This window comes from Mesoplodon bidens (assembly GCF_964165515.1).
Source record: "Mesoplodon bidens genome assembly, chromosome: 1".
Lineage (NCBI taxonomy): Eukaryota > Metazoa > Chordata > Mammalia > Artiodactyla > Ziphiidae > Mesoplodon > Mesoplodon bidens.
In genome coordinates this window covers 36,230,894-36,375,072 of record NC_138176.1, presented here as the reverse complement: position 1 = coordinate 36,375,072, position 144,179 = coordinate 36,230,894, and the positions used below count along the sequence as shown (strand labels likewise).

Genomic DNA, 144,179 nt, shown 5'->3' with positions numbered 1-144,179 from the left:
AGTTCCCTTTCTGATCTCCTTCTCCATGTAAGTTTTACCTCATTCTTCTCTATTTCAACCCACTGTTGGACTCTTTCATAACTTAACATAACTTATAGTTATTCTATCTTTTTACTTGCCTTTAGTCTGAAGAAATATTCATTTAATGAATGAATGATATCAAATGATCTAATTTTAATAGTCTATGACTTTTCAGCTAGTCAAAGCAAAAACAAAAACAAATAATTGTATAAAGAAGCATTAGCTCCCTTCTGTAGTTCCCAGGGAAGACATGGGGAGATGGATGATTAAGTGAAAATCCCCTGTTCATCTGCCACTTCTCCTTACAACATTTCGTTTAGCATCATAGAGGACAATTTATCATTTTATATATTTGTGTTTTTAAAGCACCCTGAGTAATTGTTGTGAGCACAGAAATTGGAAAGTCTTTCATCTCTTTCTGGCACTTTCTTATCTTTCTAGCATCTCTCGCCTGATCTGATAAGTCATTTTAATTAACATTTAGGTATGCAGTCTAGCTTTACTAAGCAAGTCTAGGCTAGTCTCCACTTTCATCACACATTTTTAATGAGTTTTGCATTGTTTCTGCCCAGTCTATCAACCCCAGAGAACTTAAAATCAAATTGAAAAAAAGCGTAAAAATAATTAAAATTGCCCTACAGACTGGAGTTGTTTGTGTTAGCAGAAACCATCTGGGCAAAGCCACTGTAACTGACTGTCGTTAGCCACTGTTTTTCAATATAACATTTAATTAAGATGGTGCTGATGGTTGACAAGTGGCCCTGGTCTCCATCCTCACCCCACTCCATAGCCCTTCAACTTGCATCAAATTGGGCCAGCCCAAAACTAATGGGCAAATTACAGAAAACTGCAGCTTAAATCCCTGCCCCCTAGCACACACACTTATCTCTTATTTGGTGACGTTGACTGGAGTTTTTAATCTGCTTTCTACTTATTTGCTTTCCAACAGCTAAAATGATATATCTCATCCTTGCTCTTTATGGTTGCTTCTGACACAGGATGGAGAGCCCAGTCTCTCTGAGACATCTCCTCTGGAAAGATATAGATTTGATCTTCTGTGCTGGCCTCCAGAGAACTTCTGGCCAGAGCAAATACAACCATGCAATATCAGACATTCATGGCAAAAATTAAGCTGAATCCTGATGTTTTTGTTTAGATCTTTGCCCTATGTGGTCAACCTGCCATCTTTCCAGGCTTATTTTCCATTTTCCTTCACGCTAATCAGATCCAACTTTGCCTTGTTCCTCCTACGATACTCATCCCTTAAGGCTCAACTCACCTGCAGCCTCCCTCATGAAACTGTCCTAGATCACCCCAACTGGAAGTAATCTAAAGCCCCATGGGACTCATTTCTCTTAAAGGACTTTTCTCTTTCTGCCTTATGGTTATTTATGAAATTTTTTGTCTTCTGTATCAACAGTAAATTATTTGTATGCAGGGACAATCTCTTCATCGTCTTTGTATCTCTCAAAGTAGTCACTATCCTTGCCTTGCTTGTGACATGAGACACCTGTTCTACATTTGGAGCTTGATACATGTTACTAAAAATAGATAACATTCTGTCATTCCTTTTGGACTCTAATGTCAATAGAGAGCTGGAAAGCTAGTTAATGAACTAGAGCATGACATAGGGAGAGTTTTCTGACTCAGTGTACAGTCAGGTGCCTAGGACTTAATCCATATACATTACAGGCCTATGGCAGGAGTTTTAATTTCACACTGAGCTAAGTGATCAACTATGGCTACATCAGCACCTCCTACTTGGAGATGCGAGGACATACAGGTATTGATAGAGAAGTCTACTCCAACAGGTAAGAGCATAACTCCCTTTTTGTCCCTTTTGGATGACCCTGTTCTTGTATTACCCATAGGTTCAGGACACAGTGATGGACATCCATGGGGAAGCATATAAATAGGATGGGTCCAGGGACCTGGTTAAGTCTAGAAGAGCATGACCCAAGTTAATTCATGAATGCACAGCCAGATCTGAGAACTGAAAACAAAGTCAAGAGAATATTCTGCATTGGGATTAGGAAAGATGGGAACTTTCAGAGAACTAAGGGTCTGAGATGATGTCACACTGCTAGTAGGAGGCATGGCTGGAATTTGAACAGCGTCAATCCATGCACTTCACTACTGGGCTACACATCCTAGCCGGGGCCCCACCCAGACCCCACTCTCCCAGGCTTCATACTATCTCCTCTTTGTTGGCAGGAATTGTCCTGGGCCACGATACCTGTGCCTCAGTTTTCTCAGCTGTAAAATGAAGGATAATAGTGCCTACCTTACTCAAAGTATTAGATCCAGGAAACCCTGCTACAGCACAGAGGAAATGCTTGATAAACGTTCACCTGCTTATTATCATTGTTCTCTTTCTGGTCCTGGAGGTTGGGAAGACCCTTCCTCATTAGGCAATGAAACATGTGGCCATCATGCAGAGGCAGAGAGCACTGCTGGTCTGCCACCAACCTTGTTTTCAGGGTGATTTCCTTGCCTTCAAGTCCCTCGGAGATGCAGCTTCTTGAGGCCCAGGGCCATGATGTTTTCCTAGTGCTTCAGGAATCCTGGTGAACAACCTGGGCCCCAAGCTTTGCCTGAGAGCTTATTAGGGAGTGAATGTTTGAATCCCCCCTCCCAAAATTCCTGTGTTGAAATCCTGACCCACCCTCAATGTGATGGTACTAGGAAGTGGGGCCTTCGCGAGGTAATTAGGTCATGAAGGTGGAGTCCTCTGTGAATGGGATTAGTGCCCTGAGAAGAAGAGACAGGAGAGTCTGCTCCTCCCTCTGCTCTTCACCACGTGAGGACACAACAAGAAGGTGGCCATCTGCAAACCAGGAAGAGGACCCTCACCTTGCCAGCACCTTGATCTTGGACCTCTCAGCCTCCAGAGCTGTGAGAAATAAATGTCTGTTGTTTAAGCCACCCAGTCAGTGGTATAGCAGCCCAAACTGACTAAGACAGGGCTGCTCAGGGCTCTAGTGGGAGCAGCATTGGTGTGAGAACCAATGAGTAAGTACAGACAGTGGCCAACCTCCTTTCCCAACCAAAGCCCCGGGGCCCAGACCAGCTCATCCCAGAGAGGCTCTGCCAGGCCTTTATGGAACCAAGCAAGGAGCAGCCTTGCTCCAGGCCAAGTCATAGGCCATGGGTCAGGCTCAGCTTCTGTGAAGCAGTCGGATCAGGGAGAGGCCCTGCCATAGTCTGTACCTCCTCCTACACTCTTTGCCAAGAGCAGGCTTTCAGGGGGGCATGTGGGCCAGGAGCCCATCACAGCTTTCACATGTGTGGCTCCCTGTCGGACTGAACAATTGTCAGCCTCTTGGCTCTGTTGATGAGAGCACTAAGAAGGTTTGCTTCCAGTCCCCCCAGGACAATGGTGACCCAAAGGCCTTCAACATTTCTAGCTCTTGCTGGGATCTAGACACACTGGGCTGGGGACTGTATGGGTGGTGAAGGCTGTGCTCTTGGCTGTGGCTATGCTGTGGGAAGGGCAGTGCATGATACAGGACAAGGGTCAGTTCTCCTCGAAGCCCCCCCACTGCCCTATCAAGTATCATCTGTCCTCAAGACAACTCCTTCTTCAGGCAAAGAGGAGGGACTGACTTGGGTTCTACTCATTCTCCTCTCCTAGATACTTTGGAACCTCTGGGACCAATCACCTCAAGGCCAGAGAGAAGGCAGCACCTCAAAACCTGGGCATGGGGCTGAAACCAGTAGGGCTGCCCAAGGAGAAAATTTGCAAATGGCCAGGCCTGAGAAATAAGATGACTAAGAAAGGAATCCAAGGAGACAGGGCATCAACTTAGAGATTTACCTGTGCTCACAAGCAGAAAGCAGAGGCTGCATAACCACAAACAGGGCAGAAGAAGGCAGAAACCTGACAGTTCGAGTCAGACATGGAGCAGACAGAGGCAGGCTGGCCAAGTGGGTAGTGTGGATGGTTCAAGGCAAACCTTACAGAGCCCAGATTTCAGCCCTGACAGCTCTGTGTGAAATTCTAGAACACTTCCATTGGCTCAGACCAAGGTCCTAAAAGAGCAGCTCCTCTGGAGAAGAAGGACCCCATCAGTCACTCTTGGGAAAACGGCATTCAATTTACAACACTGATGAAGCACCAGTGCATGCTGGGACCTGCGCCAGGCACTGGGGTACAGAGGGAATGAGATGACCTATTCCTGTCCTCACAGAGGACATAGCAGGAATTGGAGACAGTGCACTAGTGGTTACAGATGCACTGAGCATTGCACAGAGTCCACTTAGCAAGAAAAAACGTTTTTCATCGCTTCTCTACTCAGTTCTTTAATGAAGAGAATTGAAAATAGATATCAGATAGAAAACAAACTTATGGTTACCAAAGGGGATAGCACAGGGGGTGGAGACAAGTTAGGAGTTTGGGATTAACATATACACATTATTATATATAAAATAGATAAACAACAAGGACCTACTGTATAGCACAGGGAACTATATTCAATATCTTGTAATAACCTATAGTGGAAAAGAATCTGATAAAAGCAACTGAATTGCTTTGCTGTATACCTGAAACTAACACAACATTGTAAATTATACTTCAATTTTTTTAATGGTTAAAAAATTTTTTAAACAATTTTTAATTTAAAAAAATAGATGTTAGATATAGAAGCTATCCAACCCTAGTCTCGTGAGAGATTTTTTTTTTAAAGATAATTTTAAGGGGAGCCTTCATGATAGTGACTTCATGGTGGTGATTTACCCTAAACATTCCCAAAGTTGCTCAATAATTGAGGTCAGTTTTATCATCCATGAATACCTAAATCCTTCTTGAGCTTTACCAATTTACTGCTTGAGTCTATTCTACCGTTGCAGGGTTAAATAGTGCTTCTAGGGCTTCCCTGGTGGTGCAGTGGTTGAGAGTCTGCCTGCCGACACAGGGGACACGGGTTCGTCTCCCGGTCCAGGAAGATCCCACATGCCGCGGAGCGGCTGGGCCCGTGAGCCATGGCCGCTGAGCCTGCGCGTCCGGAGCCTGTGCTCCGCAACGGGGGAGGCCGCAGCAGTGAGAGGCCCGCATACGTGTACCGCAAAAAAAAAAAAAAATAGTGCTTCTAGTCTCTCAGACTTTACCTCTCTCTGTGGGAGAATCCTTATCTCCTCAGTGTATCTTCCCCCAAAAGCTGCCCCCTTCCCTTCACCACTTAGTTCTTCTCCCTTGAATTTTTTCTAGCCCCATTAGGTCATTCTTGAGAAGGGTGGTCAGAAATGATAGAAAACTCAGTTTTGTTGCCAGTACCCTTTGCCAGAATCTGCCCACATACTCCCCCGGCCAGGAGCAGTCCCTGCCCTGCTTGCCCCTGCAGGCCCAAGAAGGCCATGGCCAGTGCCTGCCCTACAGGAAGGAACCCTCATCTATAACGCCTCTCTCGTGCTCAGGTGACTTTGTTTGTAAAGCTCTTTCACAGATATTTTCTCATTTGATATAACAATCTTGAGAGGTAGGCAAGGTAGATACTAGCATCTGCATGTTATAGAAAAGAAAACAAAGGTTCAAGAAGTTTAAATTAATCGCCCAACGTCATCAAACTATCAGTGGCAGAGGCAGAAATTGAACTTGAGTCTCCAGAGCTGTCCTGCCCCATCCATTCCCATTGTTTAACCCCAAGGCCACTTGCTCCAATTTCTAATATCTGCCTCAGATCTCCTCATTTTGGTGCAAACCTTGCATTCGGAGTCCGTGAAGCTCCAGGTGAGAATCGCTTCCTCCAGCGGCCTCGGAGGAAGTGATTACCACATCTGAGAGACTGACCCTCCCCATGCCTCTTCGGGTCGCCAGCTTCCCAAGAGAAGAGGGGAGAAGAGGTCAAGACCATTTCTAATGCTGCTGATGCTCTGAATAGTGACATCTCAGCACAAGTCCCCATTTCTGCGTGACACTAAGCCATGCCCACAACAATGCTCAAAAAAAGTTTGGCAAATGGATAGGAATTCTGCTGTTTGCTTGTTTCCTAGCTCACTCCCTTATTTTGCCTTCTGGCTCATAGGCTCTTTAAACTTGATTTTAGAAATTTCCAACAAATAATTCCACCTCTTTCAATTTAGAGACCATGATATGACCTATTTCTTATGACCGTCAGCATTGTTTCCAAAGAGTACTTAGTGTGTGCACAAAATACTAGAGGCCCCTTTTATTCAAGCATATGATCAAGGCTTTCTTTTTTCTTTTTTTTAAATAAGTTTATTTATTTATTTTTGGCTGTGTTGGGTATTTGTCGCTGTGCACGGGCTTTCTCTAGTTGCGGTGAGATGGGGCTACTCTTCGTTGTGCATGGGCTTCTCATTGTGGTGACCTCTCCTGCTGCAGAGCACAGGCTCCAGCAGTTGTGGCTCGCTGGCTCCAGAGCGCAGGCTCAGCAGTTTTGGCGCACAGCATCAGCTGCTCCGCGGCACGTGGGATCTTACCCGACCAGGGAGCGAACCCATGTTCCCTGCATTGGCAGGCAGATTCTTATCCACTGCGCCACCAGGGAAGTCCCATGATCAAGGCTTTGACAGAGCAAAGGGGACCTACAGGTGCTTAACCCAAAAGGGAGTGAGGGTGGAGGAGAAGTGAGATGAGCCAGGGAAGGTTTCCAAGAAAGAAACATTGGCTGGACCAGTCTTTAAAAATGAGTAGCCAATATCAGAAATATGTTTTATTTTAGCGTGAGTTACCATTACTGTGTTTGTTTATTGTAAAGATGGACATTTAGCATTCAGAGCAGTTTTTAATATAAAGTAATTAAAAAATGAGCAGCCAAGAAGGCAAAGAGGGGAGGATGTTCTAGACAAGAGGGTGTGGCACATGCAAAGGCACAAAGTGTGAGAGTTTATGGCACTTTGGGGAACTACATGAAGTCTGGCGTGACTAGAGGGCAGGCTGGGATGGGACGGTGCTGGGAGATGATGGGCCTGGGCCAGGTAAGGCAGAGCCTTGTGTGCTGTGCTGAGGTGATGAGGCTTCATACTGAAGGGGATGGGTAACCACTGAGAAGTAAACATAATATGATCGGATTTGTGGAAACACTCTGGCTGCATAAGGAGGATGGATCAGAGAGGAGCTAAATCTATTGAGAGGCTGCTGCTTTCAGCTGGGTGAGAAATAACCAACAGAATTATTGAATGATGCACAGTGTCTTAGAAGACCAACACTGGAAGGGATCTTGCCAATGGATCATCTTGTCCAAATGCTGTTTTAGAGATGAAGTAGGGGTGGCACTGCCTCACCTGACCCACTTATTAGTCCTCTCTTCCATGAGTGTGTTCGTCTGCTAGGCATGCCATAGCAAAACACCACACACGGGGTGGCTTAAACAACAGAAATTTATTTTCTCACAATTCTGGAGGCTAGAAGTCCAGGATCAAGGGGTCGACAGATTTGCTTCTCCTGATGCCTCTCTTTCTGGCTTGCAGATGGCTACCTTCTCTCTGTGTCCTCATGGCCAGCCCTCTGTCTGTGTGGTCTGCATTCTAATCTCTCCTTCTTATAAAGACATCAATCATATTGAATTAGGACCCATCCTAACGACCCCATTTTAACTTAATTAATGCTTTAAAAGCCCCATCTCCGGGGCTTCCCTGGTGGCGCAGTGGTTGAGAGTCCACCTGCTGATGCAGGAGACACGGGTTCGTGCCCCGGTCCAGGAAGATCCCACATGCCGCGGAGCGGCTGGGCCCATGAGCCATGGCCACTGAGCCTGCGCGTCCGGAGCCTGTGCTCCGCAAGGGGAGAGGCCACAGCAGTGAGAGGCCCGCATACCGCAAAAAAAAAAAAAAAAAAAAAAAGCCCCATCTCCAAACACAGTCACGTTCTGAGGCTCTGGGGGTTAGGACTTCAACGTACAAAGTGAGGGGAAGGGACTCAGATCAGTCCTAACAATGAGTAACAAGAAATTGTATTCCTAGATGCACAGGGGATGGATGTTATGACAGGCATCTGGGTGTTAAAGAATGAATTCATGGCAGAGATTGGGAGAAAGGGAAATCCAAGCAGAGTGAATAAATGAGCAGCATCCATCCTGGAATGTCCATCATGACAAAGTCCCTTGAGTCATAGAGCCCACGTCATGAGCAGTGTCGCATCCATACTGATGATCATTCATCCCGCTCCCACCCAAGTACACAGCACCAGTCGGCCAGACATCTCTTCAGTGGGTCACCTCTAGTTTATTATTTGTACAGCCTACACGTTGGTGGAGACCAGAAGTGAGGGCCTCTTCCAGATCACTGAGGAATGTGTTAAGTTGTCTCATCATCTTCGCACTGATCCATAAAAGAATCCCAACACCAAATTAATACTCTGCAACTGTCCCCATGGTGGAATACTATGCAGTCATTATATTGTGCTAATCCCAATGACAATGGGGTAAGGCTCACAATATAGTATTAAGTGAAGAGACATGATACAAAGTTGCATTATAACTTTCACACTGTTAAAAAAAAAAGACTGGAAGACATTTCAAGAAGTTACCAATAACAGTGGTCTCTGAGAATGATGAGACTGACATATCTAGTTTTACAAATTTTCTATAAATTTATGTGAAAAATACATTTAACAAAGTTTTAAACTTCGATCCACAATAGTCACGTTTGCATATGCCCTTTGTTTCCTAGTACAGTGTTACAAAATACTCTGGGTGCTTTAAGTTTCTAATGAAGTTCACTACCAAGACAAAACATGTCCTCTCTTCCATAACAGTTTCCAAAAAATCAGTTTCTGAGTTTTTAAAATGGAATTCAAGGCAAGTGTTATAATATTTCTTTGTGTTCACCTATTTACACAATAAACTCATTCTAGAAAATTTGAAAAATAGAGACAAACACAGAGAAAAAAGAAAATCACCTAATCTGACTCCACAAACATTTTGGTGACTTACTTTTCTATGTAAAACTGTTTAATGGGAGCAAACTACTTTATAAGTTGCTTTTTTACTTATCAATAAATTATAGACATTACTCCATACATCCATTATTCCTACACATCATTTTTATGACTGCCTACTATACCATTGCATAGCTCTATCTTACTTTAGTTAACCAAGTCACCTTTGATGGAAATGTAGGTGGGGGTTTTTTTTCTTTCAGTCACAAATTAGACTGTAATGATAAAGCATATGTCCATGATTATTTCCATAGAATAAATTCCTAGCAGTAAAAATGCTGAATCAAACTCATTTGAGACTTAGGATATATATTGCCTAATTACCCTCCAGAAATGTACTCATTTACCCTCTCAGGGTGCCTATTTTTCTCACGAGTATTGAATATCATAATTTTAAAAAATCTTTTTCAATTTGAAATGGGGCAAAATGACATGTTATTACTTTATGTAAAATACTTTTTGAACGTCTAGATAAATTTTGTTCATTGGTTTGCCTATGTACATTCACTTATTTATCCCCTCAAAAAGCATATTTCTCCAATGTTCTATACTTGTCTGTTTAGTGTCTATTACATGCAAAACTCTTCACTAAGTACCTTTTCACAGTAGGTTATATTTATTTTATGCTACTGACCCTATACTTTATCTGTGATTCTACCATTTTGCCAAGAATTACAGTAAGAATAACTTACTAACCCATAATTCCTATGGTAACCTCTGGAACTTCCTAATAGATGTGTTATGTTGCTAATCCACCAGATAGCTGGTAACCTTTAGTAATGTTAAGGTTTATATTTTAGCCAATGGTCCCACAGTTTTACCTCCAGAAACACCTGGGTGGATGCCATATGCTCAAGTGATTTATTTACATCTGAATTATCATTTTGTTCTAGAACATTTTGTGCGTGCATCATCATTTGACATGCACCATCTGGCTTGGCTTGGCAGCTACTGAAATTAATTTAAGTGTCCAGCATCTTGTCTGACATGCCATTGCTGGAGTGCCTCAGAGACACTAGACAAAATCATGTGTGGAAAAAAATGCCACCAAAGGGAATGGAAGTCAAATTTAAGGTTAAAAAAATTAGTAATCATAATACGGAAACGTCCTAAAATCCAATACTGTCTTCATTTACTAATCTGGAATCAATGGATTTAATTCAGTAATAGGAAAGTCTCTTCAATGCTTAAAGCATATATTAATCAGACTTCTCTCAGGAGAATGGAGCTCCTGCCAGATGGTTCAATGGAGATAAGTTAATACAGGGAACCAGTTATAAAGGTATTGGAAAAATTGAGCAGCTAAACAAAGGACAATGAGATAACCCAGCAATTCACAACAGCAGGGAGTTGTTATACCATATTATCAAAACCCAGAAGCCAGAGCTACAAAGCAGAAACTGGAAACTCAAGACACCCCCTGATGAAATACCCTGGCTTCTCCTTTTCTTTTTTTCTACATTCTCCCTCCTGGGCTCTCCATCTGGAAATGCAGACAGAAACCAATTGGCAAGGAAGCTTGGGGAAATGCAATCTACAAGGGCAGTCCTGCTGGGATTTAGAGCAGAGCAAAGGAAATAGATATGAGATCTCAGATCAAATAAGTGGTGAGTGGCACAGGGCACCAGCAATGAGCTAGTATTTGGCCATGAAGAGGTTACTTCTCCTCTGCTCATGAAAGATTGCCCAGTGCCTCAGTCTCTCCAGATATTCACATTTATTGCTCTTCAACTCTAGCTTCCCCATGAATAGGTCCCCACACCAGCCCCAGACCCACTTGTACTTCCCACTCTTAATCTCTGTTTGCACCTTGACCAATGTCACATTTCATCATCTTTGTCCATAGAGGTTGATCTAGACTCTGACCAGCTTTGAACTCTGCCGTGTGCCTCTGCAAAGGCTCTGGACTTTGAGCCAATATCCAGACTTGTGACCTTTGTCCAATCCCATGGATCTGTCTGCACTTCCCAATTCCAGTTTTTCTTTCCCAAAATCAATGGAGCCATAAATAGAGGTTCAAGTATATTAAAATCATAATGGTAACTAATGTCATGAGTAAAAACTCATCTGCTGGGCTTCCCTGGTGGCGCAGTGCTTGAGAGTCCGCCTGCCAATGCAGGGGACGCGGGTTCGTGCCCCGATCTGGGAGGGTCCCACATGCCGCGGAGCGGCTGGGCCCGTGAGCCGTGGTCACTGAACCTGCGCGTCCGGAGCCTGTGCTCTGCAACGGGAGAGGCCACAGCAGTGAGAGGCTCACGTACCGCAAAAAATAAGAATAATAATAATCTGTATCTATCAAATATTGGAGGAGCAAGGAGGGAATATGGGACAGGGTGAGCTAAATCTTCATCTGATGCAGGAGGTTAATATGTAACATTTAAAGTTGATAAATGGAGATGGAATTATATGTGCATATAAATTAGACAGCTGGAAGTAGCCAACATAATTTTAAACACAAACAACTAAAAAAGAAATAGGATGGTTGCCTTTGGGCAGTGGGGCTTTAGAGGAAGGTGTAAAACAAGGGTTTTGCTATTCATTATAAATGCTTCTGTATTCTTTGATTTTTTTTTAACCATCATAATTTCTGTACTCAGACTTTGCACTTGCTGGAATACTCTTCCCCAGATATCCACATGGTTGGATCCCTCAGTTCCTTTGGGCTTTCCCTAAGCACGCTATTGAAAATAGCAACGTCCATCTCCCCATCCTGTGTTTTCTTTCCATACCACTTATCACCATTGAACATTCTATATAATTTTCTTATTCATTTTGCTTCTTTTCTGTCTGCCCCAATTACAATGTAATCTTCATAAGAGCAGGGGCCTTGTTTTGTTCACTGATAAATACCATCACCTAGAACAGTGGCTGCTACTGTTGATTGACTATATGAACAAATTGTGTGTTGTGTGTGTCTGCATGTGTGTGACTATATGAAAAAAAGTTAATGACCAATAAGTCTATTTTTTTTTTTCTTTGCGGTACACGGGCCTCTCACTGTTGTGGCCTCTCCCATTGCGGAGCACAGGCTCTGGACGCGCAGGCTCAGCGGCCATGGCCCACGGGCCCAGCCGCTCCGCAGCACGTGGGATCCTCCCGGATTGGGGCACGAACCCATGTCCCCTGCATCGGCAGGCAGACCCTCAACCACTGCACCACCAGGGAAGCCCCAATAAGTCTTTTAGAAAAATCCTAATTTTTTTTTTTGCCTGTTTGTTTTTACTTTGTTATGTTTCACATTGAGATAGTTCTTGGAGAATTAACTATGCCTGAAGTTTTCCAAGTGGGTTACTCTTTTGTACACTTGTCCTTCAAAAGTTCCTCTGAGTTCAACCTAATGAAGCAACAGGGTGGTCCAAGAACAGGGAACTGACATCATTGGGAAAAAGTAAAGAAGATTCGCTGGCAGAACACTTCCTTACCCATGAGGATGAAGATTCCCCAGGGTGCTACCCAAGAAAAGAAACCTCAAAATGAGGGCAAACTCCATTGAGAAAGAATATAACCAAAAGAACATACTGTCTTAATGGGTGGTGGGTTTTGTTTGTTTTCTCAAATTTTTCAGTTATTTAAATCTAGATCTTCCCTGGTGGCGCAGGGGTTAAGAATCCACCTGCTAATGCAGGGAATGCGGATTTAAACCCTGGTCCGGTAAGATCTCACATGCCGCAGAGCAACTAAGCCCGTGCACCACAACTACTGAAGCCCGCGTGCCTAGAGCCTATGCTCCGCAGCAAGAGAAGCCACTGCAATAAGAAGCCCACGCGTAGCAATGAAGACCCAATGCAGCCAAAAATAAATGAATAAAAATAAATAAATTTTTTAAATAAATAAATAAATCTAAAAAGCTAAAGAATAAAAGGTTAGACAATCTTGTTAAAGTACAGGTCTTTTAGAGAGTCTAAAAACTACACATTTTGAGGACGTTAAATTCACTGTAACCAGTGTACTCTTACCCAGTTTCTTCTGAAAAGACAAGTAGTTCCTCACAAAGGAATCCACAGGTATTAACAGCAAAAACACCCACTCTCTTCAGTCCCTCGAAGGACTTCACCTGCAAGTTTGCTGCTGAGTCCTCTCACTGATTCGACTGAATTACTGGCACAGTCGATTCAGAATGCAGAGTAAGAGACCCTGGTCTGGGCTCAAGACCAAGCTCACCACTTACTGTGGTGTAACCGTGGAAAGATCTCCCTGCTCTGAGGACTGGCCCCAAGGTCCTCATCTCTGTGGCAGGTGTAATGGAACCTACTTCACAGGGTTTTAAGGGCTAGATGGGGTAAGGGGCGTAAAATGCTTGCCACAGTGCATACAGCATAGTAAGTGTCAATAAGAAGCAGGTATTTTTATGATTGTTATCATTTTGGGGGGTAGCTACAGTCATTTGTGAAGTTAGGACATGTCTCTCAAAAAACAAATAAATGTTGGATTCTAAATTTGATTTCATACCCATCACCTTTCCAATACATTCCTCACAAATTGCTAGTCCTTATAACCCTTTAAATACACATGTTTAAGCTTTAATTACATGACTCTTCCAGAATAGAAGATATACCCTTACCTTTGACACACACACAAAAATTTTGCCCCGTAGTGGTAGGCTTGTGTTTTGTTGGGAAAACATGTGTTATAGTCCCATATGCTTTGCTGTTAGTTCTCATGCTGTGCTCACTAAAATTTTATACTTTAGGATGATTAACAGATCTCTATTGACTAGTATTCTCTGGGTAGTGGTTAGATTTTAAGATGACCAACATCTAGGTTTGGATTTCATCAGGCTGGCTGAACATTACTCAGAAGTTTGACTTGACCAGAAATTTCTAAAAGGAAAAGACTACTACCTCTTGCTTTCTCTTTCCAGGGGAAATGTGAACAGTTCAGTTTACCAACTCACAGACTAGACAAAGGCCCAGGTGCCCTAAAATTAGAGTTTCCAGGTAAAATAAGAATGCCCAATTAAATCTGAATTTCAGATAAACAATAATTTTCAGTATAAGTATGTCCCAAATATTACATCACTATCTGAAACTCAAATTTAATAGGCATCCTATATTTTTATTTGCCAAATCTGGCAACCTACCCAGAGCACAGAGATAACCATTGACCTCACACCCCTCCATCATGGAGTTAACTTCCCTACTAAATTTTGAGTTGCCTGAATTGGGCCCTGCGTGTTTTGGTCCTTGTGCCTAGCACAGCATAGTTGTTTAATGAATGTGTCAGGAAGGAAGGAAGGAAGGTAGGAAGGAAGGGAGGGACGATGGATCTAGTCTTTGAAGACTCAGCGAGGGTCAGACTGTCAGATAGCAACACCAGTGCTGCTGCCCTGAGCCCAGCAGCTGCTTGACCCCAGCTTCTAATCATGTAACTTGTCCTGATTCCCAGCATCCCTATAGACAAGACAAATAAAGGCAGGTGATCTGAACTGTACAACCCATACACTTCAAGGGTGATAATAAACAGCACTGATACTGGTCCACCGTGCTAAACACTCAATAGGGAATAGAAGGGTCCAGATAGAACTGAAGAAGGGACCAATGCTGCTTAGTTCAAGGTCATTGTTGCCAACCAAAAGTACCCATTCTCAGCATGGCCGGATCATCCAGCTTTTCAAATGAAGCCGGAGATCCATGCGTTTATGTGAAATCTCCCAGTTTTTAATTAAAGACAACTAATTCAAAAATTGTTTTATTAATATTTTATGGCCAAATAAAACACACTTGCAGGCTGAATTTGGCCCCCAGCCCTTGGTTCACATCTATGGACTTTGTAACTCAAATTTTCTGTCTCTGCAGAGTTGCCGGTAAGTTCATAAACTATTTTGATTGAAGTTGCTGCTGTACTAAATAAGTAACTTGAAGGCATCACACCACTTTTGTGGCTATTTAGTTCAATTGGTTTTAAAATAGTGTTGAAGAGATTAAGGACAAAAGAGCAACCATCCTATTTTTATAATAACACATTTCACTCTCAGTCTTGACCAGTCCTCCCACCTACTCATGGCATTGGTTACATCAAGCCAAGAAATGGGGAAAAAAAATAATATACACACACACACACACACACACACACACACACACACATAGCTGGTGCAACATAAATCCATCCTAATTCCTGGAGAGCCAACCCAGAGTATGATCTTTGATCATCCTGAAGTCATCTAAGTTGTTACCCTAAAGATCATAAAGTTTTAAAATATTTAAACTACTCCAATGAAGCATTTTCAGATCTAAAAAAATTTTTTCATATTGTCCTATGCTTTCATTATGGTTTTAATTCCTCTATTGCCTATTTTATCATTTTAAACATACTTTTTATAGTATCTTTCAGCTTTTTGATGTCAAATATAACACCAATTCTCTTGTTTGGTCTGTCAACTCTCCCTCATGGAGTATTTCTTCCTTATGTGTTTGTGTTTTCTCCTGTGAGCATATTTTTAGCAGGGATTTTTTTGGGGGGTGGAGACATGCCTATGGAAATCCCATGTATCCTGTTACAGAAGTGTTGCTACAGGGAAATTTGGTATTTTCTTCTACAAATTTCACTGAGTTACCTTTTTAATGTTCTCTCTTGGATTGAAGATTCTGGGACTACTTGGGTAAATATAAATTTGAACGCCATTTACACAATTCACATGTCTGGGTCTCTGATTTCTCAAAGGCAGAGAAATGTTTTAGATCACTTCCCTAAGTGAGCAAACTGTTCCTAGTCCTATTTTACTAAAGATGCAGCCCTGGAAGCGTTCTGTCTCTAAGGAGAGCTCTCAGATTTAGTTTCATCTCTTACAAAAGCCCAAGGCCACACCTCTGTCCTCAAATGAACATAAATATTAAGTCCCCAGTGACTAGTCCCTTTGGTCTATTTCCAGACTAATATCTTTCTGAGCCATTGTAGCACCAGATCTCAAAGTCACACATCTGGCTTCACATTTCCTCATTGGCTTTGGCTCCCAGGGAATTCTCTTTCTTCATTTTGAGCTCGGGTATTGCATTTAAATTTTTTGTTTCAATATTTTGTCCTGCATTTACACGTGCTTGGAAGGAGGAAAGAAGATAATACGGGCTATCTCAGTAAGCCATATCCCTAGAACCCAGAAAATATATTTTTATAAAGTTTTCTATTAAATGGAAAGCATACATTATCTTGGCAAAATTCTTATCAGAAAATGTTGTTTCCATTTCCCAAATAACTTTGGTTCATTTCCCCAGCTGAAATTTCTTTTTTGAAAGTAAGTAGTGGAGCCAGAATTGGCCATATGTTGTATATAAAATTTTATTAACGGCCTTCTTGGTGTATTGTTTTTATCTTAAAACATTAGATAATTACCATTTCCTGTATCATTAAAAATTCATTCATAAAACCCTGATTTTGAGGACCTGTGTATTATTTCACTGCATATCATAATTTGTTAACAATTACTCTATATTGAACTTGGATATATTTTCCAATGTTTTATATAAATGATACTATGATGATTATCATCATATTTAAATATTTGTTCACTTTTTTTATTATTTCCTTAAGATATATTCATAGAAATGTCTTTACTGGGGAGTTGCATTAACTCATTCAAGCCTGTGTACTACATGGGAAATGACTGTTTAAATTGTATCACTGCCAAGAACCGAACTGGCTAATGTGCAGGCAGTAAGAGAATGATTAGCAACTACCCTCCAGTAAACCACAATTTCATAAGATTATTGTTTGTTTTACAAAAAGTTGTCTCTTGATTGCAAGTCGTTAGGAACCAATGATAAAGAAAACCCTAGATGGGTTTCACAAGTGTGTTTAAATTTCACAAGCTTTGCCTATACCATCAGAAAGCCAAATGCAGTTTGCTGCTTTCATGCAATCTCCCAACTTGCTTTTCAAAGACAGCCCTTCATTTCCTGCTCCACGTTTCCAAATGTCATCAGTCTATAGGAATCCAAATCGAATGCCATTTCCTTCAGGATCCCACCTTATCAGGAGAAAAAGATGCCTGATATCACCCTCCTCTGCTCTCCCACAGCGCTTACTATATTCTCACAACATCAAACACTGTCCACTCTGTCTTACAGTTGTTGTGCCCATCTCCCTTACTCAGCTATATGCCTTAGGAACAGGATCTGTTTTTCCCCATTTTATTAAAAAATAATTGACATATATCAGTGTATAAGTTTAAGGTATACAGCATGATGATATGATTTACATGTATTGTGAAATGATTGCCACAAAAGGTTTAGTTAATATCCATCGTCTCATAGAGATACAATAAAAAGAATGGGAAAAAAATTCTCCTTGTAATGAGAACCCTTAGGATCTACTCTTTTAACAACTTTCCTATGTATCATACAGCAGTGTAAACTATAGTCATCATGTTGTACATGACATCACAAGGACTTATTTATCTTGTAACTGTAAGTTTGTACTTTTTGACCACCCTCCTCCAATTCCCCCTCTCCCCCACCCCACCTCTGATAATCACAAATCTGACCTCGTTTTCTATGAGTCTGGTAACTTTTGTTTTGTTTTGTTTTGTTTAGATTTCACATGTAAGTGAGATCATACAGTATTTGTCTTTCTCTGTCTGACTTATTTCACTTAGTATAATGCCTTCAAGGTCCATCCATGTTGTTGCAAATGGTAGGATTTCCTAGATTTTTATGGATAAATAATATGCCACTATTCCACTCACAACTTCTTTATCCACTCTACCAATCAATGGACACGAAATGTTTCCATGTCTTGGCTATTTTAAATAATGCTGCAATGAGCATGGGGGTGCAGTTGTCTTTTTGAGTTAGTGTTTTCATTGAGGACAGAATCTTTTTTATAATTTATTTTATTGAAGTATAGTTGATTTACAATATTGTGTTAAGTTCTACTGTACAGCAAAGTGATTCAGTTATACGTATATATATTGGGTGGGCCAAAATGTTCATTCAGTTTTTTCCGTAAGATAGCTCTAGTAGCACTTAGTTGTCTCTGACGTCATTCGAAACAATTTTGTTAGATTGTATGTGACAGCTGTCATGTCAACGTGCATTTTAAAAAAGACATCAAAATTGGTGAATTTTTGTGTAGCCATTTTAATATTGACGATGGAAGAAAAAAGCAACATTTTCGACATATTATGTTTTATTATTTCAAGAAAGGTAAAAACACAACTGAAACACACAAAAAGATTTGTGCCGTGTATGGAGAAGGTTGCTGTGACTGATCAAACATGTCAAAAGTGGTTTGCCAAGTTTTGTGCTGGAGATTTCTCACAGGAGGATGCTCTACTGTTGGGTAGACCAGTTGAGGTTGATAGAGATCAAATTAAAGCAATAATTGAGAAAGATCAACGTTATGCCACTTGGGAGATAGCTGACATACTCAAAATATCCAAATCAAGCACTGAAAATCATTTGCACCAGCTTGGTTATGTGAATCGCTTTGATGTTTGGGTTCCATATAAGTTAAGTGAAAAAAACCTTCTTGACCATATTTCTGTTTGCGATTCTCAACTTAAATGTAACAAAAACATTCCATTTTTAAAACAAATTTTGACAGGCAATGAAAAGGGGATACTGTACAACAATGTTGAACAGAAGAGATCATGGGGCAAGTGAAATAAACCACCACCAACCACACCAAAGGCTGGTCTTCACCAAAGAAGTTGATGTTGTGTATATGGTGGGATTGGAAGGGAGTCCTCTATTATGAGCTCCTTCCGGAAAACCAAACGATTAATTCCAATAAGTACTGCTCCCAATTAGACCAACTGAAAGCGGCACTCGACGAAAAGTATCCAGAATTAATCAACAGAAATGCATAATCTTCCATCAGGATAACACAAGACCGCATGTTTCTTTGATGACCAGGCAAAACTGTTACAGCTTGGCTGGGAAGTTCTGATTCATCCGCCATATTCACCAGACATTGCACCTTCAGATTTCCGTTTATTTCAGTCTTTACAAAATTCTCCCAGGACTTCCGGGGAAGATGGCGGAAGAGTAAGATGCGGAGATCATCTTCCTGCCCACAGATACACCAGAAATACAGCTACACGTGGAACAACTCCTACAGAACACCTACTGAACACTGGCAGAGGACCTCAGACCTCCCAAAAGGCAAGAAACTCCCCACCGACCTAGGTAGGGCAAAGCGGAGAGATTCCCACACAGAGGATCGGTGCCGACCGGCACTCACCAGCCCGAGAGCCTTGTCTGCTCACCCGCCGGGGTGGACGGCGCTGGAAGCTGAGGCTCGGGCTTCGGTTAGAGCGCAGGGAGAGGACTGGGGCTGGCGCCGAGAACTCAGCCTGAAGGGGGCTAATGCGCCACAGCTAGCCGGGAGGGAGTCCGGGAAAAAGTTTGGACCTGCTGAAGAGGCAAGAGACTTTTTCTTCCCTCTTTCTTTCCTGGTGTGTGAGGAGAGGGGATTAAGAGCGCTGCTTGGAGGAGCTCCAGAGATGGGCGCGAGCCGCGGCTGAAAGCGCAGAGCCCAGAGACGGACGTGGGACGCTGGGGCTGCTGCTGCAGCCGCCAAGAGGCCTGTGTGCGAGCGCAGGTCACTGTCCACGCCGCCCTTCCGGGAGCCTGTGCAGCCCGTCACTGCCGGGGTCCCGGGATCCAGAGACGGCTTCCCTGGAAGAACGCACGGTGCGCCTCGGGCTGGTGCAACGTCACGCCGACCTCTGCCGCTGCAGGCTTGCCCCGCACTCCATGCCCCTCCCTCCCCCCAGGCCTGAGTGAGTCAGAGTCCCCAAAGCGGCAGCTTTAACCCTGTCCTGTCTGAGCGAAGAACAGACACCTTCCAGTGACCTAAAAGCAGAGGCGGGGCCAAATCCAAAGCTGAGACCCAGGAGCTGTGAGAACAAAGAAGAGAAAGGGAAATCTCTCCCAGCAGCCTCAGAAGCAGCAGATTAAAGCTCCACAATCAACTTGATGTACCCTGCATCTGTGGAATACATGAATAGACAACAAATCATCCCAAATTGAGGAGCTAGGAGTCACTGCTGTGCCTCTGAGGTGGGAGAGCCAACTTCAGGACACTGGTCCACAAGAGACCTCCCAGCTCCACATAATATCAAACGGCGAAAATCTTCCAGAGATCTCCATCTCAACACCAGCACCCAGCTTCACTCAACGACCAGCAAGCTACAGTGCTGGATACTCTATGCCAAACAACTAGCAAGACAGGAACACAACGCCACCCATTAGCAGAGAGGCTGCCTAAAATCATAAAAAGTCCGCAGACACCCCAAAACACACCACCAGACGTGGACCTGCCCACCAGAAAGACAAGATCCAGCCTCATCCACCAGAACACAGGCACTAGTCCCCTCCACCAGGAAGCCTACACAACCCACTAAACCAACCTTAGCCACTGGGGACAGACACCAAAAACAATGGGAACTATGAACCTGCAGCCTGCAAAAAGGAGACCCCAAACACAGTAACATAAGCAAAATGAGAAGACAGAAAAACACACAGCAGGAGAAGGAGCAAGATAAAAACCCACCAGACCTAACAAATGAAGAGGTAATAGGCAGTCTACCTGAAAAAGAATTCAGAATAATGATAGTAAAGATGATCCAAGATTCTATTTCCAAGATCCAAAATCTTGGAAATAGAATAGACAAAATGCAAGAAACAGTTAACAAGGACCTAGAAGAACTAAAGAGGAATCAAGCATCGATTAAAAACACAATAAATGCAATGAAAAATACTCTAGATGGGATCAATAGCAGAATAACTGAGGCAGACGAACGGATAAGTGAGGTGGAAGATAAAATAGTGGAAATAACTGATGCAGAGCAAAATAAAGAAAAAAGAATGAAAAGAACAGAGGACAGTCTCAGAAACCTCTGGGACAGCATTAAATGCACCAACATTTGAATTATAGGGGTTCCAGAAGAAGAAGAGAAAAAAAAAGGGACTGAGAAAATATTTGAAGAGATTATAGTTGAAAACTTCCCTAATATGGGAAAGGAAATAGTTAATCAAGTCCAAGAGGCACAGAGAGTCCCATACAGAATAAATCCAAGGAGAAATATGCCAAGACACATAATAATCAAACTGTCAAAAATTAAACACAAAGAAATCATATTAAAAGCAGCAAGGGAAAAGCAACAAATAACATACAAGGGAATCCCGATAAGGTTAACAGCTGATCTATCAGCAGAAACTCTGCAAGCCAGAAGGGAGGTGCAGGACATATTTAAAGCGATGAAAGGGAAAAACCTACAACCAAGATTACTCTACCCAGTAAGGATCTCATTCAGATTTGACAGAGAAATTAAAACCTTTACAGACAAGCAACAGATAAGAGAATTCAGCACCACCAAACCAGCTTTACAAGAAATGCTAAAGGAACTTCTCTAGGCAGGAAACACAAGACAAGGAAAAAGACCTACAATAACAAACCCAAAACAATTAAGAAAATGGGAATAGGAACATACATATCGATAATTACCTTAAATGTAAATGGACTAAATGCTTCCACCAAAAGACACAGATTGGCTGAATGGATACAAAAACAAGACCCATATATATGCTGTCTACAAGAGACCCACTTCAGACCTAGAGACACATACAGACTGAAAGTAAGGGGATGGAAAAAGATATTCCATGCAAATGGAAACCAAAAGAAAGCTGGAGTAGCAATTCTCATATCAGACAAAATAGACTTTAAAATAAAGACTACTAGAAGAGACAAAGAAGGACACTACATAATGATCAAGGGATCGATCCAAGAAGAAGATATAACAATTGTAAATATTTATGCACCCAACATAGGAGCACCTCAATACATAAGGCAAATACTAACAGCCATAAAAGGGGAAATCGACAGTAACACAATCATAGTAGGGGACTTTAACACCCCACTTTCACCAATGGACAGATCATCCAAAATGAAAATAAATAAGGAAACACAAGCTTTAAATGATACATTAAACAAGATGGACTTAATTGATATTTATAGGACATTCCATCCAAAAACAACAGAATACACATTTTTCTCAAGTGCTCATGGAACATTCTCCAGGATAGATCATATTTTGGGTCACAAATCAAGCCTTGGTAAATTTAAGAAAATTGAAATTGTATCAAGTATCTTTTCTGACCACAATGCTATGAGACTAGATATCAATTACAGGAAAAGAGCTGGGAAAAATACAAACACATGGACGCTAAACAATACACTACTTAATAACGAAGTGATCACTGAAGAAATCAAAACGGAAATTTAAAAATACCTAGAAACAAATGACAATGGAGACACGACGACCCAAAACCTATGGGATGCAGCAAAAGCAGTTCTAAGAGGGAAGTTTATAGCAATACAATCCCACCTTAAGAAACAGGAAACATCTCGAATAAACAACCTAACCTTGCACCTAAAGCAATTAGAGAAAGAAGAACAAAAACATCCCAAAGTTAGCAGAAGGAAAGAAATCATAAAGATCAGATCAGAAATAAATGAAAAAGAAAAGAAGGAAACGATAGCAAAGATCAATAAAACTAAAAGCTGGTTCTTTGAGAAGATAAACGAAATTGATAAACCATTAGCCAGACTCATCAAGAAAAAAAGGGAGAAGACTCAAATCAATAGACTTAGAAATGAAAAAGGAGAAGTAACAACTGACACTGCAGAAATACAAAAGATCATGAGAGATTACTACAAGCAACTCTATGCCAATAAAATGGACAACCTGGAAGAAATGGACAAATTCTTAGAAATGCACAACCTGCCAAGACTGAATCAGGAAGAAATAGAAAATATGAACAGACCAATCACAAGCACTGAAATTGAAACTGTGATAAAAAATCTTCCAACAAACAAAAGCCCAGGACAAGATGGCTTCACAGGCGAATTCTATCAAGCATTTAGAGAAGAGCTAACACCTATCCTTCTCAAACTCTTCCAAAATATAGCAGAGGGAGGAACACTCCCAAACTCATTCTACGAGGCCATCATCACCTTGATACCAAAACCAGACAAGGATGTCACAAAGAAAGAAAACTACAGGCCAATATCACGGATGAACATAGATGCAAAAATCCTCAACAAAATACTAGCAAACAGAATCCAACATCACATTAAAAGGATCCTACACCATGATCAAGTGGGGTTTATTCCAGGAATGCAAGGATTCTTCAATATATGCAAATCAATCAACATGATACACCATATTAACAAATTGAAGGAGAAAAACCATATGATCATCTCAATAGATGCAGAGAAAGCTTTCGACAAAATTCAACACCCATTTATGATAAAAACCCTGCAGAAAGTAGGCATAGAGGGAATTTTACTCAACATAATAAAGGCCATATATGACAAACCCACAGCCAGCATCATCCTCAATGGTGAAAAACTGAAACCATTTCCACTGAGATCAGGAACAAGACAAGGTTGCCCACTCTCACCACTCTTATTCAACCTAGTTTTGGAAGTTTTAGCCACAGCAATCAGAGAAGAAAAGGAAATAAAAGGAATCCAAATCGGAAAAGAAGAAGTAAAGCTCTCACTGTTTGCAGATGACATGGTACTATACATAGAGAATCCTAAAGATGCTACCAGAAAACTACTAGAGCTAATCAATGAATTTGGTAAAGTAGCAGGATACAAAATTAATGCACAGAAATCTCTGGCATTCCTATATGCTAATGATGAAAAATCTGAAAATGAAATCAAGGAAACAGTCCCATTTACCACTGCAACAAAAAGAATAAAATATCTAGGAATAAACCTACCTAAAGAGACAAAAGACCTGTATGCAGAAAATTATAAGACACTGATGAAAGAAATTAAAGATGATACAAATAGGTGGAGAGATATACCATGCTCCTGGATTGGAAGAATCAATATTGTGAAAATGACTCTACTACCCAAAGCAATCTACAGATTCAATGCAATCCCTATCAAACTACCACTGGCATTTTTCACAGAACTAGAACAAAAAATTTCACGATTTTTATGGAAACACAAAAGACCCCGAATAGCCAAAGCAATCTTGAGAACGAAAAATGGAGCTGGAGGAATCAGGCTCCCTGACTTCAGACTATACTACAAAGCTACAGTAATCAAGACAGTATGGTACTGGCACAAAAACAGAAAGATAGATCAATGGAACAGGATAGAAAGCCCCGAGATAAACCCACGCACATATGGTCACCTTATCTTTTTTTTTTTTTTTTTACTTCTTTTATTTATTTATGGCTGTGCTGGCTCTTCGTTTCTGTGTGAGGGCTTTCTCTAGTTGCGCCAAGTGGGGGCCACTCCTCATCGCGGTGCGCGGGCCTCTCACTATCGCGGCCTCTCGTTGTAGAGCACAGGCTCCAGACGCGCAGGCTCAGTAATTGTGGCTCACAGGGCTAGTTGCTCCGCGGCATGTGGGATCTTCCCAGACCAGGTCTCGAACCCGTGTCCCCTGCATTAGCAGGCAGATTCTCAACCACTGCGCCACCAGGGAAGCCCTGGTCACCTTATCTTTGATAAAGGAGGCAGGAATGTACAGTGGAGAAAGGACAGTCTCTTCAATAAGTGGTGCTGGTAAAACTGGACAGGGACATGTAGAAGTATGAGATTAGATCACTCCCTAACACCATACACAAAAATAAACTCAAAATGGATTAAAGACCTAAGTGTAAGGCCAGACACTATCAAACTCTTAGAGGTAAACATAGACAGAACACTCTATGACATAAATCACAGAAAGATCCTTTTTGACCCACCTCCTAGAGAAATGGAAATAAAGACAAAAATAAACACATGGGACCTAATGAAACTTAAAAGCTTTTGCACAGCACAGGAAACCATAAACAAGACCAAAAGACAACCCTCAGAATGGGAGAAAATATTTGCAAATGAAGCAACTGACAAAGGATTAATCTCCAAAATTTATAAGCAGCTCATGCAGCTCAATAGCAAAAAAACAAACAACCCAATCCAAAAATGGGCAGAAGACCTAGATAGACATTTCTACACGGAAGATATACAGACTGCCAACAAACACATGAAAGGAGGCTCAACATCTTTACTCATTAGAGAAATGGAAATCAAAACTACAATGAGATATCATCTCACACCAGTCAGAATGGCCATCATCAAAAAATCTAGAAACAATAAATGCAGGAGAGGGTGTGGAAAAAAAGGAACACTCTTGCATTTCTGGTGGGAATGTGAATTGGTACAGCCACTATGGAGAACGGTATGGAGGTTCCTTAAAAAACTACAAATTGAACTACCATATGACCCAGCAATCCCACTACTGGGCATATACCCTGAGAAAACCATAATTCAAAAAGAGTCATGTACCAAAATGTTCATAGCAGCCCTATTTACAATAGCCCGGAGATGGAAACAACCTAAGTGTCCATCATCAGATGAATGCATAAAGACGATGTGGCACATATATACAATGGAATATTACTCAGCCATAAAAAGAAACGAAATTGAGCTATTTGTAATGAGGTGGGTGGACCTAGAGTCTGTCATACAGAGCGAAGTAAGTCAGAAAGAGAAAGACAAATTCTGTATGCTGACACATATATATGGAATTTAAGAAAAAAAAATGTCATGAAGAACGTAGGGGTAAGACAGGAATAAAGACACAGACCTGGACTTGAGGATATGGGGAGGGGGAAGGGTAAGCTGTGACAAAGCAAAAGAGCGGCATGGACATATGTATACTACCAAACATAAGGTAGATAGCTAGTGGGAAGCAGCCGCATAGCACAGGGAGATCAGCTCAGTTCTTTGTGACCGCCTGGAGGGGTGGGATAGGGAGGGTGGGAGGGAGGCGCAAAAGGGAGGGGATATGGGAAATATGTATATGTATAACTGATTAAATTTGTTATAAAGCAAAAAAATAAATTAAAAAACACATAACATTGTTGTTCAACTATACTCCAAAATAAAATAAAAATTAAATAAAATTTCCAATTAAAAAAAAATTCTCCCAATAGAAAAAATTTCAATTCTCTGGAAGACTGTAAAAGGTACCTAGAATGGTTCTTTGCTCAAAAAGTTTAAAAGTTTGGGAAGATGGAATTATGAAGTTGCCTGAAAAATGGCAGAGGGTAGTGGAACAAAAGGGTGAAAACGTTTTTCAATAAAGTTCTTGGTGAAAATGAAAAATGTGTCTTTTATTTTTACTTTAAAAACTGAAGGCACTTTTTGGCCCACTCAATACATTCTTTTTCATATTCTTTTCCATTATGTTTATCAGGATATTGAGTATAGTTCTCTGTGCTATACAGTAGGACCTTGTTGTTTATCCATCTTATATGTAATAGTTTGCATTTGCTAATCCCAAACTCCCAATCCACCCCCCACCCTCCTCCCCCTTGGCAACCACAAGTCTGTTCTCTATGTCTGTGAGTCTGTTTCTGTTTCGTAGATATGTTCATTTGTGTCATATTTTAGATTCCACATATAAGTGATATCATATGGTATTTGGAGGACAGAATCTTTGATTCATCTTCACATCCCCCAATGTACCTAGAACTCTAACTCTGTCTAAGGCATAGGAAAGAGTCAGTAAATAATGCTTGTAGATTTTAATGCACAAATGGTAATAATCCTAACTTTATACAATTTCATTAACAACTTAGCAGCAATATATAGTTCTACTATTAAAGAGTGAAAAATTAGTTTTTACTCAACTATTTTGAGGAAGTTTTCCTCTCAGAATATAAATACCGCCTTGATAAAAACTACCGAGTAATAGATTTGGAGACATCAAAACTTAAATAAGTCAGTATGATTCAAGCAGAAATAACGTAACATTCAAAAATTCCATTAAAAAAGTTCAGTTAATATGATTTTTTGCATGTAACATTGTAACTAAGTTTATCTACATGATGGCTGAGAATAAGCCTAATTATAATACAAATAGCAAAGTTAAGTGATTTTTTTTCCTTTTTGAATACTTTTTTCTTTTGAAATTTTAGTAATAATCCTTAACTATTTGAGAAATGAATCTGACCACCAAATGACTATTTCGTACTTTTTTTTTTTCCTGTTAAAAATAAGCTTAGGGCTTCCCTGGTGGCGCAGTGGTTGAGAGTCCGCCTGCCGATGCAGGGGACGCGGGTTCGTGCCCCGGTCCGGGAAGATCCCACATGCCGCGGAGCGGCTGGGCCCGTGAGCCGTGGCCGCTGAGCCTGCGCGTCTGGAGCCTGTGCTCCGCAACGGGAGGGGCCACGGCAGTGAGAGGCCCGCGTACCGCAAAAAAATAAAAAATAAAAAAAAATAAGCTTATAGTGGATGGATGGATAGATGGATGTATGGATAGATAGATGGATGTATGGATAGATAGAGAGAGAGAGAGAGAGATGATAAGCAAATACAGCAACATGTTAACAACTATATTTTTTAAATGAGAGCTTGGTAAACTTTTTCTGTAAAGGGTCAGATAGTAAGTACTTAGGCTTTGCAATCCTCATTGCAACGACTCAAATCTGCTGTTATAATACAAAAGCAGCCAGAAAAAATACATGAACTAATAGGCATAGCTGTGTTCTGATAAAACTTTATTTACAAAAACAGGCAAGCAACTGGATTTGACCCATGTTCTGTAGTTTGCCAACCCCTGATCAAAATGGTGTATATATGGATATTCACTATATAATTCTTCCAACTTTTCTGTATCTTTTAAAGATTTTATAATAAAATGTTGGAGGGAAAATATGTCTATGAATTATCCAAAGGTTTTAACTACTATGCAAATGTTTAAATATTAAAAGCTTATATACTATCCCCATGTTTTTGTCTTTATATATGTTCTTTGATACAGCCTTCAGATGGTAAACAGTTTAATATCAAATTTTCTGAAATATCCTTAGATTCAGGCATTAAAATCATCCTGAACAGGAATGACTGATCCAAAAAGACTGGTCCTTGGTAATAATAAGAAGAAAAATTACCTCTCTGCTTTTCACCCCTCCAGTGACTTTCTGTGTAGCAATGACTTTCCACTTAATTGTGACCTTTCCTTTCCTGTCAGGGAAGGGGAGGTGGATGTTTTTGTGGCACTATTATTTTATATACAGTGTATATGCCTTTTTCCAACCTTTTAAAGACGTTCTATTATTTAAAGTTGGCATTATCTAAAGTTGACAGCAGTGACTTTTCACATTATATTATTTCCCTTTGAGTATTTCCATCTACACGGTACTTAATATAATCTGACATATTTTCATTTTCTTCACAATGTGGATTTTTTAAACTACTTTTTCTGGCAGTTGTGACACTGGTTATTTAAAACATTAAAAGGAGTCTAAATTTGAGGTGTTTATAGTATTAGCTCTGCTAGACAGAACAAGATGATAATCAGGGCATAAGACACCCTTTAGGATCTGTGTAGCCTTTTTTTTTTTTTTAACTTATTTTTGGCTGCGTTGGGTCTTTGTTGCTGTGCGTGGGTTTTTCTCTAGTTGCGGTGAGCGGGGGCTACTCTTCGTTGCGGTGCGCGGGCTTCTCATTGCGGTGGCTTCTCATTGCAGAGCACGGGCTCTAGGTGCGCGGGCTTCAGTAGTTGTGGTGTGTGGGCTCAGTAGTTGTGGCGCACGGGCTTAGTTGTTCTGTAACATGTGGGATCTTTCTGGACCAGGGCTCGAACCCGTGTCCCCTGCATTGGCAGGCAGATTCTTTTTTATATATATAATTTATTTATTATTTATTTTTGGCTGTGTTGGGTCTTCGTTTCTGTGCGAGAGCTTTCTCTAGTTGTGGCAAGCGGGGGCCACTCTTCATCACGATGCGCGGGCCTCTCACTATCGCGGCCTCTTTTGTTGCAGAGCACAGACTCCAGAGGCGCAGGCTCAGTAGTTGTGGCTCACAGGCCTTGTTGCTCCACGGCTTGTGGGATATTCCCAGACCAGGGCTCGAACCCGTGTCCCATGCATTGGCGGGCGGATTCTTAACCACTGTGCCACCAGGGAAGTTCCCTGTGTAGCCTTCTTGAATTGAAGCAGAAAAAATTCTGCGTCATAGTCACTGGCTTAATTCATAATCCAAACCAGCGTTAGGAGGCAATCACAGCATCTTTTTCCCTGACAGAATTTTTCTTTAGGCCTATAAAGCAATTCTGGCCTTAGAGACAACCATTCTCCATAGAAGACAAAAAATGGGAGCAGGGAGGAAAACAGTCTCTGTCATAGGATCATTTCAGCCACCACAATCCCAAGAGCTTCTGAGGATCCCAGACCTCCTGGGTACACACACTGCCTACCTCCCAAAACTGAGGATCCCACCCAGCCTTCTCGCCACTTGGCTCTTTTATGGAGACCCCTGGTGTAAGACCCAGTGGATCCCCCCAGAGGACCTGGCCCTCTCCTGTGCTGCAGTCACCTGCACTAAGCGCCTACAGTCACCCACCTTGTTCTAGAGAATCACCATTTTAAATGAAGAAACTAGCTCTGAGAGAAGTTAGATGCCTACCTACACCCTTCCCTCCTACTGGGGTGAATCCCCCGTTCTGAACTCTTCTGTTTCTGTCCCGTCACCACCATTTCCTGACAAGGCAGCTATCTTGCAAATGCCTCCTTTTTGAAATAGTGCAGAGTATAAACTCTGAAGTCAAGTATATCAGAGTTCAGCTCTCATAACTGCCATTTACTAGGTATGGATTTTTATCAGGTTACTTAACCCTGCTGTGCTGGGCTGAAAAATGCCTCCTAAGATATGTCCGCATCTGGATGCCTGGAACATGTGAATGTTACCTTATATGGTCAAGTTTTTGCAGGTGACTAATTAAGGATCTTGAAATGAGGAGATTACCCTGACTATCCAAGTAGGCCCCAAATGCCATCACAAGTGTCCTTAAAGAGAAAGATAGAGGGAGAGTAGATGCCACACACAGACAAAAAAGTGATGTGAAGGTGGCGGTGGAGATTGGAGTGATGTGGCCACAAGCCAAAGGATGCAACAGCAGTTAGAAGCTGGAAGAGACAAGGAACGGATGCTCCCCTGGAGCTTCCAAAAGGAACCAGCCCTGCTAACATCCTGACTGCAGGCCTCTAGCCTCCAGAACTGTGAGAGAATAAATCTCTGTTGTTTCAAGCAACCTACTTTGTGGTAATTTTTTACAGCAGCCATGAAAAACTAATATACCCGCTAAGCCTCAGTTTCTTCATCTATTAAACAGAAATAATATATACCTTTCTAGGCTGTTTTGATAACAAAAATTAACAAATGCAAAATACTACCTCAATCTCTGACATATAGTAGGTATACAGTACATAGCAGCTATTGTTTCTATTATAATTATCTTCATTATTTTTTAGTATGAGTAAAAGAGTATAGGCAGCTTATCCTAAACCCAACACTGCTGTTTTAAAAATTAATCAAACCAAATACTCAGTATATCATCTTTGTATGGGAAGAACCGTATATTTATTTATAGTTTTTATCAAAATACTGCCTTTCATCAAAAAGCTGTCTTCTATACTGTTGCTATATTATTATGAAGTGCCAGATCTATTCATGCCAATAATTAAATAAGCCATGTTGCATTTTTCCAAGCATTTAATTGTGAATTTTACCATAAATTACATGTTTAAAATGGAAAATAAACAGTTCCAGCTGTTTTGAGGACAGCAAATCTAAATTCAAACTGCTGAATTCTGGAAGAGCTACAGATCTTTTTAAGTAAGCTATAATTTTTAAAAACCGATGTCAACTCTTGCTTATTCAAAACTTTAACATTCACTGATATGTAAGTAGGGGAAAGTGGGAATTTTACATTATTAAAGACTGCTTCCCCGAACACAGAAGTGTAGTATGTAGGGAAGTAAGCATACATTCAACTAATGATTGTTAAGGAACTGTGCTAAGCATTGGAGGATAGAAAGGTGAAAAAGACAAAGCCTCTACCTTGGAGGGACTCACAGGGCAGTGAAGGATATAGAAATTTAAGCAGATAGATTAAAGTTTGGAGTAATAGTGAAGCTAACATTTACCAGGTGTCTCCTGTGTGCCAAACACTGAATAACTCTTTACATGAGTTATTTAATTCTCACAACAACTCTAAGAAGTGAGGTTTTAGCAAGATTAACTCCCTAAAGGTCATATGGCTAGTTTAAGAAGAGTCTAATTCCTGAGACCTCTGTCCTAACCACTACTACCGAGGCATAAACTACATACTATGAGAACACAGAAAAGAAGAAACTTACTGTGTCTGAAGAAAGTGAGGAGGCTTCATCCCAAAAATACATTTAAGCTGGATCAAAACTGGATGAGAGTTAGGAGGACTTTTTTAAGGTGAAGAAAAGGTCAAAAGGCACTCCAGAGGGAGAGAAGAACCTGTGCAAAAGTGAAGCATCAAAAAAGGGCTATTTTTTTATGATGGCTGGAGTGCCAATGAGGTTTGGTGGTCAGGAGTAATATACTGTACACAAATAAGGACATCAAATGATTAAAGTCTTTGGGGAGAGCCAGGATCAGATTTGCATTTTAGAAAGATGGCTGAGGATCCACGTGCAGGATGGAGTGTACAAAAAGAAGTCAAACCTGGAAGCAAAGCCTTCAAGTTCAAGGTGGTAACCAGAACACCACACACTTACCAATTCCCATTGGAATAATGAAGCAAGTACCAAAGAAAATACTTTGTATTACTGTTGGAAATCAGAGAAGGATATCATCCACATATCAGAAGGCATGTGGCAGAAGAGATGCTTGATCTCACTGATTGGTAGACTCATCTAAAAATGTCTGAAACAGGGGCTTCCCTGGTGGCACAGTGGTTAAGAATCCGCCTGCCAGTGCATGGGACATGGGTTCGAGCCTTGGTCTGGGAAGATCCCACATGCCGCAGAGCAACTAAGCCTGTGCGCCACAACTAATGAGCCTGTGCTCTAGAGCCCACGAGCCACAACTACTGAGCTGCATCTACTAAAGCCCATGCACCTAGAGCCCATGCTCCACAATAAGAGAAGCCACCGCAATGAGAATTCCGCACACCGCAATGAAGAGTAGCCCCCGCTCACCGCAGCTAGAGAAAGCTGGTGCACAGCAATTAAGACCCAACACAGCCAAAAATAAATAAATGAATAAATTTTTTTTAATGTCTGAAACAAATTTGAAGCTCAGTGTGTGTGCACACACACACTAAATTTAGACAAAATAGAATTCAATGGAAAATATTTTTTTAAAAAAGGAAAAGGGGTAATGTTAGCTGTATAAAAGGGAAAATTCAACCAGGAATACAGTCATGAACGATTATGCACCAAATAAGATAGCATCAAAATAGATAAAACCAAAGCTGCTAGAAGCACGGGGAAAAGTCCAAAGTTGTAACCATAATAGGAGACTTTAACATACTCTCTCTTCTTAATAGATCTAATTAAAAGCAAACACAGTTAGTGTATAAAAATATAATGGAAAGCTTGAGTTAATAATATATATCATACTTTGTATCCCATAAGTTTTAAATTGTTTCACATCCTAGCCAACAAGAAAATCTCCATACATTCCAAAAACTAAAAAATTGTACAGGCTACATTTCCTAACCACAATGCAATTAATAAAAGGGAAAACAAACAAAAAAGTAGACCATTGGGAATTATTAAACACTATATTAAATAGTTTGGGCCACAATAGAATATTAAATTGCAATTACAGACTTTTTAGAAAAGTCTAAAAGACTAAAGTCTAGTGTTTTTAGAAAATACTACATATCTAAACTTGTGGAGAAAAGTACCCAGAGGAAAACATGAAGCCTCAAGCATTTATATTAAATAAACAAAAAAAATCAAAATAACTTAAATATAGCTCAGTCAAGAAGCTGTAAAAAGCACCAAAAAATAAATTTAAGGAAAATATGAGGAAAGACAGAATGCAGCAGCTCACAGCATAATCAGTTCAAAGTATCAATTATTTTTAAGAAATGGTTCACTTTTACAGACTAAGAAAACTTAGCTCTGGCAATCATAATCAAGGTTAAGGAGAAAAAACACCAATGTACAACATAAGGAATGAGAAAGGAGGCACAAACACAAATTTATTTAATCTCTATTTTCTGAATACATATTATGTATATATATGACAAAATCTTTGATGAAAAGGTGATAAACCTAGTAGGATAATAACCAAAGGGGAAAACATAAACCTAGTAGGATAATAACCAAAGGGGAAAACTTTTCAACACATCTAAAAATATCCCCCCAAAAGATACCAGGTTATAGTCCCATGTGGTTTCACAGATTAGTTCTTACAAATCACAAAGAGGAATCCATAATTTATATGCTAAAGAATATAGAAAAAAAGGAATGTTTCCCATTTCATTTTACCAGATGATATAACCTTGATATTTAAACCTGAAAAATATGCAAAAAAATAGTTATCTAACATATAGAGATTTAAAATCCTAAATAAAATACTGAAAATTATAATCCAGAAGTATATTTTCAGAATATCTTAATTTATAATTCAGTTAATGTAGTTCACCTGTTAACAAACTAAAAATGTAAAAGCTGTGTGATCATCCCAACACACACAGAAAAAGCATTTGACATCTAAATCTCAGCAAACTAGGATTAGAAGGAAATTTTCTCAACACAATAAAAAATATCTATGAAAAATCTACAACTAATATCAAACTCAGTGGTGAAAGTCTAAATGTTTGCCACATAAGATCAGGAACAAAATGAGAATAACCACTCTCACCACTTCTAGTCACCGTTGTTCTGGAGATTCTAGCCAGTGCAATAGCCAAGAAAAAGAAATAAAAAGCATCCAGATTGGAAAGGAAGAAGTAAAACTGTATTATTCACAGATGGCATGTTTGTCTATGTAAAAATATGATGAAATCTGCAAAATATAATGCTGTTAGAAATAATAAATAAGCCTAGCAATATTGCAGACTTACGATAAATAAAAAGCAATTGTATTTTTATACATACTAGCAATGAACAATTAAAATTGAAAGTTCAAAAATAATGAGAAAAAAATTAACGAAGAACTAAATACATGGAGAGATATACAATGTTCCTGGGTTGGAAAACTCGACACTGTTAAGATGAAGATTTTTCCCAAATTGGTCTATAGATTCAGTGCAATCCCAATCAAAATCTCAGCAGTTTTTTAAGAACTTTACAAGCTAATTCTAAAATTCACATGGAAATGCAAAGGACCTAGAAAGGCAAAACAACTCTGAAAAAGAAAAAAGTTGAAGGACTAACACTAACTGACTTTACGATTTATTAAAGCACTACTTTATTATTGTGGTACAGTGTGAACAGCATGGTATTAGCTTAAAAAGAGATAAATTGATCTATGGAACAGAACAGAGAATCCAGGGAAAAATAAATACATGGACAACCTGTTTTTGCCAAAGGTACAAAGGGATGAAAAAAAATTCTTCAAAGAATAGTCTTTTCAACAAATGGTGCTGGAAAACTTGAATACCTGTATGCAAAAAACAGCAAAAACAACTGACCCATACCTTGCACCATATACAAAGATTAATTCATAATGGATCATAGACCTAAATGTAAAACCTAAAAATATAAAACTTTTAGAAGAAAACATAGGAGAATATCTTTGTGACCTTAGTTTGGGCAAAGATTTCTTAAATATGCCATAAAAGCACAATCCACAAAAGAAAAAAATTAATAAATTGGACTTCATCAAAATTAAAAACGTTTATTCCTCAAAATACACTGTTAAGAAATGAAAAAGACAAGCCACAGACAGGGAGAAAATATTTGTAAAGCATATACCTGATAAAAGATTTATATCCAGAATATAAAAAGAACTCTCAAAATTCAAGAGTACAAAAACAAAGAACCTAATTTTTTTTAATGGGCAAAAATATTTAAACAGATACTTCACCAAAAAAGATACATGGATGGCAAATAAACACATAAAAAGCTGCTCAATATCACTAGTCATTATGGAAATGGAAATGAAAGCCTCTATATACCTATTAGAATAACTAAAATTTTAAAGTCTGACTGTACCAAGTGTTGGCAAGGATGTGAAGGAACTGGAACTCTCATATAACGCTGAAGGAAATGTTAAGTGGTACCACCATTTTGGAAAATTGTTTGGCTGTTTCTTGAAAAAAAAAATCAGTTCTCAGTTTTTCCACTATAGATTGTTTTGTCTGTCCTTGAACTTCATCTAAATGGAATCACACAGTATTTACCATTTTGTGTAAATCTTCTTTCACTCATCACAATGCCTTTGAAATTTATCTGTATTATTGTATATATGAGTAGTTTTTTCCTTTTTATAGCTGAGCAGTATTCAGTTGTATGACTAAACCATAATTTGTTTATCCAGCCTCTTATAGATGAACACCTGAGCTGTCTCCAGCTTGGGGCTATTATGAGTAAAGCTATGAATGCTCTCATACAAGTCTTTCTGTGAACCATGCTTTCATTTCTCTTGGGTAAATACCTAGGAATTAAATATCTGGCTCATAAAGTAAGTGTATGTTTCCTTTCATAAGGTATGGCCAGAAATTTTCCCAAAGTGGTTGTACTATTTTAGATTCTCACCAGCATTGTATAGACATTGTAGTTTTGGGTGAAGCAGAGCTGGGGATTGACTACACACAGTCATGAACAACTTTCTGGAGTGCTAGAAACGTTCTATATCTTTATATGGGTTTGGGTTCCACACGTGCATTCATTTGTCAAAAACTCAGCAAAGGAAGAATTTTGTGTACATCATTGTATGTAAACTTCATATCAGAAGAAAAAGCTGTAAACAAGTGTTGAATACTAATGATTTGAATAGCTAATGAATGCTTACTGAAATATTTAAGGTGAATTGTTCTGATGTCTGCAATTTACTTTGTGATGCATCAAAAAAAAGGTAGATTGATGGGTGGACAGAGAATTGATTGCATTGATAGATATCTGATAAAGCAAGAGCATAAAATGTTAATGACACAATTTTATAGTGTGTACAAAAGTGGTCACTTAAAAGTCTTTTCAACTTCACTGTGTGTTTAAAATATTTCAAACCAAAATGCTAAAACTGAGCAAAAGATAAAACATAAATCTACCATAGGAGCCAGCTATCCTACTCCACTCCTAGGTATCAACCCAAGAGAAATGAAAGTATGTGTCCACACAAAGACCCACATGCAAATATTCAAAGCAACTTTATTTGTAATGACAAAAAACTGGAAACAACCCAAATGTCCACTAAGGTAAATGGATAAACAAAAGGTGGTATATCCATACAATAGACTACTATTAAGCAGTAAAAAGGAATACACTATCAATATGTGCAACTCAAAATAATTTTGCTGTGTGAAAGAAGTCAACCCCTGCTGAAAAAATTCCTACTGTATGATTTCATTTATATAAAATTCTAGAGGATGGAAATAATCTATGGTGACAGAAAGCAGAACAGAATTACCTGGGGATAGGGTGTGGGGAGGAGTGTGGAAAGGGGTGGGGATGGGGAGAGAGGGGAGGATTACACGTGGGAATGAGGAAACTTTGGGGCTTGATTGTGATAATAGTTTCACAGTCGTGTGCATATGTCAAAACCTATCAGATTTTAAACTTTAAATAGGTGCAGTTTAGTATATTTCAATTGTACCTTTAAAAAGCTGTTTTTAAAATCCTAAAGAAAATATTGAAAATTTTAATCCAGCAGTATATTTTAGAATATTTTAATCATGTAAACTTAATGCAATGAATGCAAAGATTACATAATATTGAAAAAGTATTAATATGATGAATTATATTAATTAGTTAAAATTTAAATTTTCAGCTAACATTTTTAAAGCCTGATATTTTTCATTCTAAGAGAATTTCATAAATATTTCATAAAATGATTTTTATAAAGTCTCTCAAGCTGATATCCAAAATGTTGTTAATGATAAATACTAGATGGTTTCCCATAAAGCCAAGAATGCCCACTATTACTACCTTCATTGTTTCTTTAATTAATCTGACATTTCTAGCTAGTAGAATTAAATAAGTAAAATGAATAAGAAATATAAATATTGAAAAGGAGTTGATAGAAATGTCATTATTTGTAGATGAACTGGTTTTCCAACAGAATTTACAAAAATAAATCAAATGAAAGACTAGTGGAAGAAATTCCAATAAGTTGGTGGTTGGTTGTAAAACATCAAAATAATGGTTTTTATATATTGTAATAACAACAATACAAAGTATTTCAAAATACATTTAAAATAAAGATGCAGATCTAATGTAAAGAAAACTACAAGTCTTTACTGAGGGGCATAAAGTAGTCTTGGAAAACTGTAAGAGGTGTTTCTGGACTAGGAAGGCTCAGTGGTAAGATGTCAATTCTGTAGAAATTAATCCAAGGCAACACAATGAAAATAAAAATGCCAACAGGATTTTCCTCCAATCTGACATGATTCAAAATTTCATCTGCAAGAATAAGCGTACAAGAAAAAAAAAAACAGAACAATATAGAAAGAGTATCAGCGCAGGGAAACCTGTCCAACAAGCTTACAAAATGTGCTATGAAGCCACAATAACATAAACCTTAGGCTGAAATTTGGGCAATCATAGACAGGTCAGTGGAACAGAATATAAAATCCCAAAAAAGAACCAAATATAGCAGTAACGTCTCAAATCAAATCAAATGGTATTCTAAGCACAAACCAAAAGAAGTCAAAATATAAAATATAAAAACTGGCAAAAACCCCACAAAACCTTAAATTTCTTTCTAACAAGAACAACACAAACAAAAAAGAAAAGGCAAATTGTGGGGAGAAAAATGTAATATATTATGACAGAGAAAGAGTTGCTCAAATATAAAAGAATCTCTAACAAACTAATGTTTCATTAGAAATACATGCAAAATCATAAACAGTGCATTTTTTATTGAAGGATAGTTGAATTATAATGTTGTGTTAGTTTTAGGTGTACAGCAAAGTGATTCCATTATACATACATATATATTCTTTTTTTTCATTTTTATTTTATATTTGAGTATAGTTAATTTATAATGTTATGTTAGTTTCAGGTGTACAGCTAAATGATTCAGTTATGCATATACATATATCCATTCTTTTTCAGATTCTTTTCCCATATAGGTTATTACAGAACACTGACTAGAGTACCCTGTGCTATATAGCAAGCAGGTCCTTACTGATTAGCTATCTTATATATAGTAGCTTGTATCTATTAATCCCAAACTCCTAATTTATTGCTTCCCCTCTTTCCCCTTTGATAACTATAAGTTTGTTTTCTATGTCTGTGAGCCCATTTCAAACAGTGTATTTTTAAGAAATACAAATGTTGTGTAGGCAAAGAACAAACATAACATTACTATTAATCTGAGAAATGCATATTAAAATAATGGGATAAAGATATTTCCACCTGTCAAATGATTAAAGATAGTATCAAAGCATAACAATAGTAAATATTTGCAAAAGTGACTTCTTGTTGTATTTGACCAATGGGAGTCACCAGCAAGAGACAGGAAGCAGGAGAGAGATTGGAATTTTTATTTCCTGCATTTGGGCTGTGGTGTGTCATGCTGTGTTTCTATACCTGAGTCCACAGTACCTGTTAAATGGTCCTTCCCTCAGCTACAGCTCCCACCAGTTTCCAATAACAGCTCCCTCCCCAGACTCTTTCAAACCCCAGAGACCTAGGGTGGAAAAGGTTTGCTGAGATATCTAGTTTCTAGATGCGCTCTACCTGCTGGTTCCTCTAACCCTGGCCTCACACCTCTGTAAATGCTCCTTCTGTTAAACTCTTCAAACCCTTTAATAACCAACTTGAGTGTGGTTTCCTAGCAGGACCCTGACTGATACACAACCCTACAGTAAGAATATATTGTTTAAGTCTCCGTGTGTGTGTGTGTATGTGTGTGTGTGTGCAGATACAAATGTAGACTTAGACATAGGTAGAGACACTCAGAAAAATATGAGAATGTATATATACCAAAATGTGTCACATAGAAACACACACATGTATATACACATACATACATTTCTACGTATATAAATTCAATAAATAACAAAGAATGTAGGAAAGATTTAGTAAAAAAAAAAAGCCTTTGCTTAGATTTTTACACAGAAACTTCATTTAGACCTTCACTATGCAGACTATATAAAAACTGCATGTAAAAAAATTAAAACTTTAAAGAAAGAAAATATAAATTAAAATTTATACAATCTCTGAGGGAAAGGAATTTATAAATTCCATAGGAAGTTTGGGAAGGGAAAGTCTGAAAGAGATGAATCAATTTAACATTTAAAAATGTAATTTCTACTGACCACAAACAAAACTAAATGAAAATGTATATGAAAAACAAAAATATATACATAATTACAAGACAAACAAAAGGTTTATATTATTAATGTATAAAGGACAATAACCAGTGAGAAAAGGGCATGAATGGAAAGTCCACGAAAGAGAAGGTGACTTTTTATATCTCCATTTAAAACTTCCAAGCCTCATCTCTCGCAGCACCTCCTCGACCCTATGCCTGTTCCTTTGGCTTAGAATTCTCATCCCTTCCCACCCCGACATTATCCCAGACCCCCACGTCTTCACCAACTATCACCCTATCCACTCACCTGCACAGGCAAATATCTCACCTGGAAAACCCCAGCCAGGACCCTGCACCTTTGGGCCTGCACCCAAGTAACTGGTATAGCTTGGAATATCACACAACTGTGCAGACTAATCTCCCTTTAAATTAGTGACCAGTAATCTCACACTGCCCAGAAATCCCAATAACTTCCCTGATAATCTTGCTTTCCTACTTTTAAAGACAATAATTACATTTGACAGCATTGTCTACCAACGGGATCCACTTCCGTGTCTCTCATTCACTTTTCAAACTTCTCCCATCTTCCCCTGTCACTGACCCACTCTAATAAATTTTTCCTTACTCAGGTTGCCAAATCCCATAGACGCTTTTCAATCCTAATCTTACTAAACCTCTCAATTGACCACATCCTCCACATTGAAACACCCTGCTGTTCCAATTCCATGAAACTTCACCTCCTTAGTTTCTTCCTTACCTCCCTGCTTGCTCTGTCTAGGTTTCCTCTTCCAGCCTTCCCTTTTCTTCCCCATCTCTAAAGAGTGTGGAGTTATTCTAGGCCTCTATTCAGGAGTCTTCTCACTCTATACTGGATGATCTCACCCATTCTCATTTATTCCAGTATCAATTCTATGCTATCAAATACCAGATTTTTATCTCCAATCCAGATTTCTCTCCTGACCTCAAGTCTCATATCATCACCTGGATATCTCATAAGCTGCTCACATCTAATATGTCCAAAACAGAACCCATTCTTTCTACACCCTCCGTCATCCAAGCCTGTTGCTCTACCTCTCAGTAAAAGACACCTCCGTTAAAACAGCTGCTCCAACCAGTAACCTGGAAGTCATCATTGTTATTTCCCTCTTCCTTACTTCCCAAATCTAATTCACCACAAATTCTTGCTGATTCTACCTCCAAAATATATCTCAAACCCATCCTCTTCTGCTGAGGATTTGGCCCCAACCAAGCCACCTCTGCTTTCCTTCCTGACTACTGTCATAACCTTTTGACTGATCTCACTTCTACTCTTGCCCCTCCCAACTATCATCACACAAGGGCCAGAAAAAAAAAATTCTAGAAATATAAACCTGATCCAAACCCTTCAGTGGCTTCCTATTAAAATTAGTGTCAAAATCAAGAACGCTCACCATGACACTACATGACCTGGCTCCTTGTAACTTTTAGGCTTCATCTCATATACTTTTTGACTTCTCACTCTCCTCCAGCCACCCTGCTCTTCTCTCAGGTCCTCAAACGTATCAAGCTCTTCCCACTTCAGGGAGCTCACCTATGTTTTTCTCTCTGCTGAACCACTTTCCATGGCTCTTTGCCAGTCTCTTACTTATCCTCTGGTCTCCGCTTAAATGTCATTCCCTCAGAGGTTTTCCCCAACCACTACCACCCTCAATCTAAATTAGGTCTCTCTAGTATACCATCTTGTACTTTGCCTTTGTATAATTTACCTTGGTTTGTGTTATATACCTATTTATTCGATTATTTCTAGTGTGTTTTCCCACTAAAACTAGATCATACACTGCATGAGAAAGGGTGCCAGGGAATATTTGTTTGGTTCATCACTTTTATACCCAGCACTCTGCCAGCACCTGGCACATGATCTTGGGTTTTTTTCCAACAATCAGATTAATGAATACATGAAGCTTTGGCTCAGGCCTCACTTCTTCTATAACTCCTTTCTCAACCACCCTCCCTGCTCCCCAACACTGGTAGATTTCAGCACGTGCTTCCTTGTTCCCCACTGAGTACCTGTAATCACACATGACAAACAGTCTCACTGAACTTCTTTTGGGTTCTTAAATGAGCCAACACTCCATATCGCTTCTAGGCCTTCACACATACTAATCACTCCAACTGGAACACTGCTTTCCTCACTTAGCCAAATGATCCAGCTCACATGATTAGGGTCAGTTAATGTTAGAGAGTAAATTAAGAACCTGCTCCAACCATTCCCTCCCTCCCTAGGAAGGTGAGAGGAGACCTGCTTCTACCTTCTTTTTTTTTTTTTTTTTTTTTTTTTTTTGCTTCTACCTTCTTAAACCAACACCTTTCAATGCGAAAAACACATTAGGAAGAGGAAATTCTAAAATGACCTACTATTGGCCCCAGAATCACACTTTGCCACTGAAAATACTACAGATTTAACTCCATCTCCCACCAATGGATTAGAAATAAATAAACCAGTTTCTCTAAAATGGCTTCAAGGACGGTGTCAATGCCATCTGTGTTAACAAAATTTCAGGCAAAAAAAAAAAAAAAATCAATGGTTACATAAGGCAAGAACGCCTAATTTTCTGCATAGTCGATTGGCTTTTTCAGAAGAACAGCCTTGAAGGTATCCAGAAATCAATTGCTTTGGTAATGTACACTCAGCAACCTCAAAGTTGACATATGACTTAAATCACCGAGTAGAAACCAGGGAGGCCTTAATAGGTACTGACCAAGTAAAGATGTACCCTGAGAACAGAGAGTACACGAGAAAGGGGTGAACGGCATGTGCCGAAACAAACTCAGTCATCAATGGTATCGCATGTGCCACTTTTTAAAAATATTTATTTACTTATTTGGTTGCACCAAGTCTTAGTTGCAGCTCACGGGCTCCTTAGTTGAGGCTCGTGGGCTCCCTAGTTGCAGCAGGTGGGCTCCTTAGTTGTGGCTCATCAGCTCCTTAGTTGCAGCATGTGAACTCTTAGTTGTGGCATGCATGTGGGATCTAGTTCCCTGACCAAGGATTGAACCCAGGCACCCCGCTTTGGGAGCATGGAGTCTTAACCACTGCACCACCAGGGAAGTCCCAACATGTGCCATTTTTTATAATAACTATGTTGCGGGCATCACAGGTTGGCTCACTTGGCATTCATCCCTACTTTTCTTTCTTTGTTTCCTCTAGTATAGAAGTTAGGAAAGCGAAATTATTACTTTCTCGGCCTCTTTTGAAACTAAGGATGACTAAATGAACAGTTTTGGCTGAAGAAGCCTTCTCCATTCCCTCAATTGCCTAAGTCAAAAACTTGGAGTCGCTGGGCAGTTGGACTGGCAGTAATGAGTAATAGTCTAATAGATTCACAAGGTTTGATTATAATGGGATTGGGAGCTTATCTCAGAAGCCATTAAATGTATGTTTGTTTGCAGACAAAGACAGATCCAAGAAATATTTGAGAGTTGAACATAGCAACATTTCTTAGGCCTTACCTAACACTGCCTCTAGCCTTAAGGCTTATCACCATCAATCATCTACAGGATTAACATCTCCCAATCCAGCTGTCCAGCCAGGTAGATCCATTGATTATTAAGAGTGTATTGTTTAACTTCTGTATGTTTGTGAATTTCTCAAATTTCCTTCTGTTATTGTGATTTTCTAACTTTGTTTCATTGGAGTTGGAGAGCACACTTTGTATGATTTCAATTCTTTTAAATCTGAGACCTAACATATGATCTCTCCTGGAGAAGGTGCCATGTACATTTGAGAAGAATATATATTCTGATGTTGAGGGAGTGTTTTATAGATGTTCTGTGTCTGTTACTATGTTTATAATTTGATCAAGTTTCTATTTCCATGTTGATCTGTCTAGTTGTTATGTCCATTATTGAAAATGGGATATTGAAGTGTCCAACAATTATTGTTGAATTGTCTATTTCTCCCTTCAGTTCTGTCAGTTTTTCTTCATGTGTTTTGAAGCTCTGTTGTTGGGTGCATACATATTATTGTTGTTTTATCTTCTTAATGAATTGACACTTTTATCATTAAAAAAAAAAAAACTTGGAGTCATCCTTGACTCCTCTCTTTCTCCCACACCCCACATCTGATCTGTTAGCAAGTTCTGCTTGCTCCAGCTCCACAATGTATTCCAAATCTAAATATTTCTCACCACCTCCACCACTACTATCTTCATCTAAGTCAGCATGATCTATTGCCTGGGCCATTGCCATTGTCTCTCTGCCACCATTCTTACCCCCTACAATCTATTTCCCAAAGAACAGCTCTGAAGTTGTCTTTTTTAAAATGCAAACCTCATCATATTACTTCTTTGCTCAAAGCCTTCCAACATCTTTAAACAGAATAAAATAGAACTCCTTACCATACTCTACAAGGCCTTGTATGATCTGATTTCCAGCCACCTAGTCAACATCCACATCCACCACTCTCCTGCTTGCTCACTCTGCGTCAGCATTGCTGGCCTCCTTGCTGTTACTCAAACATGCCAAGCATGTTTCTCATCAGGGTCTTTCTATTTCTTGTTCTCTCTTCCTGGAACACTCTTCTGCCAGATATGTCTCCCTTTCAATTATTCGAGTCTTTACTAAATCATCACCCTATCAGAGACACCTTCTCCAAACATTGTATCTAAAATAGCATTATGCACATACTTCTTACTTCATTGCACATATTACAACTTGACTTTATCATTAATATATATTGGTTTATTTCTATATTGTCCCTCCAACACTTACACATGCACAGGCACACAGACGCTATTTTATTTACAGCTGTATCCTCAGCATCTAAAAAAGTGCCTGACATGTAGTAGGAGCTCAGTTATTGTATTTGTAGAATTAATAAGCTTCCCATATACCTCTGCCCAAATTTGAGTTATCCTATATTACCATTCTTTACCATTTCTTCTACTTTTTCTAAATTAATAATTATGACACACATGGTTCATTTTCCACCCATCACTTAAGCCTCATACCCCACTTCCATGACAATAAAACCGTGATTTTTTCAAGTAACCATAGAGCCATTGATCTATCCCAGTCCCCAACAATGAATCATGATTCTCCTAAACCAGTCATGGTAATCCTATTCTACTTTGGCACAGACTGTTATACAGTAAACATGTCATCTGATTTTTTTCAAGGGAAGGGAAAATTAACTAAAATATTTCCCATCTCAAATAAAAAGACCAAGTTTTAGAAGTAACTAATGTTTTGTACCTGTCTCTTCCTTCCTTCTTGGAACGTGGCTTTGAAGATATAATGCTCAGAGCTGTGACAGCTATCTTGCAACAATGAGGTGACGTTCATGAAGACTAAAAGTCAACTCAATGAGAATAGTACAATGGAAAGACAGGGAGACGTAAATCCTGATGACATCATTGAGCCAGTGAATAAGCCTGAACTGCCCACTTCCGATGCTCTTCTTAAGTAAACAATAGATATTCTTATGGTTTAGGCTATTGTTAGTTAGGTTTTCCTTTATTAACAGCCAAATGAAATCATAGCTCTTTCAATTATTTTATTTATGAATGTGTTTGTGAGGACAAATATGTTTTTCTTTTATGTAGAAGAACATTCTGGATAAGAAAAGAGAAGGAAAGAGGGAGAGAAGGAAGGGAGAAACAAACTCAGCTAATTTATGGATGAAATAATCCTGGAAGTGGAGTAAATTACAGGAAGGATAAAGAAGCAAATATATATATATTTTTTTCCAATATCTTACCTAGTCTCAACTTCCTCCAATCTATCTTTATCTGAACCTTCCACTAGTACATAAAGATCATAAAGTAAGCCACTTCTTTGATAAATCTGTTACAGTGATTTCATACCATCACACTGTAAAACCTTTAATGACTTCTCATAATCTACCAGGTAACGTTCATCTAGTTAGCATTCAAAGATTCTAATATCCAGTCACACCAATCCATTGAATTTATCTCCTACTCTTTTCTAATCTAAATCTTCCCACTCAAATAAAAACAAATAAATAAGAACAAACTGTCCTTACTGTTTTCATATTCTTTATTATATCTAAGCCTTGATCTCCCCATTCCAAGTTGCTGGATAATCTAATAGAGAAAGTAAGTAGGTATTTAAAACACTAGCAAAGCAGAGGGCAGAGAGAGAAAGAGAGATTCAACTATAATGCATTTATCCAGAATTTTGCAACCAGAAAAGTAAAATAAACTGTTTAATTTCATCATGCATGCATGTTTTGTGCTTACAGTTTTAGAATTCTTTTATTTTGAATTGCATATTGTATACACACATCATAAATTTTCTTCTAAACGTTAAATCAGGCCCTGACCATTTAGAACACATCTTCTCTCCTCCCATCTAAATCTGGCTCCATCCCTTGAAACCAAGTCAAAATCTAACCTTCTCCAAGTAACCTTTCCAGACCACAGTTGGCTCCTTTTTTTTGATGAATTTTTGCAGTTTTTAGATCCAAGTTTTCTCTTAAATATATATTTGTTTACACTGCAAACTGATCTATGTAAGTTATAGCTTACCTCTCTTATTAGACTCAGAGTAAATCCTTAGAATACACTGTACTTTTTTTCAGTCTCCCACATCACAGCTAGAACAGCAAGAATGCAATGAACACTTGTTGAATGGGAAGAGTACAGACCCTTGACCTACCAGTTTATGTGACCGAGGTGCAGATGACTGTTTGAATATAAATTCTTTATGTTTCAAGAGTTATCAGAAATTTATTGGGTCAAAGATAAATCCTGGATTAAGCTAGAAAGTAGGATACTGTAATCAGCATCAATAAATGAAGACCCAAATCCTCCTTCAAGAAGTTCTGCAGGACTCTATCAATTTTAACCATATGCTCCTTGCAAAGTCTTTCCTAACAGGCAAGGGAGGATAACACAAGAACTCCTTCTTCCTAACACAAGAACTTACTAGGTCAGACATTAACCATCGCCACCCAGGTCCACTCCTCCCCTTTCACCCAGCGTCACTGCTATCCCCATCGCCAAATCAAAAATGCATATGCTTTAAATCAGAATATAGAACGGCAACGAATAGCACTTACGCCATACCAAAATTGATTGCCATCACATACCTACCTCCCCGCTGCCTATGACAGTCAGCTACCTGCCTCAGTGACAAAAATTGGCAGCCAGGGGCTTCCCTGGTGGCGCAGTGGTTGAGAGTCTGCCTGCCAATGCAGGGGACACGGGTTTGTGCACCAGTCCGGGAAGATCCCACATGCCACGGAGCGGCTGGGCCCGTGAGCCATGGCCGCTGAGCCTGCGCGTCCGGAACCTGTGCTTCGCAACGGGAGAGGCCACAACAGTGAGAGGCCTGCGTACCGCAAAAAAAAAAAAAAAAAAAATTGGCAGCCAGCATGCTTCTTCCTCAACTTCAGTGTCAGTGAGCTCTCCTGCTCCCTCCCTGTTTGGAAATCATGGCCAGCCGCCTCCAAAATGTCAAAGGGAAGGGAGTAGGAACTTTGGCACCCTACTTTTAAAAGGGTGCCAGTCCACGATACCCCAAAGCAATTAAATCAGAATTATTTTAGGGTGGTGGGATCACACACACACACACACACACACATACAGATACACACAGACACACACACATGCACACTCTCCCTTATTTACTTTCTTAAATCTTCCCAGATAATTTAAGTGAGCAGTCAAACTGACTAAGGACTTCCGGCTCTGCCTTAGATCACCTGACCAGTGAGATCCAACTCCCTGTCACTTCATTGGTAGGTCTTATTTTCTAGCCTCTGCTCTTTAAATAATGAAAATAAAAGGTCCTTTGAAGAATCATACTTCCCCATTTTTCATCATTCATCAGTAGCTGATCTAAGTACAGAGTAAAGAGGCTCTCAAATCAGGCTCCTAACTTGTCAACTATGAGTCTTGCATGTTTTATACAAGACTACGGCTCTCCCTTCAAAGAACCAACACAAAAGGTTTGCTTTTTAAGTTCATGCCAGAGAATGTACTTCTCTGATATCTAAATGCACCTTCTCTTATATCAGAAGCCTGGCTAAAAGTGATGTCATCAAGATGGCAACATAATCATTCCCAACTTCAGTTCTTCTCACAAAACACCACCAGTAGCCATCCATAGACATGGCACCACTGTGAAAATTCCAGAAACTGGGGTTGAGGCTAAAGCATACTCCTGGACCACAGAGACTGGGAAGGACCACGTTCGAAGTGTCAGGGGGCACTCTGAGCATGTCACCCCTCCCCTAGGCCAGCATAGCACTGCACCAAGAGGACTCCCCTAGGACTACAATTTTTCCAGTGGGAAAAGAGAGCCCAAGGTGGATATCCAGCTCCCCCAGCATTGCAGAATTCTTCCCAGGAGGCTCACTCAGTTCTCATCTCACAGGGACCACTGGGGGGATGTTCAGGGCTCAACCACTGGGGATCAGATAGAGATGGAGAAGGGGAGCAGGGCTTCCAGCAACCAGTCTCCAATCTTGGCAGGCCATGTTCCTGCTTGCAGCAGTGCCAGAGCAGAGATCTCAGCCAGCAGTTCTGCCCATCTGCAGAGCCGAGCCGGTGGCTGATCCCAATCTAAAATAATTCTGATTTAATGCATGTGGGTCATCCATTAACATAATAAAAGCCATATATGACAAGCCCACAGCTAACATCATACTCAGTGGTGACAGATGGAAAGCTTCTCCTCTAAGATCAGGAACAAGACAAGGGTGCCCACTCACCAGTCTCACCACTCATGTTCAACATAGTACTGGAAGTCCTACTCAGAGTAATGAGGCAAGAAAAAGAAATAAAAGGAATCCAAATTAGAAAGGAAGAAGTGGGAATTCCCTGGCAGTCCAGTGGTTAGGACTCCACGCTTCCACTACAGGTGGCAGGGGTCCGATCCCTGGTGGGAGAACTAAGATCCCACATGCGGCTCAGCAGGGCCAAAAAATAAAATAAAATAAAATAAAATAAAATAAAATAAAATAAAATAAAATAAAATAAATAAATAAATAAATAGAAGGGTGCCAGTCCATGATGTAAAAGGAAGACTATATTCTCTTCCAAATGTGGACACTGCCTATTTCCTTTAGTGTAGTCATTAGCTGATGTTGTTGGCAGTGAACATACCAAGTAAGCTTTTCCAGGATGAGCCTGTAGACTTGGAAATAAATCTTCCAAAACAAAAAGTCAAACTTCTAATTGTTTCTGTTTGTACCCACACATCCATCAACACACTTCATTTTTTAAAATATTTTTTTAACCAAGCAAGTCAAATTCATACTACCTTCTGTCCCGTGACCAATAGCAAGTCATTTAGATTTCTACTTCTCCTTTTGGCCTATTTTCTTTGTCTTCTCAATTTACAAAAACAAAACAAAACAAAAACAACTTTTTTTGTCACCAGTCATTACTACGTTTCCCATTTTCCCTCTTCTGTTCTCTGGCTCGTTTTTCCTGTCCTCTTCCTGAACAACAGAAATTTTAAAAAGTGAACTGTGAGTAATCTATAATTGAAGTTTTAAGGTCAGTATATTAAAACTGGATATGAATAGATCCAATAGATCATTTATTTCTTTATAAATCTGAATACAGATGTATTTAGTATTCATTATAAAGTGTTTTAAGGAGAAATGTAAAATTTTTTCTCAGGAAACTTATTTTGGAAGGCTGCATACTCGTTTTATGCCAATATCACATTATGATATGACAATAAATATGAACTACTATAAACTCTTTTCTACTGGACTCATTGACATGAGTTTAACAGGAAATCCAGAGCTCCAACTTCAATCAATTCCAGTATCAAATGTCTGATTATCATATTTTCTACTTTTAACACAACGAGTAACAACTATGTTTTAAAAGTCCACGGAAAAATACCACATAGCTAGGAGAATTGAAAAAGTAAACGCTTCTAATTACAGGTTAAGTTACTCTCAAGGGTCTGGGCTTGATTTTTCCTTAGGATCTCTCTACCAGTATCTATATCTATATCTATATAGATATAGATTTTTTTTTTTTTTTTTTTGCAGTACGCAGGCCTCTCACTGTTGTGGCCTCTCCCATTGCGGAGCACAGGCTCTGGACACGCAGGCTCAGTGGCCACAGCTCACGGGCCCAGCCACTCCGCGGCATGTGGGATCTTCCCGGACCGGGGCACGAACCCATGTCCCCTGCATCGGCAGGTGGACTCTCAACCACTGCGCCACCAGGGAAGCCCAGTATCTATATTATTTAAGCCATGATTGTCTAGTGTGAGGACAAAGCCAAACAGATTCAAGCATACCCATGATTTTTATTATGCTCTTCCTCAGAATTAATCAAGATTTCAGTCCCAGTTCTACCACTCAAGAGCTACATGATATTTAGAATGCTTTTCAGTCTCAGTTTTCCTATTTCCTATAAAATAGAGATAATAACCTACTTCACAGGGCTGTTGTAGGAATTAAATGAGAGAATCTATATGAAATATCTATTTCAGTGCCTAGGATCTAGTGAATTTCCTTCGAACCTCTCCCCATCTCTAAACATTCTTACTATTGCAAGCCAGTAGGGATGTATATGGGAGCATTCCTTCCATTCCTTTACAGCAATGAGTTGAATGAGTATCTTTCTGTTTATAAGTGTTCTTGCAAAATACATTGTTTTGTGTGAAGGTAATTTTCATTTCTATAAATAGTATTATATATCTCATTCTAGTTTTATTCTATTTCCAATTTGGCTTTAGCTTGGAGGAGCTCTTTAATTCTTGTTATTTTGGTTTGGGAAAAGCATAAAATCTGTTAAATATTCATCCTTCACAGCTCCTTTTCAAAGGCAAATTCAAAAGCAAGATTTTCTAAGTCAGGTATGCCCAAACCTGCTTGGAACAACTTTATCTGAAGAGATGAGATATACATGCAAGACAAAGACATGATTGTAAGGGTGCAGACTTTTTTAATCATAGGTCTTTTTTGAGTTTTTTTGTGGAGGTGGGAGGGTGGGGTGGATGCCCCAGGTGCACAAGGTTGAGTTAATCATATTCTCCACTTCATGGCCCATTATCATCATTGGTCTGTGCACGGCCTCGCCCTTATTTTATTTATTTCCTTTAACCCCTATTCCTCATGCCTTTCTCCTTCATCCCTCATAGGCAACCATGCCAATGAGTTGAATAGGTATCTTTTTGGTTGTTAAGTGTACTTACAAAATATATTGTTTCGCGTAAAGATAATTGTAATTTACTTAAATAGTATTTTGCTATATATTTTATTTCTTTTTTTCACTCTACACTATACTTTTAAGTTCATCTATACTGCCATGTGTAAATCTGCTTAGCTATTTCTGATTATTGCCTTGTTCTATGGTGTGGAACCACCACACCTAGCCCCTGTCCCAGTAATGGACACTCAAGGGAGCATCCAACCACCTACCACTATAAATAATGCTGAAATTAAAATTCTTAAATGAGTTCCCACATTTACCTATGTGAAATTTCCTTGACATACATATCTGGGAGCAGAGTTATATATTAATGTATAAATATATAATTTTATATATTATACTTGATAAAACTTTAATTTTATCAAGTACTGCTGGATTACACCTGTCTACTGGTACCAGCTGTCCCTGAGAGTTCCTGTAACTCCAAATTTGGCATGATATAGCTTTCTAAGAAATAGAAACTGATATCTCATCGTTTTAATTTGAAGTTCTCTGATTATTGATGCATTTAAGCATTTCTTAATTTGCTTATTGGAGTTCCCTGCACTGTAAGTTAGGCAAATTCATGTTCATATCCTTTGCACATTTTCTTATTAGAATTGTTGTCTTAGTCTCCAGAGTATTACCTGTTATGGCAACTTGTCAAATGGTTCATGCCATGGAAACATAAGGGTCATTTTTAATTAAAATACCATGATCCCTCTAGTAAGCCAAATATGCACAAAATAATGCTTCCCAGCTTTAAATTGAGGAATTTGGGTTGCTAAAGGCAAAAAAAAGGACAAAATTATAGGAACATCATTCAAATTTTCATTCCTCATAGTAAAAACAGCTATAAGTTATGGTATTAGTACGATGTTTGTATTAAGAGCCATATCAATAAAGTTGACACTTTCCTCTTAGAAAGAAAGCATTTAGCAAAATTTATTTATCAAATAACACTATTGAATTATGAATATCTCTGGAATATAGCCGTGGAAGGCAATTACTATCACATACCCAGTTTAGAAGATACTTCACTCTACAGTTGCTTAAAAGCACTGAAATTATTAGCCACCTCGTAACTCTATATATTTTATACAGGCAGTAGATACACACATGATGGCTTTATGTATTTAACACTGAAACCTCATGCTACAGGGGGAGAGTTTATGATTGACAATTATTTTGTGAACCTGTGATGTGAAATGGAAAAGGTGTGGTGGATTTAGTAATGATGGAGTACCAGCTATATTAGAGCAAGTGATGTGCTGCTATGCAAATAAAAGAAACGGTGTCTAAACACAGATCCATAGCTCAGCGGGTAATCTACATATACCTCTGGGTCTTCACTCAGCATTGAAGAAAATAGTGAATTGTGCCAATGATAAAGGGCAGCTAATAAATACTTTAAGTTTGCAATGAGAAGAAATATTTCATTTATTTATTTATTTTTAACATGTTTATTGGAGTATAATTGCTTTACAAAGGTGTGTTAATTTCTGCTTTATAACAAAGTGAATCAACTATACATATACAAATATCCCCATATCTCTTCCGTCTTGTGTCTCCCTCCCTCCCACCCTCCCTATCCCAGCCCTCTAGGTGGTCACAAGCACCGAGTTGATTTCCCTGTGCTATGTGGCTGCTTCCCACTAGCTATCGATTTTACATTTGGTAGTGTATATATGTCCATGCCACTCTCTCACTTTGTCCCAGCTTATCCTTCCCCCTCCCCGTATCCTCAAGTCCATTCTGTAGTAGCTCTGCGTCTTTATTCCCGTCCTGCCCCTAGGTTTTTCATGACCTTTTTTTTTTTTTTTTTTTGGCTGCGTTGGGTCTTCGTTGCTGCGCACGGGCTTTCTCTAGTTGCAGCGAGCGGGGGCTACTCTTCGTTGTGGTGTGCGGGATTCTCATTGCGGTGGCTTCTCTTGCTGCGGAGCACAGGCTCTAGGCGTGCAGGCTTCAGTAGTTGTGGCACGAGGACTCAGTAGTTGTGGCTCGCGGGCTCTAGAGCACAGGCTCAGTAGTCAGTTCAAGTTATCCATGATCAAACCGGTCAGAGATGATTATTAATAATTTAATATGCTTTATTTTTTTAATTAATTTATTTTATTTATTTATTTTTGGTTGCGCTGGGTCTTCCTTGCTGCATGCAGGCTTTCTCTAGTTGGCGGCGAGCGGGGGCTACTCTTGTGGTGCGCGGGCTTCTCATTGCTGTGGGTTCTCTTGCTGCGGAGCGCAGGCTCTAGGCACGTGGGCTTCAGTAGTTGTGGCTAGCAGGTTCTAGAGCGCAGGCTCAGTAGTTGTGGTACATGGGCTTAGTTGCTCCATGGCATGTAGGATCTTCCCGGACCAGGGAGCAAACCTGTGTCTCCTCCATTGGCAGGCGGATTCTTAACCACTGCACCACCAGGGAAGTACCTGTGCTTTATTTTTTAATGCTAACAGATTTTAAGGCTAAATTTGGTGATTTGCATATGCTCTAAAAATCCATTAAATGGTCTGTGGACATCAAAAGTTAGAGAAACACAGTTTGATGGTAAGCTATGATGAGAGAGTGTTTTACTCTGTGCCTCTGGGTAGCACTGATTTACAACTAGCATCCAAGGTTTCAGACAGGAATCAAAAGGAGAGACTCTTTCTCTCCCTAGGTATGAGTCACGGAAACCGGTATTATTACTATACTGTATTTTCTATTTTTTTAAACAAGAAAACTGTAATTTGGGTAAGTAAAATGAGCAGAGTCATATAGATTGTACACGTGAGAAGCAGACCTAACTCAGGTTTTGCTCACCCCTAATTCAGACCCTACTTTACACCATTCCTTCTCAGAATTGGAGCCTTTAGGGTACATTTGGTATAGTGCAATGCTTTTGTTATTTAAACCATCAACTTAAAGGAATACTCACCTGGAACTCTAACTGGGTTGATGACTACTAACTAACTGAACTTCTGACATCACAACTAGGTGCTAGTTGTTCAGCTTTCATTGCAAAACCTCCTGCTATTCTGCAAAATTTTCTTCTTCCTGCTTCCTTGAAAGAGCATTTGATGCAGCTCAAAGCAGTGCATGTTTGAGTCCAGAGCTCTCTCTACTCTAATGGCACACTATTCCCCAGACTGTGTGCAAAGCACCAATTTCTCTCCCTACCCCACAACTTGCCTCCCCTCCCCCACTTCACTTTCAGACCTGGACATAAGGAAGCAACTGAACGCTTTTTTTATATTTCTTTTTAAGCCTTAAACCAACATTGCACTTTGTAGTTGGGCTGAAAGTTCATATTCATCCTATTTGCCAGGCTCTAAAAATGAGTAAAGCCATTTCCACTAGATGGCTGTCTTCACCAAGAACTGTAAGAGCCATGCCAGCTTGTAGCAATTTGCAAATTTTAAAGCCTACCTTTTACTGAGAAGTATATATATATGCAGCCATTTAGTAGTCTTACTAATACAAAGCTTTTATCTATGATTCCATTTTTTTTAGGCACCACTTTGGAAAAAGTCAATTAATGTTAAAAGCGTAATGTGCTTTTAAAAAATAGGGAAATTATTTTTGTTTCTGGCTGAATTTTTTCTCCTTTTAATTGAACCTATAGTATTGTATAAATTTAAGGTGTACAACATGTTAATTTGTTATATTTATATATTGTAATATGATTGGCATTGTAGCAATAATTAGCACCTCTATCACATTACATAATTATCATTTCTTTTTAGTGGTTGGATCAATTAAGTTCTAGTCTCTTATCAAGTTTGTTGATTATAATACAATATTGTTGTCTGTATTCACTAGACTATGCTAATGCACAAATGTCTAGGTCTTTATTTACTACTCGTTGCAAGTTTGTAGCCTTAAGCAATATCTGAAAATTTTCTTAAAGAAATAAGGAGTTTTACCCAAAAGAAAGACCGAAAGACATATATAAAAATTATCTCTTTGTAACTGTTGTTCATATTCTCAGATCAAAAAGTACTTGTTGATTATAAAAATTAAGTGTTTGATATTTGGGAGAAAAGATTGGCTACTGATATTTATAGTTGACATTAGTGTTGCATTTTTTCCCCAGGTGATAAATATACTTTTAAGTTAAAACATAATCCATTGAGTAGAATTTATCACATGCTACAATTTCTACTCTGATCATCAATGAGATTGTTTCTTCCCCCTCACATGTTTTGTTATTTATTAGTATTTGATAACTTGTTATTTGATTAGTAGAAAAATTGAGCACCTTGAAAACTTCTTATTGAAGTATAACATAACTAAAGAAAAGTGCACAAATTGTAAGCATACAGCTCGATAAATTTTCACAAAGTGAAATGAATATAAATGTTTTTGTGAAATTGTAGATTTTATCTTTTTAGATTCTATTTTCTATTTGTTTGGTTACACCCAAGTAATCAGCACCTAGATCAAGACTTAGAGTACTAGAGCCACCCAGAAGCCCATTATTCTCCCCCCTGGTTACCTGCCCAAGATGGTGACCATAACCCTGACTTCTAATGCTATCAGACTTTTGCCTGTTTTTGAAATGTATATGAATCTTCTCAATTCTTTTGCTTTCCATTGTGTTTGTGGGTCTCATCCATGTTGTTTTCACTGCTGTGAAATACAACTTTTTATTCATCCTATTATTAATGGACACATGTATTTTCTAGTTTGGAACTATCATGAATAGTGCTTCTAATGAAGTTCTGGAACCAGAATGCATATGCATTTCTTGGGGTGGGGCTATGCCTAGAAGTGAGATTGCTGAGTCATGGGATTTGCATATGTTCAGCTTTGGTAGACATTGCCAGTTTTCTGAAATGGTTGTAACCATCTACACTCTCACCAGCAGGGTATAAGAGTTCCAATGCTCTAGTTCTTCCCCAGCGTTTGGTAGTCAGTCCTTTTATATTGTAGCCCTTCTGATAAGTAAGTGTGATATCTCATTGTGGTTTTAAATTGCTCCTACTGAAATTGTTTATATGCTTACGGGTTAAGAACATGACAAACTTTTGTTCATTTTTCTATAGTTTTTTATATCCTTTTTAAAATTAATGTGTAGGAGTTCTTTATATATCTGAGGTTTGTCAAATCGGTGGTCAGATATAAATATATTGTAACCATCCCTTCCCACTCTGGGGCTTGACTTTTTACTCTATGGTGGTATCTTTGATGAACAAAATCCAATTTATCATTTTTTAAAAAGATTTTTATTTATTTATTTATCTTTGACTGCGTTGGGTCTTTGTTGCGAGGTGCGGGCTTCTCATTGTGGTGGCTTCCCTTGTTGTAGAGCATGGGCTCTAGGCACATGGGCTTCAGTAGTTGCAGCACGCAGTCTCAGTAGTTGTGGCTCATGGGCTCTAGAGCACAGGCTTAGTAGTTGTGGCGCACGGGCTTTGTTGCTCAGCAGCATGTGGGATCTTCCCGGACCAGGGATTGAACCCATTCCCCCTGAATTGGCAGGTGGATTCTTAACCACTGTGCCACCAGGGAAGTCATTTTTTTTCTTTATGGTTAGCACATTCTTTGAGTCCTGTTTTTAAAACTCTTTGCCAGTTCCAAATTCATGAATATATTACTCTATGATTTCTTCTTGGAGATTTATTATTTAACCCTTTATATTTAGATATAATCCACCTGCAATTGCTTTTTGTGTATGGTGTGAGGCAAGGACAAAAACTCATTTTTTCATACAGATATCAAGTTGTCCCAGCACTATTTATTTAAATGACCATCATTTCATTACTGTACTACAGTTTCATCTTTGTCACAAATGAGGTAAATATGTATATAAATATATATATATATAGGTTTGTTTCTGGACATTCTATTCTCTTTCCTTTTTCTATTTTTCTCTCCTTGGGCCCATTATGTTCATTACTGTAACAATATTGACAGGTCTTGATATCTGGTAGTGTAAGTCCCTAAGCCTTGTTCTTCAAGGTTCTATTAACTGCTCTTGGTCTTTTGCATTTCCAGATAAATCTTAGAATCAACTTGTCAATTTCTACAGGGAGAATAAAAACAACAGCTGGGATTGTATTGGAATTGGATTAAGTCAATAAGTCAGTTTGGTAGAAAATTGATATCTGTGGTGGCTTTATAATGTGTCAATTTAGGTAAGCAAAACTACATGTCCCAGAATTCCCTTCCCTGATTGCTTTTTGGTTAGAGTGAGCCATGGGAGATTTTTTTTGCCTGAGATTTGGAGGACAGAAGTGAAGAAGCAGTCATGATTCTCATGTTCAGAATTCCAGAGCAGGCATCGTTAGAGTTCATGAACAGTGCCACTTATCTTTTGGCTCACTTTGCTGGTATAGGAACAGCAATCAGGCCTATAATTGCTCCAGCTTACTCTGAATCCTCTTACAGCTTCTCTGACTCCTTGGTAGTGGGCACCAGTATCTCCTGCAGGACACCCACATCACCAGGATTGGAGGCAGTGAGAGCTGAGCTCACTCATGTGTCCTCATGTGTTCCAGCTTTTCTTTGCTCTACCCACTTTATATCCATCCTCCTTTCTCAGCTGCCTGCCATACAGATTTCAAGCTCCAGCATGAGACACAAAGACAACAGCTTTACAGAGATTCTTTGACCAACTCCCACACTGTGTAAGGTCAAATTCTTATCACAAATCTCATATATATATATATATATATATATATAATACATATATATACATGTATGTATACATTTTATATGTATATATAATATGTGTGTGTTTATTTATTTACTTGTCTTAGTGATTCTGCTTTTCTGGTTGATCCCTGATTGATACAGCATTTTTACAAATTGGGTCTTCCAATTCATGAACATGATATAGACTTCTATTAATTTGATCATTTTTAATTTCTTTCAGTAATGATTTGTAGTTTTTTGATATGGTGGTCTTGCCCATATTTCATTATAATTATTGCCAGATATCTGATGTGTTTTTTAATGCAATTATAGATTTTATCTTTTAAAATTTTATTTGCTATAGTTTGTGACTGGTATATAAAAACACAAATTGACTTTTACATTTTGATCATGCATCCTGCAACCTTGCTTAAATTCAGTTATTTGTTTTAATAGTTCATGAACTCTTTTGGATTTTCTACACACATAACCATATCATCTGAGATTAATGTGTTTCCTTCTTCCTTTTCTTGACTCTTTTGGACTGGCTCAGACCTCCAGTACAATGTTAAGTGATAAAAGATAAGCTTGTCTCATTGCCCATATCAAGGGGGTGTTTTTAAATACTCACTCTTAAGGATTATGTTTTCTCTAGGTATTTTTGTAGATATTCTTTTTTTTTCTTTTAATATTTACTTATTTATTTGGCTGTGCTGTGCCTTAGTTGCAGCACGCAAGATCTTCATTGCTGCATGTGGGATCTTTAGTAGTGGCATGCGGGATCTTGTTCCCTGTCCAGGGATCAAATCCAGGCCCCCTGTATTGGGAGCGCAGAGTTTTAACCACTGGACCACCAGGGAAGTCCCTTAGATATTCCTTATCAGATAAAATAAATTTCTTCTATTCTATTTGCTAAGAGTTTTTTTTAACTTTTTATTTTATATTGGAGTATAGCTGATTAACAATGTTGTGATAGTTTCAGGTGCACAGCAAAGAAACTCTGTTTGCTAAGAGGTTTTAATCACGAATGATTATTGCATGATCAAATGCTTTTTCTGTATCTACTGACACCATCATGTGAGTTTCCTCTTTTTTCTGTTAATATGGTGACTTACACTGATTAATTTTCATTTAAAGCCAATTTGGTCATGATATATCATCCTTTTTATATATTGATGGGTTCAATGTGCTAGTATTTTGTTTAGGATATTTATATATCTGTTCTTGAAAGAGATTGGACTCTAATTTTCATTTCTTAAATGTCCTTTTCAAGCTTCAGTACCAAAAGTTATGCTAGCCTCTTAACATAAGTTAGAAGTGTTCCATCTTTTTCCCTTCTCTGGAGGGGATGTATAAAATTAATATTTCTTCCTTAAATATTTGGAAGAATCACCCATAAAGCCATGTGGGCCTGAAGATTTCTTTATTGGAAACTTTTTAAATTACAGAATCAACTTATTTAGATACGAGACTGTACAACATGGGTTGTATATATCATTTATTATATTTTTTTTTTTTTTTTTTTTTTTTTCTTTTTGCGGTATGCGGGCCTCTCACTCTTGTGGCCTCTCCCGTTGCGGAGCACAGGCTCCGGATGCGCAGGCCCAGCGGCCATGGCTCACGGGCCCAGCCGCTCCGCGGCATATGGGATCCTCCCAGACCGGGGCACGAACCCGTATCCCCTGCATCGGCAGGCGGACTCTCAACCACTGCGCCACCAGAGAGGCCCATTTATTATATTTTTAATGTCTGTAAGATCTGTAGGAGTTTCTTTTTATTCCTGATATTGGAATTTTGTGCTTTCTCTTTTTTTCCTTGACTTATCTTGATAAGTCTGTCAAATGTATTAGTCTGTTCAAAGATGCAATCTTTTGTTCTGTTTGCTTTCTCTATTGTGCATTTGTTACATATTTAATGATTTCTGCTCTTATCTTTATTTATTTTCTACTTTTGTAGATTTATTGATATTTTGCTTTTGTTTTCTAATTTTTCAAGATAAATATTTAGATTATTTATTTATTTATTATTTATTTTCAGTCTTCCTTCTTTTCTGATTATGCATTTAAAGCTATATATTTCCCTATAAACACAGCATTAGTAGCAGCTATGGGTTATATGTTATATTTTCATTATCAGTCAATTCAAAATACTTTCTAGTTTCCATCATGATTTTTTGAACCATGACTTATTTAAAATTATATTGCTTAATTTCTTTAAATTTGAGGATTTTCTAGTTACCAGTTTTTGATTTTTAACTGAATTCACTATGGTCAAAGAACACATTTTGTATTATTGCAAACCTTTGAAATTTTTATGACACATGCTTTATGATCCAACATATGGTCAATTTTGATGAATGTTCCACATGCATTTGAATTGAGTGTGTATTATGTTGTTATGTGTAGTGTTCTATGTATGTCAGTTGTTTTGTTAATCATGTTGTTCAAATCTTTATACTTACTGATATTTTGTCTGCTTGTTCTAACAGGTGTTGAGAGATCCACATTAAAGTGTTTCACTGTGACTGTGGATTTCCCTTTTTCGCCTTTTAGTTCTGTCAAATTTTTGCTTCATGTTCTTTGAAGCTATCTTATTGAGTGTATATAAATCTAAAATTGTTATATCTTCCTGAAGTATTCACATCTTTAAAATTATTAAATGTTTCTCTTTACTCCTAGTAATATTTCTTACTGTAATGTGTTCTTGTCTAATATTGATATAGCTACATCAGTTTTTATTTCATTAATTCTTTTTAATTCTTTTAGATTCACATTTTCTGTGTTCTTATATCAAGGTATGTTTCTTGTAAGCAGCATATAATAGGATTCTGTTTTCTAACCAATATGACAATCTTTTCATTGAAATATTTAGTTCATTTACATTTAATATAACTAAATGTACACTTAATGTAATGTAATGATTAATGCATAATATTATAATATGTTTACTATCTTATTACTTGTTTTACATCTCACCCAGATGGTTTTTATCTTTCATTTCTTATCTTCTTTTGGTTTAGTTAAATAATACTATATTATTATTATTAAATAATGCTATATTTTCCATCTATTATTTGTACTTTTTAAGCTATTCTTTTAGTGGTTAGCCTAAATACTATAATTTATTACCACATGTACTAATTTCCTAAGGCTGCCATAACTAAGTACTACAAGCTAGATGGCTTAAAACAACAGAAATGTATTCTGTCATAGTTCTGGAGGCTAGAAGTCCAAAACTCAAGGTGTCAGAAGGGTTGGTTCTTTCTGAGGGCTCTGAGGGAGAACTATTCCATGCCTCTCTGCTAGATTCTGGTGATAGCCAGCAATCCTTGGCATTCCTTGGTTTGTAGATGCATCATTCCAATCTCTGCCTACATCTTCATATGACATTCTTACTATGTCTCTGTGTTGTCACGTGGTTGTTTTCTTATAAGAACACCATACTGGAGTGTGACCTTATCTCTACTTCACTAATAATTCTCCAATGACCCTATTTTCAAACAAGATCATTCTGAGTATCTAGGGTCAGCATTTCACATATCTTTTTGGAGGAACACAATTTAACCCACCACACAGTCTAAAATTAATTATTACTTTTATTACTTCCCTGACAATGCTAAGACTTTAGAACACTTTAATTCCATTTACCATTTCCTGTCTGCTGTGTTATTGTTATCATGGATTTAATTCCACATATTTTAAAATTGCAAAGAACATTACTGTTGTTTTATACACTCAGAATCCATTCATGTTTATCTATATATTTATTCACATATTTAGCTTTTTCACTACCCTTTACCTTTTTTCCACATTTTCTTTTTCTATCTTGGAGCATTTGCTTTCCCTTTTTCTCCTAGTCCGCTGGGACTCCAGTTACGTATATGTTAGACCTGTTTGCTATGTCCTGTCACTGGTGAAATTCTCTTTTTCTTAATCTAGTTCTTCCTTCTTTTTCTCTATTTTCTTGAATATATTTACCATAATTATATTAAAAATTTTACAGATATCTATAATTCTGAATCACCTGTCTGGTTTTTCCCTTATGTTTTTGGTTATTGTTCCTATTTCTTGGCATGTCTAGTACTCTTTAGTTGACAGTCAGATATTGGGTTGAAAAGTTGTAGAAATTCTGGATGATGAGGGAATCTCTAGAAAGGATTCACCATTTCATCTGCTAGGTAGGTAGAGTTAGGGCTGGTCACCTTAATCCAATCACAGACTGAGCTAACTCAAGGTTATGCTGCAGCTTTACTAAAGCTTTTTCTACCTCTTCATCACTTCCACCCTAGAGCATAGCCTGCAAAGTTCCAACTAAAAGCCTGACTAGTTCCCCAGGGCCCTTCTCCCATGGCTTGTCTTGAACTCTAATCCTTGACTGCTAAGTAGCCTGGGACAGCCAGAAACCCCACTCTGCTTTTCATAAACTTTCTGCCTCCTATATTTTACAGCTTCAGAATTCAGCAAAACGCTTAAAAAAAAAAAAAAAAACCTGACCAGTTGAGTTCACTTTTCTACCCCTCCAGGCTCTAATTTGTGTTGCTTTAGACCCACAGGATTACCAGATGCTCTGATGGTTTCTCTGCCTTCCAGCAGCTGTCCTTTGCCCAAGACTTTTATTGCATGTTCAGCCACATTCCTTGAGCCCAGAATTGTGAAATACCCTTTGGAAAAACATGTCTGCAGAATGTTAGTTCAGCTCTCCGTGGTTTTCTCCTCTCCAGAATCTTGACCTCTCAAGTTCTAAGTTGTTTATCAGCTTTCCAATACCCATAAAGAGATTTTATTTGTTTTTGTTGTTGTTTTATCCAACTTTTCTCTAGTTATTCTGAAAGGATGCATTTTTCTGACATAAGTTACTCTACCATGCTAAAAGTACAAGTCCCAACCACGGAGTTTTAGAGCTTCCCCTTCTGTGAAGCTATTGATTTTGCCTAAGGAAGTTAGATTGCTGAATAAGAGAGTTTCTCTCTCTTTTTTTTAATCAGGTATATGATGATCTCTAAATACTAACTGTATAGTAATTAGTGTGCCTTTTGACAAAATGTGAATTTAAATTAATTAAGAGAACTGGCCATTGGACTATTTTGTCAAGAAACAAATGGGAAAAATAAATATACACAATAAAAACAAACATGCAATTAATAAAGGACATTGAAAATAAATTTTGTTCAAGATTGAAGCAAAAAGAGAATGTGGTAAGGTTTTCATAGGAATAGAAATGCTCTTATTAAGTAAATATAAGCTGCACTAACCTAATAAAGTAATTTGCAATTTTAAAAGGTGGAAGCAAAATGTTAATTTTATTTCATTTATTTCATATTGGTATAGATAAACTATTTACAAAATAAAAATAGAATCCTTTCAAAAAGTGTTATACCTTAGTAAACTATTAGCAGAGCCTTCTTTTTTACCTCAGGTGTATAGAATTGAATTGATAATATTAATTTCATGGAAAGCTATCATTATCCATTCAAGTTAAGACCCATTAACATTTTTTTAAATGTAGTACTTATTGTCTTTTTCCTTTATTTCTGTCCCCAGTCTCCAATTCCATGTTCTTTCTACATCCCATCATAAGGTCTCTTTCTTATGTATTATGTAATGTATGTCCTTCCAATCTACCTTTCAATACATGTATTTGTCCTTGAAAATATGTGGTATTATTTTGTGTATTTCTTAATTTACATACATGAAACTATTCTATCAATTGCATTCTTTTTCAATTTTTGTACAATCTTGTTTATGAGGTCTTATTTATGTTGCTGTATGAAAATCCAGTTCATTTCTTCTGATCATTGCATCATATTCAATCATATGCTTATATATTTTCCTTATCCATTCCTTTATGAAGGACATGTAAGTTGTCTCCAACTCTTGACTACCATAAGCAACTGCAGTGAACATCCTGTGCATGTCTACTTGTGCATCAGGTAAAAACTCTTGAGAGGAATTGCTACATCATAACATATACACATGAACTTTATTAAACATTGATAGACTGCTCTCCAGAATGGCAGCACTATATCATGCAACCATAAATGGTTTCCCAGTATCCCCACCCACTCCTAATATTATCTAATGATCTAATGAGTATAAGGTAGTCTCTCATCTTAATTCACATTGTAAATATGTCAGTCTTTCCACCAATTAATCAATAAAAGCAATTCTAATTAGAATTCCAGAATTTTTGAGGTTATCAAACATTTTCTAATATTTATGTAGAAAAATAAATTCCACAAATAGAAAAGTCAATTTTATAAAAGAAGAGCAAAGAGGAGGAAACCTAACCTACAAGATACGAAAGTATATTACAGAGTTATAATAATAAAAACATATGCTTCTATTGCAGGAACAGGCAAATAGACCATTGAAACAGTTGAAATTCAAAAACAGAACATGGATATATGGGAATTTTTTAAATAATAAGAACAGCAACAATAATAATGTGGAAAGACAATATTGTCACAATTCTTCCTTTCTTTTTGGCCCCTGCCATAGTTTCACTATGGACAGATATCCTTACCCCACTGTTTTGGGGCTTGGCCATAGGACTTGCTTTGGTCAATGGAATGTGAGTGAATGTGACATGAGCAGAGGCTTTACATGTGTTTCGTGGCTTGTCTTCTCTTGCATATCTGCCACCTGCCATGAAACACACACACACACGTGAGATACACATATCACAGAAAGAGGTAATACAAATAGTAATAGCCAATACTTACTGCAGACTTTTTATCCCAGGTACTATCCTAAGTACTTTAGTTGTAATAACATAATTAATCTGCCCAGTCACCTCATGGGGTAAGTAATGTTATTATCATCATTTTAGAGTTGAGGCAACTGAAACATAGAACTTGCACAAGATTATAGAATGAAATAGGAATTCTAGGTAATACCATGATACAATGGGAAAAATGGATTATTTAATGGATGCTGTAGGGAAAATAGTTTATCCTACTAATTTTGATAATAATTTCACATCATTTTGAGGGGGGCGTTTTTTGGCTGCATTGTGTCTTCGTTGCTGCGCGCAGGCTTTCTCTAGTTGCAACGAGTGGGAGCTACTCTTCATTGCGGTGCACAGACTTCTCACTGTGGTGGCTTCTCTTGTTATGGAGCATGGGCTCTAGGCGCGTGGGCTTCTCATTGTGGTGGCTTCTCTTGTTGCGGCACGCAGGCTCCAGGACATGTGGGCTTCAGTAGTTGTGGTACGCGAGCTCAGTAGCTGTGGCTCATGGGCTCTAGAGCACAGGCTCAGTAGTTGTGGTGCACAGGCTTAGTTGCTCCGTGGCATGTGGGATCTTCCCGGACCAGAGCTCGAACCCATGTCTCCTGCATTGGCAGGCGGACTCTTAACCACTGTGCCACCAGGGAAACCCCCACGTCAATTTTTAAAAAGGTAAATTTGATATGGATCAAAGGCTTAAGTGTGAAATGCTAAGAGAATGAAGGAATATATCTCTATGATCTTTGAGAATGGAAAAACGTGTTTAAAAAGACCCAAAAAGCACAAATCTTAAGGTACAAATTAAAGGATCTGACTACGTTAAATTAAAGAATTTTTTTTCCACAAAGAAAACCATAGAAAATGTTAAACAGCCAGGGATTGCATTTGCAGAAGATATTTATTATGTCGACAACAACAGGTTTTAATCAACTAGGCCAGTGGTCAGCAAGCTTGTCCTGTGAAAAGCCAGATACTCAATATTTTAGGCTTTGGGAAACTGACTGTCTGTTGCAACTACTCAATTCTGCTGTTATAGCACAAAAGCAACCATGGACAAGACGTAAATGAGTGGGCATGACTGTGCCTCAGTAAAAACTGAACAAGTCCCATATGTTATCAACTGTTGATATGTTATCAACAGTGCAAGAGGGTTCTGGTAACCACATTTAAAAAGTAAAAAGGAGCAGGGGAAATTAATTTTAATAATAGATGTTCTTTAACCTAATATATCCAAAATATTTCCATTTTAACACGTAATATTAATGAGATATAGTTATGTATGTGTATTTTAGGCTCATGGCACAGAACTAGCTAGGGCAACCTTAGAAGAAACTCATTGGAAAGTCAGAAGTTCTGTTACCCTGGATCCCTGAATGACCATGTGGAAAAAAACCTTCCCTCCCCACAGCCCAATCACATAGACTTTATGGTGTAAGATATAAATTTCTATTGTATTAAACCACCAAAATTTTGGCAGTTTAGTATTACCTTAATTAATACAGAAATTAGAAACTTGAAGTTGAGTGTTGTAAAAGAAAATCTAAATTGTGTGGCATTGGCTTAACGGTGGATAGTGAGGAAAATATTATGATTTGGGGGGATAGTGTTGGAAATGGATATAGAGACCCATATATGCAATGGCAAAATATGTGGTAAACTGTTGTCAGAGATAACTTGAAAGACAGACCAGGTATTTACCAGGTCCATAGCTTAGGGGAAGACATTGGGAAAATAAAAAGTTAACTGTGTGTTATGGTTGTTACTGATTGTATTTAGCAAGATATTAGAAAACAAGATAATCTCAGGTAAGAATTAGCTAATTTCAAGCAGAAATGAAAGGGAATAAAGAGAATCCAGAACATGGGGCCTAGGAGGGTCACAAAAGCTAAACAGAAGGAAATAGCATTGAGAAAACTCTTGTGCAACCAAGGACCATTAAGACTTAGGCAGGCAGCAAAGAATAAATTAAGAGGTTGGCCCTCCTTCTCAAGCCTTATGGTCTTAATGTAGCTATCATTATAGTAAGAGAAAGAAGCGTGGCATCAAGGAAGCAAAAATTAAATTAGGATTAAGAATTGTGTCTGTGAACGAATTTAACTGTGGTTATAGGCACCAGGAATTGACTAGAAGCAAACTGATCAGAAACCTAATAAGTTTTTGAAGGAATTATCTGGCCAAAACCAAAAACAGAGTCTACTAAAGAAGCATTGACTCTTCTGGTCTTCAAAATTCAGGTCTTCAAATCTGCATAGCTGCAAGCAGACTGAGAAAACTCTGCAGTCCCCAAGAAGGGTTTTACTCCTCAACTACCTCTTCAGCTGTCCTTCAGAAAATGGACAAGGAAGAATATCCAGGAGGGTTAACTCAAGGACCATGAGAAACAATGGACAAGGGAACTCCTCAACAGGAACAGGATCAGTATCTAATCAAAAATTACCCCACAGGGCTTCCCTGGTGGCACAGTGGTTGAGAGTCCGCCTGCCAATGCAGGGAAAACGGGTTCGTGCCCCGGTCTGGGAAGATCCCACATGCCGCGGAGCAGCTGGGCCCGTGAGCCATGGCTGCTGGGCCTGTGCGTCCGGAGCCTGTGCTCCGCAACGGGAGAGGCCACAACAGTGAGAGGCCCACATACCGCAAAAAAAAAAAAAAAATTACCCCACACCCGAGGGTAGGAGGTATTCACAATGCAAGTCCCAGAGGATTTCATAATTACTATGAACCCCTGACTGTTGTCTCCCATCTTTTCCTTTTCCAAATAAGAATTTTTAATTGTAGCTAATAGGTGGCTTGACCACCTATGATGGAAAGAATTGCATATCACCAGGAAATTCTGGAACTTGAGTTGCATGCAGTGACTGAATGAGAGTTTGGGTAGTCTCTCTTAAGATGTGGTGTAACCTATGTGGGAAGAAGCATGAAGCAGATATTGGTTGCCAGAAGAGTGAACTATGGCAGAGACTGGCCACCCACTCAACAGACCTAATTCCTTTTTCTCCTGGACCCTCAACTACACCATATTTTCCAGCCTCCCTTTTGGTTAGGAACAACTGTGTGACTTTAAGCCTGTGGAATGTGAGTAGAGTGATATATGCCATTTCCAGGCTTGGCCTGTAGAAATCTCCCATGCAGTCCTCTACTCTCTCTCTTTCTTTCTGCATATGTTGGTTGGCTATCAACATTTAGAACCACGGCAACAGATGGCAGAGCCTCCACCAGTCTAGGCGCTGAATGATTCTATGGAGCATGCCCCACCACCAGCTGGACTTCATATGTGTGAGAAATTTCCATTATGTAAAGCCACTGAGATTTTAAGGCTTATCTATTACAGCAGTTAGCTTTATTTTAATTGATATATGAATCCACCTTAACCCATAAATACCATTTTTTTAACTTTCTTACCTAACGGGAATATGTACAAAAATTGTTTATGGTAGTGAGAGTTGGAATTAACTTGGGTTTTCATCACTAAAAAAGATGGGGAGGTAAAATGAAGCATCTGGAAGCAATGTACTAGATGAACATACAGTAAGATGTATAAATCTGAAAAACATAATATTGGGAAAAACAGCAAGGAGCACAACTATAGACAGCAATAGCACAGTATCATCAATGTAACTGATGGAAAACTGAAAAGAACTACAGCTTAGAGCCACTGATATAAATTGAAAACACATAAATACACAAAACAGTATTATATATTTTTCAATAATAGTTCATAATCAAGGAATATACACCAAACATATCAGGGTAGAAGAATGGATCTAGGGATCAGTTGAAAGGGAAAAAAAGAAAATAAAAGAGATTGCTGCCAAAACAGATGGTGATAAAGTGCCACCATCTTAGTCAGCTTGGACTACTATAACACCATAGAAGGTGTGGCTTTAACAGCAAACTTTTATTTCTCACAGTTCTGTAGAACTTGCTGCTGTATCCTCACTAGAGAGAGAGATCATCTCTCTTATGTCTCTTCTAAGGGCACTAATCCCATTATGAGGACTCCACTCTCAAGACCTAATTACCTCCCAAAGGCCCCCACATCCCACTAGAAAACAAACTGTCTGCTAGAAAACAAACTGTCTGCTAGACTAGAAAACAAACTGTCTGCTTCCAAAATACAATGATGGGATAGACGTGGGACAAACATTGCCATTCCTAAACTGAAAAAAAAGGAGTAAAGAGATTACCTTTCTAAAACAGTTCACCACCCAAAAATCCAACAGACTGGAGGTTAGGGTTTCAACCTGTGAATTTAGGGGGGACATGAACATTCAGTCCATAGCAGCCATGAATTGCAGAATATGATTAACTCAGTTTTCTATACCTATATGTGGTAGATGCTGCAATGTGCCACCCAGGTGCCTCTCAAGAAATGGAGGACTCATTCCCCCAGCCACTGGAAGTACTTCAGGAAGACAGCCCTCTGTTCTCAGCCCTCACTGGGGATTACTTTGCCTAAATAAAACTGGCCCAAGATCATACCTCCCTAGAAGGGTAGTTCCTATTCAATGACTGATCAATGTAGGAGGTGTAAGTGTCTGTTCCTCATGCCCAGATTTGGGACAATTTTAAGGGCCATCTGAGATCCAGAGTTAGTCATCAGGTTAGTTGATTGGAGCTGTATCTCAGTTCAACTTCTCCCTCTACCCAATCCTGCTTCCTTCTCCTCCCTTCCACAAGTATTGATCCCAAGACCATTCCTTAATAAACATCCTGCACGCTAGTCTCCATCTCAGAGTCAGCTTCCCAAAGAACGCAAGCTGTGACACGAACGTTAATGTGTGTGTGTCAACTTTTGTTAGCATATTTTTCCTTTTGCTGACCTCTATTTTTCAAACTTTCAACAACAAACATTTTGTGAAAAGAAAAAACAAGTAAATTTTTTTTAAATGACATTGCATTTCTGTCAGCTTTAGTCATAACAAAACATGCCAAATGTTCTGTCATGAACATAAAATAGCTGAAAGTACCATAGAAACTGAAAAGCCAAAATACTTTCACTATTTATCTAGGGAAATTCAAAGGGCTACGAAAGATGAAGAGTAAACAGGCATATAATCGGTTTCCATTAGGCAGCAAGTTAAACACCAAGGCAAAGCTTTTCCACTAAATCATTTTGCAGTTTCTGTCTCCTTCCCAAGCTCCTACAACATAACCCTTGAGCAGAGGTCAGTTGGTAACCCTTTTCATTCCCTCACAACTTGTACATTTAGTCCATTTGCCCACTTTGCCATGCTCTTGTGAGCTTTCAGTCCTTCGAGCGCTTATATTTGACAAGCATTTCTCACAAGTATCAGTGGCCCTGTGTATTCATTTCCTAGGGCTGCTGACCTGAGTACTGCAAACTGAGTGGCCTATAATAACAGAAATTTATTTCCTCAAAATTTGCAAGCTGGAAGTCTGAAATCAAGGTGTTGGCAGGGCCATGTTTTCTCTGAAACACTCTATGGAGGATACTTCTTGCCTCCTCTAGCTACTAGTGGTTGCCAGTAATCCTCAAATTACCTTTTTCCATATGTTTCTGTGTCTGTGTGTCTTTGTCTTTTCTTGTAAGGACTCCAGTGATTGTATTTAGAGCCCATCCTAATCCAATATGACCTCAACTTAATTACATTAGCAAAGACCCTATTTCCAAATTAGGTCACATTCTGAGGTTCAAACTGGACATGATTTTAGAGGGGACACTATCAACTCAGTACAGTCTGCCATCTGCCTCCCCCCAAACTCGCATCCATCCCATGTGCAAAATACATTCACCCCATCTCGAAGTCCCCTGAAGTCTTAACCCATTGCAGCATTAAATCTAATTCCAAAATATTGTCAACTTAAAAAAAAATCCAAATCTTGTCATCTAAATCATCTAAATCAGGTATGGGTGAAACTCTGGGTATGGTTCATCATGGGGCAAAATTCTCTGTCCACAGACCTGTGAAACTAGAAAACAAACTGTCTGCTTCCAAAATACAATGATGGGATAGACATGGGATAAACATTGCCATTCCTAAACTGAAAAAAAAAAAAAAAAGGAGTAAAGAGATTAATTACCTTTCTAAAACAGTTCACCACCCAGAAAGACAAATTCTATTAGGCTTCAAGGCTTAAGAGTAATCCTTTGTGGCTTGATGCTCCATCCTCTCAGCCCTCCTAGGTGGCAGCCCCACCCTCTCTGGCCTCTGCCTTCATGGCTCTGCCCTCAAGGGTATTCTTTCTTCATTTCATCCTGTCTCTGTCCCCTTCCATCCGGGCTGGCAGGGTTTCTGTTGGTGTAAAATTCTCCAAAACCTTGTCAATCTTCTGTGGATGTCAAGAGAATACACACCATCAGACACAAGCGTTCCTGGGTAAACTTGTCTATTGCTGGCTGCTGCTGAGATGGTTGATTGGAGCCATAAATTAGACACACCTGATCCCTATAGCAAAGAGTTGTCCACTCACACCCTTGGCCCTGTTTCCAGAGTATGCTATCTGGGTAGGCTAAGAATTTTCCAATGCATCATTTGCAGGTTCTGTTTTCCTTAACCGTTTATTTCTCAATTTATCTCTTATTTTACTGTAAGTGACAAGGAGAAACCAGTCTGCACCTTCCACATGTTGCTTGGAAATCTATCCAAATTCATCTCTTATAAATTTTATTTTCACCCAATAGTAGAACATAATTCAGCCAAGTTTGCTGCTGCTTTATAACAAGGATTACCTTTCCTATAGTGTTCATTAATATGTTCCTCATTTCTATCTGGCACCTCATCAGAAGCATTTTATCATTCATATTTCTAGTGACATTCTGTTAGTGATATTTGTATGCCCTCAGACTACAGAACCTTTCTCTACAGTTTTCTCTTCCTTCTAGACCCTCACCAGAATTATGTTTAACTTCTATTTCTACCAACCATCTCTTCAAGGCAATCTAGGCTTTTTTCTATCATGCACTTTAAAATTCTTCCAGCCTCTACCCACTATCCAATTCCAAAGCCACTTCCATATTTTTAGGTATTTGTCACAGCAGCACCCCACTTTATAGCATCATAATCTGTTATTAGTTCCCTAGGACTACAATAACAAAGTACCTCAAACTGGGTGTCTTGTAATAATAGAAATTTATTCTCTCACAATTCTGGAGGCTAGCTATCTGAAATCAAGGAATTAGCAGGGCTGTGCTCTCTCTGAAGGCTCTCTAGGGTAAGATCCTTTCTTGCCTTTTCTAGCTTCTGATGGTTGCCTGCAATCCCTGGCATTCCTTGGCTTGTGTATGCATCAAACCAATCTCTGCCTCCATCCTCACATGGTCACTTTCTGAGATTCTGGGTGGATATGAATTTGGGGGGGACACAATTCAACCTGGTATAGTCTTTTTCTGTACCTCCGTATTTCTGTTTTAACTCACTATCCCTAAGTCCAAGCTGTTCACTTCCTTTTTTATAATTTATTTATTTATTTATTTTATTTATTATTTTTGGCTGCGTTGGGTCTTTGTTGCTGCATGAGGGCTTTTTCTAGTTGCGGTGAAGGGGGGTTACTCTTCGTTGTGGTGCGTGGGCTTCTCATTGCAGTGGCTTCTCTTGTTGTGGAGCGCGGGCTCTTGGAGCGCAGGCTTCAGTAGTTGTGGCATGTGGGCTCAGTAGTCGTGGCATGTGGGCTCAGTAGTTGTGGCTTGTGGGCTCTAGAGCGCAGGCTCAGTAGTCGTGGCGCACGGGCTTTGTTCCTCTGTGGCATGTGGGATCTTCCCAGACCAGGGATCGAACCCGTGTCCCCTGTACTGGCAGGCAGATTCTTTTTTTTTTTTTTTTTTTTTTGCGGTACGCGGGCCTCTCACTGTTGTGGCCTCTCCCGTTGTGGAGCACAGGGTCCGGACGCGCAGGCTCAGCGGCCATGGCTCACGGGCCCAGCCGCTCCGTGGCATGTGAGATCCTCCCAGACCGGAGCACGAACCCGCGTCCCCTGCATCGGCAGGCAGACTCTCAACCACTGCGCCACCAGGGAAGCCCCGGCAGGCAGATTCTTAACCACTGCGCCACCAGGGAAGTCCATCACTTCCCTTTTAATGAAGGGAAAAATAAAGATAGGCGAGGGAAAGTATCTTGTTTCCAATTAAGAAAATGACTGTCAGATTCAGTCCCACAGTTGCTTTAGTTATACATATAAACACCTCTGGAGTTATTTTTTGTGTGTTGTATTTGTTTTGAGTATTTTTTTTTCAAGCACCAGCTGGTTCTACATCACCTTTTTGGATTCTGTTAGCTTATCGTCTACTTAGAAGTTTTATATCTATGTTCATGATTGAAAGTGGTCTGTAATTTTCCTTTCTTGTCCTTACCTGCTTTGGTATCAAGGTTATAACAGTGTCATAGAATGAGTTAGGGAGTATTTTGTCTTCCTCTAGTATCTGGAAAGAGTTTGAACAAGACTGGAATTATTCTGTGAAAGTTTGGTAGAATTTGCCTAAACAGCCCTCTGGACTTGATGTTTACTTTGTGGGAAAATTTTAAATTATTGATTGGTTTGACATTAGAAAATCCATAAATATGATTAACTACATGGACAGATTAAAGAAGAAAATTACCTCAATAGGTGTAGGAAAAAAATCATTTGATAAAATTCAACATCCAATTATGATTAAAACTTAACAAAAAAGGAAGCATTTTATAAAGATTCAACATCCATTCATGACAACAATCATTAGCAAAGTGCAAACAGAAGGAAACCTCTTTCACCTGAAAAAAGTGTAACTACCAAAACACTATGGAAAACAACATTTTAAAAAACATCATTCTTTTCTTTTTTAATTGAAGTATAGTTGATTTACAATATTAGTTTCAGGTGTACAGCAGTGATTCAGATACCTATAACTCTTTTCCATTATAGGTTATTACAAGATATTGAATATAGTTCCCTGTACTACAGTAAATCCTTTTTTTTTTTTTCACTACGCGGGCCTCTCACTGTTGTGGCCTCTCCCGTTGCGGAGCACAGGCTCCGGACGCACAGGCTCCCCGGCCATGGCTCACGGGCCTAGCCGCTCCGCAGCATGTGGGATCTTCGCAGACCGGGGCACGAACCCGTGTCCCCTGCATCGGCAGGCGGACTCTCAACCACTGTGCCACCAGGGAAGCCCTACAGTAAATCCTTTTTATCTGTTTTATATATAGCAGTTTGTATCTGCTAATCACAAACTCCTAATTTGTCACCCCCTCTCCTTTCCCTTTTGGTAACCATAATTTTGTTTTCTATGTCTGTGAGTCTGTTTCTGTTTTGTAAATAAGTTCATTTTTATTATTTTTTAGATTCCACATATAAGTGATATCATATAATATTTGTCTTTGTCTGGCTTACTTCACTTAGTATGATAATCTCTAGGTCCATCCATGTTGCTGCAAATGGCAAAATTTCATTCTTTTTATGGCTAAGTAATATTCCATTTTGTGTGTGTGTGTGTGTGTGTGTGTATATATATGCCACATCCTCTTTATCCATTCATCTGTAGAGGGATACGTAGGTTGCTTCCGTGTCTTAGCTATTGTAAATAGTGCTGCTATGAATATTGAGGTGCATGTATCTTTTCAAATTAGAGTTTTCATCTTTTCCAGATATATGCCCAGAAGTGGGACTGCAGGATCATATCGTAACTCTATTTTTCATTTTTTGAGGAACCTCCATACTATTTTCCATAGTAACTCTACCAATTTCTATTCCCACCAACAGTGTGGGAGGGTTCCCTTTTCTCCACATCCTCTCCAACAATTATTATTTATAGACTTTTTGATGATGGCCATTCTGACCGGTGTGAGATGACACCTCATTGTAGTTTTGATTTGCATTTTTCTAATAATTAGCAAAGTTGAGCATCTTTTCATGTGCCTGTTGGCCATCTGTATGTCTTCTTTGGAGAAATGTCTATTTAGTTCTGCCCATTTTTTTGATTGGGTTGTTTTTTTGATATTGAATTGTCTGAGCTGTTTGTATATTTTGGAAATTAAGCCCTTTTCAGTCGTATCATTCACAAATATTTTCTCCAGTCTGTAGGTTGTCTTTTCATTTTGTTTATGGTTTCCTTTGCTATGCAAAAGCTTATAACTTTGATTAGATTCCATCTGTTTATTTTTGCTTTTATTTCCTTTGCCTTGGGAGACTAAGAAAATATTGCTATGGTTTAATCAGAGAATGTCTTGCCTATGTTCTTTTCTAGGTGAAAAAACATCTTTTTTTTTTTAGAGATGGCTTTTTTATTATTATTATTTTTTGGCTGCGTCAGGTCTTAGTTGCAGCACGCAGGTTCTTTGTTGACGTGTGCAGGATCTTTCGTTGCAGCGTGCAGGCTTCACTCTAGTTGTGGCGTGTGGGTTTTCTCTCTCTAGTTGTCGCGCGCAGACTCCAGGGCGCGTGGGTTCTGTAGTTTGTGGCACACGGGCTCTCTCGTTGAGGCACGAGAACTCAGTAGTTGTGGTGCGTGGGCTTAGTTGCCCCACGGCATGTGGGATCTTAGCTCCCCAACCAGGAATCAAACCAGCGTCCCCTGCATTGGAAGGTGGATTCTTACCACTGGGCCACCAGGGAAATCCCCAAAACATCATTCTTTTTTTTTTTTTTTTTTTTTTTTTTCTTTTTGCGGTATGCGGGCCTCTCACTGTTGTGGCCTCTCCCGTTGCGGAGCACAGGCTCCGGACGCGCAGGCTCAGCGGCCATGGCTCACGGGCCCAGCCGCTCCGCGGCATATGGGATCCTCCCAGACCAGGGCACGAACCCGTATCCCCTGCATCGGCAGGCGGACTCTCAACCACTGCGCCACCAGGGAGGCCCCCCAAAACATCATTCTTAACAGTAAAAGGTTAGATGTCCTTTTAAAAAACAGAACAAGGCAAGCATATCCAATATCAATACTTTTACTCAATATTACATTAGCGGTCTTAGCCAACCCAGTAAGGCCTAAGGCCTAGGATGGGAAAAGGAGAAACTTTTTCCAACATTCACAGATGATTAGACTGTCTAGAGTGACTTCCCTTGAAGTCCAGTGGTTAAGACTTCACCTTCCAGGGCTTCCCTGGTGGCACAGTGGTTAAGAATCTGCCTGCCAATGCAGGCGACACGGGTTCGAGCCCTGGTCCGAGAAGATCCCACATGCCGCGGAGCAACTAGACCGTGCGCCACAACCACTGAGCCTGCACCCCAGAGCCCACGAGCACAATTACTGAAGCCCAGGCGCCTGAAGCCCATGCTCCGCAAGAAGCCTACACACTGCAATGAAGAATAGCTCCCAGAGCTTCCCTGGTGGCGCAGTGGTTGAGAGTCCGCCTGCCGGTGCAGGGGACACGGGTTCGTGCCCCGGTCCGGGAGGATCCCACATGCCGCGGAGCGGCTGGGCCCGTGAGCAATGGCGGCTGAGCCTGCGCGTCCGGAGCCTGTGCTCCGCAACAGGAGAGGCCACAACAGCGAGAGGCCCGCGTACCGGGAAAAAAAAAAAAAAAAAAAAAAGAGTAGTTCCCACTCTCTGCAACTAGAGAAAGCCCGGGCGAAGCAACAAAGACCCAACTCAGCCAAAAATAAATACATAAATAAATAAATTTAATTAAAAAAAAAAGACTTCACCTTCCAATGCAGGGGGTGTAGGTTCGATCCCAGGTTGGGGAGCTAAGATCCCACATGCCTTCTGGCCAAGAAAAATATAAAATATTGTAACAAGTTCAATAAAAGACTTTAAAAATGGTCCACACCAAAAAAATCTAAATAAAAAACCCCAGCTGATCACTACCTTAAGCGTGAGAATTAATTATGTGCTTTATTTGTTTTCATAGCAAAAAAATAAATCGTAACTCATTGAACTTTGTCACCCGTATATCCACACCTCAGCCAAAGCAGCATAATATGGAGTTACGAGGGGTCCCTCATTTAGTCCTAAACTAATAACTATGGAAACAGTAATTAATCTAAGCCATGCCTCTCAATTATTCATTTAGAATTGGAACAAACTTTCATTGCTTTCCTAATTTTCTTCAAATGATCTTGGGGCAGCTCATCCAAATTTCCCATCAAGCAACTCATTCATTTCCGAGAAGTGGCACACAAACAGCAAAATAGTTGCGGGGGAAGGGAAGAGACAGTGGAGATAGGGGTGTGTGTGTGTGGGGGGGTGTACAAACAAGCGAAACAGAAAAGAAACCCCCAGGAGAAAGGAATTGTGGAAGCTGAAAACATGGAAATTTTCCACAAAATAAGTCCAAAATAATATGCAAAATCGGGGAAAAACTTTCAAGAGTTCTCTTCAGTGTAATAATGAAATTCAGATCAGGAAATCCATTCTTTAAGAAAGACCATAAGCAGAGTCGCTCCACTTCAGCAAAACCCACCACAAAGATGGCGGTGGGACGAATCCCCCTCTCCTCCCAAATCCGGAGGATCTCGCCTCACATTTCCCACAAACCCCTCCGCGCCGCCCCGCTCGCCGAAACCTGCCCGGCCCTCTACGACCACTGCGCACGCGCAGCGCGACGTCACGTGCGCTCCCAGGGCTCAGAAGAGCTGGAAGGAGGGGCCTTGCCAGCTTCCGCCTCCGCGTCGCTTCGGAGGTCGAACGGTGGGGTCGCGGTACCTCTGCCGCCGCCGCGGGGCAGCCGGGGTCGCGAGGCCGAGCGAGGGGCGCAGGGCGGCGCGGCCATGGGACTGCGCCGAGCCCGGTGACAGCAGGGATCCGAGCGGCCCGGGCCCTGAGCGCGTCTCCTCCGGGGGGCCTCGCCCTCCTGCTCGCGGGGCCGGGGCTCCTGCTGCCGTTGCTGGCGCTGCTGCTAGCGGCGGCGGCGGCCAGGATCATGTCGGGCCGCCGCTGCGCTGGCGGGGGTGCGGCCTGCGCGGGCGCGGCGGCCGAGGCCGTGGAACCGGCCGCCCGGGAGCTGTTCGAGGCGTGCCGCAACGGGGACGTGGAGCGAGTCAAGAGGCTGGTGACGCCAGAGAAGGTGAACAGCCGCGACACGGCGGGGAGGAAGTCCACCCCGCTCCACTTCGCCGCAGGTAACTGGGGCCAGCGCCGCCTCGCCTCGCCCCCAGACCCCACCTGCGCACCCCGGCTCGCAGGCCCGAAACCAGACACAGTGCTCCTCCTGCCCCCGCCCTTCCCCCCTGGGGCTCCGGTCCTGGTCATCTCGACGTCGTCGAGTGGGGACTGAGGAGTCCCCTAGGGGACTAGGGAGCGAGTGTGCCTTACTCACTGGAAGCTGTGGGGGGTTTTGTTCGTTTGTTTGTTTGGGCTTTTTTGCTTTGTTTTGTGTCGACCATACCTGTACCAACTTCCGGTCTTACTACCCTAAAAGGCCTCTGCATACTAGAAAGAGTAGGGACGTAGTAGACCTTGTGATTTAAAGGCCAGTTATCTCCAAAATTTATCGTTCTTGCACATTCCACTATAACTCTTAAAAAGCCTTTGGGTTACGTTCTTAATGCTTTTGTAAAATGCAGGGATGTGATTTAGGAGCAGCAGCTTAATTGATCATTGGCACATTAGCGTTAATAGATTTACCTGGGTAGCAGTCATTAGCAAGTTTCTGGAGACTAGAACTGGAAAGAGTCAAGTTTGGGAGAATTGATATCTGACCTAGGTTGTGTGCGGGCGGGTAGTCTCTGCCAGACACGTACAAATTGGGGTGAAAAGTAGTAGAATGCGAGGAAAGATGGTTCAGGTACTCTAGCTTGGATCTAGAATTTAAGTTGGGACTATCCTCGCCTCATTCTGAGATTTAGATCGTTTGAATTACGGTTTTTTTTCAATTTACATCTTATTTCTATAAAGCATTTATACTTTTCACTTTGAGGAAGGATCGTGATTACCTCTATCCTCAAGTGAGCCATGCGCAGTTGAAAGCGGAAATAGTCTCATACTTCAGATAATGCTGGTTTTTCACTTCGTGCGTTACATGATTGTTTAAAATAATTTTTTGAAAAAGCAGAAGAGTATGTTTTAAAGCACTCTCTAAAACATTCTTGGAGTAGGAATGATGAGCAGAGAAGCATAAGAAAGATTTCCTTGTTCACAGACATTGCTTTTACACTTTTCTACCAGTGGGAGATTTGTTTGTTTTAACCTGTACCTGTTTGAAAATGTAAATACTACTGGGAGGTATGCTTTCTCCATCAATTACAAATTTGTTGGGTTCTCATTGAGGAGCCTTTTAAGGGAGAAGGTTTGGGGGACCGTCGGTGGGAGAACTATAAACAGCCTGTGGGCCTGAAGGGAAGGATGAAGAATACCAAAGTCTAATCTTCTGTTTAGCCTAAAATTTTGGTGATCAGTGCTGCCTGTCCTCAGCTAATTTGGATTGTCCTGCTTGTCCGTGTAGTAATCATTTAAATAACTGATTTGGCAAACCGTCATAACCAACGATATGTAATCCAAGGGGTAGTGTTACTTATATTCTGTTCACTTGATCTGTGGGATAAAAATAACCAAAGAAGATCTTAGTTGCTACCTTTCAAGAATTTGTTGTATTAATGAGTTCATATCTGAAAATAGTAATATTTAGAGGCTTAAGATTATGGATTAGCTTCTTATTGACCTTATTCCTCTCAACCATCCCACCCTGAGTTCTGTCCCAACATTGCAGAGTACTTTTTACATAGATTTCATGTAGCTTGTTTAGACTGAAATGGAAAACGTATTTTAGGAACCAGCTTACCTCTCACAATTTACCCAAATTCTCAGGTACAGGTTATAAGCTTAAGAAGTCAAGGTATAAAAGAAACTAATAAAATAAAAATTACTAATAATCTACATTAAATCAGAGCTTTAAAGCCCTGCATTTAAACTCAGGTGTATTAGAAACTTTTTTTAATTAGCTCGGTAAATTCAATCTAAATTATTATTAGATTAATGAGAGAGAACGTGTTTTCTTAATTTTTAAATAAGTGCATCCAGCTGCATTTTTCTTAATATGTGGAGAATATATTTTATAAAATCTTTGTAGGTGGTGAGTTATTCGTTATGTTAATATGCATGTAAGCAGGTTATTGGAAGCTCAATGTAGGTGGGACTGTGTAACGGCCTGACCAAGCAGTTTCTTGTGTTTGTACATTATAGGGCAAGCTATGGGAGGGAAATTTTTTTTTAAGCCGATTAAAGCTTGGAGGTTTTACTGGGGGGTAGGATAGACATGATTTTATCTTTTTGTTTGGATTTCCAAGGAACAGGAATGAAAAATAAAATGAATCACGATAGAACAGATTAGAAAAAATTAGGTCTGTCTTTTCACCTAAAATATTTAGTTCAATTAAAGGAATAATCAATTGCCAGTCCTAAAGGAGTTAAGTTCTTCTATCAAATGAAAAAAGTAATCAACATAAACAGGAACTTTTCTCCTATTGTCTAGATTACATTTCTTAGATAAGCATGCTTTAAGAAGTCACTTCTTATGAGAAAAATTGTTCCCTCTTCAATCCCTCTGCCACCAGCCCCCTACCTACAACCCCCCCCCACACACACACAGAGGATATGAATGAGTTTTTTGTGACACATTACAAAACTTGTAGAGGCAGGTTGGTGGTAGGAAGGCTACAACTCTAATTTTGCTAAAAGCAATCACATCTGAAATTCTTGACAGTATAATCCCCTAGAAAACAGCAGATCTCAGTAAAGGAGATTGCTTCTCTGAACTTATTTCTGAAAAATGAAGAGGGACAGAATCTTTGGGAGAAGGTCATCTTGTTGTCCATCATAGCCAAAGAAAGAAATACGCAGTATTCTCAAGAATCTTAGAACTCGGGGGACTGGGCTGTGAGGAATAGAATTCCCTGGCTTGAGAATCTTAAATATTCTTTGGAGTGTGCAGAGAGGTATCATTCAGTAGGAAAATATGTAAAATAATTTATTAGGTTCAAGGAATTCAGGTATAGAGATGGTGGAAAGGAGGTGATACATATGTATGTAGCTAGAGAATGACTGGTTTAAAAAGAACTTGCATTGTTAGAGTTCTAGTTAAACAAGGTAACATTTGTTTTGTATTTGTAGTATGCTACTCAGCCATATACGTTGAACTAGTCAGACTTAACTTTATTATATTCAATTATGTGAATTGCATATAAGAGGGGTTTTTTGTTTGTTTGTTTGTTTTTTTCCCTGGAAGAGGGGAAATGGAACTAGAGCATCTGGAACTTATTATATAAGCAACTGATATGAAAGCTAGAGTTACTTATTCTAGAGATGAAAGAAGACTAAGGTTAAACAATGTTTCTGTCTTCACATATGTGTAAGATAGTCAAGTAGAAAAGTGAGAGAATATGACTCCTCTGGCCTTGGCAGTCAAAACTAGGGGCTAGTAGGTGAAAGGTTACAAGGAGTCAGACTGCCTTTAACAATCTATTCAACTGTGGGATTGGCTGGAAGTCTCCAAACAGTGGTTGGATTGGCATCTTTCAGAGATGCTGTAGAAAGGATTTCTGTATAGGGTAGGCAATTGGACCAGTAAGTCAGAATCTGACTGGTATAAGAAAGTGGAATGATTCCTCCAATTGAAGATTTTAACAACTCAGCTACCAAAGATATAATAGCTTTTGTGATTGCCATTGATATCCTTTCCCAAAATGGTGCTATTGAAGACCTCCAATAATGTTTCAAAAGCATTTCCTTCTTTTGGCTGTAGGTCACCGTCATAATTATGGGAGATGCACAAAATGTACCCACATTTCTTACTTAGGGCTAGAATTACAGACTTTTGTTTCCAGGATTGGTTTTTGCGGTGGGGAATAATTAAATTCTGCATCGGTAGAAAACCCCAGTATCAAATAAAAACCAGTCTATTTAAGAATTCAGAATTTTTTTTTGACTTATCAGGTCTCCCAGTATATTATCAAGACTTGAGTTATACCTTTTTCCTCAGCTCTTGATGGATTTAGAGGTAGGCAGTTGACTTCAGTAACAACCAGTCTGGAGTACTTGTTGCAGTATTTCTGCATTCAGGTTGTCAGAGGCCATGGCATCCTTTTCCAGGTTTCTTCCACTCTGACCAGATTATTTGTCCTAAGTTGAGCTAGGCAAAACCTTGTCCCCTGTGTTCCTCATTCTCAAGAAATATACGTGGGAAGTACTTTTTCTGGATCTTAGTAAACTAAAGTTAATAGTAAATGAGAAGTATAAAATGGTATCCCTTAAAAAAATCTGACGAGCCCTGGCTGTGTAAGTCAAGCTGAAGGCTGCTTGATTATACATTCCCATCTCCTAGGCCACAGGAGCCTTCTCTGTTTGATGGTATTTGTTGACATTTTCTGTTTCTGAATGTTTTCTTCTGACAAAGCCCTACATGACACCAGCCTACCTTTAGGTTGGCAAGACATCACTGTCATTTCGTATTGGACCAGCTGCATCATCAGTGGCCCATTCCACCTTTGGACTGTAAAAAGGGGGAGGTGATGGCTCTCAGTGAAACTTCCTAAGAGTCTAAGTTGGTTTCTCTGTAGTGACTTACAGTGCTTCACAGCTTTCTGGAAGCCATTCAGATGAAAGAATGTTTCCAGTAGAGCAGCAAAATATGATACTGTTAACAATAGTCATGGCTGGCAAGACAGTTCCTGGGACTGCTGAAACTGATGGCATCTAGACTGTAACGAAACTTGACAAAAGAGAAATTGAATAGACTACTTTTCTTAGTCATCACAAATCATTAACTTCATATTTTCTGTGGAGGTCGTTTGCTTACTGTTCCAACAAAGTATTAGCTATGTACCAAACAAATGTTTATCAAGTCCTCCTATATACCAGATACTAGCCTTGTCCAGTAGACAGAAATGAACAGGGAACAGTGCCTGCCATTAAGTAACACAGTTTATTGATCAGCAGATTTACTTTCCAAATAAGCCTGTTTGGTTTCATTGTCAGTGCTTTATAGTGGATTCAAACTCAGTATATGATTTCATCAGGATTTTCATGTTTGAAGATGAATGCTATTCCATAATTATAAAATAAACCACAATGTATCCTGAGCAGCCATGACTGCTAACTGTAGGCTTCTGATTCCTTTATAAAGAGATCCTTAGGATATGAAGATAGGCATTGACTCTAAGGATATGCCTATTCATGTTTTACCTGGCCAGTGAGAGCATGAACAGAATATACCTTGCAAAACTATTTTTTCTTCAAGAAATGAGTACTTAACAGAAGTGCTTTGAACTATTCTTGACACCGTAATAATGGGGGTTTTATCATGAATTAGCCCTCAGAGTTTGGGAAGCCATGTAAAGCTAAGGTTTCACCAAACTTCCAAAAGTAGAAGATTTTAAAATTTGAAATAGCTTCCTGCTGACCCCCTCTAAGTAATTCCTTTCATGTCAAGAAGTGGCTTCAAACATTCAAAATCTCAGACTCTTATCTACTGTCTCAGGATAGCAGCATGACCTCTGCACACATATTATATAGTCCTTACGCTGTGACTTGGAAAACATGCTGATCTGTCAGTCAGTCTCCAGATGGGTGTCAGACGTCTTAATGGCTAGGAAATCATGTTGATACAGTTATTGAAGTAGAAGTCATCTGTGTGTTGGACTGTTGGTAACTATGTAGATAAAATCACCTTAACCCTTTCTCCCTGTGTCTCCTCCCTAGCTAAAACTTCAATTTCAGTGTTTAGTCAGATGCATCAGTATCGATTCTCTCTCTTCACTTCTCAATGGTATTTTAACAAAAGGCTTCACTTGACCTTTCTTCAGCTTGATCACTGATCCTTTGGAACAGATATCTTCCTAATTGACACTATCTGTTGTAACAGCTAGATGTTCTACTACACCTATTTCTATGCCCACCTCACACTCCTTTTTTGGGAAGTTACTCTGTGAGTCACCATTTTGACTACTTCAGATATGTCGATTACCACTGAAGAAATAGTGATCCTTCTCAAAGTGCTTGGGCACATCAAGTAACTTTCCAAAGAAAGAGATACCTTTACTGATTTTTCTTTATGTTGATTCCTTTTCTCTTACTCTCCAACCTAAGTCTTTTTTTAAAGCTTTTCTTCCAGGTGGGTATTGCATGGCTGGGATAGCAGAGCCATTGACTGGGGCAGCTGTGGGTGGCTCACTTGGGAGGACAGTGTGATCAACAGTACCCAGGCTGTGGTAAAGAAGATTCAGGTCAGAGCATAGTGGCAGCAGGTTTGGCCTTGCCCTCCTTGAAATATTCCCTCGTGGCTTCTGCAGTGCCATTCTTTCTTAGTTTTATTTCTCAGTCTCCTTTTCTCATACTGTGATATATTAATTCAGCAAATATCAACAAATTGCTATGTGCCAGTGTGAAGGACACTGGGGAAGTAATGATGAACCAAGATAGACATTGATCCTCCTTTTATGGAACTTGAGAGTCCAGGAGATAAGTACTAAACAGTAATTATAAGTTTTAATAAGTGCCAGAGGATACTGCTGTGAACAACAAAGACAAAAACTCCTGTGTTTTTTTCTGAAGTTTGCATTCTAGTGAAGGAGAGGGGAAAACCAACTGAATTGAATGTGTCAGTGTGCCAAATGGTCTGCTGTAAATAGAATGCTCAGGGATGGCCTTCTTAAGGTGGAGACATTTAAACAGATTAGACAATGAGTAGAAATGAGGGATGCAAAGAGCAAGGGAGGAGTCCAAGCAGACAGGCAGCATGTACCACTGAAGTAAGGTTGGCATACTTGATGAATTGAAAGAAAGCTGGATCACAGCTCAGAAAGGGAAGAGTGGTATGAAATGAAGTTTGAGAAGGCGGTAATGGCCAGTTCATGCAGTAGACCTTGTAGGCCATGGGAGCGTGATTGAATTTTATTCTAAGCAGCAGTAGGAAGCTAGTGAATTATTTTAAATAGGGGTATTATATGATGATTGTGTTTAAAAGATCTCTGGGGGGCTTCCCTGGTGGTGCAGTGGTTGAGAGTCTGCCTGCCAATGCAGGGGACACGGGTTCGTGCCCCGGTCTGGGAGGATCCCACATGCCATGGAGTGGCTGGGCCCGTGAGCCATGGCCGCTGAGCCTGCGCGTCCGGAGCCCGTGCTCTGCAACGGGAGAGGCCACAACAGTGAGAGGCCCGTGTACCACACACAAAAAAAAAGATCTCTGGGGACAGAGTAGAAATGAGAGGCCCAATTAAGGAGACTTTTGCAATAGTTCAGGCTGGAGACAGTGGGTTGGGGCAGTGTCGGTGGAATGAAGAGAAGTTAGGGAACATGTTGAGTCTGAGATGCCTTTGAAATACCCAGGTGGAAATATGTCCAGTAAACAGTCTGGAATTCAGGTGAAAAGTCTAGACTGGAGATTTAAATTTGCGGGTTATGTATCTATGTGGTGCTTAAAGTCATAGGAGAAGATGAGATCATCTAAGAGGGGAAAAGAGGGTAGAGAACTGAGTCTTGAGGAATCCTGGCATTAAAAATGGGGTGGAATAAGCAAGAAGCCCCCAGGGAAGTAGGACATGTCCAAAACTTGAATTCCTCATCTTTTGCCATGAACCTGTTTTGGCTGCAGCCTTCCCCATCTGAGTTGATGCCAACTCCACCACTCCATTTCTTAGTCCAGAAACCTTGGAGTCATCCATGACTCCCCTCTCGGCCCCATCCTCTCTTAACCTCCTCACTCTTACCCTCACCCCACATCCAATCTGTGAGCAAACTGTGCAGGCTCTACCTTCAGAGTACCCAGAATCTGTTACTTAATATTCTGACAAGTTCCACCACATTATGGTCCAAACCACCATAATCTCTCATCTACTTCTATCCTAACCCCCCTTAAATTTAGTCTCAATACAACAGCCAGAGTGTACTTTTCAAATATAAGTCATATCATGTAATTTACCAGCTCAAAACCCTGCAGTGACACTCCCTTTTTCCTCAGAGTAAAAAAGCCACAGTTCTTACAGTGGTCCTCAAGCCTCTCTAGCTGGTCCTCATTACTTCTAACTTCATCTCCTGCTATGCTACCCCTTTCTCACTTGGCTCCATTTACTCTGGCCTTCTAACTGTTGGTCAGTAGGGCTAACACTCTCTCTTTCAGGTTTTTCATCAAATATCACCATCTCAGTAAGGCCTATGATGACCTCCCTGTTCCATTTTATGACCCACTCCACACACACACCCTGATCACTTCTTTTTTTTTTTTTTTGTGGTATGTGGGCCTCTCACTGCCGTGGCCTCTCCCGTTGCGGGGCATAGGCTCCGGACGCGCAGGCTCAGCGGCCACGGCTCACGGGCCCAGCCGCTCCGCGGCCTGTGGGATCTTCCCCGACTGGGGCACGAACCCGTGTCCCCTGCATCGACAGGCGGACTCTCAACCACTGCGCCACCAGGGAAGCCCCTCCTGATCACTTCTTATTCTACTCTTTCTCTAATCATCTTTTTAAAAAAAATATTTATTTATTTATGTATTTGGCTACACCAGACCTTCATTGCAGCACACGGTATCTTTGGTTGCAGCATGCGGGCTCTTAGTTGCAGCATGCATGTGGGATCTAGTTCCCTGACCAGGGGTTGAACCTGGGCCCCCTGCATTAGGAGCATGGTTTCTTAACCACTGGACCACCAGGGAAGTCTTCCTCTAATTACCTTCTAACCTACTCATTTTGTGCATTTGTTGTTCATCTCCCCCACCTCCATAGAAATTCCTCAAAGACAGAGATTTGGCCTGTTTTGTACACTAGTATGTCCCAGGCACCCAGAAAAGTGTCCATTACATGGTTGATATTGCCTGATCATTTGTTAAATGAACAGATGAAACAAGGAAAACCCAGGAGTGTGTGATATCATGGAAACTCGGAGAGATGTTTCACAAGGGAGGGAGTAGTCAGTTGTCAAATGTTGCTGAGAGGTCTAGTCAGATGAGGAAAAAAGGCTTGTGCGCCCCCATGTTCACTGCAGCATTATTTTTCTTTCTTTTTTTTTTAAATTGAAGTATAGTTAATTTATAATGTGTTAGTTTCTGGTTACTGCAAAGTGATTCAGTTTTATATATGTGTGTGTGTGTATATGTATATATATTCTCTTTCATATTCTTTTCCATTATAGTTTATCACAACATATTGAATAAAGTTCCCTGTGCTATACAGTAGGACCTTGTTATTTATCTGTTTTATATGTAGTAGTTTGTATCTGCTAATCACAAACTCCTAATTTGTCTCACACACACACACCCCATTTCCCCTTTGGTAACCATAAGCTTGTTTTCTATGTCTGTGAGTTTGTTTCTGTTTTATAAATAGGTTCATTTGTATCATATTCTAGATTCCACATATAAGCGATATCAAATGATATTTGTCTTACCCATTCATCTGTCCATGGACATTTAGGTTGCTTCCATGTCTTGGCTATTGTAAATAGTGCCACTGCAGCATTATTTACAATAGCCAAGACATGGGAAAAAAAAACTTAAGTGTCTATCAAGGGATGAATGGATAAAGAAACTGAGGTATATATACACAATGGAATATAATTCAGCTGTAAAAAAAAAAAAAAAAAAAATGGGGCTTCCCTGGTGGCGCAGTGGTTGAGGGTCCGCCTGCCGATGCAGGGAGCGCGGGTTCGTGCTCCGGTCCGGGAGGATCCCGCGTGCCGCGGAGCGGCTGGGCCCGTGAGCCGTGGCCGCTGGGCCTGCGCGTCCGGAGCCTGTGCTCCGCGGCGGGAGGGGCCACAGCGGTGAGAGGTCCGCATACCGGCAAAAAAAAAAAAAAAAAAAAAAAAAAGAATGAAATCTTCCATTTGCAACAACATGAATGGACTTTGAGGGCATTATGTTATGTGAAATTAAGTCCTGGGGATGAAATGTACAGCATGATGACTATAGTTAATAATACTGTATTATATATTTGAAAGTTGCTAAGAGAATAGATCTTAAAAGTTCTCATCACAAGAAAAAAAAATTTTAACTATGCGTGGTGATAGATGTTAACTAGATGTATTGTGGTGTCCATTTTGCACTATATACAAGTATCAAATCATTATGTTGTGCACCTGAAACTAATATAACCTTATATGTCAATTATATCTCAATTTTTTTCTAAGGCAAAAAAAATTGCATTGAATCTATTGCCTGAAAGCAGCTTGAAAAACACTAGTCTATAGGACAAAATCCATACACCACCTTAGTGTGGCTTGTAAGGTTCTTCCTCATCTGGCTTCTGCCTACTTAGGCATTCTGTGTCCTGGCTACTATGAATGATTAGCTCTTTCACACTTCAATGCCTGTGTACATTTTATTTCTTCTGCTTCAACTGCAGAGCTCTTTCCTTGCTTAGCTTTTTCCCACTCCCTATCTCTTTTCTCCTCACCTCACTTCTCCTCTCATTTTCCTAATGATCCCTTCATTTTTCTGTAAGCCTTCAGCTCACATGTCATCACTGGACTCTCCTTTGGGATAATCCTTCCTGTTCTCTGTTTTCCCCCAATTAGGTATTCTCTTCTTTGAGTTCTAGTAGCATTTTCTATATACCTCTTTTATGACAGTTATAGTATATTGAGATTACTGTTTCTCCACATCCTAAATTGTAAACTCTTTGAGCTTAGGGAGAATCAAAGATCGAGAATAGGGAGTATCAAAGACACCCACCTCTGTGACATAGAGCTTAGAATATTTAGACAAAACAAAACAAAACAGTTAATCTCTTCAGTCATCTAACTCTTCCCTCAGTTGCAGCCAGGCCAGCCTCAGACATACACCTTGGAAACATTGTATGTCGTTGCTTTCTCATTCAACTCCACTCTGGTCTTCTTAGAAGGACTATATTCAGGCTTGGTGGTTTTAAGAATATTCTGATAAAATTTCAGATGAATGTAAAGGTCTTTTCTCTCTCTCCCAATATACAGGTATGTCTCCCCAACTGCTTTAACATATGCCTGAAATCCTTTTCTTTTTACTATTAACTGTAAAAAGATTTTAGGTGCTGTTACGTGGGAATGGTAAAAGATTGAAACTCATTGGTACTAAATCTATTAACCAGTATAAATGAGTTGTCAGACTTCTTTGGTTTTTTTCCTTACGGGGGCAATTGCAGCAGAACTGTGGGACATGGGGGTTTTTTTGTTTTTTTTTTTGCGGTACGCGGGCCTCTCACCGTTGTGGCCTCTCCCGTTGGGGAGCACAGGCTCTGGACGCGCAGGTCCAGCGGCCGTGGCCCTCAGGCCCAGCCACTCCACGGCACGTGGTATCCTCCCGGACCGGGGCACGAACCCGCGTCCCCCGCATTGGCAGGCGGACTCTCAACCACTGTGCCACCAGGAAAGCCCCGGGACGTGGGTTTTTAAAGAAGGCCTCCTGCCTAGGCAGAAGTTGCTTGTGTTGTGCAAGTGGCAAAGTAAGGGCTCCTTTGAAGACACCTCATCATATCACACTTCTGCCTAGTATCACCTCTGTCTATCTTCACTACGTAGACAAATACAAACATTTTTGTTGCTGTCTCATAGTCCCCCAGTTCACTAGAAACATTTTATGAGATAGATGTGGGAAAGGGATTCTAGCAAGAGTTGGTTAGTATATACTTTGAATACCTGAAAATGTCTGCCCACAAAATATGCAGAACTCGTTATTTGCAAAATTGAATGCTGTTGTAGAGTGGGAAATGTTTGAACTTTGGGCTTTCAGTCACTAATTTCATAACCTTCCTCTGAAGTTAGCAGTAGTACTACCTAATGCATTGGAGAGACCCTTTGACTTTCTAATTAAGATTAGTTAGTGATATATTTCAACAATGAATTCTTGAATCTGTTACTGTTTTGCATCCATTCCCACGTAACAGCACCTAAAACATTTTAGCATGGCTTGTACTTATTGATTCTAATTTGATATGTTTTCTTTGGAGAACTTAAATGTGGATCATTTGTTTTCTTCTAGGTTTTGGACGGAAAGATGTAGTTGAATATTTGCTTCAGAATGGTGCAAATGTCCAAGCACGTGATGATGGGGGGCTTATTCCTCTTCATAACGCATGCTCTTTTGGTCATGCTGAAGTAGTCAATCTCCTCTTGCGACATGGTGCAGACCCAAATGCTCGTGATAATTGGAATTATACTCCTCTCCATGAAGCTGCAATTAAAGGAAAGATTGATGTTTGCATTGGTAAGACTGTTTACATTCCAGAATTTTTCTGAAATAGTTTGTAACTATTCTCAATCTTAATTGAATTCATTTGTTAATGTGATCAGATTCTGCCAGGCTAAATTTAAGTATTTAAGAACATTTCGTGATTAATCCAACCACTGTTTACTGAGTGTCTTTTTGTATGTGGTACTGAGCTTAAATATTTTAGAGAATAGAGTAGTACAGAATTTCTCTTCTCTAGAAATATGGATTCTCTTGGGAATAACACACACACAAAGAACCAGCTGAAGGTGTGGTGGAAGTGAACAGAGTGTTAGAGGATAATGAGTGCAGTGACTGTGCTGGAGTTGAGTCACTCCTTCCTGAGTCTTCCCAGGAAGTACTGGGGAGAAAGGTCAAAAAGGTAGGTAGTGACTTCTTTATAAGAAGCTTCGGATTCCAGGGTAAGGAGCTTGATATTGTTACGTAGATAGTTTGGAATCATTGATAACTTTTAAGGAGGGGACAGTGTGGTGAGAGCAGTATATTTTAGAAAGAGTGATCTGGTAGAGGGCTGAGTAGAAAGGATGGCATTAGGGAGACTAGCTAGGAAGCTGTAGAATAATGCAGATGAGAAATGATGAAGGCATGAACTAGGGTGGTTGTAGGAGAGTAGAAATGGCAGGATAAGTAAAGAAGCATTTGAAGGAAAAACTGTCAGTCATTTAAGATACTTTAATGAATGAAATAGAATTTGCTTAACAGATTGGTCACTGACAGAAATTGTTGGTGCTTGTATTCATTTGTAACTATAAAGGCTATAGGCATAAGGAGTTTATTTAGTCCTGTTTTTGTGTGTATATATGTGAGAAGGCTGCTTATTTGAGAATTGTCATTAACCCGGTATTGACTTTTCTGAGCTTAACAGAGTCAGAGATTTTGGACTGCTACCTTACCTCTGTTTCCTGATGCAAAACAGGGACACTTGAAATCCTTGAGACAGATAGAAAACCAGTTCTGTGCACTAGGAAAAGTCTAGGGACTCTATGCTAGACTTAAATTGTTCTTTCTCTCTCTCCCAGCCCCCCACCAACCCAAATCACTTTATACTGAAGTCATGAGCTTAGTTTAAATTAGGTTAGGTAATTTATAAAGATAAGAAAAGGATTACCTAGTAACCTCTGTCCAGTTCTCCTTTCCTGTGTGTTATCTTTTTTTGGTTGTTTTTGTCCTTTGTGTTATCTGCCCTCTGCTCAGAATCCTTTTCTGGTACCTGAGTTTCAGGCATATAAATAATTAGCTTTAATAATGTAGGGTTTTCCAAATATAGTTATAGATCTGCACTGTCCAGTATGGTAGTTGAAGACTTGTAATGTGGCTAGTTCAAATTGAGATGTACTGTAAGGGGAAAATACATACCAGATTTCAAATATTAGTACAAAGAAAAGGAATGCAAAATATCTCAATTTTATATTGCTTACAATGTAAATGTAAATATTGAAATGACAATATTTGGGGTATATTGGATTAAATAAAATATGTTAAAATTAACTTGTTTCTTTTCATTTTTATAATCTGGCTGCTAGAAAATTTTAAATTACTAATGTGGCTCACATTTTATTTCTATTGGACATCACTGTTAGAGATAGGAGTACAGTGGAATGAACATTAACCCTATAAAGGAACAGAAGCTGAGCTTCCCTTTTTGCATGTATTTGCCTGTCTTTCCCCAGCTCCTTATTTATAGAGTGTGATGGAATATCTTTATATAACCAAATAACAATATGTACAGAGTATAGCACAAGTCTTTTTATGCTTTTTGGGTTGTAATGTAGCAGTTTTGATTGGGGGTTTGTTAACTCTGCAGAGTGTTTTTTTCTTTTTCTTTCTTTTTTTTTTTTTTTTAATCCCGCAGATCCCTATTCCTGGGCTATTCACAGCTTTAGAAATTTCATTTTTGCTATTATAGAGTAATCTTTCTAGGCAGTGTTCATTTGGTGTGAGAAAACAAGCTTTCAAGTAAACTTGCCTTTTAGTTCTTTATCTGTCCTTAATCACTTGTTTAGCAAAGGAAAATCTGACATTGAGCTTAGGGGAGATAAATGAAATGTGTCTAATACATTAAATAATGGAATATTTTATATATTCTTATCTTTAAAATATAACATTTACCACACTATCAGGATATAAAAAGTCTTTAAATTACTTTGAGACTTCTGGACCAGAATTTTTGAGAAAATGATTTATTAAAATCAAATTGTCACAATTACCATTTTGAAAGGTAGTGTTGCTGTTTTGCAGTGCTCTTACAGCATGGAGCTGAGCCAACCATTCGAAATACAGATGGAAGGACAGCATTGGATTTAGCAGACCCGTCTGCCAAAGCAGTGCTGACTGGTAAGTCTACATACTCTCTTTGGGTATTCTGGGAAGAATATAAAGAATGAACTTGCTAGGTAGACAGTCAGTTAATGACCTCAGTGAGATTTTTTTAATAGTATCAGTCCAGTTGCTATTCTTTTTTTTTTTTTTTTTTTGTGGTATGCGGGCCTCTCACTATTGTGGCCTCTCCTGTTGCGGAGCACAGGCTCCAGACACGCAGGCTCAGCGGCCACGGCTCACGGGCCCAGCCACTCCGCGGCATGTGGGATCCCCCCGGACCGGGGCACGAACCCGTGTCCCCTGCCTGCATCGGCAGGCAGACCCTCAACCACTGCGCCACCAGGGAAGCCCTCAGTTGCTATTCTTTTTTGCATCTGAACAGGTGACATTTGATTCTTGTCTAAGGAAGGTAAAGTTTTCTGGTTTTTTTAATTAGCTTTTAAATTTGTGATTCCTGCCTTATTGGGGGCAGGGGTGGTAGATAATTGTGTGTTAGTAATCATTCTCTTGCTTTTCTAAAAAGGATTCTGGGCACATCAATTTCAGTACCATGAAGAGTGAGAATTATTGTGTTCTACTGGAACATATTCATGTGCTTGCAACCTATTAAGATATATAAGGCTGTGGTCCCTAGGTTTAGGTTTATTTTAGACTGTCGGGCTTTTTTGAGTGGTAGTATCTACTTCACATATTTTCTCCCTTACCAGAGTATTTCCTCTGAAGCAACTCTCTGCCATATTATTTTTTGGATTCTTATCTACTCTGTGATCACCATTAGAATTATGTCTAATAGTCAAGAGCTTGAGGGACTCTGCTTTGAGCTTTTGTGCTTGGGCTTTGTGATATTTCTTCTGGTATTACTGAGAAAATTTAGACTAGTCCCCTAAAAGAGTTCTAGAAAAGTGAGCTATTGTAACCAACAATTCAATGTTCATTTCCTCCTTCCCTATTCCATGCTATTCCCTACTTTTACCTTTGCTAAAAATCTTGGGGCTTGGGCTTCCCTGGTGGCGCAGTGTTTGAGAATCTGCCTGCCAATGCAGGGGACACGGGTTCGAGCCCTGGTCTGGGAAGATCCCACATGCTGCGGAGCAACTAGGCCCATGAGCCACAATTACTGAGCCTGCGTGTCTGGAGCCTGTGCTCCACAACAAGAGAGGCCACGACAGTGAGAGGCCCATGTACCGCGATGAAGAGTGGCCCCCACTTGCCACAACTAGAGAAAGCCCTCACACAGAAACGAAGACCCAACACAGCCATAAATAAATTAATTTATTTATTTATTTTTTAAAAAAAACTTGGGGCTCAAAAGAAGCCTTGCACAGCAATCAATATACACTTCATATTGTGGACACCAGTTAGGATTTCGTTTAAGCAAATAAATAAACACTTATTATGTTAATTGAAATTGTATCGATTTTAAAGTTTTTGCTTGTATTCATTTGTAAATATAAAGGCTATAGGCATAAGGAGTTTATTTAGTCCTGTTTTTGTGTGTATATATATATATATTTTTAAATTTATTTTATTTATTTATTTTTGGCTGTGTTGGGTCTTCATTGCTGCGTGTGGGCTTTTCTTTGGTTACAGCAAGTGGTGGCTACTCTTTGTTGAGGTACGCGGGCTTCTCATTGCGGTGGCTTCTCTTGTAGCGGAGCATGGGCTCTAGGCATGCGGGCTTCAGTAGTTGTGGCTCACAGGCTCTAGAGAGCAAGCTCTGTAGTTGTGACGCACAGGCTTAGTTGCTCCGTGACATGTGGGATCTTCCCGGACCAGGGCTCAAACCTGTGTCCCCTGCATTGGCAGGCAGATTCTTAACCACTGTGCTACCAGGGAAGCCCTATTTGTATATATTTAAAGCAGCATTGTAATAAAACAATTTTAGTGTAGAAAAATCTTCTGGATTCATAAAAATGTTAATGATTATGTTTCATTGGTGATGCTATAGAGTATCTTTTGTAATTTCTGTGATACTGTTATATTTTTATATTGGATTTTGTTTTGTTCTGATTTTGAATGAAGTTGTGAATGCATTTTGTCTGTTAGACAAGTAACATTGGTTTTATGAAATTTGAGGAGTAAAAAAGAAATGGAAAAGGTTACCCATAACCTACCCCCTAAGACAAACTTTGTTAAAATTTTGATTTATTTCCTTCTTGGCTTTCCTCTTTCTGTGCATATTGTTTTCATATAGTTGCGGTAATGTTTCATTATATAACACTGAATCTCTTTTTTTCACTTTCATAACAAAGGTATTCTGTCTGTCTTCATATAAATATTTTTAAACTGCACAGTATTCTGTTGATTAACTATTTTCCATTTATTGGAAATTTATTTCCAGTTTTTTCTACTTTAAATATAGTTCACTGAGCATCTATGCATAAAACTGACATTACTTCTGTAATTAATTTTTTTTTAATTTCTGCTTTTTTTTCCCCCTAATTCACAGGTGAATATAAGAAAGATGAACTCTTGGAGAGTGCCAGGTATGTACTAGTGTTACAACTATGTATCATAAATATTTCACCATTTTTAATTTTTAATTTTTTAATTTAATTTAATTTTTTTTTACAATAAGCAGACTCTGTAAAAGAGAATGAATTTTTTTTTAATGGTCACATACACGTCTCCAGATAGGACCTGATAAAGAATACAAATTGCTAATACATTTTTTTGTACACTAGGAGTGGCAATGAGGAAAAAATGATGGCTCTGCTGACACCATTAAATGTCAACTGCCATGCAAGTGATGGCAGAAAGGTACTTCCTTTTGCAACTAAGTTTGTGTGCATTTCCTGGTAACATGAAATTGTGTTTGTCTCTTAACTTAAAACATTTGACAAAAATGCTGATATTTTCTTTTAAGCAATAATTTGGATTAATTCTTAACCTTAGTAAAACTTTGTTAATAATAAACATTTAGGTAGCTTCCTCTTTGCAATAGTGAACTTATAAACTATTATACTATGCCTTTGGTATATAGTTGGATTTTGTAAAACCAGATTATTACTGTTATTTAGACAATGAAGTTATAAAGGTTTTTCTGGATTTCTGGTTTTATATTTGGATTTTTACCTTTTCATGCATATTTTTTAGCTATTGAATTTTATTAATTTGTCTGTTTAACATTTCAGTCAACTCCATTGCATTTGGCAGCAGGTTACAACCGAGTAAAGATTGTACAGCTGTTGTTGCAACATGGAGCTGATGTTCATGCTAAAGATAAAGGGTAAATAAACATTTAAACAAAAATGAGGATTTCTTAAATGTTACTGTCCTTGTGGTAATCTCTGTAATCTTGTAAAAATCATATTTTTTACTAAACGGCATAAAACATTTATTGAGCTTTTATAATATGCAGATTGCTCTGAGAGCACAGGGAATTAATTATAAAACCTTAAGGCCACCACCCATAGGTCTTACACTGTACTCTAGGAGGCATGAAAAGATACCTAACAGTATAAGTTCTCTACTAAGTGTGAGGTGATAAATAGAAAAGGATAGCACTTATAGGAGTTCTTAGGAGGGAATGCTCAGTGCTCGCTGTAGTGGTTGAGAAACCCTTCTGGAGGAGGTGATACTTGACCTGGACTTAGTTCAAGAAAGCAGAGAGTTTAGGAAACAGCACTCTCTGCAAGAGAATTGATGTGAGAGAAGGTGCTAAAACAGATACTGCAGCATATCTTAAGAAACAATGACTAGACCAATGTGGCTGAAGCCTATGATTAATATAGGAGATAAGTAAAGGTTAGGGTTGGAGAAGTAGGTAAGAACCAGCTTTTAAAGAACTTGGTATTCTAGCCTAGGGAATTCAAGCTTGATTCTGTGAGCCACAATAGCTGCTGAAGGATCTTAAGCAAGGGGAGTGATTCTTCTAAAAAAGGAGTTTTATGAAAAGAGGAGTTTTAGGAAACACACTCTGGCAGCAATGTGTAGGGTAGATTGAAGAAGGAGACTAGAGGCAAAAAGAGCAGTTAGGAGAGTGAGCATTGTAGGGGTTCAGGCGTAATAAGATCTGCAATAGTAGTGGCAGAGGAAATGGAAATAAAAAGAAGGCACAGACGCAAGAGATATTACAGTGTAAGGATGGTCAAGGTTTGTTGAATATCTGGATGTGATGAGGAGAATAGTAGAGATTATTACATTTCATATTCTGAAACTGAATGAGTGAGACCCAATGATACACATACTGAAATCCAGTAGAGAAAATGAATTATCCTGGAAGGGGGAAACATTGCGTTCACTTTTAGAAGTCTTGGTTTTATGAGATGATGATGGGAACTCGGGTGGAGGTAGCTAGTAGATAGTTGGGAATGAAATTGGTGCTCAGGTAAGTAAGAAATCATAATCAAAATGGTGAGGAAAGCCATGAGCCTCTACAGAGAGGACTGATAGAACCAAAAACTAAGCCATGGGTGGCCCTCACTCAGCGGTGGCCATCCCTCAGCAGCGGCCATCATGATGATGTCTGTGGCGATTAGTGAGTGATTCCCAAGGAGGAGCAACTTACAGATATAATTCAGGATTTTAAGGTTCTGCTGTACCTTCCTATATAGAAAGTTCTTCCTCCATTGCTGTCATGAAGGAATTGGGTTTTATATTACGGAATATAGCAATTTACCTTACAGAATCTTTTAAAAAAAAGTTTCAAAGAAGAGCCAGTGTTTGAGCTCTGAGTTTGGAAAAGATGTGTAGAAGTCAGAAGGGAGGGAAATCTATCCCATTACACCCAGGGGATACTATGGAGTTCAGGGAACTTTAAGTGGTTTAGCATACTGTTACTGAAGGGTAAGGCTAGAGAGTCAGATCAGTATATGCCAGGCTAAACAGTTGGAGCCATCATTTGAAAGCAAGGAAGTAGCAATGAAGGACATGAAAACGAGGACTAACCATATCAGATTTACCTTTAGAAAAATCTGGCTATAGCTTGGAGGATAAATTGAAGTGGAGCCCGTTTCAGTAGTACAGGGAGAAATAAACAAGGCCCAAACTAAGGGGAGGGCAGTAACAGTGGGGGCAGGGGTGGGGGGGTGGATTTGAAAGAGACTTGGGCGTTAGAATTGTTAGGACTTAGGGTTCAAATACATATTATTAAGTTTTATACACTTTTGTTAGAAGGTCACATAAGCTATTTGCTAGTTAAATTTGCGTAAATTTAATTAAAATTAAAGCCTAGGGAATCTGTAATAACACAGGGTTTTCCCCCTTCTTGTATTGTAGTGACCTAGTGCCCCTGCACAATGCCTGTTCCTATGGTCATTATGAAGTAACTGAACTTCTGGTCAAGGTTAGTTCTTGTATACTTTTCTTATAAAAAATTACTTGAAATACATAGTATATATGTCTTCTTTGTGTTTTTAGTGCTTGGTGGATATAGAAGGAGTATTTATAATCATTACAAAATGTGGCTGATCGATAGATCAGCATCTGACTGCTTTGAGATTTTTGAGATACCGTAAGATTTTTTATATAAAGTAGCTTTCCCATTTTGTGAATATCAGAATAAAGTTTTGAAGCTTCAAAACTCTTGAAAATATCAGAAGTAATTTTTAGTGGACCATATGTTATTAAAACCACCAGTTAGATTTTCCAGACCTGCCCAGTTGTACTTTGGGTTGGAACAGGCTTACTTGGTAAGCCTCACTTCTTCCGTTATGCTGGGCAGCTATTGTTCAACAAGCAGGTTGCAGGGACTGGCAAGAAACTTCTTGTTTTGCTCCCTGTTGGGTGAGAATAGAAGCTATGTATTCTCTTTGAGAGTGGATTCAAGGATGTTACCCACACCCATTTCTTTTTGTCCCCCAGTCTCTACATATGTAGTTGACATTCTTCAGACTTCTCTCACTCCGCTTTCATTCTGCCCTTGAAACTTTTCCGCATTCTGCCAGTAGCTGTCATGAGAAGGGAAAGAGAGCATTTGTTTCCAATGCCTCTCTGCTTCCTTTTGGGCATGTGCTACCACCGAATATATTTTCCCACAGAAATAACTTTACTGTAATGATTAGATACTCTGAGTAGCCCATAAGCCTTTTAAAATGTATAATGTGACTATAATATTACACATTTAACAGTAATGCTTTTGCTTATTGTAAAACTGAATCTTGAATTTAACAATATTTGGAATGTTAATTGTGGATGAGAGTGAAACATGAGATAGATTGCATTGGGACTTACAGACAACTGAATGGTGTTTTCCTAAGACCTAGTGTTCACTAAGTAAGAGTGAGAGGAGGTCATATATAGAGGGGACGCTCAGTGAGGTGAGGGTGCAGTTACCAGAGCAGTCAAGCTCAGGAGAGTCAGGAGTTATCTAATAGTTATAAAACACTGTGTTTGTTGAGAATTAGTTTCCCATCATTTAAAGTATTAAAAGAGTAAGCAGCTGGTTTGCCTCCTGCAGAAATGCTATGGAAGGGATTTTGTGTTTGATGAGAGGTTGAGCTAGAATGACCTCTGTGGTTTATCCAAATCCAATACTTGGCAACATCTCAAATTAAAAAGACTAATACCAAATATTAGCAAGGATGTGGAGCCCTGACTCAAAACGTTGCTGATGGCAATACAAAAATAATACAACCACTTTAGAAAACTGTTTGGCAGTTCTCCTAAAAGTAAACATACATCTTCCACAGGACCCAACAATTCCACCCCTAGGGATTTATCCAAGAGAAATCATAGCATGTATCCAACATTCATAGTTGTTACGAATGTTCATAACAACTTATTCATAATAGTCAAAAACTAGAAACAGTCCAGATGCCCATCAACAGGATGATGGATAAATGAATTGTGGTATATCCATACAGTGGAATGCTACTCAGCAATAAAAACAAACTTTTTTTTTTTTTCTTTACTTTTATTTATTTTTGGCTGTGTTGGGTCTTCGTTACTGCGCGGGGCTTTCTCCAGTTGCGGCCAGCCGGGGCTACTCTTCATTGTGGTGTGCGGGCTTCTCATTGCGGAGGCTTATCTTGTTACGGAGCACGTGCTCTAGGTGCGCAGGCTTCAGTAGTTGTGGCACATGGGCTCAGTAGTTGTGGCTCATGGGCTCTAGAGCGCAGGCTCAGTAGTTGTGGCACACGGGCTCAGTTGCTTCGCAGCATGTGGGATCTTCCCAGACCAGGGCTCGAACCCGTGTCCCCTGCATTGGCAGGTGGATTCTTAACCACTGCACCACCAGGGAAGTCCCCAATAAAAACAAACTTGGTACAACATGAATGAATCTCAGAAACATTGTGTGAAAGAAGCTAGACACAAAAGTACATACTGTGCTATTCTACTTTTATGAAATTCAGGAACAGGTGATTCTAATATATAGTGCTAACAGTCAGATTGGGGGCAGGAATTGTCTATAAAAGGAGCATGAGGGAACATTCTGGGGTGATGAAAGCATCCTCTATCTTGAATTGGGTGATGGTGTCACAGATACACACATTTGTCAAAACTCATCAAACTGTATACTTAAGCATTTTACCATATGTACATTATATCTCAGGAAAGGAAAAAATAGTTCTTGAAAAGGATGCAGGTTAAATGTAAAGCTTCATTTTTAACTATTTTTAACAATAAGAGTTAAATAGGCACTTGTGGGTAGGCCTAGCAACCACTGACTGTTTTTCTGCTGGGAAAAAAATTACTCTTTCTGAAGTAATTGGTTCGAAAAGTGACCTTTGGGAACATAACCTTTTTAAGCTTGCATGCTGTTAAATTACACACCACTGATAATTCTAAATTCTCTTAAAAACTGAACGCTAAATATATGCTTTACCCACCCTACCCCACCCCCAGCATGGTGCCTGCGTAAATGCAATGGACTTGTGGCAGTTCACTCCTCTTCATGAGGCAGCTTCCAAGAACAGAGTTGAAGTGTGTTCTCTTCTCCTAAGTTACGGCGCAGATCCAACACTGCTGAATTGTCACAATAAAAGTGCTATAGACTTGGCTCCCACACCACAGTTAAAAGAAAGATTAGCATGTAAGTATAAAATGATGAATATTCATTCAGCTAAGCTCTTATATCAGTAAACTAACATTTTTTCTTTCTTGTTTGTTTTTTGGAAATTTTTGAATAATAAGGTATTTTCCGTAGCCATGGGTATCTATTATTGTTCACACTAACATATTTAATCATTTGAAAGTTTTCTACTCATTTTGCTCTTAAGATGCTATGAAAAGAAAGTGTATTTGGATTTGCTTTTTTCAAGTCAAGTTAAATGCTTTTTGTATGTTACTCTTATAGATGGTATGCTTTTGGAAAGAAAGAATTTGAGTTTTATTCCTGTCTTTGATGTGACTTCCTTATTAGCTGCTGTGAAGTTTTGAAGTGTTACTTGTAGGATTGCTGTCTTGTAAACGTAGTCCCCAGATCTTACCATCTAATATTCTTTGCTATCTGGGCAATTCTGTGCTTTTCTGTCTATAACTGAAATAGACGTAGTGGTGAGAAATAGGCACGTATTTCAGATATAGTATTACTATACATAAATAGGAAACTTGTGTTAAGCTTGTATTATTCTGGAATAGTAAAATATCATGGGTGGTTTCACAAGTCCGATGAATAATAACGAGGAATCTTGAGAAAATGCCCTCTTTCATTGATCAGTAGGTGGCTCTTAGAAATATCCTGCTAGTCTAGTCCCCAATTCTCTGATGTGTGAGCAGAACCATCTGCTGCTGCTATACTGTTAATATGGGGACTATGATCACCTTTCCTTTTATTTCTTTACTGAGAAAAGTTCTGTGCTTTGGAAAATTCTCAGAACTCTCGGGTCTGGGAATATATAGCAATAATCTATATATCAGACCTTGAATAGGCCATGTTGTATACACATGGGAATGAATTGGGTCATAACTGAGGGGAGCTGGCATACCACTGTCTCCCTTTCCAAGGGTTATATTTGGAGAATATCTTTAGAGCTTCATTCTGGCTACGTGGTAGATAATTCTGAAAATAAGTTCAAGAAAAATACTACATCTGGCAAGTCCCATAAATTTGCTAATTCTCATGCAGATTTAAATGCTTTTTCTTCATCTAGATGAATTTAAAGGTCACTCGTTGCTTCAAGCTGCACGGGAAGCTGATGTTACACGAATCAAAAAACATCTCTCTCTGGAAATGGTGAATTTTAAGCATCCTCAAACACATGAAACAGCATTGGTAATGTTTCAGATTTAAGTTTTTAAAATGAAATAACCAAAAACATGCTAAATTAATCATAATGTCTTACTTCTTTTGGTGATGCAGGATGACTAACATAATGTCCTACTTTTAATAACAGTATTGTTTTAAAAATATGTGCTTTTTAAGAATTAATGCCTGTAGGTATATAAAGAAAAAATTGCAAACAATACAGAAAAATAGACAACCACATCCGCTCAAAATGCAGTACTGTTGTTCATTTGCACATCCTTCCAAAAATTTTATTCACATACTGGCATGTATTATATGTGACTTTTCTATTATCATAAATCGTATATATCATTTGCGCTTTTTTAATTATAAAGAGCATAAATGTTTATGATTGAAAATTTGGAACCCACTGAAAAAGAAAATAATCTTGCCATCAAGATAAAAGCCACTTGATTTTCCTTTTGGTATTGTAATTTTTTCAGAATTAGATCTAAAGTCTGTATATATCCCCTTTATACTGTGTGAGTAAAGTATCTGTGTGAGTAGAGGCAGCTTCCCTGATAGAGGTAATGTCAGCTCTGTGGTGCTGTAACAAAGTAGATGAGAATTGGGCAGTCTATGGAAAAGCAGTAAGAAAAGAATGGAAACTAGTAAAGGTAAGTGGTGGAAGATAGGAAAGGGAATGTTGTGATCAGAGGCTACCTTAGAAGTAGAAATTTAAAGGAACAAAGCTGTATGAGTTGCAGAATGTGCTTTCGGTGAGGGAAGATGACACTAAGTAAATTAATATCTTTAGGGGAAGATTTAACTTGTAGTAGCCTTACTTACCTAATATCTTTTATGGTTAATTTTCTTTCTTATGCCATGATATAAACTCTGAAGTTTTATGTAGAAACCTATCTATAAAACATTGTAGAACTTTTTGCTACTTAAAAAAAAAATCCGTATTTAAAAAAAATAGCAGGGCTTCCCTGGTGGCGCAGTGGCTGAGAGTCCGCCTGCCGATGCAGGGGACACGGGTTCGTGCCCCAGTCCGGGGGGATCCCACATGCCGCGGAGTGGCTGGGCCCGTGAACCATGGCCGCTGAGCCTGCGCGTCCGGAGCCTGTGCTCCGCAACGGGAGAGGCCACAACAGTGAGAGGCCCGCGTACCACAAAAAAAAGAAAAAAAATAGCAAAGTTGCAGACTAATAAGAAATGCCACTGCAAAATTTAAATCATAACAGTATCAAGATGGTACAGGGAAACTTGGAAAAACTGACTTGGAAAATCTTCCAGTCTGAAAAGTTAATTCTACATGTTGTTTTCCTCTTGAGTATTCTACCATTAAATGACTCATTTTTTTTTATTAACCTTAAAATACAGGGAATTAACTGTTGGTAGATAGTTGTGTTGCAGAGGCATTGTCTTCCAGGTTTCCGGAGATTACAGGCCGTGTCTGTAACAGGATGGGGCAGAAGAGTAAGAGTGCAGTTTGAAACGGATGAGCTCAAGAATTCTTGGATATAAAACTGTTTTCCATTCTCTGTGCCATCCTGATAGATGTACTGGGATGATTATTCAAAACATACCAAAAGAGCTGTGTTCACCAATTAGAAATGATTTTATTGAGGGCAAAGGAATGATTTTGGTGACAGCAACAACATCAAAGAATGAATCTGAAGCAAAGTCATGAAGATCAGATAAGCTTTATAATTAGCAATAGGTTAAAATCAGACACATTTCATATGTACTGTGTTTAGATGTGTGCGCAAGTCAGCTTGACAGTTATCCAGAACTTTTATTCCATGAAATCTCACGTTTCAGTTTTAACTTAACTTTCATGCATTACTTTAGTCGTTCACTCATTCTGACATTTATTGAACACCTGTTGTGTATGGGTATAATCCTGGATGGTGGGGAGACAAAGATCTGGGACACGACCATGAGATACTTGTTGGGTTTATAACTGGCAAATCCCTACCTCCTATCTCCTTTTCTCCTTGATACATCATAGACATAGATCCTGCAGCCTCCAACTCAGAGTATATAATTTTCTACCACTGATTTTATCAAACAAGTAATTCAAGGTCCTTATCTTGCTGGAGCAACTCATTGAGGAAGATATAAATACCACCCAGTTTGTCGGCTATTCCATCAGTGTTTTTCTAAGCAGAATCCAGAGCTGACAAGTGCTGTGTTATTATTTCTTCATGTAAAGAAATCCCAACCTTTGGGGTGTTTTATTAACCTTTAAAAAATAACATAAACACCATGCTTTTTGGGAACAGTTTTGAAAGGACTGTTGGTCACAACTTAAGTTTTTCAGCACAGCAGTAGTAGCTTTTTCAGAGATGTAGGACAGCTATGAAGCTTGATCGAAACATTTAATAACGTATCACTTGCTAAATAGGGGTTTCAGGCCCTGTCAGAATTTGGTAATCGTTGCACATTCTATCCAAAAGAAAGTCTTTGAAGAGCAAAGTTAAGTCAAAAATGAAACAAAAACATGAAATAACTTCTTAATTGTTCTCGATTGGAAACACGAAAGTTCTTAAAACTCAGTTATGTATAGTCCTTGATTAATGCTGCAATTTAAATTATCTAGCATTGTGCTGCCGCATCTCCATATCCCAAAAGAAAGCAAATATGTGAACTGTTGCTAAGAAAAGGAGCAAACATCAATGAAAAGACGAAAGAGTAAGTATGCTTTCAATAATTAAAAATTATTGACACTTTTATTTTTGGAAAATACATTCATTGTCCGGCTGACTTTTTCTCTTTAAGATTCTTGACTCCTCTACACGTTGCATCTGAGAAAGCTCATAACGATGTTGTTGAAGTAGTGGTGAAACATGAAGCAAAGGTATACTTCATTTTTGGTAATCTTTGGTAATCCAGTGAGTTTTTTCTATTTAGCAGATGAAATGCCTGACTTCCCAAGCTATTTACTCCTTCATAGGTATTTTCCCCTCAGATTAGTTCTGCAAATACTTTTTCTGTATCTTTCTGCTAGAAAGTCTGTGGATTTACTCAAGAAACATTATTCCTATATATCCTTCCTTCTCCCTTCCTTTTAACCACACCCCACTGGTCAAGTTATCCTTCTTTTTCTAACAATACACTCTTAAGAATATCCCCAGCCAGACATATTTATTCTGACCTATCATCTTTTCCAGGATTCTCCTCTGTTATCTTCTGTTGCTTGGTTAACATGATAACTCCTGTTATTTACCCCAACCACAGTCTCTCTTACCCTCTGTTATTTCATAACTAAGCCAGAGATCGTGGAACAGAAGGAAATAAATTAAGTAACTTGACTAAAAACATAGCTCCTTATATTGCAAAGTTCTGTAGTTGGCATTTGTACACAAAGCATTTTTTTTTAAATCAATCACAGAAGTCATTCATTCCAGAGCATTCAATAGAGAAATGTATTCTAAAATGTGGCATGTAAGATGGTTTTAGGGAATATCCCAAATGAACATTTTTATAAGAGTTATAATTTTTATTAGGAGAATATTGGTTTCCTATTTGTAGAAACGGTATACTTAAGTTTAAAAGTCAAGGTGATTTCACTATGTTGGACACCTGAAGCTTATATAATATATGTCAACTGTACCTCAAAAAAAAGTCAAGTGGATTTAAAGAAAACAAAGCATTTTATTCATGGAATAATCAGGTTTTCATCAAGGCTAAAAGTCATTATTTCTTACCCAGGAACTTAAAAAAAATTACTCAGTAAACACTACACATAGCATCTCAGATTGGAAGAGATAACAGTCACCTAATTCAACAGTTTTCAGTTTATAGCCATCGATTGTTGCTTTCTTCAAACAAAATCTGTGGTAGAAATTCATTATATAATAGAATTGAGCTGCTGTGATGAAGGGAGAAGAAAGAAATAGAGATCCCTTTACCCCTTGGGGACCCCTGAGGCTCTTCTCTAAATGAACTTTGCAGAATGATTTTCTAATCTGTCCTTCCTTGGGTTTCCACTCAAGGAACCACTTAGAATTCTACAGTTTCTTTTTATGTTGCCTCTCAGTGTCCTAATTTCTCTTTTATTTGGGGGAATTCTTGATAATGTATAATCTCAATCTTTCCTATTGTAAAGTATTGAAAAAATAAAGTTTATTTCTGCTTGACTGCTTGGCATATCTCATTTGTCTTGTCTGTCCTATAACTTTTCGTTGATTGCACTTTTTTTTACATGTGCGTTACTTGAGGAATATCTGGATGCATATTAAATTTGAGTTGTGAAGCTCAGTAAAACAATCTTGTCTAGGGTGACCAACCATCCAGGTTTGTCCCAAGACTAAGGGATTTAACACAGGACTTTAAGTGCTAAAACCGGAAAAGTCCCAGGCAAACCAGGACGAGTTCGTCACCCTAACCCTAACACAGAGTGGCACCCAAATAAAGTTTTCAAGTGGATATATAGTTCACATTGCAGTGAGTTTTGGTACATGAATAAACAGATTAATTGCTCTGGGCATTTTAAGTTGATTTTTCTGATTCTGTAAGGAGACTAGCTCTTTATAGGCTACTTTTACATTCATTGAGAAAGTCTTACTATGTAATCCTGTTCAGGTCTTCTCCGATTCCATGAATATGAATTGGACAGTGTCTCAAAACACTAGTGGTCACATGATTGATTACTGAGGAATTTGATTTCTCAGTTAGGTTTCGAAGAATTATTTTCCTGGGTGGGGAGGTAGGGATGAGATAGGAGGAGTCTTACAGGTGATTTTTTTAATTATGAAAAATTTCAAAAATACAACCAAGCTGAAAGAATTTTACAGGGTATAACTATATACTTACCACCTAAATTCTACCGCTAGCATTTCACCGTATTGTTTTCTTACATATCCATCAGTTTCTCTCTCTATCCATCAGTGTCTTATTTTTTGACACACTTCAAAGTAATTCGCAAGTTACTACACACTTCTCCCTAAATTCTTTTAATAGGCATCAGCTAGAGGTCAGTATTTGTTTACAGTCTTTCTTTGGATGTGAAATTTACATGCAATGAAATGTACAAATCGTAAATGTACATTTACTGAATTTTGCCTAATGCATACACCTGTGTAACCAAAACTCTTGATAGAGAACATTATCTCATGGCAGAGGCAATGTCCCATCCAAGGCAGTCTCCATGCCTAGAAGCAACAACCATTTTGATTTTTTCTAACATAGATTAGATTTGCCTGTTCTGGGCCTTCATGGGATCGTACAATATATACTCTTTTGTGTAAGACTTTTTCCACTTAGGATAATGTTTTGGAGATTGAACCACGTATCAGTAGTTTGTTCTTTTTATTGCTGAGAAGTATTCCATTGTGTGAATATACCATAGTGTCCTTATCCATACAGATTATATTTTACATGATAAATAAGATAGAAGATTAAGCCAATAGAAATAAGTATTTTAATGCTAATTTAGTCCCTGGCTTTGTTACCGACTGTTATCTTGGGGTTAGTCTCCACGTTTCTGCACCTCAGAGATCCATAAAAGTACATGCATTAGACTTTCTTAGGCAGTGTCTCACTCTAAATGTGGTGAATCTATTGAGTACTTCAATGCTAAACAACTGTTATTCAGTATTTTTAATCAAAAATTGGACCTTCATGAATTGGTGAATTTATACTCTAGGTTTGAGCAAAAATACTTTCTTTGGCACTGGATAATGGGCTTCATAAGAGATTAATTGAGATTTTTAAATTTGTAAAAGTGCTGGATACATGATTAGATCATTTTAAATTTTGTACCACAGGCTAATTTCACCTTTTTCTGATTGTTAAGGTTAATGCTCTGGATAATCTCGGTCAGACTTCTCTGCACAGAGCTGCGCATTGTGGTCATCTACAGACCTGTCGCCTACTCCTAAGCTATGGGTGTGATCCTAACATCATATCCCTTCAGGGCTTTACTGCCTTACAGATGGGAAATGAAAACGTGCAGCAACTCCTTCAAGGTATTGAATACTTCCATGAAATTATTATTGTTTAAATTAACCTTTAAGTTTTTTTCACATATCATGTAGGAGTTGGTAGTAAAAAGAAAATTTTTCAGAATTGTTGGCTGTTATTTCTTCTTAATCAACTCATTGTACTCAATGCGCAAATGTTGTAAGTCTTTTATGAGTTTGTTCCAGTAGCATTTGCTGCCCAGCTTCTGTGAGTATATAGCTGTCTCTTAAGTTTTTATCTAGAAAGGTTTTAAAATTGAGACACAACAGTTGCTATTTCTTTTTTTTTTTTTTTTTTTTTTTTTTTTTTTTGTGGTACGCGGGCCTCTCACTGTTGTGGCCTCTCCCGTTGCGGAGCACAGGCTCCGGACATGCAGGCTCAGTGGCTACGGCTCACGGGCCCAGCCGCTCCACGGCATGTGGGATCTTCCCAGACTGGGGCACGAACCCGTGTCCCCTGCATCGGCAGGCGGACTCTCAACCACTGCGCCACCAGGGAAGCCCGCTATTTCTTTTTAAAGAAAGGAAAACTGAAAAGCGTAGATGATGTCTCTTAGAAGAGCAACCATAGTTATAAATAGTACTCTAAAGACTGGCCCTGCCTCTTCACTCTTTTTTAGATCCTTCATATAAAGCATATAGAATTTGTACAAGGTAACCAACTATTTGACTTACATGTAACTGTTGAATGGACTGATACTTATTACATTTTAAAATCAAATCAATTTAGATCAGATATCTACACATTTGGCATAGGTTAAACATTTCAGCCTAGAAATCTGGTCCCATAAATTTTAGTGTCTTTGCCTATATCTCTGTATTTTACTAGAATTTAATGGAGTGTCTTTGACATCTCAAAGCTTAAATGAGAAGAAATGTAACAGATCAAGCTTTTTGTACCTTTTATAGTCACCCTTGATGATCCTTATGCCTATGGTCTGGAAACTACATTTTGAGAAAAACACTGCTTGAATAGATGAAGGCAGATTAATAAGATCTCCTGTGAACTCCTAAAATTGTGAACTAACTGCAAGACTGCTCTCAAAATTGCCTTTACTGGGCTTCCCTGGTGGCGCAGTGGTTGAGAGCCCGCCTGCCGCTGCAGGGGACACGGGTTCGTGTCCCAGTCCGGGAAGATCCCACATGCCGCAGAGCGGCTGGGCCCGTGAGCCATGGCCGCTGAGCCTGCACGTCCGGAGCCTGTGCTCTGCAACGGGAGAGTCCACAACAGTGAGAGGCCTGCGTACCGCAAAAAAAAAAAAAAAAAAAAAAAAAAAAAAAAAATTGCCTTTACTTCCCCATATACCATGCACTTGTTTCAGTGTCAGTTTTGGGGGTAATAACATTAGTCCTATTCAGTTACCTAGTGATGGACATTTACAGTCTTCCTAGTTTTATACTAAGTGCTATTACTTAACCTTTCCAACCAGTTTCTTAGTCAGTTATCAAAGTGGAATTTCCAAGTCAAGGTTAACATAATTATTAAATCATTTCTAGAAAAGCTGTTATGTACCATTTTACATTCCTACCAGTAGTATGTGACAGGACCTGTTCTCCTTGTCAGCCCCAGGTATTATGATTCTTAATCATTTCCTTGGGTGAATGTGTGTCTATGTGCATGTATGTGAATTACAGAAGTAATAAACGCTTTTTAAAATGCAAATTATAGAAATATTGACAGTGAAACTCCCCATTTGCTCTTTGCCCACTAATGGATGAAAAAAAAGCCCAGTATTTCATTATTTTAATTTGCATTTCTTAGATTTATGTTGCAGTATTTTTTCCATTTTGTTCTTTGCCTATGATTTTGTTTAATGCTGTGTTATTGCCTGACAGATATTTTTCCAAATTAGTTTTGTTTCTGCCTTTGATATACTGCTTTAAGATGCTTTTCTGCTCCAAGACCAAAAATATTCACCTGTATTTTCTTTTAGTATTTTTAAGGTTTAATTTTTTTATACTTAGTGTCTTTAATCCATCTGAAGTTTATTTGTTCTGAGAACAAGGTACATGTTTTCTTCCTTTCCTATGAGATTTTAAATGAGCTATAAAACAGAGTTTCAGACCTGAAAATAACTTCAGACGTTTCTAGTCCAACTTCTCTCTTTTTAGAACTGGAAAAATCAGAGGCCCAGAAAGTTCAAGTGACTTACTCCAATTCAGGTAGCTAGTCAATGGCAGAACCATGGTTAGATATCTAGCTGTTGCTCTCCTAATTTTTTTTTTTTTTTTTTTTTTTGCGGTACGTGGGCCTCTCACTGTTGTGGCCTCTCCCATTGCGGAGCACAGGCTCCGGACGCGCAGGCTCAGCGGCCGTGGCTCACAGGCCCAGCCACTCCGCGGCATGTGGGATCTTCCCGGACCGGGGCACAAACCCATGTCCCCTGCATCGGCAGGCGGACTCTCAACCACTGTGCCACCAGGGAAGCCCTGCTCTCCTAACTTAATACTTTACCACCAGTCAACTGACTTGGTTATAGAGCAAGCCATCTTTCATTATATTATTCTCCTTTATATTGCTTAAATCTCATTTTATAATTATTATTCACATCTACATACATTTGACATATGTAATGTTACAAAAGTTTTTACTGCTTTTCGCCTACTACCATGGAGATTCCCTACGTAATTATCAGCAAACTATAAAAAGAACTTTACTCTCAGATAAGATGCCTTCCTTAAAACTTGGTCCCACCTTCCAAATGGAAGTTAATCACTCTTTACTTCTCTTTCTTTTTAGAGGGTATCCCATTAGGTAATTCAGAGGCAGACAGACAATTGCTGGAGGCTGCAAAGGCTGGAGATGTAGAAACTGTAAAAGTAAGACATAATCTTATAGTTTTGTTAACTTTGTGTTTTTATTTTGACCGTGTTTAATGAATCTGTACTGTAAAAATGAAAAATCTAGTTATTTATATGTGCATTGTTTTAAAAGGTAAATAATGCTAATCTAGTTCTGCTCTGCAAATAAGGATCATTGGGTAATGAAAGAAACTTTTTAGTTTCACATGCATCTCAATAAATACATCATAGTCACAAATTTAAATAAACTGCATGTTTATGGGAATGCATTTTGTCTAAAGAACCTTTTCATTTGTCTCTTTAAAAGAATAAGGTATATGAAATTATTGTCTATTATTGTTTACATATGACACATAAAACAGGAAAGGAAGAAAACTAAATGTATCCCTCTGTCTATATATTTTTTCTAGTTTCTTCATTTCTTTGCCCCCTCTACCTCTGTGAGGACCCAGTGTTTAAGTATAGTAATAATATAGTGTCACCACCTTTCAGAGACACTGTCTCCTAATAATCTTCAATTTATCTGGACTGAAATATTTTTTTTCTTTCTCAGAAGAGCCAACTTGAGCCTGTCTATGGCCCCCATCTCCTATAACAGTCTTCCCTAGAATAACCTTTTCTCAGATTTTGCTCTTACTGTAGAATCATATGTAATGTCTCAATGCCTATACCAGATATTTCTGTTACCTACAGAAACTGTATATCCAGCTAAGTAACTCAGAAGATTAAAATTTTGAAAGAGCAAGACTGCTTTTCAGGTCAACTAATATAAATTAAAATTAACTCGGCATGTTTCATGATTAAATAATTCTTTTTTTTAACAATCTTTTATTTTTTATTTTTGGCTGCATTGGGTCTTCATTGCTGCGCGTAGGCTTTCTCTAGTTGCAGCGAGCGGGGGCTACTCTTCTTTGCGGTGCACGGGCTTTTCATTGCGTTGGCTTCTCTTGTTGCAGAGCACGGGCTTTAGGCACTCGGACTTCAGTAGTTGTGGCTCGCGGGCTCTAGAGCGCAGGCTCAGTAGTTGTGGCGCACGGGCTTAGTTGCTCCGCGGCATGTGGGATCTTCCCAGACCAGGGATCGAACCCGTGTCCCCTGCATTGGCAGGCGAATTCTTAATCACTGCTCCACGAGGGAAACCCAGATAATTCTTTAGTAATGCAATAATGTTAATTTTAATTTCCAAAGCCAGGAGGGGGGAAAAGCCCGATTGTGTCCTTCCTCCCCACCAACACCTCCCCCACAGACTTTCAAAACAGTGCTAGGTCCTATTTGAGGGGGCATTGATAGGTAATAAGAAACTTTATAAAAAGCTAAAATTATTGATTTGATTCATGGCAGAAGTCTCTATTTCAACCAATTTCACTATATTTCTATATGGTGGTGTTAATCCTGAACAGACCCACCCACAAAGTCAGTTTTACACTTCCTGAGAACAAAATGTGAATGTTGGCCTCATCAGAACTTGAGCTCTGAGGACATTTATTCACTGTCCTTTTAAATAAAGAGATTTCTGGAAGTTGATTTAAAAGTCCATGTGATCTTTTCCTACTGCTTTATGTGTGTAGGTAGTACAGTCATCTCCAAATAACTTAAGGGTTTTTTTTTAATAATTTCATTTTTTGAAAGAAAAATGCTATTATACAGTTTTATTGTTTGACTTGTTTTATAGTTACGTTCTCATGCCCTTAATTAGAAGGTTAACATGATATTGAATGGGGGATTTTGTTTCTCTTACTGACTAATGACTCGTGGAAAAACAAATCACTTGAGTTAAGGGTAGTGAGCTGAGTTTTTTCCTGGAGGAGTGATAAGTTGGGCAGGTGGAGTTAGAGTCAACTAGCTGATTTTTGTGTGTGGGGGGGGTGGAGGTGGTGATAAAAAATTGTAATGCTCATCTACTTACATATGTTAAAGAGCATAAAACTGCATTCAGTACATCTGATATTAAAGACCAGGCTTTGTTCTCATAGAGATAGAAGAAGCCTAGAGGAAGAAATAGATGAAGAAGGGATGAGATTGGGGGCAGGAATTGGACTTAAAGAATATCATAATGCCATTGAATTGAGGAAGACCTTTCTCTATCCCTGTGATAGTCATTAGGCTGTCTTCCCTTACCTCTGCTTTTAAAGTCACTCAGAGGAGGGACTTACCTGCTGGCGCAGTCGTTAAGAATCCACCTGCCAAGGCAGGGGACACAAGTTCGAGCCCTGGTCCAGGAAGATCCCATGTGCCTCGGAGCAGTGAAGCCCGTGTGCCACAACTACTGAGCCTGTGCTCTAGAGCCCGTGAGCCACAACTACTGAGCCCACGTACCACAACTACTGAAGCCCACGTGCCAAGAGCCCATGCTCTGCAGCAAAAGAGGCCACCGCAATAAGAAGTCTGCGCACCGCAATGAAGAGTAGCCCCTGCTCACCACAACTAGAGAAGGCCCATGTGCAGCAATGAAAATCCAACATAGCCAAATAAATAAATTAAATTAAATAATTAATTAAAAAATAATAAAGTCACTTAGAGGAAATTTATCTCCAACAACCTTTCTATTCCTTGTATATCTCTAGACAGGTGGCTTGGTATGAATCACTTGGACATATTACCCAATGAACACTTAATTATGTGCTTGGTTGTGTTTGTTTACTGGTGAGCTATCAGGCTAGATACTTTTTGGACATCTACTATTAGAAAACTTGTCTGAGTGGACAAAATTAAACGTGAGAGCTAGGGAATTAGAGTGGCCAGTGATAACTACCAAACCTAGCAGCACTTGACACGTGTTAAAAATACTCACTCTTAGAGCCTGGCTTCAGACCCATGAAACACTGTTTCTCAGTGGTGGGACCCTGAATGTATATATCTTGTTTGGGAAGCACTGAAGAGCTTTATCAGACCTGTTACTGAACCTGTTGAGATAAATCCACTGATAGCTGGCTCCTTTGGTTTATTAGGCTTAAAGTTATCCCTGCTTTTAGGGTAGGGTAGTTTAAAAAAGGGGGAATGGGAAGGGTTTTTACTAATATTCTTTACTAAAATACTCTTGACTTTTTTTTGAACACCATGATTTATTATCTATGTTGCTTTCCTTCCCCAAGTGTTCATACTTTTCATGCAGAATACTCTTGAGTATTTTGAGTGTTACTCTGACAGCCTTTCTCAGCTAGACGTCCTCATATGAACCAACAAAACACAAAAAAATTCTTTGAGTGACTTTTTTTTAATTCTCCCAAGGATGATACCTAACCAATAGCATTCTATTAGTTAATTCATTCCATATAGTACAGTATAATTCTCTAAGTGTAATTCCTCAACTGCCAGCATCAGCATCACCTGCAAGCTTGTTAGAAATGCAACTTCTCAGGCCCCATCTCAGACATACTGGATTAGGAAATCTGGAGGTTGGAGCCACTGCACATGAAAATTTAAGAACTACTGATCTAGAACAGTACTTCTCAAATGTTAATGTGCTTACAGATCACCTAGAGATCGTGTCAGAGTGCAGATTCTGATTCAGTAGGTGGGAGTCTGAGAATCTTGAGTTTTTAACAAGTTCCCAGGTGATGCCATCATTCTTCTATGATCCAGTGTATCTCTACATATATTTGTCACAAAATGAGAGCTATGATTGCTTTCAGGTACTTGCATTACCTTTATGTATATAGCAGTAATGGTAATAATAAAATTTACCTACTAGCTTTAGCAAAGGTAGATGATTATAGATAAGAGGACCAGAGGGATTCCCAATAAATGACAAGATGAAATAAGAAGAATAAATAGCAGTTTCTGGAAATACTGATATGATGAAACAAGAAAATAAATCAGACATTTGAAATTTCTACTAAATGAATGAAAATAAGTCAGAATATGTAGCATCATGTGTATGAGAATACTGATGTGATGAGACAAGAAAATAAATCAGACATTTGAAATTTCTACTAAATGAATGAAAACAAGTCGGAATATGTAACATCATGTGTATACTGTGTTACGTCCTATAGAAATTGTGTACTGTTCAGAGTGTCAACTGCAGAGACATTGAAGGGCGTCAGTCTACGCCACTCCATTTTGCAGCTGGCTATAATCGGGTGTCTGTGGTGGAATATCTGCTGCAACACGGAGCTGATGTGCACGCTAAAGATAAAGGGCAAGTACCAACAATTGCCATGTCCTCTCTTCCTTTATCTGACCTTTTTAGGAAAATCTGAAAACACTTTTATGATAGATCGTAGTTCTTTTATTTTCAGAGAAGTCTGCTTCCTAACTGGCTTAAATATAGCTTCTTAATTTCAGTTAAGATTTTATGATGAGTAGCATTTATATAAAGACTTAGTTGCATAATGCCTTGTAATTTTATAATGGCCAAGGAAATTACAACAATAGTGTGATGCTGATTTTTAATGTGGTAAATTTTTCAGTTTGCATTGAGGATACTTGAATTCTTCCAGTTTATCTTAAAATTATTCTTCTTTAAAAATATGTAATTCTTGGGACAAAGTGAGAGAGTGGCATGGACATATATACACTACCAAACGTAAAACTGATAGCTAGTGGGAAGCAGCCGCATAGCACAGGGAGATCAGCTCAGTGCTTTGTGACCACCTAGAGGGGTGGGATAGGGAGGGTGGGAGGGAAGGAGACTCAAGAGGGAAGAGATATGGGGATATATGTATATGTATAACTGATTCACTTTGTTATAAAGCAGAAACTAACACACCATTGTAAAGCAGTTATACTCCAATAAAGATGTAAAATAAAAAAAGAGAAGAAAAAAAAAATATATATATATATAATTCTTGGGAATTCCCTGGCAGTTGAGTGGTTAAGACTCAGTGCTCTCACTGCCGTGGCCCCAGGTTTGACCCCTGGTCGGGGAACTAAAATCCCATAAGTTGCGCTGCATGGCCATAGAATAGAATAGAATATTCTTAATTCTAGATATTGCAAAATAGATGTTTGTTGTGTTCTCTGCAATTCTAAATATTTTTAAAATGTCCTCTCTGCCCACCCCCCCGCCCCAAAGTAATTCCATTTCTGCTTTCAATAAATTTAGGTTCTATAAATTTAAATCAGTAAAATTTCTTATGCAGGTCAAGAAATTTATCAGCTGTATGTAATTATTTAAATCAAAATATATCTTTGTGTTGTGTTGCTTATTTAACTTTTCAGAGGCCTTGTACCTTTGCACAATGCATGTTCTTATGGACATTATGAAGTTGCAGAACTTCTTGTTAAGCATGGAGCAGTAGTTAATGTAGCAGACTTATGGAAATTTACACCTTTACATGAAGCTGCAGCAAAAGGAAAATATGAAATTTGCAAACTTCTGCTCCAGGTATATTTAAGTACTTATGGACAGGGTATATTATGTAGAATATGTTTATGATATTTCTAATAATTCTAATATAAACTTAAACTAATTAGGGGGTAGGAAGCAAAAATCTAATTCTGTACCTAGATTTCAGAATAAATGTCATGAACAGTATAAGCCAGGTTTATTTAGTACTAATGAAATAGATAGTACTGGTTTATCTATACTGGTACCAGTGTAGATATTTTACAGTAAAAACGAGTATAGTTAAATTTATACGAACATTGAAATATGTTTGTGAAAATAAAAACAGCATATGTGAAAGGTAATTTTTAGTGAAATACTACCTTGTTTTGAATGTAGTTTAAAATTTTGACTATATTATTGCATTGTTAAAGCCCAGTAATATTTAAGTGCCTCTGTATTTTTTATTGTAATTTTTTGTGTATTAAATTAAGCATTATTAACAGTCATGTTAACCTTTAAGGTAGAGTCTCTGTATAAAATAGTTTTCTTTAGCTCAGTGCTTTGTGACCACCTAGAGGGGTGGGATAAGGAGGGTGGGAGGGAGATGCAAGAGGGAGGAGATATGGGGATATATGTATATGTATAGCTGATTTACTTTGTTATAAAGCAGAAACTAACACACTATTGTAAAGCAATTATACTCCAATAAAGATATTTAAAAAAAAAGTTTTCTTTGGTATCGTTACAGTGAATATTTTCTCATTGACCAAGGGCAAACTTAAGCTAATTCCTCCCTTTCTGTTTTTCACATGCCCAGCATGGTGCAGACCCCACAAAGAAAAATAGAGATGGAAATACTCCCTTGGATCTTGTTAAAGATGGAGATACAGATATTCAAGATCTACTTAGGGGAGATGCAGCTTTGTTGGATGCTGCCAAGAAGGGTTGTTTAGCCAGAGTAAAGAAGTTGTCTTCACCAGATAATGTGAATTGCCGTGATACCCAAGGCCGACATTCAACACCTTTACATTTAGCGGGTAAGTGAATGAAGTGTCACAGATTGAGGCTGGTGACATCTAAGATTCGTTTTACCTGAGTAAAATATTTCCTGTAAGTAAATTTGAAAGATTCAAATCAAGTATCTTCTAATACAACAATTATACTCTAGTGTATTTGTACAGGGCCATGTTCACTTTAGCACTAGCATGTTATATTCATTAAGAACAATCGAAAGAGGCTCTGCCAGTCACCATGTACTTTGGAACCTTTATTCCAGATCATCATATTGTTTGAATCATCTTTGGTGAGTGTGTTTTGGCTACAGAAACTTTAAAAATAGGCCTGCTGAGCTGGCCGTCCTCATGGAATGCTAAATCTTTCCATTCTTCTGATGATAGCTGTTAAGCATAAGCAGAAAAAAATCTTTAAAGACTTCCAGAAGTTACATAAACCTCTTGTTATTTGTCATATTAGTTTGTTAAGTTAACAAATTACCACAGACTAGGTGGCTTAAACAACAGGAATATATTTTCTCAGTTCTGGAAATGTTGACAGGATTGATTTCTTCTGAGGCCTCTCTCCTTGGCTTGCAGTTGGCCACCTTCTCTCTGGGACTTCACATGGCCTTTTCTCTGTGTATGTGCATCACTGGTGTCTCTATGTCCTAATCTCCTCCTCTTATAAGGACAGCAGTCACACTAAATTAGGGTTGACCCTAACGGCCTTGTTTTAATTATATCTTGAAAGGCCTTATCTCCAAATACAGTCACATTCTAAGGTACTAGTGGTTAGAGCTTCAACACAGGATATTTGGGGAATACAGTTGAGTACAAAACATTTGTTCTAAGTTTTCACTCATAAGATTGGCGCAATGTATCTTTGTCTTCACTGCATGTAACGCAGCATTGTGATTTCAGCACAGCTTTTTGAGCTGCACTGAAGATGCTAGGGGGACTTCCCTGGCGGTCCAGTGGTTAAGACTCCATGCTTCCACTGCAGGAGGCATGGGTTCAATCCCTGGTCAGGGAACTAAGATCCTGCATGCCACTTGGCCAAAATAATTTTTTTTAATAAAAACATTAGGGCTTCCCTGGTGGCGCAGTGGTTGAGAGTCCGCCTGCCGATGCAGGAGACACGGGTTCGCGCCCCGGTCAGGGAAGATCCCACATGCCATGGAGCGGCTGGGCCTGTGAGCTATGGCCGCTGAGCCTGCGTGTCTGGAGCCTGTGCTCCGCAACGGGAGAGGCCACAACAGTGAGAGGCCCGCATACCGCAAAAAATAATAATAATAAATAAATAAATAAAAACAATAAAGTTACAAATGCATATTCCTTTAAAAAAAAAGAAGATGCTAGGAAATGGGCCATTAAAATCACTGAGCTACAACTAATACTTTAGTGGAGTTGCATCATAGGCACATTTGACTCATACAAGTTTTATGTAAATATACGTGGTTTGAAAAGAGAAAAAAAAGGAATGCAGGTGTTTCTGCCACTTTGTGTAATGTAGGAGGTGTAAGTTTACTCTTCTCTCAGTTCCTTTCAGTCTCACAGTGTGAGCAACTATGTTCCTAGGATTTTGTTGTTTTGGGGGGTTTTTTTGTTGTGTTTTTTGGCCATGCCTTGTGCAGCATGTAGGATCTTAGTTCCCCAACCAGGTGTTGAACCCGGGCCCCCTGCAATGGAAGTGTGGAGTCCCAACCACTGTACTGCCAGGGAAGTCCCTTAAGAGATAATTTTAGTGTATGTGGTTTTTACCTTTAAATTATGACCCCATGTAAGTTGGAACCCCGCTGGCAAATAAAGAATTACTCCATCTGTGTGTCTTTTAGAGCATTAAAAGTGCACTAAAAGTGATAAGCCACAAATGCTAACAAAGCGAGGTAAAGCTTTTCGTCTTCCACCGGCAATCAGGAGTTTCTAGTCCATGTAAGACAAAATGTGGCCTGACCTCTGATTTGAATTGTGCTCTGCATAGTTAGGAATATTAGCTTTGTATCTTTATGGTAGCTTACCTAGAACATTTAATATTACTATTTAAGTCTGTGTTCTTTGTAAGTGGCAAATACGTTGTATACACAAAATGTTTCTTACTTAGGCGGTATTATACCTTGAGATCTGGAAGGACTTTTGGATTTGGTGTAGTATTTAGCTTATGGTAGTTTTGTTTTTCTTTACTTGATCTTACTAAATTTTTTTTTTTGCTTTATATCTTTCAGCAAAAGGCTGAAAACTACAGTAAAAATGAATGAGTTAAATACTTTGAACTATTTTAAAGTTTCAAGTGATACCTGATTTTATGTTGACAAAATTAATTTCCAGATTTGCTTTCAAACTATTGATTATGTGTCAAATAAAATATACATACTTTACTGTGAGCATGCATTTACTAAGATAGCTGAAAGCTGGGAGGTTACGGTACATTTATAAAATACTAAGTTTTATTACTTCATAGCTTTAGCAGCAATAGATTCTGCTGCTTGTAGAGATGTGCACCCTTACATTCTCTCTAGCAAAAAGCATGTCCTTGTGGCCTTCTGGGGAAATGGGGCCCTGAGACCCACACTGATGTGTTGTCTTCTGCTCTGCCAGCCACTTGTGTTCCTAACTTGGCTTTTATATGATTGGATGCCTTTTGCTTGCAGCCTTGAGACCATGTACCTGAGTTCAGGAAGTTGTGTATACAACAACTATGAAGGCAGGGACTTTGGTAAGAAGGTTTTAAAAGGAAAGATTTAAGTATAACAGTCAATAGAACTTTAGAGTCTCCAAAACAAATGGGTATCATTACTGAAAGCTTCCAACTTGAGGCCAGTGGGCAATTTTTTTTTCATAAGATAAATCTTTAATAGACTCCATTGGAGAATTTCAGATTTCTATAAAAATCTCTTATTTTTAAAATCCTATCTATTCTTTGTATATAGATATATACATATATGTAGCTATTTTTTATATTAACAAGTAATTTTACTTTTTTTCTAAATTAGCTGGTTATAATAACTTAGAAGTTGCAGAGTATCTGCTACAACATGGAGCTGATGTGAATGCTCAAGACAAAGGAGGACTTATTCCTTTACACAATGCAGCATCTTATGGGGTAAGTTCTTTCACGTTACCTTGAAAAATGTCTGAAATTTTCAAAGTGAAAATCAGTATTACAATTCAAAAGGAATTTAGTTTGACTTTCTTATTTTACAGAGAAGTAAATATGAGAGCTAAAGAGGTTAAATAACTTCCAAGTTTCAATTCCGAATCTATTGTAGCTTGCCATGTGACATGCAGCACGTTTTGTCTTTTGTTGTATTACCTTTCTTAGCACATATATCTTACTTTCAGTGAGATGTTGGTGATTTTGTTTATTTTGTTGGTGCCCAGAAACTCCCTTGGGATTCATACAAATCTGTAGAGATGAGATGCGTTGTTCCTGACTTATAATAGCCTTGAATGTTAACAATCAGTATTGACCATCTTCAATTGATTAATTAAGGAAGGCTGCTGGTTTATAAATTGATGTTTAGCCATTATAACACTTAAATAAATTAGAAACTGTTAACGTCCTACTAATTTAGTTCCTGTGTAGAATTCTTAATTATTTTCTAGATATTTTCTCAAGTTAGGTAAATGTCTACTACTGTAATTTTTAATCAGCTGCCCATAAATTATGATGATGGGGGGAAAACACAGTTTTTCATTCTAGAGTAAGTTTGAAACTGGAAAAATAGGTATATAGCTGGTTTCTTTTTAAGAACTAAAGTACGATAAAATAATATTTCTGACTGTAACAGGAGTATTTTCTTTTACAGCATGTAGATGTAGCAGCTTTACTAATAAAGTATAATGCATGTGTCAATGCTACGGACAAATGGGCTTTCACACCTTTGCACGAAGCAGCCCAAAAGGGACGAACACAGCTTTGTGCTTTATTGTTGGCCCATGGAGCTGATCCAACTCTTAAAAATCAGGAAGGACAAACACCTTTAGATTTAGTTTCAGTAAGTGATGGGCTCTTTGAAAAATCTCAGTGCTTTCCTGACTTTTTAAAATTCACTTGGTATATATAAAATGTCTTTATGGTGAATGTGGCAAAATCTGGCTTTTAGCCCAATTTAAATTTTAGACCTCTTTGGTATTAAAATATAATGAGTAAATAATAGAATTATCAGTTACTGTAAGCTGAGTACTTTTAGAAATGGGAAAAAGAAGTATAAGGTATAGCTGCTTACATTAGTTAGGAAACAAGCAGGCAAGGCCCTCAGTGGATGCTGTTACAGTGCATAGGGCACAAGATGCTACAGGCCCATGGGTCTTTATGAACTTCCCCAGCTGGGAACATGGCCTTCAGGGTGCAGCTGCAAAGCCTGCCTTTATAGAGATTTTCTTCCCTCCCAGCACTGCCTCATCCCAAAGATTTTATTGCTTACCCCACCAAAACTGTTCATGAAACAAGTTTGTTCCTCCAGTTCTCCATGGGAAGTCTTTTTTTCTTTCCTCTCCCAAGGAAACTCCTGTAGGCGTCTCCATTGTGGCCTCCAGCCTCTGCTTTGGCCACTGTGATGCAGGTGCTTCTCTTGCCTCTGCCACTGAGGACATTGACCCAGAGCAGTGGAGGGAAAAGGGGAAGAAATTCTTCTTGAGGTGGAGAGGAAGGGGAGTCTCTTCTGTGCACTGCTTTCTACTGAGATTCCACTGTTGCAAGTTACATTGAGAAGCTGATTTAGTTCAGCTGCATTGGGGGTTGGATAGAATTTTCTCAGTAGGCTGACAACCCAACCATATATGCAACATTATTTCTTAAGGGAAATATCCTTCCAGTTCCAAACTACCTTAGAAGTGACCTTTTCTAATTCAGTCTGCACATATGTTAGTCCACTAGATATAATTAAGTGACATTGAAACAGGGTGCACTAAGAACATGCATGGGTTTTAGAGTCAAACAGACCTGCCTTAGAATTCCAGCTCTACCACTTACAGTTGTACAGTGTTGCAAGTTGCCTAACCTCAAAGCCTCAGTTACCTAATCTCCAAATGCAGGTAAAATATATCTGGTTAATATGAGAATTAAATGAGGTGATGTATTTAAAGTCCTCGGCGTGATATCAAGTACATAAAAAGCACCCAGTAAATTGTGCTAATGTTACTTTTAAGTGTTAGATACCAACTATGAGTGTCATGGGAGTCCTCAGATTCAGGGGAAGAAAAAGGTGAGGATTGAAAAGGCAGTATAAATGAAAAGCCATGAAAACAAGTACTGTTTACTTCTTGCTGAATGTTAATTACTTAGTGTCTTCATTGAGCATTGTTAAAGAATAGTTATTTGTTACTTATTAAACAAATTAATATACCAGTAAAGTGGGGATTTTTTTTTCCATTCCAGCAGATTTGATTAAAATGATTATCTTTTTTCCCTACCCTTCCAAATGTTCAATTTTGAGGAACAAATATATTACTGAATATTTTCCAAAAAAAAAAACAAAACCTCATTCTGTTTACTAAAGTTCTATGTAGATTGAATTACGTCTTCAGAATGCCTTTAAAAGGTTTTAAATCTTTAAAAAATTTATATTTCTAAAATTCATTTCAGTGCTTTTCAATCATGATATCTTAGGATTTTTTTCTTGCTTTGCCACATTTAACAGTTTTATTTTGTATGTCTCAGAAGATGTGTTCTGTATTATGTTTTATGTTTAATAGCTGAATATCACTTATTTAGCTGAATATTACTTAATTTGGTTCACTTTTTAAAATAATTTTTTTTTTTTTTTTTTTTTTTTTTTTTTTTTTTCTTTTTGCGGTATGTGGGCCTCTCACTGCTGTGGCCTCTCCCGTTGCGGAGCACAGGCTCCGGACGCGCAGGCCCAGCGGCCATGGCTCACGGGCCCAGCCGCTCCGCGGCATGTGGGATCCTCCCAGACCGGGGCACGAACCCGCATCCCCTGCATCGGCAGGCGGACTCTCAACCACTGCGCCACCAGGGAGGCCCTAAAATAATTTTTATATAATCAATTCTAGTACACATCTGCTGGGTTTTTGTCATATTTTTTAATGCGTTCTATTGGGTATAGTATAGAATTTTAAAACTTGCTTATTGCAGATTTCATCTCTCTGACATATACCCTAGGCAGATGATGTCAGTGCTCTCCTGACAGCAGCCATGCCCCCTTCTGCTCTGCCTTCATGTTATAAATCTCAAGTGCTCAATGGCGTGAGAAGCCCAGGAGCCACTGCAGATGCTCTGTCTTCAGGTCCATCCAGCCCATCAAGCCTTTCTGCAGCCAGCAGTCTTGACAACTTATCCGGCAGTTTTTCTGAACTGTCTTCAGTAGTTAGTTCAAGTGGAACAGAGGGTGCTTCCAGTTTGGAGAAAAAGGAAGGTGAGACATTCAGCCAAAATAACTGGTATTGTAGCCACATATTTGTCATTTGGATTACTAAAAAGTGATTTTTTAACCTTAGATACAACTGTTAGTATCAGATTAATATAGCCTAAAAGTTTTGGCCTTTTATTGTTTTCTTTACATTAGTATTAGAATTCCTAATGAAACTTTCTCCCTTCGCGATGAGACTTGATGAGTGTTCTGCTGCTAACCTACTCTTTAGATGTAAACATACTTTTTGAAAGGTATAGAAGTCCTTTTGGTTGAGTACTTACGCCTTTATTTATCTCTTCCAGTGTATTATTACAGAATTATGAAATACTTTTAACCCCACATCAAAATACCTAATTTTGAATATCATTTTTTAAAAAGAAAAAGGGAATTCCCTGGCGGTCCAGTGGTTAGGGCTCAGCGCTCTCACTGCCGTGGGCCTAGGTTCAGTCCCTGGTTGGGGAACTAAGATCCCACAAGCCATGTAGCACAGCGAAAAAAAAAAGAAAAGAAAAAAAGACACATACCTACAGTCTCTTTACCTTTTACTTGTCAAAATTGATCTCACCCTGTGCAACACTGGAACTTGTTTTCATAAACGTTTTTTGTAAAATAGCTTACCTCTTCAAAGATAGGGAGACTTTGCTTTTTTAATTGAGATATAATTGACATATAACATTTTGTGGGTTTTTTTGTTTTTTTTTTTTTTGGTTTTTTTTTTTTGCGGTACGCTTGTGGCCTCTCCCGTTGCGGAGCACAGGCTCCGGACGCACAGGCTCAGCGGCCATGGCTCACGGGCCCAGCCGCTCCGCGGCATGTGGGATCTTCCTGGACCGGGGCACGAACCCGCGTCCCCTGCATCGGCAGGCAGACTCTCAACCACTGCGCCACCAGGGAAGCCCGACATATAACATTTTATTAGTTTAAGCTGTATGGAAACATTTTAAAGATACAATTAAAAATAAAATTTCTTAAAAAAGATTTCTTTGTAACATGAGAGTTCCCCATTGGTTAACTCTTTTCTTCTAATAATGTTGAAATTTTATAGCTTTCTCCTTGCAATTTTTGATGTTAAGTTTAATATTATATCCCAAATGGCTGTTAATATTTTGCTTCATCTTTACATTCTTCATGCATGTAATAATGTCACAAAACTTTGCTGTTATAATGTTGATATACGTTATTCTGATATGAAATTTTGTGTGCTGTGATTTTTTCTTATTTTCTAGTTCCGGGAGTAGATTTTAGCATAACTCAGTTTGTAAGGAATCTTGGACTTGAACACCTAATGGATATATTTGAGAGAGAACAGGTAAGTACATGAGTTGTTTTGCTTGGTTTGGTGTTTGGGGGAACATCAAGGGAAAAATAGAACATACTTGAAATGCCCTGAACCATTCAGCCTATTGAGGGGTGAAAAGGATGTTTTTTTAAGAGACTGGAAATCAGTCAGTCTTCTAATTTGGCTTGTTCTTGGAATATCCGTTTAGTTTATTAGCACATAAAGATTGTTTCTTGTGTAGTAGCAGTAAAATAGCTTTCTTGAGTAAGTTTAGCGTATTCATTTCTTAAAAGTAAGTTATCCTTGAGCTCAGTTTGTTCATTTCTGTTGTGTCAGTCACTACCCACTCTAAGCCTGACACTTTGCTAGCCACTATGGGGAGATACATGGACACACAAACTATATATCTGGGTGTTTCTAGAATAGTCCTTATTTAAAGTATTCTGTCAGAATACATTCATTGATATTTTTGAGTCCAGAAAATATAATTATTATAGACTTGCACCCCTAAGGAACTTTCAATCTAGTTAGGGGGCTATACCAAGAACATATAAAGAGTCAAGTTTTTGGCATAGAAATTATAAGAAAAAAAAAGTTACTACAAGCTGGGCTGTTCAGGGAAAGCTTCATGGAAGATATGTAAAAAAATTCACAAAATGGAAATAATATATTTGAGGTAAAAGGCTTAGCTTGAACAATGATGCTCAAGTTATCAGTTAGCATAGTCCAGAGTCTGTAGGAACATTACATTAAGACATTGTGTAAATAGGTTGGATGCAGAGTGATGATAAAATAGTGTGCCTAAATGTGGCTAATTTGAAAATGCATTTTTGTTTTACAGTTTAGTTCTGCTCAGGTTCTTATATTAAATGAAAATAATGATATTTTTGGTAGTTCGTGACTCAACTTTCTGTTTAATTAGCTGCAACTTTTCAGTTTCAGTTTAACAGCTGGTGTGCTTTCATTTCTAATCTGTTCAGAATAATTTGAAATAAATGCAAATCTAATACATTGTGAGAACACCAATATATGAATGTCTTCCAAACAAGTCTTCTAAACAGTTTCATTCTCTTTTGTAAGATCACTTTGGATGTATTAGTTGAGATGGGACACAAGGAGCTGAAGGAGATTGGGATCAATGCTTATGGACATAGACACAAACTAATTAAAGGAGTTGAGAGACTTATCTCTGGGCAACAAGGTATTTCATTTTAAGTCGTTGCTATCATCAGTTTAACAGCTTGCACAAAGGCAGCCCTCAACTTAGTAAATGATAATTTTAAGATCTGTAACAGAGAGTCCACTTAATAAGAAGCGTACTGAGTAGGATTCCAGAAACCTGGGATCGAATCTTAAATCTGCCACTGTTAAGCTTCCTGAGCTGCTACCTTTAACTCTTGTGAACCTAAGTGAAGTGTCTGGGCCATTGAGAAATGTGGGTGTTGCTTTATCTCTGAAGTTTTTTCCGTTATTTCCATTCACTTATTTCTGAAGTTATTGTAGCTCAAAAATTGTATGGTTCTAAAAGATCTGAAACTTGGATATCTAATATCTTATGGTAATATAATAGGTAATGACTAGGTGTTCAGGCCTGCGCATAAAATAATGTGAATCTCTTTTATTGTAGTTAAATTCTAAACACTTGCAGTAAAAATATTGGGGAACCAAAGAAAAACAAAAAGAAAAATATTGGGGAACAGTAATGTTGCAACTAAAGAGACTTAGCAAAACAAAGTTGAATAATATTTTATTTCTCTTGAATGTTGATACGTTAGGAAAATGCAAATTGCATTTGTTCAGTAGATATTCACACTTCCTGTATGTATATCAGGTCTTGGGTATAAAAGATGAATTATTTTAGGTGTCAGAACCACATTTTAAGTTCATTGTTAAACTGAGGGAGTGATGTACCCCAGGGTCAGAAGCATCCTGTAATTGAAGACCTGGCTGTACAACTGGTTAAAGACAAACCCCCATTAGCAAAAATGAGAGAATTTTTAGGGAAGGATGTATGCTAGCCAGGATAGGTCCACCTCTTGAAGAAGAAAAAAGAGAGCTTTGAAAATCAGGTGATTCAAGCTAAAGAATGTTTTCGGGGTTTTTTTTGTTGTTTGTTTGTTTGTTTTGCGGTATGCGGGCCTCTCACTGTTGTGGCCTCTCCTGTTGCGGAGCACAGGCTCCGGACGCGCAGGCTCCATGGCCAGGCTCACGGGCCCAGCCGCTCCGCAGCACGTGGGATCTTCCTGGACCGGGGCACGAACCCGTGTCCCATGCATCGGCAGGTGGACTCTCAACCACTGCGTCACCAGGGAAGCCCTAAAGAATGTTTTAAACTGGAATTCTGGAATAAAATTGATTAAAGGTAGATGCACTTTACTTTCCTGATAGGAACCGGGGCAAAACCTTTAAAATGTGAGATAGTCTTGGATATTTCTAGTATAGAAGACAAAATTTTATGAGATAAAGAAGAGGGAAGACTCATGGCTCCCTGGAATGTTAGTATGAAGAGGAGCTAGAACCCTCAGTTGTGGACTGCCATCATGACTCTACTAGAAAACACTGGATCTGGTAGGATAGCAGTTAAGATTGTTGAAAGGCTCAGGAAACAGATACACCACCTTCAAGTGTCAGAGGTACGGACCTCCATGCTGCCTCTGGTCATTCTGATAACATCCAGCTACAATTTAGTAGGAACATTCATTCCTACATGGAGGAGAAACATCATGACACAGAATGACTCTGTCTGATCTAGCACATCAGGGTCACTTTCCTGCATAAAGTTACCACCTTCCTCATTTTCATTTGAAGCCAAGATTCTATACCTATATTATACCCAATTTGCAAATGGAACCAGTGGCAAGTTTCTGACAGCCTCTCATCTCGCTGACTTAACAGCCTTAGCTATCATTCAGTGCATCAAGTCAATAGATTATTTTTTCTGGGACTTCCCTGGTGGTGCAGTGGTTAATAATCCGCCTGCCGATGCAGGGGACACAGGTTCGAGCCCTGGTTTGGGAAGATCCCACATGCCGCGGAGCAGCTAAGCCCATGCACCACAACTGCTGAGCCTCTGCTCTAGAGCCCGCAAGCCACAACTACTGAGCCCATGCGCAGCAACTGCTGAAGCCCATGCATCTAGAGTCCATGCTGCACAACAAGAGAAGCCACCACAGTGAGAAGCCCACGCACCGCAACAAAGAGCAACCCCCACTCGCTGCAACTAGCAAAAGCCTACACACAGCAACAAAGACCCAATGCAGCCAAAAATAAATAAATAAATAATTTTTTTAAAAAAATAGATTACTTGTTCTGATCTTTCAGCACTGATAAACGTCTTCTTGAGGCCATTAGAAGATAGCTTAGTCAAGTGTTTGTCACAGACTTTATTCTGTTAAGCGTTTTTTCTATAAAATACCTTCTCTGTATAGTCTCCGTACTTCTTGTAGACATTGTAATTTAGCCATATCTATACATCTTTATCAGAGTTTGGCATGTTGGTGGTAGTACTGTTACTCAGACCAGAACAGTGCTCTTAGTCTCCAGAGGCAAACCGCCATGCATTAACCCAGCAGTAAAGGATCTGAGCCCTAACTCAGAAAACAGTGGAGCTCTGGAGATCTTGTAGAGATTAAAGGAGAGTTGTGTTACAGATGTAACAAAGAAGTTAGAAAATTCTGTTTTAAGATTCCATTTAAAAAGCTTTTGTGGGGCTTCCCTGGTGGCGCAGTGGTTGAGAGTCAGCCTGCCGATGCAGGGGACACGGGTTCGTGCCCCGGTCCGGGAAGATCCCACATGCCACGGAGCAGCTGGGCCTGTGAGCCATGGCCGCTGAGCCTGTGCGTCCGGAGCCTGTGCTCCGCAACGGGAGAGGCCACAACAGTGAGAGGCCCGCATACCGCAAAAAAAAAAAAAAAAAAAAGCTTTTGTGAGAGTAAAGATACAAAAATATATATGATTATCTTGACTGTTGACATTCAGAAAATATGACAAATTCATTGCTGAATTAAAGAATCTATCATGGGTTAGAATAAGCATTCCATCGTTAGTAGACTTTATGACTTCTCGTTCTTGGATGATTTAAAATTACCTAAGGCCACTCAAGTTTCTTCCTCAGTTTTACAAAAAATAAAGGGACCAAATGCTGAAAGGGCTGCCTAGTTAATAAAGGAAATAATTTGAGGAAGAAAACATGTGACAAATAGGAAATAAAGAACAGAAAGGTTTTCTGAACTATTCTCACAAGACCCTTATGACTTGTAAGATTAAAAAAAAAACAGTCGGGCCTCCCTGGTGGCGCAGTGGTTGAGAGTCCGCCTGCAGATGCAGGGGATACGGGTTCGTGCCCCGGTCTGGGAGGATCCCATATGCAGCGGAGCGGCTGGGCCTGCGCGTCCGGAGCCTGTGCTCCGCAACGGGAGAGGCCACAACAGTGAGAGGCCCGCATACCGCAAAAAGAAAAAAAAAAAAAAAAAAAAAAAAAAACAGTCATCTAAATGCAGTGTGATATTCTGGTTTGGATCCTGGTAAAGTAAAAGGACATTAGTGGGGAAAACTGGTGAAATCCAAATAAAATCTGAAATTTACTTAATTTTTGACAGGTGTACTATGATTGTGTAAAATGGTAACATTAAGGAAACATTAATGTTCCTGATGGTAACATTAGGAAGTGGAGTGAGAGTACACAGGAACTCTCAGTGCTCTCAGCCTTTCTGTAAATCTAAATTATCCCAAAATAAAAAGTTTTTTAAAATTGGTAGTAAGTATCAGATAAATTAGGTGGTTGTTTTGGGTTGATGTTTATTGGGGGGGTTTTTTGGCAAATTTTTTTTTACCTTTAAATTTCATTTGATAGGTCTTAACCCATACTTAACTCTGAACACCTCTGGAAGTGGAACAATTCTCATAGATCTGTCTCCTGATGATAAAGAGTTTCAGTCTGTGGAGGAAGAGGTATGTTCATATACCTTAAGTAAACGTTGGTTCAGTAGGCTAAATTTCCCAGAAGTTTCCAGATCTACTTGAACATGTATGTAGCAGGGTTTTTTAATGTCCCTAACTCCTTACCACCTGGAAAACTTCTGAAATCAGCATTTAAAGTACACTATCTCAGTAAACCTTAATTCTAATAACTTGGTTTAGCACTACAATTAATACACAGAATTCTGTTGAAGAGGAGGTTGCTAATATTTCGTTCCTTCATGAAGGCAATTGCAAAGCCCAGTATCTTAGACAAGACCCAAAACATGTGAATGCTACTTAGCTAGGAAATTTTTTTCTAGCTTTTTTTCCACAAAACTCTTGGATCCACCAAAATCTTAGAATACTGCCTTGCACTTTGAAGAACATCATACCCTAAATGTGTGAGCTGAGCACAGAGATACAAAGTTGAGTGAGACTTAGTTCTAAAGCTCAGGAAACTCCCAACTCTCAATGAAATACAAATTGTGCTTTATTAGAGCAAAACAAATGGGAACAAATAAATCATTGGGGTTTTTTTTTGGTATGTCAGGTGGTTGGCTTTGTATGTTTAGCTCACCTATGCATCTGCTTGTTTCTTTTTCTTACTGTAGTTTGCATTTTATAATTTTCACCTATATGTATTTTTAGATTGTATTAGCTATCTGCTGTCTCTCAAAAACAGTACGTGTGAACTTATAGAACTCATTCCTTAAACAACAAAAATATTAAAAACCCATTTTGTATTCTCAAAAATAGAATCATATGAGTCAAGAACCATGTTCCCTAAATCAAAAAAAACACAAAAGCTAACGCACGTATTATTTGGAATATCTTTCCGTCAGATGCAGAGTACAGTCCGAGAGCACAGAGATGGAGGTCATGCAGGTGGAATCTTCAACAGATACAATATTCTCAAGGTAATAAGTTAGTGAAAATAAAGTTTGCTGAGACCATAGTTTTCAAAGCGCGAAGCCATGATTAACTTTCACAAGAATGTTATCTGTCCAGCCCAATAAGTCTTTCACAGGGCATCAGGGGATATTTTGGGAAAGAATATGTCCTTGGAAGGTTTAAGACCCTCAAATCTCTGTACTAAACACTAATTCAGCCTCTGTTGAACATATTTAAGTTTAGGGATTATGCTTTATCTTGGGGTAAAGGTAAATCCTGCAGGTTTAGGACTTTAAATATGTAAACTACTATTAAGGTACTCTGTTGTAACAAAGTTGAATTTTTTTGTGACTCATGGAAGGACTCCCATCTTTATAATTACACCATGGTTTGTTTGTCCTAACTGTGACTACTACAGGTTTCTGTGAGTCCCCACATATACCAATTTTCGGTAATTTTAGTAGTATTCCTTCTATACCTTCCATCTTTCCAAAAATAGTCTTTAAAAAAAATGTTTTAAAGAGAGTCCTGACTGTTACTGATATCAGTTACTCTTCTCAGGACCTTTTTCAGCTTTGCTAGTTTGTGTTGTTGTTGTTTAAGCTATATAGCAACCAAACTGCATACTCTACTTGAGATGCATAGTGATTTTCTATTAACTACATTGATATATTCTTAATCATTATAAGACTTAGAGTTATAATTAAAATGTGGCAGGTATCTTTCTAATACCTAAATTTTAAACTCAAAGGTGAACAGTATCAAATTTTTCAGCTGTGTTGTATTACTGTCTCACAATAATATACTATTATGAGTATACTAATAGATGTCATATTTTAGAATTAGTGAATACTAAAATTATTCATTGAGATCGCTGTGTTCATACTATTTAGAAATAAGATGATATAAAACAAGCACACATTATTCAGGTAAAAGGGTTATTCTTCTGGGAGCTGTATTTTATTAGTTCATATCATAGTATGACCTGAGTGACATCTTGAGATTTCTATTCATGGATATATATATATAGTAATTTTTAATAAGACAAATAATTATTCCTACTACAGGCAAATTTCAGTCAAGTCCCTTTTGTGTGCAAGCAGTAACAGAATGTGTAGAGGTTTGTTAAGGGTGAAGGCAGGGAAGAGAATATGTGTTTGATTTCCAAAGTTACTGAACTTGGGAGGTATGCTGTTTTCTTCCTCTATAAAGGTATTTTAATGTGATATCTAATAAAAGTTTTTTCATTGATAAAACTTTGTTCCCTTTTATTTTTAAACATTAATGAGCTCTGTTTATGCCAATTGTCTGCCTTGATTATGTCTGTGATGGTATTTTGAGTTAATTTGAACCAAGACTAAAACCACCAGCTCCCAGATATGTTCTAGGACCAGCAGGGGGCTGTAGCACCCTTAAATACAGCTAAGAAACAGCACTAGGATTGTGAATTTTGACAGTACTCCTAATGAAACCAGTATCCATCTTTAACTCTTCTCCAGACAGATTTTAGGAATTGGAGGGATAGGGAAGGATAGAGGGAGTACTAGGTAGGTAGGGGGGGTGGGGGGGTGGGGTGTGTGTGTGTGTGTGTGTGTGTGTGTGGTGTGGCTATTTCAATTTTTTTTTAACATCTTTATTGGAGTATAATTGCTTTACAATGGTGTGTTAGTTTTTGCTTTATAACAAAGTGAATCAGCTATACATATACATATATCCCCATATCTCCTCCCTCTTGCGTCTCCCTCCCACCCTCCCTATCCCACCCCTCTAGGTGGTCACAAAGCCCCGAGCTGACCTCACTGTGCTATGCGGCTGCTTCCCACTAGCTATCTGTTTTACATTTGGTAGTATATATATGCCCATGCCACTCTCTCACTTCGTCCCAGCTTACCCTTACCCTTCCCGTGTCCTCAAGTCCATTCTCTACGTCTGGATCTTTACTCCTGTCCTGCCCCTAGGTTCTTCATAACCTTTTTTTTTTTGATTCCATATATATGTGTTAGCATATGGTATTTTTTTTCTCTTTCTGACTTGCTTCACTCTGTATGACAGACTCCAGGTCCATCCACCTCACTACAGATAACTCAATTGCATTTCTTTTTATGGCTGAGTAATATTGCATTGTATATATGTGCCACATCTTCTTTATCCATTCCTCTGTCGATGGACTTAGTTTGCTTCCACATCCTGGCTATTGTAAATAGAGCTGCAGTGAACATTGTGATACATGACTCTTTTTGAATTATGGTTTTCTCAGGGTATGTGCCCAGTAGTGGGATTGCTGGATCATATATGGTAATTCTATTTTTAGTTTTTTAAGGAAGCTCCATACTGATCTCCATAGTGGCTGTATCAATTTACATTCCCACCAACAGTGCAAGAGGGTTCCCTTTTCTCCACACCCTCTCCAGCATTTATTGTTTGTAGATTTTCTGATCAGGATGGCCATTCTGACTTGTGTATTTCAAATATTTTTAATTAAAAACAGATAAAGATGGTACTTTGAGCCAGATAAAGCAGGGGGGAAAGGATAGTATTCTCTTTCTTATACTTCCATACAGAACTCAGCATGTCTGATTTGGAGATGTTTTAGTAATAATTCTAAAGTAATGAGAATGGAAGTATTTTAATCAGTTAACGGTTCTCTTGACCTTTACATATAGCTTTTTTCCCCTTTGTAGTTTTTTGATTTCCAAAATGTACCTATATTTCCATTTTTATGGTTGGGTTAAAGTTTTTTAGTTGACTAAAAATAACACATAATTTATATTTCAGAGAAAAGTTTTGCCTCTCTTCTGGCCCTATGTGGCCCATTTTTAGATAAGATTAATTATTATGATCTAGAGATTTTATTTTTCTGGTTTCTTTTTAAAGATTCAGAAAGTTTGTAACAAGAAACTATGGGAAAGATATACTCACCGGAGGAAAGAAGTTTCTGAAGAAAACCACAACCATGCAAATGAAAGAATGCTATTTCATGGTAAGATTCCTCTCCCCCAACCCTACCACCATCCTCCTCCACATTTTTTGTCAGGTTTGAAATAATAATGAATCTGTATATTCCTCATGTCATTTAAAAAAAATAAACAGTATTTCTGTAAATCTTTAAATTTATTTTTTATTTTTTTTGGCTGTGTTGGGTCTACGTTGCTGTTCATGGGCTTTCTCTAGTTGCGGCGAGCAGGGTCTACTCTTCGTTGCAGTGCGCGGGCTTTTCATTGCAGTGGCTTCTCTTGTTGAGAAGCACGGGCTCTAGGCATGTGAGCTTCAGTAGTTGTGGCGCTTGGGCTCAGTAGTTGTGGCTCACAGGCTCTAGAGCACAGGCTCAGTAGTTGTGGCGCATGGGCTTTGTTGCTCTGTGGCATGTGGGATCTTCCAGACCAGGGATCCAACCCATGTCCCCTGCATTTGCAGGCAGATTCTTAACCACTGCGCCACCAGGGAAGTCCCTGTGTTTTTAACGTCTTTAGAGTTTGTATGTTTTACAATGGGTCATGTATAAATAGGATTACCGTAACAGAAAAAGTGTAGAAATGAGAATGTTGACTATTCATATCTTCCCTTTTAATATAGTTGATTTTGTGTGATGATTACTCTGAAAAATGGTGTATTTTACTTTTAACTTGTTGGGTGAATTAAAGTTAAAATAAGATCTGAAAATTGCCTCAGAAGAATATATACATCCTGTTCTGACTGATTCTAAGTGTCAAGGCTACATTTAACTTCAGCGAAAAGAGCCACTGTCATTGAACCTATGGAGTTTTCTGAGAACTTTTGTTGAATTGCGAGCACCATTACTTGTCATTCTTGAAATTTCCTGTTTATGTTGCAAGTTGGCAGGTGTTGATGATTGGTGTTTCATGTTTATAGCAAAGATTAATATAGATATTAATGTAGTGTTTATCAAGTCTTCAAGCACATTACCCATGATCGGTCCAGTCTGTTCCTTCAGTTGACTTTGATTGCAGAAAATTTTTAGAGACTGGTAAAGTTCTATAAAACACAACATTTAAATTTCACAGTCCCCTGGAAGAATGGCTATAGCAGACTGAATTGGTATATAATATCTAAATGGTACTTCTCATTCCAAAACCCTAAAAATCATCATGGTAATTTCTTGTCACAGAACATATTTATTTATGTATTGACTTGATGGTTGTAATGAATAATTTTTTCTGTTTTATAATAGAAATGGTTTTTGGTTTTTCCAAATTCAAATAAGTTATTGTATTCTTCAGTATTTCTGTAAAGTGGAATTCATTGTATTTTCCTGTCCCTTTATGAACAGGGACACTGATCTTGATGGATCAGTTAGTTGTGTTTTACTGGCTTTTCCCAACCCCCAGCCTCACTCCACTCCCTGGCCTGGTACCCATGCTTAGTACCTCCTCTCCTTTGGCTAAGCTCCTTCTTGGCACACGTGCAAGGAAGGAGGAGAAAGGAGTCAATATGTAGGGAATGAAGGAACACACCACATTTACAGTTGAAATCTGGTACTAGCAAGTGATAAAAGGCAGAGAAGTGGAAGGATAGGAGAGAAGAGGTGTAAAGAAGAAAATGAACATGAAAAGATCACTTTGGCCACTTTTGATATCTAGAAAAAGTACACAGATGTGGGCATCATTGCATGACCTAATTGCATTCAGCCTTGCCATAAGAGGTGAATATGAGACTCTTGGTTCTGGATATGTATGAATTTGGGGCCTGGAATTTGATAACTCTAGCATTGATATTTCAGGTGATCTGTTTGTTTTTCTAGTTGAATCTGTATGTGTCCTTATCTTGGCATCTGAACCACCACCCTATTAGAAACATTCATTCATGTTAGCAATTCTTCTAAACTAACTATTTATTCTAAAGTGGTGAGCTAGCTGACAGTTAACTTGTTAACCCTTGTGTTTTGATTTTGCTTTATTGTGGTGGTGGTGTATATATGTTTAAGAATTTAACTTCTAAGAGGCTTTAGCTTTTGTTCTTTTTCTTCTAAGATAATTTTTAAATGTTATGTATTTATATGTATTTTAGGGTCTCCCTTTGTGAATGCAATTATTCATAAAGGCTTTGACGAAAGGCATGCCTACATAGGTGGCATGTTTGGAGCTGGGATCTATTTTGCTGAAAACTCTTCCAAAAGCAATCAGTATGTGTATGGAATCGGAGGAGGTACTGGGTGTCCAGTACACAAAGACAGATCTTGTTACATTTGCCACAGGTAAGAGATCACTTGTTCTCGTTTATTTTGATAAGAATCAGATAAGAACTGGTTTCAAATTTGAGAAATTTTGGGGGCAAAACATTATCTCGGACAACTTTAGGAATCCAAGCTAGTCATATTTCAGGTTGCTTTTGGTCCTCTCACCAGTTCTAGTAATGGCTAATATTTATTAAATGATCTGTATGGGCCAAGCACAGTTCTACGCACTTGACCTATTCAACTCATTCAATCATTAGAGCACGTGGTGCTTTTAGAATATGGAATAGAAAATATCACTGGGCATGAAAGAGATTTTATTGTGGACTGTTTAAAAATCTAGTATTCAAAGGCTAAAATGGCATTACTTGTTAAACCTAATCATTTCATGGCAATGTGTGAGGGAGACCCTCTTCCACTGTGATAGTGATCCTAATCCTCAATCTGTGATGCTACTACTCAAAAAGTTATAATAAAATACATCAATCCCTTTAGAAAGCACATTCTCAAAGAACTACTTTGTACTTTTTTCCTACTTTTAGTTACCCTGGTCTAACTCGGTTGTTAAAATCATTCAAATGACTTGGGTCTAATTGATAAAATCCTCATAGGTAAATAAATTATCTTTCACCATTTGAAAAATCAAGTAAGATTAATTACCGAGGTTTATTCTATAGTTAGGACACTGCTTATAAAGACCTAGAACAGTAGCTATCAAACATGAGCAAGCTCAGAATCACCTAGAGGGCTAGTAAAAACAAAGATTCCGGTGCCATGCATCCTGAGTTGTTGATTTAGTAGGTGGGGCCCTAGAACTTGAATTTCTGCCAGTTTCTACCAAGTTCCTAGCTGATGCTGAAGCTTCTGATCACTGATGTAGAAACCCTAGAGCAGTAGTTCTCAGCTTTGGCAGCACACTGGAGTTACCTAAGGGGCTTTAAAAACTAATGCCTGTGTCCCACCCTCAAGAGATTCTCACTTAATTGGTCTGCGGTCTGGTCTATGCATGGGATTTTTAAAAGCTTCCCAGCTGACTTTGAAAGGTTACCAAGGGTAAAGGACTGTAGTCCTGAAGGGAAACAAAGACTGTTTACGTTTTATTCTTGTTGTTTTCCCCCTAAATTTAGACTCACGTAGGTATCTAAAGTCAGTCCTCCTGGGTATGACCTCCCACCCATTTCTATTTTAGATCATAAGTTGGAATGGTTAGGAGGCTTGTAATTTCTTGAGATTCTGTAAATTGAACATTGCTACTTTTACTTGTCATATATTATCTGGAGGCTAAATAGTTCTGATTATTAGTATTAGTAGTAAACATTGTTCGAGTACCTCTTCTCAGCTGTCTTTGGAGTAGAATGCTTGTATGTCTGGAAATAAGTTTATTTATTAACTTAAGATATCTCTATGCTGGATTATCATGGGACTGATTGTGACTATAATAGAAAATCTATTAGAAACGCTAAGAAGGGCTTCCCTGGTGGCACAGTGGTTAAGAATCCGCCTGCCAATGCAGAGGACTCAGGTTTGAGCCCTGGTCCGGCAAGATCCCGCATGCCGCGGAGCAACTAAGCCCGTGCGCCACAACTACTAAGCCTGCTCTCTAGAGCCCATAGGCCACAACTACCGAAGCCCATGCACCTAGAGCCCGTGCTCCACAACAAGAGAAGCCACCTTAATGAGAGGCCTGCGCACCGCAACGAAGAGTAGCCCCTGCTCTCTGCAACTAAAAAGAAAGCCCACGTACAGCAATGAAGACCCAAAGCAGCCATAAATATATATATATATATATATATATATATATATATATATATATATATATATATATATATATATATATATATATATATATATATAAAGAAAGAAAGAAACGCTAAAAGGTTTCCAAAGGACATATTTAGAATAAAAAGTACATAGCCCATCTTCTTTGGAGACAGAATCATCAATTAGTCCACCAAATCTCCTCTTCTCCTATATAGAAAAAAGGAAATTAGAGAAACAGTGAAGTAATAACAAGTTCATTGGACCTAAGGAAGGCGACTCATATGCCTGTGGGGAGTGGGAAAGTAATAACTTAAAACTTCTGGTGAGGGAAGACCTATTTGAAGATGTGACATTTCAGCTGAAACTTGAAAAATGAATATTAGCCAGTAGAAGAGTGGTAGAATACATATCATTCTAGATGATAGAGGAAACAGTATGTCTGATGGCCATAGGGCAAGAAAGTTTGGCCTGTGGGAAGAAAAACTAATGCTCCTGGGCATAATGAACACAGTAAAATTCAAGAATTTAGAGACATTAAAAGGAATTTGGATTTTCTTCTAGGCACAGTGAGTAACCTCTAAAAGGTTTTAAGCAGAAAAGCGATGCGATCTGATTTATGGTTTTTGTTGTTTGTTGTTTTTTTCCCTAAATCACTGGTTGCTTGGATGGAAAATAATTTAGACAAGAATTAGAGTAGAAACAGAAAGACTAGTTCAAAGGCCATTGTTACAGTCCAGGTGAAAATTTTGGTGATTTGGACTCCATAGTGACAGTAGAATTAAGAGAAGAGAATGGATTTCAATACATTTTGAAAGTGGAATCAACAGGACTTACCTGGGTAGATGTTCAACTTTGTAAGGCACTTCATGGAATCCCCTTAAAACCTCCTCCTCTTTCCCACTTGGGCTATGATTCGTGCTTTTGCTGGGATACAAACAGGATGGCAGAGTCTATATCACTTTAAGATTATTACAGTCGCTATAAGATAATCATTTTATTGTTAAAATAAGGATTAATTAAAGTGACAAATTCATTAGTGAGAGTAGTAGAAGACATTCTTACAAAGTTCTTTAAAGGGTAAAATGATAGAAACAATCATAAGTGTTCATGTATAAATGCATTAAAAAGCTTATGTAGTGTACATAAATAAAATTGTCATGTACGACTTGTCTTCAGAGAGATCTTTTCCTTTTCACATGTTATAGGCAACTGCTGTTTTGCCGGGTAACCTTGGGAAAATCTTTCCTGCAGTTCAGTGCAATGAAAATGGCACATTCTCCTCCAGGACATCACTCAGTCACTGGTCGACCCAGTGTAAATGGACTAGCATTAGCTGAATATGTTATTTACAGAGGAGAACAGGTAATTCAGTTTTATTTGCTCATCTTCAAAAATGCTTTAGAGCCATACTTTAACCACTTACTAATCTTTTAAATTGACAAGGCATATTGCCTTAAGAGCTGGATTTCTTTTAAACTCATATTTGGAAATTATTTCAGACTTAAAGAAAAATTGCAAAAATAATAAAGAGAATTCCCTTATACCCTTTACCCCGATCTTCCAAATGTTAACATTTTAGCATTCTCTCTTTCTCCTTTATCATGCTCTCCCTACTGTATGTGTGTATACTTTTTTTTTTTTCTGAGCTGCTTGGAAGTAGGTAATAGGCATCTTTCTTTACCCTTAAATTCTTCAATATGTATTTCCTAAAAACAAGGACATTCTCTTAAAATTGTTAAAATCAGGAAAATATCATTAATGTAATATATCTAACCTTACAGACCTTATTCAGATTTTGTCAACCATCCTTTTTTTATTTTAGCTTCTGTAAAATATAATTAATTAGAATCCTATATTTAATAGTTAACCTCTCTGTAGCAAGGAAATGTATAATTCCCTCTTGCTCTTAGTGACATAGATCCAGTCAAAAGCATCTCTAGAGCATTGTATACTGGGGGATATGTATCAGGATCACCTCAGTTATTAAAAACAAACACATGCTTAATACTCATCCTAGACCTGCTGATTGAGAATCTAAGGGATTGGAGTCAAGGTAAGGCTGTTTTGGGAAAATGCCCTTTGATGATTCTGATCCACAGCACTAATTTAGAACCTCTTCACTAGGAATCCTTATAATAAGTCTCCTTTCAAAAAATTTGTTTACCAATATTTGAATTAATCTTTCTCTTCTAGGCTTATCCTGAATATTTAATTACTTACCAGATTGTAAGGCCTGAAGGTATGGTTGATGGATAAATAGTTGTTTTAGGAAACTAGCAACACTGAACCTAAAATCATCTAAGCAGCTGGTGGCCTCGTAAGTTTTACTCCTTTGCTGAGAAAAATCATCTTGTCCACAAGCCTGTGGCAAAAGGTTAAAAATGTGAAAGGATTTTAACATTCTGACTTGATAAAGCTTTAATAGTGTACAGTGTTTTCTAAATATTTCCTGTTTTTCAGCACTTTAACAGATGCCATTCCAGGTTAAACTGGGTTTGTCTGTACTAAATTATAAACAGAGTTAACTTGAATCTTTTATACGTTATACATTGATTCTAACAGAAACTGTAATTCCCCTCAACAGAACTCATTTTACTTATATAGTACTGTGTTCTTTAAAACACAGCATTTACACTGAATACAGTTTCATTTGTAAAACTGTAAATAAGAGCTTTTGTACTAGCCCCATATTTATTTACATTGCTTTGTAATATAAATCTACTGTTTTAGAACTGCAGCAGTTTACAGATTTTTTTCATATGTACTGCTCATCTGTACTTCATCTTGCATCATCATGATTGAATGATCTTTTACCTTTGATTCCAGAGGCTATGTTGAGTCGTTAGCAGAGACCTTGTCACTTGGGAAGGATTGATTCATCAGATTTAATTTGCTGATGGAAGCATTTATGTCTCATTAGAAGTCTTTCCCATTTAAGAGCTTGTTTCATAAATACTCTGGGAGTTTAATTTGTGATAACTTTGTATGTATAACACACATTCCAAAGAGCTCTAACTATGATGGTCCTGATTATTAAAGACACTTCTTTACTAGCCTCAAACTCTGGGTTTCACATTGGAAAATTTTCTCATGTCATTTTGTGAAAATTAGAGCAAGAGCTTCTATTTTTTAGAGAGGCTAAATCCTGCCACTGAACAATTATAGTGTTCTTTTCATGGAATGTAAATAGGAAGTTGAATTTTCAGATGTGGGAAGGGTAATCCTGAAATTTTTCCAGTCTGTTCTAATTACCCTAAATCTAAAGGGAAAAAAATAGCAGATGGGAGTGGGTAGTTTTTTCTCCAAAGTATTTTTCTCCTGTTCTTTTTCTTTGGCCTTACTGTTTTACTTATAGCCAATCTGTACACCATAGGTAAGCTCAACCCAAAACCATGAAATGTAGGTGTCCCAGTTCTCTCCTGGCCTCCTGAATAGGTAGGTGCAGTGAAATGGGTGCTTCCGCTCCTGGGTTGCCTCATCATGACATGGTACACCCACTTGGAAATAACACTTTGTTTATGCACCACCTGGTGATCAGGCTTGTTTGGCAGCTGTGGAGGGGAATGCTATCCCATAAAATGCCATTCCTATTTTTTAACGTAAAACTATCTTTTCCATGAAATATGCTAAAGCATCTTGGTACAGAGATATGAGTTACAGCTTGGCAGTCTGTTTGTTGACTGTAGTTCTCTCAGAAGTCAAGGCAAGATTGTTACCCATTAAATCTTTGTTAATGAGGCTGTTCCCCTTCACTCTCTGTACCAGTTCACATTTGTTTTACATTTTATTCGGTCTCTAAATTAACTGGTCTTTTGCAGTAACTTGTACATAAAGTGCTAGAAAATCATGTTTCTTGTCTTGAGTAAGAGTTAATCACAGTAAGTGTGATCTGGAGTTGTGTTTCTATGATGTAAATTGTGATCATTTAAGAGGTCAATTCCTGACCATGAAGTGCTTTTATACAGCTCTCTAATAATGGCAAATATGATCCTAACGTCATTCTTGGAACACAAATGGAGTATGCCAAATTTTATGTAATTTTTCAGGTTCTGGAAGCTTCTAGGTTTTATAATTAGAAGATAATGAGATGAGTTAATGGAGTTTATATTTACATACCTTATCTCTCAACATTTAGCCCATATTGCTCACCCTATGAGTGACTCTGGAATTGCTTATCATGTAAAATCATTGTGGTCTATGAGTTTACAATATTGCAGCCTGTGTTGTTTCATCTAATCCATTGCTTAATTAGTGTGTTGCTTTTCTATGAATGATTATATTGTGGTTAATATGTTAGCATGGCAATATTTCAGATAGCTTTTTGTTAGGAGCTTGGGGGGGGGTTGGGGGTGACTGGGGATTTCTTTGAAGTTTTGCATGAAATACCTTACTTTATGATGATGGAATTGCTTTTTCTTTTGTCTTGTGATTTTTTTAAGAGATTTAACTTTTTGTGTGAGTAGTACTATTATATCCATCTTGAGTGTCTTACTTGTATCACATTCCATACCCTCATTTAATTCTTAATAAACTGTTCACTTGTTTTTCTGGGTAGCATGGTAATTACTGGAATAGCATAAATGTGTTGTTGAATGGTCTTTGAGAAAATGGATTAAGATTACAATAAACCACAATTGCAGGAAAATAATGTAGTTCTGAGTCTAATAGTGATAAAGACTGCAGTTTAAAATTTGAAGTACTGAATATTGTGACCATACCTGCTCAGATGCTTTAAGGTGAAAGTAGCTGTCAGACGCTTTTAGACATTTAGTCCATCCTACACAAGTTTTGGCAAACCTTAAAGCTGTTTCCTGGGAAATCTATCTTTTTTTTTTTTTTTTTTTTGGCCACACCACACAGTTTGCAGGGTTTTAGTTCCCCGACCAGGGATCAAACCCGGGCCCTTGGCAGTGAGAGCTTGGAGTCCTGACTGCTGGACTGCCAGGGAATTCCCCTGGGAAATCTATCTTAACTTATAAAGAGGAATAGGAATATATTTTTGTATTCTGTGTCATAGAAAATTTCTTTATAACTTTACAAATCTTAAAGTTAGTAGTATTTATTATTCTTAAAAGAAAGTATAGTAAGATAAATGGTTTCAATATGCTAAGTGTCTGTGTGTGTGATCAGGTCCCTGCTTTCCATAATAGGAGAATAATGGTGCAAATAACCCATAAGTCATTTGGCTTTGAAATATTTTTCAGCAGCTTTATCTTACTGCTTGAGTTGGTATAATATTAAAATGTTCACTTGCTAGTTCCTAAGCATGCATGCCATTGTATGATGTGATCCGGTTGTTTGCAGGGTGATGAGGAAAGAAAACTTGCAAATAAATTACCCTAAGCTTTTGTGATTAGTATTCCTGACTGGCCCTTTACCTACTGTCCTGTCCTATTAGAGGACTAGAGTAAGAGAGGAAGCAAGTGGTGGTATACATTCTTCACCAGGAGAGCTGCCAGATTTGTGTAGAGTTAGACCGTAATGTGGCATTTTCACTATCTGCTGAATCTCTACCTGCCTCCTCCTTTCCATGCTTACTAGCTGAGGAAGACTGACATAAAATACTTAATGATACCTTCTTAGAAGGTTCTTGCTGTCCACATACAAGCCACCATTGTCAGAAGTGTCTTCTCCACTTTGTTATTCACCCACAGTTGTCATCATCATCACAAAAATCTGCACAAAGCCCCTCAAATGGTCTGCCAATACACTGTAGAGCGGTGCTATGCAAAAGTGGCCTGCAGGTGGGGCTGGTCTGCAAACTATTTGTTACCAGCCCATGGAGAGATGAAAACAAAAATTGAAAGGAAACTTTTATAGCAGTTTGACATTGATGCAATGTTTTAAATTTCTTTTTTCTTTTTTTTTTCTTTTTAAGGCCGTGCCGTGCAGCACGTGGGATCTTAGTTCCCCAACCAGGGATCAGACCCGTGCCCCCTGCATTGGGAGCATGGAGTTTTAACCACCGGCCTGCCAGGGAAGTCCTCTTAAATTTCTTTAACTAAAGTATTGGTCTGCAACAAATTGGAAATTAAGAGGAAAACAAAAACAGTAGTCCCTCACAGATAATTTGAAAGGTAGAAGAAAGATATCTGTTTTTTTACCACTAGACCCATCACTTAGCACAGGCTGACACATAGTAGTTCCTCCGTAAATTTTTGTTGAGTGAAGAGTGATTAACTGATTGGGCTCTAGATGGATCTGAATTTGAATTTTACCTTATCCCACACCAATTTTACAGCCTTGAACATATTACATAACCTTTATAAGCCTTACAGTACTTATCTCATAGGTTTGTTGAGGAAACTAAATGATCTTCTGTGTGTGCCACTAAGTGCTGTACTTGGCAGAAACTGGTTATTGTAATTATATTATTATTTCCCTGAATCCCCAGGACCAGTGGTTGAGTTTTCTCACTTGTCATGGAGATATAGAACATAGAATTTTAAAACAGCAAAATTTATTTGCCACTGGACTGGTCCCTTTGTTCCAATGAAACCTTAAGAAGCTCAAATATGAGGTATGTATGTCCCTAGGAGGCTGAGGATCTCAGTTTGAAAGAGACTGACAAAAGCACACAGACATTATGGCAACCTGGTTGGGGAAGGAAGACATACCCATAACCCAAGCCTGCATCATATTCCTACAGTACAGAAGAAACAAACTCCACTCAACTGAACTCATGATCAAAAGTCCAAAACAATCCACTGTGAGCATAAGTCAGTAGACACAACATTAGAGCTTTAACACCCTCACAAACTTAATGTAGGATAATAACTATGGAATAAGAATATTTAAAATGATTGGCTGGGGGAGGAAAGCATAAAAACCATTAGAAAAGATGATACTGAAAAAGGCAAAGTAGATTTGAAAAACTTAAGTCTTTTTGGGAACTAAAAAAATGTATAATTAATGAAATTAAAAGCCCCGTGGACAGATTAAACCACAGATTGGGCATATATGAAGAGAGAATTGGTGAACTAGAAGATAAATCAGGAAGATACCCTGGTTATAGCAGAGGAAGGGATGGGAAATAGGAAAAGGCTAAGAAACATGGAGAATAGAATGAGAAGATCCAACATAAAGAATAGGGGAAGGAAGATATTTGAAGATTTTTCCAGAATTTTAGAGGAGTTATGGATCCTCAAATTAAGAAAGTGTAACAAATATCTAGGAGAGTGAATAAAAACAAGTCTGTTTCTAGACATACAGTACAACTACAAAAGACAAGAGAAAAATCTAAGAGGAACTAAAAAGAAAAGTTACCTGCAAAGGAATTAGTAGTTATTACCTGCAAAGGAATAACTATGCTGGTAGCAGGCTTTTCAATGGCAGCAATATAGGCCAGAAGACAATAAAATAAGTTGTAAGTGTTGAAAAGAATTGATGTTAGCCTTGAAATCTGTACAGAGATAAATTAGCTTTCAAAAGAGAGGATGAAAAACACATTTTCAGATTTTGCTGAAAGAACTCATAGGATTTATTCCAGAAAGAAGGCAGTTGAATCCAGAAGGAAGGAGTGGACTGCAAGAAGCATGGTGAACAAAGAAATTGGTAAACGTGTTGGTAAACAGACTGAAATTATACTCGTGTAAAAAAAAGAATAAGTACTAACTCATAAGGAATCATCTTCAAGTTACAATAAATGAAAAAAGTAAGAGGTTGATGACTATGTATGATTTGGTACTCTGTATAAAACAGGAAAAAGTACAATATACATTTGCTTCTTTATGTGTAAAACACCTCCAGGATACACACAAACTATTGGGAGGACACCTAGGTGCCAGGGTACAGAGGTGTTGAAGAGACTTTTCACTGTATAGTCTTTTATTCCTTTTGAATTTTGTAGCAGGACTATTTTTTTATATTTATTTATTTATTTTATTTATTTTTGGTTGCATTGGGTCTTCGTTGCTGTGCGCGGGCTTTCTCTAGTTGCGGCGAGCAGGGGCTACTCTTTGTTGTGGTGCACACACAGGCTTCTCATTGTGGTGGCTCCTCTTGTTGCGGAGCACAGGCTCTAGGCGCGCAGGCTCTAATAGTTGTGGCTCACGGGCTCTAGAGCAGAGGCTCATTAGTTGTGGTGCACGGGCTTAGTTGCTCCATGGCATATTGGCAGTTGGATTCTTAACCACTGCACCACCAGGGAAGTCCCTAGCAGGACTATTTTATCTATTTAAACAAAACGATAATAAAATAAGCATTGTCTATAAAAATACCGTAGGAGTAATAAATAGATAGGAGAATTTTTAAAAACAAGGTGGAATTTAAAGTACTACTTGACAATAATGTGGGAGATAGGAGAAACTTTAAAAGTGTTGATGAGCTTCAGAGTTCAAGTATGCATATTAAAATTTTAAGAATAATCACTAAAAGAGTAGAAATAGAACTGTAAAGATGAAAAAAAGGTAAAAGAACACTCCAACAAAAGTGGGGATCATAGGTGCCTCATGTACTTTTTTTCTCCCAAAAGGTATGAAAGAATCTTAAACAAGTAGGAAATTATCTGTAAAGGGGTAAGAACAGGCTGGACATTCCTGAAGGGGGTGGGGGGGGTGCGTCAACGAGAGGACCAGACGTC

At 38.7% G+C, this 144,179-nt stretch overlaps 1 protein-coding gene across 3 annotated transcripts; it reads left to right on the top strand.

Moving 5' to 3' along the window:
- Positions 1–76,122: 76,122 nt before the first annotated feature.
- On the top strand, positions 76,123–140,142 carry TNKS2 (tankyrase 2). 3 transcript variants are annotated; one of them, XM_081232040.1, is made up of 27 exons: positions 76,123–76,615; positions 88,429–88,653; positions 90,916–91,011; positions 93,446–93,482; positions 93,681–93,756; positions 94,131–94,225; positions 96,217–96,283; positions 98,785–98,971; positions 100,032–100,153; positions 102,714–102,805; positions 102,893–102,971; positions 105,912–106,083; positions 108,818–108,897; positions 112,875–113,020; positions 114,043–114,208; positions 114,969–115,188; positions 118,137–118,246; positions 118,953–119,141; positions 121,268–121,520; positions 122,744–122,826; positions 123,877–123,997; positions 127,649–127,746; positions 128,598–128,672; positions 131,521–131,626; positions 133,672–133,858; positions 136,804–136,960; positions 137,792–140,142. In XM_081232040.1, the coding sequence occupies exons 1-27, from the start codon at positions 76,417–76,419 to the stop codon at positions 137,852–137,854; spliced, it is 3,501 nt and encodes a 1,166-aa protein (XP_081088166.1). In that variant the 5' UTR covers positions 76,123–76,416; the 3' UTR covers positions 137,855–140,142. The 3 variants fall into 3 exon arrangements, with proteins under 3 accessions (XP_081088166.1, XP_081088165.1, XP_081088167.1); XM_081232039.1 differs by lacking the exon at positions 137,792–140,142 and having other exon boundaries at positions 136,804–137,079; XM_081232041.1 differs by lacking the exons at positions 102,714–102,805; positions 102,893–102,971.
- Positions 140,143–144,179: the final 4,037 nt, after the last annotated feature.

Coding starts and splice junctions, on each gene's coding strand:
- TNKS2 (XM_081232039.1), top strand. CDS start 76,417: ATGTCGGGCCGCCGCTGCGCTGGCGGGGGTGCGGCCTGCGCGGGCGCG. Junction 76,616..88,428: donor CCCGCTCCACTTCGCCGCAG/GTAACTGGGGCC, acceptor GTTTTCTTCTAG/GTTTTGGACGGAAAGATGTA. Junction 114,209..114,968: donor TTTGCAAACTTCTGCTCCAG/GTATATTTAAGT, acceptor TCACATGCCCAG/CATGGTGCAGACCCCACAAA.